This window comes from Solea senegalensis, linkage group LG8 (assembly GCF_019176455.1).
Source record: "Solea senegalensis isolate Sse05_10M linkage group LG8, IFAPA_SoseM_1, whole genome shotgun sequence".
Lineage (NCBI taxonomy): Eukaryota > Metazoa > Chordata > Actinopteri > Pleuronectiformes > Soleidae > Solea > Solea senegalensis.
Window position 1 is genome coordinate 17,744,449 of NC_058028.1, and position 119,605 is coordinate 17,864,053.

The 119,605-nt window shown below is 39.8% G+C and overlaps 1 protein-coding gene across 4 annotated transcripts; it reads right to left on the bottom strand.

Moving 5' to 3' along the window:
* Positions 1-50,340: 50,340 nt before the first annotated feature.
* zbbx (zinc finger, B-box domain containing) lies at positions 50,341-103,149 on the bottom strand. 4 transcript variants are annotated; one of them, XM_044032046.1, is made up of 21 exons: positions 102,995-103,144; positions 101,159-101,292; positions 100,584-100,697; positions 92,946-93,048; positions 91,849-91,900; positions 91,342-91,451; positions 88,558-88,653; positions 81,637-81,840; positions 78,128-78,350; positions 76,721-76,880; positions 72,550-72,644; positions 68,639-68,760; positions 68,403-68,458; positions 66,398-66,582; positions 63,654-64,502; positions 61,457-61,671; positions 59,036-59,186; positions 56,088-56,243; positions 52,708-52,992; positions 52,421-52,499; positions 50,341-50,523 (listed from the first exon to the last, which is right to left on the bottom strand). In XM_044032046.1, exons 2-21 carry the CDS (start codon positions 101,221-101,223, stop codon positions 50,445-50,447), a joined length of 3,399 nt encoding a protein of 1,132 aa, XP_043887981.1. In that variant the 5' UTR covers positions 101,224-101,292; positions 102,995-103,144; the 3' UTR covers positions 50,341-50,444. The 4 variants fall into 4 exon arrangements, with proteins under 4 accessions (XP_043887981.1, XP_043887984.1, XP_043887985.1 ...); XM_044032049.1 differs by lacking the exon at positions 102,995-103,144 and adding an exon at positions 102,854-102,973; XM_044032050.1 differs by lacking the exons at positions 100,584-100,697; positions 101,159-101,292; positions 102,995-103,144 and adding an exon at positions 94,231-94,414.
* Between the last annotated feature and the right edge of the window lie 16,456 nt (positions 103,150-119,605).

Here is a 119,605-nt window from a genome sequence, read left to right on the forward strand (position 1 = left end):
ATTCATGTGAGATTTGTGTCCCCTTGTCCTTTTTTGCACGACACAAGAAAGAACTCCGACCTTGTTAAAAAAGTAACTCTTACTAGCCTGAGTAAATCCTAAACAAGCAACTACCAGCAGTTTCATAGCGTATGGCGTTTTCTGATAAACTAAGGCGACGCCGTTTCGTCGTAAACTATTTATGTCCATGTAGCTCACTCTGATTTATTGAAACTCCTTGATATTTGCTGACACGGCATCCATCTAAGCCACTGGTATGTTCAAGAATTAGCAGAGTGGCACTTCCTCTCATTCCTGGCAAGGCAGCATCCAAATAACAAAGTTAACTGACACAAGTTAAGTCCCATCATATGTTACATAATATGTAGAGCATGCTTTTTAGTAAATGATTTAAGGCAAAAATCCTACAAATGACTTGTACTGGTTTTAACGTATGACACGAAAAACACGGCGCCCTCGCCTCACTTGCTTGTTCTTCCATTACAAATCTGCACTATTTATATAGAGAAGCACACCCTGATGTCTTTACCGACAGAAACAATGACTTGCTTCAATGTTTTCTTCAAAGCATCCACCCACTCAGTGTTCTGTCATCCTGCCTGTTTCAGTCTGAGGCCTTTTAATCTGCCGACAGCACATTCCACCATACCTACTTTCGCACGGGTGAGGGGAAATATACAAACGAGATTTGTTTTTTGTCACAGTGACAGTGTTAAATTAATTAGAGATAGAAAAAAAAATGCGAGATTGAGTGGGGTTTTTTCTTCTAAATTCTTAATTTGATTCAAATAAAACAACACAAATCTAATGTAGCACCTTCAAAAGTAAATTTGTAAATGTGATTACATCTTATTTACATTGTGAATACTAACATGTATTGGGACAATTTTAGGACATACTGTAGATAAGCTATGAAACTAGTCAAAGATACAATACTGAGGTGACAAAATATGATGCTTTGGTATTTTTAACAGTACTGATTAGATTTAATTTCACTATTTTGTTTTCACTACTTGGAACAGACTTAGACAAAGTTTCAACTCGCAATTCATATTTAATTAAGCCACAGAAAAAAAAGCTAGGAAGCTAGGAAATCCAATTAAATGTACAATGTAAATAATGCAGCTGATTTAGCTGCTGAATGAATGCTGTGGGCAAATGTATATTTATAAATCACACATTCATCATCATCCATACCATCTACACATGTGCTGAAATAAGCATGTGGTTTTCTTTATGTATGGAAACACTAGTTAATGAAATCTTGATGTGATTCAGTCTTACAGACAGTATGCCATTTCCCCCTTAGGCAAACACAAGTCCACTTATAGCACTTCCACTATACAGTTCTAGCATGACTTTGCTCGGCTCTACTCCATTTGGTATCAGGCACGTTGTTTTCCATTACTATAGTAGCTCTTCAACGTGGGCAGGGTCGTCCAAGCAAGGCTCCATGAAACTGCCGCAACGTAGTTGGAACACACACACACACTAGTGGTGAGTAAAGCGGTTCTTTTCAGTGTACTCAGTTAAGAATCAGTTAATTAAAAACATTAGTTCAGTACTTCCTGCATGACCGGAGCACAGATTCACTGAACTGACATACGGCTCGATACAAATACACCAGACTCCAATGTTACATATTGAGATTTTAGAAACGTCCTTGCAAAATGTTCGGAGATTAACGCATATTTTCAGGATTTTTAAGTCCTTTTACACTGATCTACAGCTCGACATTGTTCGGTTTGATTCCTGTGTTTATGACTCTCACGAATGTGTGACACCCGCTTGGAACCTCGCCAGAGCAGGTACTAAAAAAAGCACAAGGTACCAGGTACTATCGCAAAAGGAAAGCAAAAAAAGCCAAGCTTAGTCATGCCAGAACTGTACAGTGGAAAAACGCCATTACAGAAGGGTGACCTTACAAAAGTGAAGGCCATCAAATCATCAGAGGGCCACAGCAAATAAATATGGAACAGAAAAAGAAGCTTGCGAGGGAAGTAAGTTGGGCTGATGAAGAGAGATGGGAGCGAGGGGGAGCAAACAGGTAAAAGAGAGACACAGGGGGAAAGGCGACATTGCGGTAGACGGGCCGAGTAACAGCAGAGTCATCTGTAATGTGTGAATGACACTGCAGACAGCCGTGAAGAGCTAGATAAGAATGAAGCAAGGAACTGAAAGTGGATGGAAACCGACACAGAGGAAGACGGAGACAGTTTGATAGGAAGGGTATCGCGAATAAGTAGATGGAGTGAGATGGAAAAATATGAGAGGAGACGGCGCGATGAGGAGATGGACAATACGTGCCATAAGACGAGTGGAGTGTGTGATACGAGAACAAGATGTTCTCACGAGCATAAATAATGAAGAAAATAAAAAGCAAAACATATTCTCAATTCTATAACATCCTTGGAGGCTTAGGAAATGTGGTCAGGACTTGGTTTGATATTGAACAGGCTGTATATTACGGCACACTGGCAAGACTTGTTTACCGTTTCTGTCTGAGTATAAGTGGATTTTCAATGTGTATCCACATATTTGTGACTAAATTCACATTTTGCATCCATTTCTGTAAGTTTATTTACAAACATAGACGTCTGCGCTGCCTTTCAAAGCCTTGAACAGAAAGCGATGCCATTCAAATCACAGCCCAGAAGTCTCTTTTTAAACCAACACTCACCCTCAGTCATTAAAGAATATTTTCAACTGAACCTTTTTCAATGAGACCTCATGCGGTACATTCGCCTCATTCAGTCTTTATTGTTACTCATTTATAATATGAATTCTTGTCCTACCAGCTTGAAATGACAGACAGGATGATGACTCCTTGGGGACTACTCAGATGTGAAATATAAGTTACTGTCCTGCCTGATAATGGGGCGTTAAGAAGAACATTTTCCATTCTTATTTCAGAGACAGGGGGCTCAGCCATCTGAAGTAGGAAAAAAAAGTGTTGCGAGAAAGAATGAAATGGACTAAGTGAAGAGAGATAAGTGTAGAGAGAGATAGAGGTTACCCTTATGAATCTTTTTTCCCTCATTTCATGGTGTTGGCTCGCTCAATAAAATGGTTTATATTCCTGGTTGTTCTGCTAAAAGCAGGTCAATTACATTGAGAGAAATTTGACTTTGTCATTAGAATAAATCATGAAATTGTAGGATTCCAGTGTGACTATTCACAAGCTACAAAGCATAGCCTTGGAGGGAAAAAGAAAAAAAAAAGAAAAAAGAAATGACTTCTCAGAAGTCACCACCAAAAACAGCAGGTGCAATAAAAACATGTGAATGGTAGAAAATACAAATTTGGAAGTCAGGGCAAAATAAATTTCACTCAAATTTGAGCCATTAAGGGCTGTTAACTCTGGAACACATTGCCAACCAATATCAAATCAATATCAGAAATAAAACTGTTAAAAACAAAGGTTAAGTGCTGGCTAAAAGAAAAACAGACCTGTGCCCATTAATTGTTTTAGATATTAAACAATGAATGTAGGTTTAGTGTACTATCAAGTGTAGTTTTAGCAAAACCTTATTGTACTGATTGTTTCATATTTATTATTTGACAATTGTTATTGTGTGTAATGTAGTTTAGCTTGTAGTTGTTATGTATATGCATGTGTTGTGTAATTTTAGCATGTAGTTCTGTGTTTTAGTGTAGGGTTGAAGTGTTTGATCATGTAAAAGTCTACAGTATGTACAGCACATCAGTTGCATTATTTGTATTGGAGTTATATTAATTGTATTGTCTATTCTATTCTATTTGTTTAAAGACAAATGATGCCATATTATGATCACTTATCACACTATGCACTGTTGATTCTAATGTTGGTTAATTATTGGTTTGAGCTCCAAATGTAAACTCAATGTAACAAGATGATCCAAGAAAGTAACGAGTGTGAGTGAGACACAGACAGAATTTGCTTTTTAATACACAGTAGTGTGTCATCAACGACTAACGCGATGATTATACTTCCAGCCCACATGTAAAAGTAATCCTGCAGTAAAGAAGAATGAGCTCGTTCCGTTTGTTGTACATGTATGGCTAAATAGTCTAAAACATTTCCCAGAAAAAAACTGTTCTTTATAGCGGCCCATGTGGCCATAACTGAACTGCATATGAGACTGCAGTATTTTGCTCACAGACAAAATGTACAACGATGACGTAAATAAACAGACACTCTACACATCATCAGTCACTTTCGGCTCGGTGATATGCTTTGTGGGGTTTCTGCAAGAGTCTGTGTTGTTCTGGGAGACAGTCTTGGTTGATATTAGCGGACTCCATTCTGTTTCTGTTTCATGTCGCATTTTAAAATGTTCACATTGAGGCCGACATGTCTGCCTTTAGTTCAGAGAAGAATGTATTGCTTGTGAGTTAGTCTTCACTGTGTCTCTGTGAAGTGAAGACTGCTCTTGATAAAACTTTATTTTACTCCGTATGCTTTTATGGGGTTTCTGTTGGGAGTGTGTGTTGTGCTGGGAGCCAGTCCTCTGTTGACATTAGCCGACTACATTTCTATGCAAACCACAACAACTCACTCACGAGTCACTGCTCACTGCTCACTTTGGTAACAGCAGGTGTCACTAATGTTTACCTGAGGCATACATACATGAACGCGCCAACCTAGATTTTCAAGGAAAATCCAACCCAGTATTCTTATTTTTTGAGTCGTGTTATATCAGTGTATTTACTGGCAATAAAAGAATGAATAATGCATAATTAATCAAACAACATACAGCCCCCTTTAAAGTATTATTTAAAGAAAACACATTGGATACTTTTCTTCCTTATGGGGAAGAAAAAAAAAATCCAATCTCAATAACAATTAAAACCAAACCAATTTAAATTTCAATGCGGGATTTGCAAGTCAATGTACTGTCCTGAGATGTCAGAGCAATCTCTGTGTCTGTGTGTGTGTGTGTGTGTGTGTGCGTGTGCGTGTGCTGCCTCTTGACAGTTTGAGCAGCTTTTGGCCTTTCAGCTGACCACAGCAGTCTGACCTCTGTGGCAGTTAATCAAAGTCCCATGTAAACTACCATTCATCATATGATACACACACACACACACACACACTCACACACACACACACACACACACACACACACACACACAGAGTGCCTGTAGCTTCCACCGTCAGCTGGACAATTGTTCATTTAAAATGCTGTCAATTAATCCAGGACTAAAGCATTATACGCATGAGCGACAGGGCACTAGTGGGAGCAAAATGGGCAGAAACTCGATATTTTGGGGGGTTTTGACGATAGCAGTAATTTGTCGATATTGTGTACCACCAGTAGTTCCACTGGTGGTACTTGGTACTAACTGAAAATTCTCCGTCATTGACGGATATCACAACACCGCCAATAACCACTTGTAAACCGCGGCGCCAGCAGCCGTGATCCTGAACCAATTAAATATGATACTGCCAGTGTCGTGCCAGTCGGGGATAACTATACCTTGGCACGACAACGGCAAGTTCTGCGTCATCACAGTCACGCACGTAGACACACAGGCGTACATCGAGGAGATAACCACAGCCATCAAAAAAAGATTCCCCTGTTGGGCATCATCTCCGTGCTAAATGCCTCTTGCTATCCAGATGCTGACAGCATTGAAAATCTACGGACTGGAGGCCTTGGAGCGCAAAAAAGTATTGTTCCTGAAAACTTTAGGCCCTGTTGTTGACGGGATTGTTTTTGAAAATTAAACTATTTGATGGACTATATTTCATAATAATCATAAAAAAAATTACGGGATTCAAATAGTCTATGATGGATTTTTTACAACCCTATCCGTCAAAAAGACGGACAGCCAAAAAGTCTAGCGCAACTGCTGGTCAAAAGTGTATGTGAGGAAGAGGAGAATGATGAAAAGGCAAGTTGTCTTACTGGGAATAAATCTGCCTCCTGTGAAAAGTCCGTAGCTGACTTTGCTAGACTTATTTACACCACTGAATTGTACTTGGAAGGGTCAATATTTTCTCAGGTGGTACTTGGTATCAAAAGTTTGTTAGACGATAAATCTTGCCCCCCTCTACAGGGCACTTGAACTGGCTAAACCTAATGGAGAATGTGAGGTCTAACTTTTTATAACTTTTTATAAGTTATAAAAAGGTAAAGAATATCGTGCATATCATGCATTTTTCCAAAAGTAAAGTCTAACAAGCAATTTAAATAATGATTCAAAGTTAGTATAGTGGCACAGATGACACTGTCCTGTAAAAGGCTGTGTTATCATGTGTTTGTTTATTTTTTTGAAGCTCAAGTGTGTTACCTTTAACTTCAAATGAATGCCATGTTGGTTCACACAATACTGATTAGGACCACCAGCTGCATGTGACCTTTTTTCCGGAACTACTCGATTGTTAATCGATTAATATATGAATCGTCAACTATTTTGATAATCGATTATTCGGTTCGAAGCTTTTGTCATTATTAAAACAAGACTTCTGATTGTTTCAGCTTCTTAAATATGAATATTTTCTTTATTTCTTTGCTCCATATTATAAAGAAATCATTAAAAGTGGACAAAACAAGACATTCCAGAACATCATCATTTCCAGGTTTGACAAACAGAAGTTTTTTTAATGGCCCAAACAATTACTCAATGAATCGTGTAAATAATCGACAGATTAATCGATTGTGAAAATCATAGCTAGTTTGCGGCTCTATTCTAAATCATGTGTCGCCCAGTGACATTCTGCATACAGGAAGTTATTTAATGCCAACTGACAGCTCCTCGAGGTAAGGTGGAAACACAACACTAACATTATGCTAATGCAGCCAGACAGCTGCAAATGATTAGAGTATGCCTGAAAAGAAAAAAAGAAAGTGGTGGGGGTGATGTGAGATCACATACATCATGTAGAGGCACCTGCAGTGTTTTGATAATAACTCAGAATTCCTCATGCAGAACTGAGAACATGTTCATTATGTTGAGCTCACAGGTATAAGTGGATGATAATAACACTCTTCCACTGCCAGCCGACTGAAACTTTTTTGTCCTTTCCCCTTTTATGTGTCCATTTTATTTCACTTTCACACAAACATGCTAGGGCATTAATGAATTCTCATTTTTTTCAGATTGACTAAAGAAAAAAAAAAAGAATCAACATGCCTTCTCAAAGACATTTAAACCAAACAAAACATAGGCTATAGTACCTTGAATTTTCAGGTAATTTTAAATGCACAAGATCTCTCCCACCCAGCTCTAGTCAGGGCTACGTCTGCGCCCGGAGGGTCTGCTTCCCCCCCGATCTGCTTGTCCAAAACTCCCCACCAAAATTCAGCGACCCCATCGTACCCATACCCAGGGTCGATGGACTCGACGGCATCGCTTCCACCCCCGGGTACACACCCCCACCAGACTCGCCCGCTGCCCCCTCCGGAACCTCTAACCCTGTGCACACCAACGGAGTACCCAACGACTTGTGCCGCTGACATCGATGAGTCGACAAATCGCCTTTAACAGTAATATTTGGAACTTAAAGCTGTGTTTGGTAGGGCTGAACGATTTTGAATAAATATCTAATTGCGATATGATTCGCGATATCAGCGGGAATGCTAATCTTTTCTTTTATTCTCATTTTCATTCAAAAAAACATGTTTAAGTAAGGATTTTTTTTAAATCCTTACTGTGTGATATTTATGCTGATCTGTGAGAAACAAATATGTTTTCTTCAATCTGTAGTATAAGATGTGTATAGATCAAGACAATAATTCATTTTAGCTTAAATATATTTTGCGCCTCCTACGATTTGATAATCGATAACATTTTGATTAAATGTCTGTTCTTTTTTTCTTTTTGGGTGCATGGTGACAATCTCCCATGAGAACAGCTCTTTTCAGTCCATTAAACTGTCTGCTGAGGACGGAAGGAGATGATGTAATTGCATTATTAAAGCTCACCGCACCGACTCCTCCAGCTGCTATTGCATCCCTCTAATTAACAACACTGAAAAGGCATGTTTAAGCCTCATTTCCATTCCAGCCACACAGTCCTGGGATAAAGCAACAACCTCTGGTCAAAATTGTGAAAATCAATTGGTCGCATGCACCGAGTTTGCATCTTGGGTTAGTGCTGCATCGAAGTATTAATTGCTCAGAAAGTGCACACACTCTGCAGATATTAGCACAGTACCAGACACCGTTGCCTTAGGCCACACTCTTTATTGACTGGCTCCAGTTTACACAGGAGCTAAAGAGAGTGAGATTTTATTAAAATGTATTAGGAGATGAGATTGAATTCACAACTAAGTCAAGTAAAATGAAGTGCCAGGTTAAGCAGCTGCTGTGTTGTTATTTGCACAGATGGAAGGTGTTTATATTAGAAGGTCAAAAGTGATCAAATCAACATTTCATCAGATTTGCTTCTTATGTTTGTTTGTGCGGTTGTAGTTGTAATTAAAATAGTTATGACAATAATTTCCAGCAGATGAAGAATAAAGAAGCGCCATGTGTGACATGACATTTTTGCTCCAAATATAAAACACAGATAAAACAGCTGCACAAAATCATCAGCAGAGACACTCCATCGCCTGGCGAAGCACCACTGGAACCACATTATAACCACTTTTTTATGTTCATATTTCTTAGACCAGATAAAGTGTTTCATTTCAGAGGCAGGACAAGAAAGCATGACATGAAAATTGAACGCTCCACAGTGCAGGTGCTTCTTCAATACTAGGTGCTTCGAGAATCCTTCAGCAAAACAAAACCTCAACCTCCTCTACCACAGACAGTGCTGGGCTGGATGCCCAGAGCACTTTTCCATTGACTGTAAAACATTTAGTGTCTCGACAGTGAGGTTTTCACATTTGTGTGCTTTGTACTTCCTCCTTTACTCCCTTCATCTTTATTCTTTTATGAGCCTTGTTCTTATGTCTTTTGCATCACCACATGTGCCCTCGCTCCTTTGCTTTATTTTTCATTCTCCATTTTCCCCTCTTGGTCAAAATGTCTCTCATGAGTGACAAATGTCTCTGGTCTCTTCGTATTTGCATGTCACCTGCATGAGCCTTCTGGAAACAGAGATGCCACTGTATTGTCGTTCAAAAGATCCCTCAGGATTCTGCCGTGGCTTGTTTACCCTGTGTTTAAAAATAAAAACCTGGGATATTTCCAATACAGTGTGATTTTTTAGATACTATATCAGGGTCATGAATCAGAGATGTGATGTGTACAGAAACATGAGGACATACTGTATGTGTCAATATGCCAGCTCTCCCTTTTACGCAGATTTGGATCCTGAACGGTGAGACAGATTGAAAGGCACAACATTCCTGTGAACTCGTCTGTTTCCTGTCTCGGCAGAAGATTCAGAGCATCTCCCAGAGAGCTTACCCAGCACACTACACAGTCTCATCACCATCATCATCATCATCATCATCCATGGGAACTAATCAATAATTCAGCAGGCTGCCCAATGCATGACCATGCATAGAGAAATTTCTGCTCAGTCATGTACAGTAAAAGTCCTCTCCTACGTTGGAAATACGGATATTCACCAAAGACCAATAACAAGGTGAAAATGGCAAATGCAAGCTTATAATCCCCAGTTAGTGTGCTATATAGTTCTGCATGGCCCTAAGGCTTTATGGCTCACAGAAGTGGTGTACCTCGTAGAGCGGCATTTGAAATGTAGGCACAGTAATCAAGGGGTTTAAAAGAGCAATGAAGCTCACAGAGGTTCTTTCCCATGGACCACAAAAAATAATGACGGGGAATATCAAAATATTGTTAAGCGATTTGCTCCCCTTCGTGGTCACACCAACCCCACCCCATCTCTTTTTTTATGACTTGGTCAGACAAAGCCTCATATTTCCAAACAACAATTTTTGTCATCTAGCAATATCAAACATGTTTGCTTGTTCTGCAACAAGAGCACACAACCTCCAGAAGACTGATTACTTGTATTTTCATACTTAAAGAGATCGGTGCAGCTCTGTATCGGCTGTGTTAATCCAGCTCCTCACTCATGTTCCTTGAGCACAGAAGAAAAATCTGAGGACTTCACCTGGAAACTGTCAAACTCAGCCCATCTTGCAATTTCTTGATCATTTCTGCTGCCAACCGTCAAGATCTACTGTCTCTCACTATGTCTGATGATGATAAGGCAAAAGACATCCTGCTGAGCAGGGAGCACAAGGCTTTTTCATTTATTTAGCTCCATCAGCTCTGCTACGATTGCGCTCTCCTATCCTCCATGTTGGTCGAGGATTACTTCCTGGAAGTTAAAAGAAACCCTAAAGCTCGGCTCACAAACCCTATATCTCATCTTATGGGAAACCTTAATGTCAGGGAACTTTTTTTTTTTTGATCTGTCACTGTTGAAGGTTGGTGAGAAAATGTGGTAGTGAGCCATGAGAAGTGTCTGCACCTGCCATTCTGAGCACAGAAAGCACAGGTGCAACCATCATGTCCAGAATGAGGACGGCAGCAGACAGGAAGTGTGAAGACAATCTGGACACAAGTCAAAAAAGTTAACGCAAGTGTGTTTTCTTAAAGGAATACTTCACCGATTTGCATGTGGCTTTGTATTGCGGGAATAGCAGTAGTATTTTTTTCTCCCTCAGTTTTCTACTGAGTTGTAAAAAATCTGTTTTTCCCTTCCAATGTTTGCCCTACGTGGAGTCAAATGACAGGATTCGGTTCAAGGTTTGAAACGACATCGCCAGTTCCACTGAGAACGACAATGACCGAATGCAGTTTTCAAACTGATATGGCTGCAAGGGAAAAGACCTGCATTTTGGTGAAAACCAGACGCCGGCGTGTTTTGTATTTTTATATTTATTATACATTTAATTCCTCACGGGTATTTGTGTGTTTACACAACTAGAGCTGTCTGCTTCAAGCTTGAGACAGCGAGACTCTCACAGGGCAGTGAGCCCAGTGCATTTTGGGAGTTATTGTCCTTCATCTACATTTTTCTGCCTTTCTCGGCCAAGAAGGCACTTGCTTCAAATATTGTTTCCCATTTCTACTACATAGATGACCCAGTTTTAATAGACATTCATCTTTCCAATGGTGAAATATTCCTTTAAAGCAGGATGCCCATTTTTTCTTTCTAAAACCCAAGAAAGACCAATTTTAAAGTTGGAGCAGTGATTTGCCAAAATGGTACTGAGCACTGGCACGGGTTAATCATCGCTCTTGAACCTAACGAGGGGAGTCAGTGGTTGACACCAAAGCCTACACATACTTTGTCTAATTTATTTTTGTGCTCTCCACATATAGGGAGAGAAGACATCGAATGTGCACCCTGTGTTCAACTGGGCCAAAGTTAAAACTAAAAAATTCAAATATTTGTTAAGCTGATTGAACACATGAATTGGAGCCAACTCAGCACACTGCGCAAAATAAATCTTGACTTCTCTTTTACAAACTAACGTTGGACAGATGCAGTGTTTCCCATTAGATCCCTGAACCTACGATAGTCTCAGTCCCAATACACTTTCATAAAGTACTAAAATTATTATTATATACAGTATATTTCTCATAACAATATTAAAAATGTCTAGCATGGTGGTTTGAACAGCTGCTAAACTGAGAGGCTGTGTACAGTGCTACTGTAACTACTTTACATTCTGTCAATAATGTATTTACATGAGTGGCACTAGTGAAAGAAGGGCCCAAGGTTAGTGTTGTGGAACATCAAATAAATAAAGCTGTGTTTTACCCTCTTTAAAAGACCCGTGAGAGTGAGACGTGCATGCTCACAACTGCTCGCTATTGTCATGGATATAACATAAACACACAGGCAGCTCCTACCCTGATACATTTACTGTGTGGGACACATTCAACGTATTTAAAATTAGAAAAGGATCAGTAAGGAGTGGTTGAAATGTAGCATTCAGTGGAAAATATATTTCAGGAAAATAAATAACAATAATGAAATTGCCAGAAAAAGAGGAACAGTCAATAGACTAATAATCAGCTTTACCCCTTCACTCTGCCAAAATCTGATGCTCTCCAACTTTTAGGAAAATGGCAACAACAAAGAAAATGTTAGAAATTTAACACAATGTACTATTTCTATTGTGTTTTCCTCTCATTGCAAGGGGTCACACTGCCCTCCACATGCTCAGGATGGGGTCACATCTGAAAAATTTAACAAAATTAAACTGTTGTTTTTTTTAAAAAAAATCTACTGTTAGCTTTTTTGGGTACTAAGCACAATTTCAGTCCTTCAGCTATTCTTTACCATCTTTTTAAAACCTACATACATGTATACAGGCCAAAGTAATGATGCATTATGTGCAACTATGTTCAAAACAACTTAATTCAGCAGACACACGTATCTCTAATATGATATATGAGTAAATTAAGTTCCTAATCAGCGTCACATGCTGAAACTCAGATGTACACAGACACAAACGACAGGTGTCACATGTACAAACTGAAAACTATGAAAATTATTTGCTGGACCACCCCTACATTTACCATGTAAAATATTAGTGCATGATCAGTCTGTCCACTCAACGCCGTTTCCATTGCTTCGCCATAAAGCCATTCCACTTGATTGTTCGGGGAATACCCACACCACTAAACATCTGCCCCAGGTTTTCCTTGTTACCTACAACAACTCAGAGCGTGCATGTATAACGTATCACTACAGCAAGTGTACCATCAGTGAAGGCTGCTCAAAGCTGGATGAGGTAACGTCAGCCCCAATGCCATCTCGAATATAATGTTCAGCTTTTGTGAAAGCTGTATTCTTTAGTTACATAGCCTCCATATTATCCCCTAGGTCACGTTAGATTCATTTTAAATGCAACTAAACAATGAAAAAGGATTCTAGTAGTGTCAGCTACGTCTAGTATAGTGCACATTGCGCCATTTGCTGGTATTTTCTTACTTGAAGAATAAAAAGAGTATTTTAAAAATCTTTTAATGCCCAGTGCATCAGCATTTTCTGCACAGAAACTTAAATTTTTAAAGTCCAGTTGATGAGAAGATCATTGGGTTCAAACTAGGTGACCACAACCACTTGTGAAACTAGGCCTAACATGTCATTTGTCATTTATTGGTGTTATTTCATCTGAATGTATTGACTTTTCGAAGCTCATTCATTTCAGTTATGAATAATAGCATGATAACATAATAACATGTTCAACCAATCTCCACCTCTCTCTTGATATACTGTAGGTGTTTGAGAGAGAGTCAGAGGCAGGGTCAGAGTGTAGGGACAGTGGCAAGAGTTCCATAGCTGACGTGAGTGAGCAGTTATGAATAAAATGTGATGTGGATGGTTAATGAAACCTCATTTATTTGAAAAATGCCAACGACATGTACTATTTGTTGATTCACTTTCAAACTGCAGATCCAAAATGTATATTTTTTCAGTGCATTGTAGTCAGTTCACTTCAGGAAAGCCATTCCTATTTTAAAAGCATGAATAAAATGTGCTGTTGGTGATAAATTGCGTCAAATTAATTTTATTATCTTGGCCGTGACAGTGGGTTTAAAAAAAAAAAAAACAGACTGGTGCATATGGACAAGTTGAATGAGGACATATTATTGAATCTGTCTCTGAATTAGTTATTAAATCAATTGGTTTTAATTATTTCGTAGGTCAAAGTATGTGTCTAACAATCTGTTAAAATACACCAGAATCCCCCAGGCCTGCACCAGTGTGTCCCCCACATTATAAATGCTTCTGACGCCACAATCACAGCGGGACAGTGAGGCCTGTGTCAGGGACTCAATAACAAACAGATGAGGGAGATAACGGTGTAACATGAGGGTGAGAGAAGGGACAACAACATAGAGACTTGTTAAATATGAATACAAAGGAAGTGCTCAGGAGCAATGCCATTAAAAGAGCTGTAATTATGTAGTTTGGCCTGAAACAATCGTGGAACCCATCAGCTCTATGGTCTATGAAAAACAAATGCGATACTGTGGGACTGTGTAGGAAGCAGATATCTGTGCTCATACATCGATTTCACATTAAAGTTTACAGTCAAAAGGAAACGTGATATGCATGAATGGCAATTGACGACTTGCCTAATTCAACATGATCGCTCAAACAAGAAACAGACAACAGGAAGTGACTGCCACAAATCTCTGCGCCTTGTTCACAGTGTAGTTCTGTTTTGTGGTTGACTGAAGCGAAGATATTATTTTGGCAAATAACAGGGATAGGAGGATACCACCTTTTTGTGTCCATACCGATATCACAAACTCCGAAATATCGATACTGTGAAGCTGTTAAACACACATTAACGCTGAGTCATTACAGAGACATAATTCTCCAACTGTGTGCATAGTGAAGAATGCAACATATATTATAGACAATTTATCTGTACAATATCCGATCCAGTGAATTTGACCAGTAACGGACTGATACCGATTCCCACGCCGATTAAATAAACCAAACCAACCATCAAACTCATGAATAATCCAACTCCGATAATAACTGTGATGTTACACATTTTCAATTTGCAATCTCTGGGTGAGTGTTCACATGCCAGCAGGATCAAGAGTCTCTTGATTGAGAGGCCACGCCCAGACGGAAACGGCAAACAATCTTTTTCTTTGCCGCTGTCAAAAAGTTCCCCGTAAAGCATCGTTTCAGGAAACATCTGCATATTCACCTAAACCTGTTTCCGTGTGGACAGTAAAAAGTCTTAATCCACCTCGTCCAAATCATTTTCACACAACATATATGCAAAGTGTGTGTTGTAACACTTCATAACTCTTACTTGAACACAACTGACCCAGCCTCTTCTTGGAGAGCAGATCTTCATCACCGGCTGTTTCTCTTGCATCCACAGTATATTTATCCAGCAGCTGAGATTTTGTAAGCAGACTTATTATTTCAAACACACCAACCCAGGTGAGCTTGCATCCCTCGCCGCCACAGGCTCTGGTGCACGTGCGCACACACACACAAACACACACACACACACACTAACTCAAACAAATAGTGTAATTCTGCTACCACAGGCCCAAATACTGCCAGCTCAAACAGCTGATGAAATATTTCTTTGTTTGCTCCCCTCCAAATGTCCCACTGAAAAAAGTGGATCCTGAAATAACACAGCATAGTAAAGGCCAGTACACAGTGCAGTGCAACGTTTAGACTGCTGCATGCAAAAAGACAAACAAGCAGATGAGAGAACATGACATGATTAATATGATTTTCCTAGATATTGGCTTTGCCCCCGGTAAATAAAAACCAAGGACACATTGCATCATAGAATCCCCTGATTCATATTCCATGCAATTTCAAAATAACGTATCAAGGGTACAATCTCTTTCAAGTTCGGCTCTTTTGCCAGGCAAATCAGGTCGGATCCAGATGAGAAACTTTTTTTTGGAAATCTTTTTTTAATGTGTTTGTGTTAAATGATGCCAACTGCAGTTCCTCTCTAGAACACTAGGTAAAAAAATGCTATGGCACCTGTTCTGTAAAAGCAGCCACTTTCAAAAATTAACCGTACAGCATCAGTTTTCTGTGATTAATTTATCTTGTCTGGCACAATGGAACCAATCAGATTATAACCCAAAACCAAGCTTGCCAGCTTTGCAGACAAGTTGAAACAGGCAATCAGTTTGATTGAAGGGACATGAATACATGAGGGCGTCTGCCTTCCGTGCAAATTTCACATATTAGGTCTCATGCTGGGGCTGTGATTGGTGGCTTATTATTAACTCATATTACTGTATTATGCATAAGAAATCTCTATACTGGAGCCTGCCATATTAAAAATTCAAATGTGAAAATCTGATTGATAGTTATATATTAAATAATACCATTTTGGGATGTCTGAGGACACATTTAAGTCTATGAGCTTGCATCAATTAGGAGGTCTAACCAAGATGGGAAAAGCCAGAAACCACAGGAGTTATTTGCATAAATGATCATGACATTTTTGGCAGATTTGAGACAAACCTAAAATAGACGGGGATTTATAGACTTTAACTTGTTTCCCCCAACATTATCTGAAAATGCAGCAGGAAAAAAAAGTGACAATCCTATCTATACTTACTACACTGATATCAGATGACCGCCTGCAGAGAGTGGATGTTAGTGTTGGTATATAAGTATTTGACAAATAGGATAGATAGCCAGGGTTGAGTAAAACTATTGTGCATGCAAACTGCATTATACAAAGACATAAAAAATAAATTTTTAAATCGAAATATGTATGTACCCTACCAGAACCCAGATGAGCACAGTGACTCTGCTGGTTGTGTCACACAGTGACTGTGGGAACAGTTATAGGATACAGAACAAGCCAAGAGTCTAAGGTACTTGCTCAATACCCAAGTATGCAAATATGTACAGTACTTGCATCCTCGGGAAGTAAGACTCAAGCACATACTCGCCAAGTGCAGGAGTACGAAAGTACGGTCATTGCAATTGGAAAAGCAGCGTACGTTTGACTGGCAGGTGGCACCAAGTGCTTACAGGAATACTTCATAAACAGAGTACAAAGTGAGTATTTTGTTTTGTATTTTTATGTTTTTATTTAATCCCTCACGGGGATTTGTGTGTTTACACAACTAGTACTGTCTGTTTCGAAGCTTGGGGCAGCGAGCGAAGTGCATTCTTGGAGTTGTCGTTCATCTACATGAGCCAAAATTACATTTTCAAGAAGGCTTCAAATATTATTACACATTTGTACTACATAGATTTTTCCAACGGTGAAATATTTCTCATTATTGCCACCAACAGTGTTGATAAATGAACATATTAAATACTTACAATGAAGCTATAGGTTATAAAACATTCTTCTTTTTTTTAAATTCCTTTTCTATTTTAAATGTTTATCTTATTGTATTTATTTATTAGAACATATACAGTACCATGTGGAAAATAAATATATTACAGCAGTGTGAAATAGTATGTATGTATATATACACACACACACACATATATATATATATACACACATATATATATATATATAAATATATATATATATATACATATATACATACATATACAAATATATATAGAGGTATAGATATAGATATAGTATATAGTAGTAATAACACAACAAATACTGATAAGATTTAAAATCATTAACTTTATTATAATTAACTATTTGAGTTTATTCATCATGTCCTTGTCAATGAAAAGAGTCCAACAATCTAAAATGCAAATTTGGGAACATACATTCTACTCCTCATTTTCCAATTTATTTTCGAGTTAACTTTTTTATTGCACCTACTGTTTGCATTATCTGATCTTCCTGTTGAGTGATTTTTGAAATGATTATGTGAAATGCTTCTATTAGAGGAACTCATTACTAATTATCCAAGTTATTGCAGCTCTGTAGGTTCCCTGAATGGGATTCTTTGACCTAAGCAGTCACTTTAATGAGTTTTATTCCACAGCCTCTGTTAACAAAACATATTTATTTGACCGTTTTTGTAGGTTTTTTGTGAGTTTTATATGCCACATTTCCCAAGATGATGTAATAGTTTTCAACTGTGCTTCGTAATACAAAACAAATACACGACAGAAATAAAGCAGTTAAAAACAGCTGTGTCAGAGTCAGACAGAATAGTGAAAAGCCTGGGATGATGGTGTGTGTTACAATGTGGAGGCCATTGCATGGTTCATGGGCCGGTCACGATGCTGAAAGTGACACTGATGCGACACTCGACTCGTTTGTTTTCAGAGCCACCAGAGTCTCCTTCAATGAGAAATGACTGAGGCAGACAACCATTAGGAATTGGCTGGATGACTTCTTGTATTCATGCTCTCCGTCATACACACACACACACACACAGACCATCATGTGCACACACTCCAGCACAAACGCTTGCTTCCTCACACTCGGTGGAAATCATTCAGCAAACCCATTGCGTTGACAGCAGTCGACATGGAGTGTGCCGGCTTATCAACCATTTAGCAGCCGATGACCTGTGGAGCGAATGGCCCTATCATGATAAAGTGTCTGAACCCGGCACATTCAATTACAGGTCAGAGGGCAGCACATACATCAGCATACAACATCCATCACAACTGCTATTGATTGCCCTGCATTAAGGGTGTGTGTTGTCCATTTGCTATGTGTGAGTGTGAGTGTGTGTGTGTGTGTGTGTGTTATGGGGCACGCATGCTTTTGGAAGCAGTGGGGGTTGTGCTGCTGTAGTGGGCACAATAACTCAACTTGAAAGGCACAAATGTTTTCTAGTTGAACTTAAGTAAAAGCCAAAGTGGGGTAAAAAAAAAAAAAGCATTAACATAACCAAATGTAGTACACGTGAAGGCCTGTTTCTGTATGTTTTTAATCACTAGAAAATAATTCAGTTGTCTGTCGTCAATTTATTTAATGCGGCTGCTTTTTTTTTTCATCTAACCTAAATCCAGGTTGATCTTTTTCAATCCAGCCATGCCATGGTCTTTATTTCTAACTTGAAACCAACAGAATTTATTGCATGTAAAAAAAAGTGGCAAATATTGAATTAACCTTTTGAATTTACCAACTATAAATGATTGTATGTTGTATATATTTTATTCATGGTGTGTGTTTAACCCTGGGATACTTGTGTTCTATTTTTGACGGATGACAAGTGGTCCAGGAAGTTAGACACCATTTTCAGAATAAAAACCCCCACTTTCGTTTAGATGTTTTTCTTTTCTTTTTTTATTATTTGGGCCCAACACAAGTTTTGATTAATTGCAAAGTTGCAAAGTTGTCACTGTATTTTGCCACCAGCAAGAAATAGTGTTCTGCTGTTTGCTCCGTTAGTTTCAACCATAATAATTTCGCCGGTAGTGCCTCAAGGTGAATAATCTGAAATACATGCAGTGACTTGGCTTTGGTGGAAACATAGGTTATAGCTTATCGGTAGCCACGTTTAATGTGCAGTTATTACACATGTTCAAATGTGTAATATCCAATGGCAGGTATACAATCTATTACCTGTGCCACATTCACAGTCATTTACATGCAAGTTTTGAAGTACTTTTTTGTTTGCAAACAGTGGTACCACTGATTTCCAGTGCTGATGTCCTGGACTATAGATGCTTTATATGTCTTATGTAATGCAAATGTTAACTCTCCAAAGGCCGACTCTCTGCTTTCACACGAGTCCTTGCTTGCCCTCTTCAGATCTAATAGCTACAACTTGTGTTCTCTCGCCATGATATGAAACTCAGCCAAGAGTCAATTGTGGTGATAGAGTCACATAATTCAGCAATAATGGTGGCAGTAATGCATGAAAAAATTATAAAAAAATAAAATAATAAAAATGCAAAAACAAGATATAATTGTGATATAATTATATATGAATTTGAAGCTTTTTTATCATTTAATATTGACAGTGGACTTACTAAGTAATTTCAAACCATACTTTATATTATTTAAACAGGGGTTATTTCTGACGAATCTACATTGCTGGATTTATTAATTCCAGGTTAGTAACATTATGAAGAGATTTAAGAGAAAATGTTTTACTTGTCAAAAGGTCTCTCAGCCTGAGATGAAACACAAGCCGGCATCTGCATTGATGCAGCTCCATTTTGCTGCAGTATTACTTAAAATATTTAACAAATAATAACTGGAGGGTCGATCAAAATTAATAAATAATGACACATCTAATAAAACCGGGATAATACAAAAGTAGAACTGACTGAAAAATCGGGGAAAAAAAAGTGGGGAGAGGCTCAGGTTTCACGTAATGCATCATCCCTGAAGGTTTTATGTCTGTCATGGAACAAGCAAGTCTCACTGCTACAACAAAATTATACTTTCCAGCAATTCAGTCCACATCTCATATAGTGTACATATGTCCCAAATGTTAGTTTTTTTTTTTTTTTGTCAAGTCATCCAGTTTTATACAGATGCAGTTTGGAACATCACTCAGCCTTATCCTCAATCAGTTAGGCCAGTGAAAATTGATTGTTTTGAATAAAATGGGGCAACATATCATGCCAGTGAGAAAGTAGCACAAAACAGAAAAGAAAAATTAATACACACACCCTGTGCAAGAATCATAGACTTGGAAACTAACTTGCACACCTCTTCTGGAGTCTGGACTGGAGCTGTGTCCATTGGACATCCAGATGGGTGTACGGTTGGTCTTAGCACCACTAGATTGCATTATCGCTGGTTCCCGTAATGTTGATATCCTTTAATTTGGACTTGAATGCATTATGGGAAAACGCAAATGCAAGCACACTTATAGAGTATACATTTACACTTGCCCATGTGACATCTCGGCATCAGCAAAAAACATGTACCTCGGTCTAAGTGTCCAATTAGACTGTCTGTCTTGGTGATAATGGATGAACTCTGTGGCCAAATGGAAAATATGCTACGATATGGAGCCAATAAAGCTTTCAGGATGCGGTCAAGAAGAACCTGCATGCACTACCTATGGTCCGCAAAAATCATAGGCTTAATTCAGATGGCAAAAGGAGAGATGATTATGCTTATCAGGGTGTTGAAAAAGCACTATAAGCACATACAGTCAGGTCCATAAATATTGGACATCGACACAATTCTCTTCTTTTTGGGTCTATACACCACTACAATGGATCTGAACTACAGACTTTCAGCTTTAATTACATCCAAATCAGGTGAACAGTGTAGGAATTACAACAGTTTATATATGTGCCTCCCTCTTTTTAGGGGACCAAAAGTAAAGGGACAAACTAAACAATCATGAACTTTCAATGTTTAATACTTGGTTGCAAATCCTTTGCAGCTTTCTCTTGGGGCATTTTCCCTTCAGTTTGTTCTTCAGCAAGTGAAATGCATGCTCAATCAGATTCAGATCAGGTGATTGACTTGGCCATTGCATAACATTCCACTTATTTGCCTTAAAAAAACCTCTTTGGTTGCTTTTGCAGTATGCTTTGGGTCATTGTCCATCTTTACTGTGAAGCACCGTCCAATGAGTTCTGAAGCATTTGGCTGAATATGAGCAAATAATATTGCTCGAAAAACTTCAGAATTCATCCTGCTGCTTTTGTCAACAGTTACATCATCAATAAATACAAAGGAACCAGTTCGATTGGCAAAAAGTGGGAGGCACATATAGAAACAGTTGTATGTCCTACACGGTTCACCCTCAAATTAAAGCTGAAGGTCTGCAGTTAAAGCACATCTTGTTCGTTTCAATCCATTGTAGTGGTGTATAGAGCCAAAAAGAAGAGCATTGTGTTGATGAGCCAATATTTATGGACCTGACTGTATGTATGGATTTGTCCATGTGGCAATGAACCTGTCAGCAATTCTCCACGTGGACAAAACCCTCCTCCTGCATCACAGCGCGTGGATACACGTCACTCACAGGGACACAAAGTCTTGGACATTCCCTGCATCATCAAGCATCATCCACGCTTGATCTCTGTGCCTCTCTCATTAAAAAGCAGTTGCACTCTGCATGAATACATATATTCATACATAAAATACACTATTATATTTTATCTCTAGAAAACATATACACACCTGAAATTATTTCTTTTTTCCAGGTTAATAAACATCTGCTGTGAGTGTTGTTCTCTCTTTGCATCACATCCATCCAGCGTGTTCCTTTTTAATATTCAGTTCCAAAGCCACGGGTGAGAGAACACATACATTTTAGGTGTAATGGTGATGCAGTGTGGATCGATATACATCACATACCATGATGCCATGAGAGTGGAGATGAGGAGGAGATAAAAAAGACATCTAAAGTGTTTCGAGATGAATGCAAAACAGCAGAATAAGAGGAGGAGAGAACTGTGTGTGAGAAATCAGTGGGTGCTCACGTGCGAGTGTACATGCCCCATCCTGCTCAGCCGTACTGCCTGAGCTCAGTAGCAGTGGAGCATGTTTTGTAATCAATAGCACTTCAGCCAGAGAGCAAATCAATGGAGGCTGCACTATAATGGAATGCCCGGTCAAGGGAGAAGCAGAGGGGAAGGATGAGTGAAGAGACAGAGCAAAAAACACAAAAATCTGAATGTAGGTCAAGAGAAATGACATGAAGGCACTTTAATTTTTTTAAATGTGAGCAATAAGAGACAAAAATATGACAGCTGCATGCATTATGGAAATCTGAAACAAAAATGGAAAAAAAATGAGCTTATGAATGCAGACAGAAAGAAGAGGGTACATTTTTATATTGCACAAAAAAAGAAACAGCAAGCCATTTATCAGCGTAGGCAAATGTCTGCATAATTGTGCTGCCTTAGTGAGCTTGTTCAAACCCCCTGTGAGGATTAAGAACAGCAAGCAGGGAATCTGGCTCAAATGAGAGGAAAATGAACAATAAATAAAAGCAAAAACACAGCAAAGACAAAGAAAGAAAACAGCATGGGACATGGAAGCAGTCTCATGTGTCTGTTTATTTTGCATGAAAATAAGAGAAAATAAGAAAAAGTGAATGGAAATGTGTAAGTGCATCGCAAAACATCAGTCTCAGGTAGTTCCCATCTTTGTTGAGAAGTTGAGATGCCTTTAGTGACCTGTGAAGACGGCCGACAGCAATATAGTGCAGACACGACTCCTGCCCTCTCAATTATTTGAGTATATCTGGGGGTCTGGTGAAATTCAATAGAGTTTAACTTTATTTCTACTGGGACCTTAATGGAAGTTTAACTATTACAAAAGCAGAGAAAAAAAAATGCTGTATTTTAACTTGAACTACAGTGCACTCCTGGAGCCACCTTGTGTTTTTAAGTTTAATTGTTTGAACAGGCTATGAAGGAACCCATTGTGTGGCCATTAAAATAGACAACACACACACACTATAAACAAACCAAGTCACAAAAAACCCACTTACAATACAATTCAATTTTATTCCTACAGCTTCAAATCACAACACACATTAACCCAAAAGCATTTACAGGAAAAGGTCAAGACCTTTAAATATTACACTGAGAAATCCAGTCATTTCCACAAACTTGCCCTGAGCACTTGACTGCGAATAGAAAATAAAAAAAAAACTTATCAGGGGAGGGAACTTTTTGATCAAACGGGTATTAAACTTCTTTCACATCTCTCACAATGTTACTGAGCACAAAACAGTACTAGAGACATACTCTCCCCAGCCACTTTATTGGGTACACCTGTCTAACTGCTTGTTAACTCAAATATCTAATATGCCAATGACATTGCAGAAACCCAATGTATTTAGACAGGATTAAGTCGATCTGCTGAAGTTAAAATTGAAAATCAGAATGGGTAGGAAAAGTCATTTGAATGACTCAGTGCGGCAACTTTGTTGGTTCCAGAGAGACTGGGCCTGAGCATTTCACAAACTGCAGATTTTCACACACAAGCAGAAATCAGAATCAGAAACATTTTATTGTTCTCTGGGGTTAAAATTGCCATTTCTCAGGGTTTTCCAGAAAAGGAAAACTGAAAATAGTGGTGAGTGGCAGTTCTCTAGATGACAATGCAATGTTGATGCCAGAGGAGAATGGCCGCACTGGTAAAAAGTGCAGCAGTAACTCACAGAGGTGGGATACTCCAGAGACACTGCGATATGATATCGTCTAGTATTTAAGTTAGAGCTGAAACGATTAATCGATTAATCAATTATTAATTAACCGGTTTGAAGCTTTTTTCATGATAAAAACAAGATTTCTGATTGTCTAAGCTTCTTAAATGTGAATATTTCCTTAATCTCTTTGCTCTGTATAACAAAGAAATCACCAAAAGTAAATCATTTTTGTTAGTGGACAAAACAAGACATTTGAGCACATCATCATTTCCAGGTTTAATGAACACCGATCAACATTTTTTAAGGTTTTCTGATATTTTATGGACCAAACGATTAATCGAGAAAATAATCTACAGATTAATTGATTATGAAATTAATCGTTAGTTGCAGCTCTAATTTAAGTCATGATACGATATTATCACAATATTGCAAAATATCATAAAATCAAATATTGCGATGCAACAGCTCTAAGCATCATGTAGTGGACTGAAACTTGAATTGATCTTTCTATGCTAATCCATAAATTTAATCTGTAACATCAGTAAAAAAAAAAAACTATTCTTGGTGTCTCAAAGGCTATATATCGCCATGCAAACATGTACTGTATAACTTTAAAGTACGACCACACCAGGTGCCAATTCTGTCACCAAAGAACAGGAAACTGAGGCTACAGTTTGCAGGGGCTCGCCAAAATATCATCCCTCTAACATCTCAAACTGGTTTCTTGAAACGATGACAGTTCACTGGACTCAAACGACCTCCAAAGTCACCAGATCTCAATCAAAATCTGCAGCAACTGTGTGATGCCATCATGTCAAAACGGACCAAACGCTGAAGAATGTTTTTAGCATCTTGTTCAGTCTGTGCCATGACGATTTAAGACAGTTCTGAAGGCAAAGTGGATCCATACCTACTGTGCAATAAAAACAGATTCCAATTACTCACAGTAGGTTGAAGCCAAAACCTGTTCCAACAAATACTTACAAAGACATGGTACACAGACATTGGTAATTCATGCCGTTTCATTACAGGCCAAAAAAAAAGTTTATTTCCCTGCTGTGCACTTCTTTGTTTAAGTCAATTATGTGACATAAATAAGGCACTCAAATAATCTCAAATAAAGTTGGGAAAAAAAACGGTTGGACCAAGAATGAATAATAAATGTGAAGGCCAAATGTTTTTGTGATGTTTAACTAAACAGTATTTATCAATTAAATATCTCGATGGCACTAAACGATTAATCATGATTATCCCTTGTACTGAAGAAATTATACTTAATTAAGTTCAACCCCACTTTGTCCTTGAGCTCGTGAAGCACAATTTATAGAAAACAAACAAAACAATGCAACTAGAAAGAGCTTTGAGAGAGAGAGCACAACCCTATGCCGAGAACTTAAAATCCCCAGGACATTTAATCAAAACCTGTCCTTTACTTTTGGAGTTACGCTGCTCAGAAAATAGACAAGACAGACAGACAGTGTATGTGTGGACTGGCAGGTTAATAGGGATTGAAGTAATGCATTTATAAGTGTTTCTTTTCTTTCTTTTTTTTTGATGAGCTCAGAGGTAAGGAGATATTTCTCGGCTGCATACATATTAATAACGGTTGGAGTGTGATGCAGGAATACTACTGCTCAGCTATTATAACTTGCATGCATGAACACATGCACAGACAGACACACACACAAAAAACCATACACAGACAAAGTCAAAGTATTTCCTTCATTCTTATTTTTAAGCAGTTTCTCATTAGGATGCATAAATCCAAACTGGCAGGAACTTTGCCTCACGCTCTCTCTTGCTCTCTCCCCCACACACACACACACACTTCTGCTCTTTGTGGGTCTGATGAACTTGCTTATGACAGCTAATAACTCCCCCATTCCCTCTGGTCTTAATTAGAGACAGTTATTACGAATGTTTGATCCCAAGCACCCCCCACCCCGCCTCTCTCTCTCTCTCTCTCTCTCTCATTCCATCCTCCTCACCCTGTTGCACAGCATGATCCCCACATGATGTTGAGAGTAAAATATGAAGAAAACATGGATGATGACTTCGAAAACCCCTCTCTGCCTCTCTGCTGGAGGTCTTCGCAACCAGTCTGGATCTCACACATGGACACAAAAACACACACATAATGACTATTCCAAGCTTCTTTCCATTTCCATTTCCATTTTTCTTTCCATTTGTCTTGTATAAACTTCAGCTGCAAGCATTTTATAGTTTTGGCTTTCATGTCCCTGTTTTTTTTTCCCTCACATTTTAAAAGTTAGGGAACTGTGAGACAGACAGATGATAGAGAAGGGCCAATACTTGTAGTACAATGTGTTTGCATGTTTTGTTTGTTTGGCAGTTAAAAATATTTTCAAATTATTATAAGTACCGCAGGGTCATGAAAAGACAATTGGCTGATATTCCGAATTAAGAGTTGTCAGAAATGCTGTGGCCCATAACATTTTAAGTATCTTAGGAACACAAATCAAGTGTACTGTCATTTCAAATACAGTGAATGACAACATAGTATACTATGAATTCAGTGTCGATGGAACATCAATCAATAACATACTTTTCTTGCATATCTTCAAAGACACAGCACTTGGTGACAAACTCACTCATCTTCTACTGCTTTATCCTCCACATAAGCCAATCTCAGCTGACATAAGGTGAAACCTGGACAGGTCGCCAGTTCATCACAGATCTTGGTGACAAATATTGCAACAAAATTCAACATGAACTTGCTGACTTAAACAGTAATGTGTGGCAGTCCATATGGAGGTCCACATGAAATTCAGTCCCCAGGGTCGGGCTGTCTTTGGCACCAGGTCACACTAGTAGGGCCTGACCCACTAGTGTGCCCCTTTCATTTTTCACAGCAGATGCCCTTTCAATTTCCACCCCTGCCCTTCCAAATGTCTGTACTGTCAGTGTCCGCATATTTTTTGTTTATCTGTCACCTTGAAACTTAACTGAACTACTTCCAAAACATCAGATTTACTGAAAGGATGATGGGCATGCATGGGAAAATTTGACTGACTGACTTGCAGCCCAGATGTCTCCAACTTAAAACCAATCAATACTTGATATAATGTCTGTTGTGTGTGGGACAGTAATTAAAACTGGAGGAAAATCTAGAGGCAGAAGGAAAAAAGTACCAAAGACAAGGGTTTGGAACAGTAGAGTGGTAGTTTGAGGATTTGATGATTGGGACCTCATGTATTATTCAGATGTTGTCATGGGTCCCAACATGACATCATGATCTAAACGTGTCTGTAGAGAAACTGAACATCAAACATTCACACAGAATAATAACCATGGTTACCAATGTAATTAAGACATGACAATGTCAATACCAATACGCATACAAGTCCAGTTTTACTCAGATCAGTTTCAGTACTAGACATAAGTTTATATACTTAACACTTCTGTGACCATCTTGTCATCGCCAACAGGATTTGGTATGCGCACTTCACCGCAACTCGTAGACCGTTTGTGACATCTAGAAAATTTAAAAACTACGGACTGGCAATCTGTACTGTGCCAATCTCAGCTGACACGGATATAAGGCGGGGTCACACCCTGAAGCCCGCACACACACCCACACACACACGCATGCACAACCATCATGTGGAGGATAAAGTGGTAGAAGCTACTGTAAAACAGAGAAATAGAGCTTTGCGCCCATATACTTGTCATTACAGTAGCACTCAGGACTTCTGCGGAACGACCGTCCCATCACAGACAATATTCACAAGTCTTGGGGTGCCATATTTTTGCTGGTTACCACTGACAGTTTCCTTAACTAATATTATAGAGCTACCATAGTTAGCATTTGCATTGTTATTTTTATATGATTAGCTTCAACTCAAGGGGAAATTTCCTGTACAGCTACTAACCACATACAACATTCGACCAAACAATAACAATACAATCACAGATGCAAAACTACAGACATGACACTGCACAATTTTCACAAACTGCTATTGCCTGTGGCCAAACCTGGAACCATTCACTTTAAAGATTTGCCATCATTGCAACTCAGCAGATAAAAATCAGGTTAACTTAGCATAAATATGACCACAACAACCCATCGGTCAACAAAGTCTGTCTTGTTCTTGAGCTGAGCTCTAGAAAAGAAAAAAACACAAATCTATTCAGCACTGTGGACTGCAAATCCTCTTATCCGGTTTGCCAATTCAGTGGTTTTAATTTCTGCATTAAAGTTGAAAGTGTCAATTAGAGTGTCTAGGGATATCATCAGTCCTCTCTCAGTCTTTTTCATGGTTGCAGGCTAAATTGAATGGGTTGTAATTGTGTGTCGTGGCAGTGGAGACGAGGATATAAGCTGTGATCCAGACTGATAATGGCACAGAGGGTTATAGCCTGCATTAAGGGTGACAGGCAGATCTCAAACTGAGAGAGGATAGTTTGTTCTTTGGTTTGTTTGTCTGTTAAATATTCAGGGATGCCTGGGAGTTAGTTGATCTAACTGAACTGTGTTGCAGTCCCTGTACTTTCTCTGACTGATTTCAAATAAAGTTAGGGACGACTGACGTTTTTGAACCATTAAGTGCTTCTTGAATGCTGCATGTACCTTTAAGATGGACAACTAAGGTAAACCACCCTCAGCTTTATTACCTTTCTCCATATAAGCTGTGAAGCCCTCAACCTAAACTTTACCAAGTTCTGCCTGATACCAGGTTCCTCAAAATGTTCCTTCCACCATTTAACAAATGTGTTCAGTTCAGCATTCAGCTTGGTAATAGATCAAGTTTGATCCATTACTTTGCTTTTTATCTACTAAAGTGTTATTGTGTTTGTGTACAGAAACAGTGATAATGATATAATGTAATGATACATTATACGTTATCATGAGTAATGATAAAAATGTAATTGTTTGGCTAATGTAAGAGAAGCAGTGCTGGGCTAGGGCACTGAGAGGTGTAATGCTGCCCTCCACCTTGCGGTGCTATATTGTGTGTGTATTGAGGTAAACACTGAATTCAAAGTACTTATAGTCAGCATGGAGCAACTGTCTGTAACCATAACATTCCACACATAACACCACAGACACACAATCACACTCTTACATCTTTCACAGACTTAGGCTTGGATGGCTCATTGATTTGCCGTTAATAGAAAGAGCCTTCATTAGTTAGGATCTCCCTCCTAAACAGATACCAACTGTGCATACTCGTGTTGACATGCGTATCAGACAGTTGTTGTCTGAGACATATGCATCTAACCATCCAACCCATCTCTTACACAACATGCAGCTGTGAAGGCCTATTCATTAGGAGAGGGCCATTCCCAAGCACTTGGACACTCACTGGAGCATTCAATGCAGTGGCTGGATGTAGAACATGAAAACAGATTAGGAGAGATTCAGACTACCAGGATGGAAGAATGCAAGCAGAACATTAAAGAGCATTCCAGTACAGAGTGTTAGCAAGACGCAATCATCTCCGGTCAGGGACAAACAGTATTGGAAACTAATTCATGCAGAAAGCTCAGGCATTTTCCAGGCTAGAAATTTTTACAACAGGGAAGCTGAATAATGGCAGATATTATGTTCAGTGGCCTGGACGTAATATCATGGTAAGTAGTCTTCTTTGTCAAGGAGTGTTTCGCACTCTACTTCTCAGTTTCTGCTCTCAGAATTTCAAACCATGCTCATAAGTCATCAGGTGAATGTGCATTGCCTTTGGTAGCCGACATCCATCTAGATTAGTCTCACTTACATTGACAGCACAAAACATTAAGTGTTGTAAAACAGCAGCAAACAACACAAACTGTCAACACGTCCATCAACTAAAAATTGGACCATGCAGGAATATTAAATTACCAATTATTCTGTGAATTCACCACATTTCACTGCCAACAATAACAACTACTGACTAACGACCAACTGGACTTTCCTTGAGAGGTTGGAGCTTGGAGCTTGGAGACATGGAAGGTGGGATGAATCTTCGTGAACCTAGGCAGATTGAGGCCGTTCTATTTGTAGGACTGATTATCCTACAAATAGGAAATAGATCTACAAAGAGGCCAGTCTCGTGTGGACAGCAAGCAACATTGTCCAGGCACAAAACAGAGAGCTGGGGTTTGGTGTCTGTTGGAATTAGGGCTGCAAATTCCCAGTCGACTGGCTGATTTATGAGTCGATAAGTTCGAGCTCGACTAAAATTCTGATTGGTTGACTTGTTGCCGTGTTAATTTCATACAGTCTATGGTTAATTTGATTTCATCAGGAGGAAAGTACCAAATGCTAATGGGGGTGTTTTCAGAGCACCCCTGTTTGACAGGTAACAGCATGTCTTCAGAGAATCCCCCCCCTCGTTTTCACTATTGCCAGCAACAGTTTGCATATCACAGCTCGACTATAAACATGAAATATCATATTAAAACGGTAAGCTAACTTGTCTGCGTTAGGTTGCTCCGTCCATTTTGAGTATATGATCATATCAGAATTGGCATATTTCAATGGTTTAGTCTAATAATATTTGATTAGTTTTATAACTGCAAGCGCACCCACCCGCAACAACGGCAGCGGTCTATTCGTGTCTCAGCCGCGAAGCTGAGCTTGTATGTTCAGTCTCCCTCTGTGCTAGGACATGCACAGTGCCAAATAAGACAAAGACAGAGTGCAAAACTAAAACCAGAAACAAAAAGTGAATTGAGGCCCCTGGTCGGACACTATGTCACAGGGGAGTTCAAGCAAATTAATTTCAGCTGTCCTGCCAAGAAAGGGCACCTGGTTTAGCATTTGTAGACCCAGGACGATATGAAAGGGAAAAGTTGCCCATCTGACTTTGTTAAAAATGTAATCACTTGGCAGAGCAGATATACAGTATTCTAGGTTCTTGTGGTCTGTCCAAAACATGAAAGGCTGCTCTGCCCCTTCAACCAGTATCTCCACTCTCTAGGGCCAGCTTCACTGCCAGTAGCTCCCCATGACCAATGTCATAATTCCTGGCTGGTGATATCTTGAGAGATAAGAAGGCACATGGATGGACCTTCTGGTCCTCTACCTCTGTGTTGGAGGCATCCTTCTCCACAATAGACTGATGGAATGGATATGAAAATACAATAATGGGGGCAGAGGTGAAATGTCATTTCAACTCACCAATGCCTCCTCAGCCATTGGACGGGATCTCCCTGGGAAGTGGGGTTGGTGAGGGGTTATTTCTACAGAGCTGTAATTCCAGATAAACCTCCCTGAATAAGTCACCCGGGAATCACTCAGTTGGAAATGCGGAAGGTTGGAGCATGAAGACGAGGGAGCACTGGACCAGAAAAGCACAGCAGGAACCCGGAGCAACTGAACAGTGCTCTGGAGGCAACAGACATGCTTCATGAACAGGTGAAGGACGAGCTGGTAGATAAGGAGCAGGAACCGTGCTGGAGCCCTCTGTTCTCTCTACCATAGACAGCCTTTGTAAATGCTCCCGAATGGAACCCATGCCGAGTTCATGACAACCGGCCATCTCCCACAGTCCCTCAGCTATTTGAGAAATGTATTTGATTTTGAGAAATATATGATGAACTATTTTTTCAAGAACAAAACAAACCAAAAAAAACATTTATTCATTGATTCATTAAGTTGTTGGTCATGATGATGTAAAGCCTGCTAATGTCATGATGGCCAGATTGTACTAAAAACTCAACAACTGCAACAACTCAGGAGGTTTAAACCCTTAAGCATGACAGAGATGCAGCCAAAAATCAGTAGTCAGTTTCAGTTTACTCGGATATAGTCCAAATATACATGCAAACAAATCCAAAAATGGGCGAGCAGAAATCAAAGCTAAGAAAAAAAAAAAACAGGCCAATTCTAGGTAAAGACATACTCCATAATCTGGCAGAGTACTGGTGGAAGAGAGCACGTATACAACACTCCTGCCTCATTGGGGAGAATGAGCCACAGTTGGGAAGGGGATAAGTGAAGCCAGGTGAGGAGCTTGCCATACATAGTCACAGCAGGATATGGAATGACAGGAGAGTTAATCATCTAGTCAACATGCTGAAATACAATATTAAACCCCAGGAGAACTTGTGACAGACACAGCCTCAATAATAAACAGCTGAGTGTTTAAACAAAGTATAGGAAAAGGAAGTTGAGCACGGGGGTATTTCAAAATTTCTCAGCCTCAACTACCAAGGCAAAAACTACAGATCTGGGGCACAACTGCATAAAATAAAGCTTCCATTGGCCACAACAATTCATCCCTTCACAAATCTAAGCTCAGTACAATGGTCGTGAAACTGGCCAAGAGGAGAATATTTTCAATGCTGCAAGGTGACTGTAGTCCAGAAGCACTGAATCACATCCGTTAAACAGTTAGTGGATTATAGCAGTGGCAGATGTTACAGCACGAGCTGTCCAGTGGCAGCATGTGCTATGAATGTAGATGATGATCAGGTTATATTAAATATGACAGATGGACATAGTGATGGTAATGCTGTTATACGGACACCTGTGCTGTGTTTATGCTTCACTTGCGTCAATGTGCTTTCACTTCCACTGATTTGATTGTTGTGACATTATCACACCAGCATTCAATTATCATGGAATGGAGCAATAACATCACAGAGCTCCTCTCGAAGAGTCCCCTCTATAGCGATGTCAGCTGAAGACCAGGCATGACTGAGATAAGAGCTCTGGCACCTTCATGGTATTCAGAGATCAAGACAGTAACACACAGTGACTTGCCTGTTTTTCTTCTGTGTTTAGAAGAGAATAAATTCACTCCATCACAGACTCTCAGCCATATTATCACACAACAAGAGCCAGCCGAGTCTTCAGAGTGTCGTTATCCTGAACATATTGCACAATTAGTTTTGAGATTATTAACACAGCAGTATGACACTCAGCCACTTGAACATGTAAGTAATGGAATGCAAACAAACACTGGCTACACACAAGCTTGCATGTGCACACACGCACACGCACACACACACACGAAAAATCCATTTATTAATGCACACCCCCACCACATCACACAAAAGCACAGGGGGATAGAATAAAACTCAACAAACCTTGGAAGTTATTAAAAGTGATAAAGCCTTGAACTTGAAACTACAGACGAAAGGTTCACACAAAGCACACCATAACTCTTCAATGTGAAAATGAAAGTCACACTTTATTCTCTTTAAAATACAGCAAATGCCAGCTTTATTGGACAATCATTTAATGTCTACAGCCAGTTTGTTAATCTTAACCAGCTTTAACTTAGTATTCACAGTCGTAGAAACCCACATCAACCAAGAGCTTGAATTCCTATTTATATGCATGGCCAGGTAAAGCCAGGTTAAGCATTAAACATAAATAAGATATTCAAGTTACTTAGTTTTAGGGCTGTCTCCTTATGGTCGACCAACCATTGGTACAAATAAATCATTAGTTGGCGAGATTTCATTGGCTGTTTAGTCGCTGCATGGAAAAAACAGAAGCTGTGTCTTGTCAAAATAAAATGAAAACCTACATGGCTGAACCATGCATGGCTTTAATTTGAAAGGGTATACACAGGGAGTGTGGTCACACTGTGCAGTTTGACTTCAGTGTTGTTTACGGCTGATGCAAGTTCCTGCTGCTTTTCTCCCGACACTTTCAGAATCAGAAGTTACTTCTTTAATTGCTTTGTCGGCTCCGTGCCTGCACAGTTGTTGACTTCATCATTAAGAAACAATTTATAATTAATTTTAGTGGTGCTACAGGTTAATTAAGTACAGTGTTGAAAATCAACAAAACATTCACTCTACTAGCTGGTTGACATTTGACATCTGACATTTGCTGCATCGTGTGTGTGCTGCTGCGCTCGCTTATAAAATAAAATACTCAAACGCTCATGATAAATGTTGTTATTATAAAAAGTAGGTATGATGTTCTAATGTATTTAAATTCAATACATTAGAAAGTTCAGATCCTCTTTACTGATCGTTCCAATCCATTCACAGTAATAACTACGCTGCACAGGTTGAACCAGCATCTTACACAGACCTGTTGCTCTAGACAAAGAAATCATTAAAGTTAATCATTTTGGTTTGTGGACAAAACAAGACATTGGAGAACACTGATCAATATTTTTTAAGGTTTTCTGATATTTTATGGACCAAACGATTAATCGAGAAAATAATCGGCAGATTAATTGATTATGAAAATAAACGTTAGTTGCAGCCCTGCAGTGCACTGATAGCACATAAGGCTGGACGATATGGACTAAAAGTCATATCTTGATATTTTTTAGCTGAATGGCAATACTCAATATTTTTTCTGTGATGTAATTGGGGTTTCCCCCAAAGCATTATAGCATATTAGATTAAATGTTTTCCAGAGGTAAACCCTTAACCCGTAAACCCCAAAATAAACAGTCTGTTATAAGTTTAAGCCACATGCCAAATGGCAGAGGTCCTATCCTGCATGACAATAATATCCATCATCTACCGCATTATCCTCCACCAGAGGGTCGCGGGGAGTGCTGTGCCAATCTCAGCTGACAATAATGTACAGTAACAGAACTAAAAACTGACTTAATTAAATTGGAACAAACATGACTAACAAAATAAAAATTGTATCTGTGAAAATGAATGCTTAATTGGGTTTGAACAATTTTCTCAATTATTTCACATAGACATTTAACAAAGCTTGTTGATATGATAATCAAAATATGTCTTATATTTTATTATCAACAAATTTGGGCTTCCATATGTCCAAAAGTGACTGACAGTAACGGAAAATAAGTCTGTAGTGTGTGAACTATGAACCAGCTAGTTAATATGCTATAAATCTAACCAAGGGAGGCGGAACTTAAGGCGGGACTTAAGGCAGAACAGCCAATCATCAGCCGGTCACACTCAAAGCTGGTGTCATGTTTGGGGCAACGACAGGAGAGGGAGGGGGAGAGGAGGCAGCTGCAGCGAGCGCAGAAATGGAGCGACTGTAGTGAGGCGTTTGTGCAAAACCGAACCCACATCTCCCACGGGTGTGACGCCCCGGCATATGTGTGTGTGTGTGTGTGTGCGTGTAGTGACGCAGGGAGAGGAGAAATAGGTGCAAACTTGCGGCCGATGTATTGTCATTTTTACGCAAAATGAACTATATAGATACAAGCGATATTGTCCCGTGTTCTCTGATCTAATTTAGAAAGATATCGATATATTAAAATGTCGAGATATCGCCCAGCCCTAATAGCACGTCTATGTTTCACCACATATGATTGACATATTGCTTCATGTATCCCCAAATAAATCTAGGTTGAGCCTGTGCCATGTGAAAAGAATCAGGTGGAGGTGCTTTACGAAATACGCTATTAAAATGCCATCATGTAAAACCTTGTGGAATTGAATGATTAATCAGATTTTTGGGGGAATTTAGGATCAATTCATGAGTACTGTCAATAGCCACATGAGAAGATTGATACCACTCATGTTTTTACGGATTAGGAGTCAGCTATTATAGCTTAGCGTGGTTCTGTCCAGAGCTTTAAGTGCTGTAAAAAATGACAGCTACATGTTGTAGACATGAGTGCCATCGATCTACTTCCTGCCGGTAAATGAAAAAAAAACATTTCATACCATGTCAGAATAGCTCTTCAAGAGCTCAGATGACCTATGACGCAACCCTTGACCAAGCAGTAGTCTGAAGTGGAAAAAAAAAAACTAATACAACCTTACTTGTGATGCCAGTTTTTAAGCTACTTGATCTCAGACCTGTGTAGTGTCCAGTTTATAAGAGAGGCTGGGACTCATTGTCACTCTTGTGGTGTACATCTGCTTGGTAAAATATCACAAGCTGAGTAAATGGAGCAGCGCTGCATGGCTGCTAGTGGTCTTCCAGGACACACAGCATTCAGCGGTGAATTAAAATGCTTATTGATGGGACTGTGCGTGTGCTTATGGTGCATACAGTGTGTAGAGGTCAGTTTGACCTTTGTAAATGTGGTGGGGGACAGATGAATGAGCAGATGAATAATGGATGGAGAACAAATCGAAAAATACCCCTATATTGAGAAATGATCTATTCCTTGACTCATCACATGCTAATGGTAATTTTCACGCGCACACACCCACACACACACGTTTGCACTGCAGAATTACTGCATCTTGCATGCTTGATCTCAATAACTCACAGTATACCATCATGTTATATCCATCACACTAATATACTTTTGTATTATACAATCATCTCCATGATGACTGTATAGAGTAGAACATACCATCATGTACGCACAATGAATTAATCTCATGCAATCTTTTAGGAATTAGCATAAATATTTTACAATACAGTAGTAAAAAGACATGATAAGAAATTTTTTAGTGAAAAACATCTTTCTTCTCCAATTCCACCTAATCTGTGGTGGATATATTTACCACAACATGGCAGCAGCAACAAGCAACAGGTTGGTGGACTGCATGTGTGTTTGCAGAAGTACATTTTTGGATTTTTGAGATTTTTTGAATGCCCCAATCACACTAATGTTTTTTTTCCTGAAATGTCCCAACAATTTTAACTGCATCACAACACACTAGGGGTGAACGGCTCATTCAAAAAATTCTGTCCTGTTTGGTACGCGTGTACCGTTGGGTTTATGATACGTAACGTAGCGTAAGCCTTGTGCCAGTAACCCAGTGAGGTTTTTTTCCCCCCATCAGTTGCAAAAATGTCAAGAGAAGACAGGAGCCCCTGAGTTGGAGGATGCGCAGGCAGCATCGTTTCGTTCTCCTGTGTGGGAGCATTTTGGATTTACTGTAACCTAACTGTATGCAAGCACTGCACAACACGCGTTACTTATGCTAGCAGGCAAAACAAAGTAAAGCAATGGGGGTGTTTATAGCGAAAGATATGCAGCCTTATGCCAAAAAAAACAACTGAACCAAACCGAAAACCGTGACCCCAAAACCGTGATATGAACCGAACCGTGGATTTTGTGAACTGTTCTACAACACACATGTCTACAGAAGAGGAAAAAATCTTTTGGAACGTGGCCTCTAAATGAACCCATCTCTCTGTCTCGGAGCTTTTCCTCAACATTCCTACTCATGAACACTAAGTGGGCAAATGAGCAGACTGCAGAAAGAGAGGAGCCAAAAACTGTCGGAAGAAATGCGAGTTGCACAAGAGAGCAACACATTTGTGTTGATTTTGAACCCAGAACAAAAAAGAAAAAAAAATGTTCATGTCATTAATAGAAATGACTATAGCCCAAAATAAATGACATATCTCATCACCTTGGTAACTCATCCCTCATGTTTCCATGGCATCTCAGGGGGATAACCGTTTAAAACGCAGATTTGATTGGCTGCTGTGGCAGCTTTCCTCTGTGCTGCTAATTAGCAGCCTCATGGCTTCCCCTCCAGTCTGAAGTGAAGTTGGAGAGCAAACACACACAAAAAAAGCACACACACACACACACGCGCTTCTCCAGGGTGGTGCTGTTGTGCAGTGGCAGATTCAGTGGGAAAATTGCTTTTATCATGCAAGTGATCTTGAACACAACTGTCTCCATCTTCCTCTATTTAGTTTATGTAGTTTTTGTCCCTTTGTGAGGCAACACTTACACACACACACACACACACACACACACACACACACACACACACACGCACACACACACGCGCGTTCAGGAATGCATTCTGAGAAACATGCAAGAACAAAGTTGACACCCATTGCAAATGAATGGGAAGTGAATTTCTCAAAAATAAAATCAAACAGTTGTTTCACAACCCTACTTTTCACGCTCTGCGATAGCTGCAAATTCCTCTGTTCTCTCCATTTTTTCATCTCACAAAAGCACCCTGTACCTCATTTCTACAACTCCCATTTCATCTTTTTCATCTTTCTCTCTCAATTCCTCTCCTCATTTCCACTTTAGGACTGTAACAAGGGGACTGGCATTAACCCTGAAATTTCTGTTTCTCAGCCCTCAGGCTGCTGTGGTTTTTAAATTAGACACAGCCAGTGTTTCAAGAGACATATCTTCAGTAGAGTGGTGACAGAGATGCATGCCGTGTTAGTGTGTGAAGGTAACAATAATAAGCACTGGGAGATAACTGTATAATGCAGCCATGTGTGACTGCTATACTGAGGCAAAAGCTTATAATCAATTGATTTTGATACTTGAAATCACAGTGGAACTGGGAAAGGATTAAATAAGTAGGAAAATATGAAGTACAAACTTCTGTCACTTCCAATTTCTTTCAACATCACTTACTACATTTGACAAGGTTAAAGGACAAAAAAACACCCTCAGATCTGCCTGGTAAGTATAGAGCTCCAGCCAGGTTCCCATCAGCTACAACCTACTACCAAGACTGGGAACAGAGGGGAAATTTTAGCCTGACTGGTATCCATTTTTTATGTCAAGCTCAGCATGAAAAATTATGCTGGGCTTTACATTTCACGTTTTGTGCATGGACCCCAGGGAGAGTAACTGCTACCTCAGTGGCAGCTAATGGGGTCCAAAAACAAAAGCAAAGCAAATCATAATTAAAAAAAAATAAAAAATAAATATACAATGTTTCCACTGATAGCACTGTGATATGATTACACAACATAAAATACAATTAGAATTATAAGACAGGCTTCAGTAAGTACTGAATGAGAGCCACTGGGGTGCAATAATGTCAATAGAGGTTTTGAGTAAGGCTAGGGGGTGTGGGGACATGCATGAAGAAACAGATCAATGTCATTCCGGATGAATCTCATAGTGAGAGTCAATGGGGGTTCACACATAAAAGGCCCAAAAGCTTCAAAAATCAAAAAACAAAAATCTATCAGCGGAGGGTGGTGCATTCAAGGTCCAGACTTTCCCTTGAGGGGAGAGAGGTTACATGACGGGAGAGTGGTGCCAGTGAGAAGTGAGATTTAGAAACGCAGAAAATGGATTCAATGGACAAGAGAGGTGGACAAACTGTGTGTGCATAATTTTGACGATGATGTCCAGTTGTACAAACAATTGAGGATAGATGTGTGTGTATGAGCAAAACTTAATCCAAGAGAAGATATACATAGGTATAGCAAGTTACTGTGATAACAAAATCTCAGTAACAAAACAAAAGTGAGACAGCAAAAAGGATGAACACAATTATTGGATGGATCATTAAATGTGTAATTTGCGTTCTAAGAAGAAACACCTCTAATTCCCTTGCTTTTATCTAACTGAACTACAAACAAACACCATTCGTTTTTGTGAATCACAAAAAAGTATTTTATGGTGAACAAAAATGTACTCAAGGAGCTCGAAACACCAGTCAGTGGGTATCACTGGCTTCTCATGGGAATGATTTTTTAAGGATAAGTTTGTTACTTCTTAAAATAATTCAAAATAAAAATATGGACCAAGTGTAATTTTACACCATTTTATACAATTTTTTTTTTTGTTTTTTGTTTTTTTTTAATAGCTAATTAACATGTTTATTTCACTGGTTTATTTATTTAAGCTAAAAATATCGCTGGTTTAGCATCGTTCTCTCAGTGTACCTGGACAGTGTCTGCCAGCCTCGGAGCCTTCAGACAGAGATGCTTGTCTCGCCCTGGCAGCACCAGTCATTTTCTCCACTCCTTCACTCCTCGGCTGCATTATCACCTCATAGTCTGCACCGTGATTACATTTCAGACGCTTGATAAGGCTGCTGGTGTTGCCACAGAACCTCAAAGCCTCGACAAGAGTCCACACATGACTGCGCTTTCGCTCACACTGCGCACTGATGTGACACACAGTGCACCTTTTTTGGCACTTTTATTTCAGTATCAATAACAGAGGATTCCGTATAAAACAGTAAGAGTAACCTCTGAGGCTGTAAACATAATAAACAACATAATAAGATGTAGCATAACACTGCAGTGTAGCTTTATTAAATGGTTTTAATTTTGTGCTTGCACATTTTGTAGATGATTCTCGAAGAGCAGCAACACTCACAAGATGTCGAGGAGAGATGGTTGTGAAGGACTCTATCAGCTTCTATCAACAGCAGACGATGTGCTTCAAATAAAGAAATTAATTTACCTTCACCTTATTTTTGTTTGCAATCACTTAAATAAGTATGATTTTATATTTTTTTAAAAACTTGACATTGTGCACCTAAATGGAAGAATTAGACACACCACAGCAACCAATGAGAAATGTTAGTCTGGAGGTCAGCGAAAGCAAAGCAATGCATTCACAATGTAGTCTGGCAACACATGATGCCATCCCATTCAAAATGAATGAGCATGTGTTTTAACTAAAGGCTCCACCGCATAGTGTGTGTGCAGAGTTACAAACAGGTATCTGTAGTTATTCCCTTTGTTTTACATGTATGTCAGCCTGCTCTGGTGTGCGGCACATTTGTCTTATTTCTGTTGAGTTGAAAGCTCCAGCACAGAAGTTCGGTCACCCCCTGTGAACTTCTGAGTAACTACCAAATGCTGCCCTCCTTCCACACTTCTGCAAACACACATGCAGTCCACCACAAGAGCATTATGTAAATGTCTCACATAACAAGCGCTATATAGCTGCTGTGCTTCCACCTTGCCTTCATCATTTGTGACATTAAATGCATCACCTCCTGTGTGCAGTGTGGAGACGTCACTGGGCAACACAAACAAAACACAGCTATACTGAGAAACTGATGGGCTTAATCAGCATTGTGTGAACTCATTTGGCAATGGTTTGAAGGTAGTGGACATTTGATCCCATTTACTAGCTACAGAATTTAAATTCAGGTGGGAAGGAAAGCATTAGCTGCATCTATAGATATTTCCAGCAGTTGTAGGCAGGATAATTAGGACAACAAATATATATCTACACGACAAAAATAATCATCCATGCCATCATCAAAAATAAGTTTGGACATTTCTGCCTCTTGAAATGTAAATAATATCCTTTGGTGTACTTCACTATATTCTCTTTCAACAAAGAAAGCCATGGTATACACAATCATGAATTCCAAACCTTTATTAAAAAAAGAAAAATATAGTTGAGTGATTCAAAGTACTGTGGAGCATTGGTTCAATAACCTTAGCAAGAACACACGAGGAGCTGAGCTAAATCAGCAGAGATATCTTTGATTAGGATAAGGGGGAAGGGTTCAGTCCAGCAGACACCATTAATCATACACACAGAGTACAGTACATATTAGAAACTGAGCAGAGGGGTGCGAGTACAGAGGCAGAAAAGAGAGAGCAAGAGTCAGAGCGACAAGAAAGCAACGAGAGAGAAACCTTGAGAAATGATAGCGAGAACATATTCAAAGAGGCTTTGAACAAGAGATGGATAATGAGAAACAGAGAGAAGTAGAACTATAACATAAAGGCAGCTTAATGGACGACATGAAGAAAGAGAAGTGAATCCTGTTTGGCATTACGCTGCTTCATTTGTTCATGTGGTATATGGGCCAAAATCCATCGCCATCAGTATGAGGAAGTTAATGAACCCCATTGGCTTAGGAGCAGGATTCCTATCTGTGTAAATGGAACATAATACTCAGCATCACTCACACGTCTCTTGGTTTCTGCTTTTCACACACACACTTATAATGAAACACCATTTCATGCATAGTCTTGTTGAGAAGTTGACTTACTCATTTTCGGGAATGGGTCAATATAGGACTTTATCACAAGTTAAAAACACTTCTAATTATTTAAATTTCCATTTAAATTCATTAACATCTTTCATGATTGACTTGAAAGTGCTGTCAAGCTCAACAAGTGCCACAAGGGTGAGGCTGTATCTTTCCAGACATCATGATTTATATGTTTCAATTATTCTATTTAACAAAATGTAAAGTCAACATGGTGTGTTTTGAGCAACTAAACTAAAAACTGAGGAAAACAAGTAGGGGTGTCACGATTCTCCAAATTCTCAATTCAATATGATTACCTCGATTTTAATTGCGATAAGTTTCTTAGTATTAATTATTGCTTAATTGATTACTTGGTAAAGTGATTTCTCTTGATGCAGTAATAACCATAATAATTTAATAACATTGTTTGTGGACAAAACAAAACTTTTGAGGACATTGGCATTTTACATTTTACTATACTTGAAGCATTTTATGGATAAAACAAACAAACCCAAAGTCTCACCTTCTGCTGTCTGAAATGCAAAAATACCATCCTCAAAAGTGGTGTATTTTATAACTCAGGTCTATACACAAGCACGCATACAAACAAACACACACATACACAGTGGAGGAGAAAGACTTGAAATCTAATGGGGTCTCATCTCAACAAGGGATGTCTAACGAGGAGCTCTAACAGGTGTTTCTCATTAAAGGTGGAAAAGAGAGGGATGGGTGAAGAGTGAATAGCAGAGGAGTGAAGCAACGAGGAGCTGATATATTCCCGTGTTATTCATTAGTGTCTTACAGGCTGCTGATATTAATGATTCACTGTCCATAGCATTCCCCATCCCCACCACATACATTCTCATGCTCACACACACACACACTTCATCACTCCCCTCTCTACCGTCTTCATGGTCTCCTGTCTTTTGTGTTCTTCCAGCTGAAAAACAGATTTGTCTTGTGAGCTTGACATCCATCCTACTTTTTTTCCCCAAAATAACAGAAAAACTTCCTTCTCTCTCTCTCTCTCAACTCTAACCCCTTCTACCCTAACCCTGCCCTGTGCACTCTTAATTTCATTCCTGCCATCTGTGTGTGATGGGCTGTTCCTCTGGTTATCCACTGCAGGAACAAGTCAAAGACAGAGCAGGCTGTGATTTATCAAACTGCAACCAACAGGTGACCAAACTTGTGTGCTAAGAGACGCTGTGAGCGACTAAAAGAGAATAATGAGCACACAAACACACTCACGCATAACACTCTTTGCATCATGCCTGGCACATGGTTCCTTTCTCCCAAGAGTAGATATTTTACATTGAGCCATGGCCTGTCCTAATTAACCAGCTGGACCGACCCATCACCTTGGAAACAGGTGGAGTAAAATGCCAACATCCCCCACTGCCTTTCTTCCTCTCAAAGGGCCTCACCTGCCTCACCCACCGCCTGCAACACTTTGCTGCACATGGATGCCTATGCTCCATTAACCATTAAACCAGACTGCCAAATGCCACGTGCAAAATGGAGGAGGTGAGGGGGGGAGAGAGGGTGGGCTCTCATTAAACACTTTGAGCTCCCGACAGAATCAATTACAGTGATGTATTGATTTGCCAGTGGGTCCCAATGGTTTGACCAGCGCTGAGGGACCTGCCGCCAAACAGGAGGGAGCGGGGACAAATGGAAACCAAAGGGGTAAGGAACAGAGAGGTTGGAATATAAAGGTACATCGATATCAACGGAGGAAAGATCGGAGAAACTGAGAAATGAGGGAGAGAAAGTAGAGAAGTGATTGCAGAGAGTGTGAGGCAGAACACAGAGGACCTGAGGAGAAGTTAGGAAGAGTGGTGGAAGAAGTGAGAGAATAATTGGAGGGGAAAGAAAAGGGGAGAGAGAGGGCGGGAACGATATGTGGACATGTAATGGGAATAAGAGTGGAAAAATACATTTCTTTATCATAGTAGATAGAGAAAACTCCGACTCCCCCCCACCCCCGAGTACCGCCCCATTTTTTTCATGTCCTCCGTTCACATTTCTCCCTCTCTCCTCCCTTCCATTATAACTTTCTCCACCTGAATGTTTTGTACAAAGCTGCACTTCCTTCTCCAGTGTATGGAGTCATTTATGTGACCTAAAATGTAATATGGAGCCATCAATTGAAACCGGGTAGACGGTGACATGTGAGGACACTGAAGGGACATGCCCAGAGAGAGAAAATAATGCCATGTGTCCACAAAACAGGAATTTATGTTGGTTATGGTGAGTCAAAGCCTGCCTAACACCAGACTGCATCTCAATCTCAAATATAATTGAGATGCAGTCTGAAAAGGGTGTCGTCACCTCCCACTTTAAAGCGGTGTGACCAACGGATGTAGAGGAAAATGCCTGGTAGGTCTGTCCAATTGTGCGCAATTGGACAGACCTATTGGACAGCCAATCAGAACAATGATGTCGGTGACGTATTTAGAACAATGGAAAGCCTGTCAACAAACAGGAGCGATGGCTATCAAGTAATGGTGTCTAGTGACTTTTGCCCAGGGACGCTCAAGATGCTAGACATCGCTTCCCTGTCGTCATCGTCAGGCCTTTCAGTAGCAGGGGTTTGTGATTAGTTTCCTTTCTGATTGGTTGTGAAGTTGGCCAAACAGCATCCTTGCCAGACGTGTCAATCAAATCGCTGGAGGCACAAAGTATGAAAAATCTTCCACCATTGTAATATCAAGATGTGCCAAAGTGAAGACTGAAGTGTTTGTTGCGTTTTTGTTAGCCAAAAATGTACCATTATTTGCTTGTTTGATTCATTTTTATTATTTACTCCCCAATACATCTAACTTAAATTCCAGCCCTAATACTGCAACACCCGCATACCCCAAGAAAGAATTTGAAGATAATTGGTTAGAAAAATGCAATGTTTTTGTATAGAAGTAGCATAATTATTTTATGTAGATTTATTTCCCTAAATAAAACCATTTTGCTAGATTTGGCCAACAACTCTCACATGGAGGTTGACGCAGTAGACAATGGATGGATGGTGGATAATGGATAATAAAACATTAAATTTGTTTCTCCAGTGTTTACATAGTCTACTCACTGTCTGAATCAATGTTAGCAGTGAGACATGAACACCACAGACTGAACTCATTGGCTGCCAGCCATTTTCAGAGCAGTGGTCAAATTGACGTCTATATCAGTCAATGGCAGCCAATAAGTATTTATTAATTTATAGCAAGGCAATTACATTGTCATCACTATATTTAACATAATTGCATATTTTCCTAATATTGTGCAGAAAAATGTGAAATTATTTAGGTTCTAGGGCAATTATTTGTGCTTCCTATTTTCTTTGTACTTTGAGATAATTGAGGCTATGCTTTTGTTGCATGTTTATGCCCGCATTTGTGTACCTGCATACAGAAGCAATTCCATTCATTTTGTTCCCTATTTGCCAGCAAAGTAGTGTGTTACACTTTGCTGCTCCACCTATTAACAGCCTGAGAATTATAGGGCAGATACATAGCAACAGCAGCCTGCACAAACCAAGTAGGTAAAAGGGTTTTTGTGTTTCACACAGCCAACTTTTTTCCTGTAATGAGACAGGAAGTCTCAGAAAGAGCAAGCAGACAGTTGCAAAGAACATGGGACACAATTAGATCACAGCAAATACCTCCAACCTGACAACCACAGTTAGAGTGTAACCAGTCATTTTATACAGTAGATACAGTCGACAACCAGGTAAACCATAAATATAGGATACATGCATGTGTATAATGTAGATTCACTCCTGATGTTATTAGGGTCAAACATAATCATGTTGTGGCTGTGCATCTACACAATCACATACAGGGATAAGTAGGACTGGGCAATAACTCAACAATAACCATCAAAATACATTGCTTCTTCAAGAGCAATATCACAAAACTTCAAAAGATATTGATTTAGACACTGTGACGTGTGCTGAGGTTCACGGCTGGTGAAGCAGTGACTCAGTCAGAGTGAGATTTACAAATAGATGAACCCAAAAAACTAGTTTATATTCACTATTCCACTGGCAGCATGCACATTGACTACTGTTTACGTTTCATATCTCATCAGCATTCTTTAAACACACATAGTTGAGGAACATATCCGGCCAAGAAATAATGTTACATTTACAGTGAGCGTGAGAGAGAAAGAGCGGAGAAAGCACATTTGCTCTGCACCCTCCAAGAACAGCAGCAACAAGCCTCACATTGGGCCTTTTCACTGCGGTTTTATGTCCGATTAGCAATGTGATTTTTGAATTCCTCCAGCAGCCTCATTCACCTATGGTCATTGTAGAGTGTCCAATTTGTCTAATGCCTAAATATGAAGGTTTCTGGACTGTGGAAGTAACCCGGAGAACCCAAACAAAACCTACTCGAACACACAAAATCCATGCAGAGAGGCCCTTGTTCCAACTGGGTAGCGAACCCGAGTCTTCCTGCTGCAAAGGCAAGAGTGCTAACCACTACACTAACCGTGTGGCCCCCTGCTTGGACATATCACCCACAAATCATGTTTACACAGATGAAGAATGGCTCCACAGTCATAAACCCAATGAATAAGAGGAAGGGGAAAATTGCAGTGAGAGTGGATAAGTGGAGAGAATAGTTAAAGAGTGTTTACATCCTGTCCGGTATGATATGTCATAGATGGGAGAGGGAGGGTTGAGCAGAAGAATCCTCTATTTGTTGTACTCAGTATAAGATGTCAAATTCTTACGCACTGGACCTTTAAACCATGCCGTTGCCTGGGCCTACCTAAAAGAGAAATATATTTTTGTGCTAATATCAAAGTCCAAAACAATATTCTCAACATTACGCAGAATATCTACATCACAATGTCCCTCGTCTATCCATCATTATTTAGCAGGAAGAAATAAAAAATACATTTATTTCTTGTATTATGACAGCAGGGATTTTTGTTATTTGACGTCATTCTGTACAGCACTTTGGACAACCTTGGTTGTTGTTTTTTTAAATGTGCTCTATAATTGACGTAACGTTTCTACTCAGACAGTAACTCGTATACTAAAAAACTAATTTGTTTTTCTTCTCTAGCTCACAAACATGCTCACACAGGTGAGTGAACCCCACACACACACACACACACACACACGTGTCCAACCACTCGTTCAAAGCAGAGGAGACGCTGCACCACAGCTGAAACACATCAGGACGCTGACGCCTAATTAATGAATTTAATGCGCAGTATTGTTTAACTTATCTTACAGATTTGCCTGTTTAGTGCAGGAATTCAAGCTTCACGGCGGTGGTTCCTTACCTTTACAAACGCTGTAAGTCCAGCACGTCACTGTGTTGTATTCCTTTAGTCCGTGAAAGCTCAAGAATGACCTGAGTCAACTTTTCAACGTTGAAACCAGTTTCGCGTGAGGCAGTCGTTGTTACCGGATGTCATACAACTTCTTAATCCACTATTTCCGCTTTCTTCTCTTCTTTCTTCTCCCACCTGCCTGCTTTGAGTATAGGCCAGATAGATTTCATGAACAAAATTAAAGTTTTCCTGTGAAACTCTGTTCCCTTTACACCCTGCGCGTGGCTCTGTTTGTGGACAGCTCAATGAACTAATAAGAGGATCTCGTGAGTGTTTGTGAAACGCCCTGTGATTGGCTGTTACCTTTGTTAATTACCTGGTCTACAGACAGACATCTGTCCTGTCCAATGGGAAGGGGATAACTTATAAAACCAACTCTAACTGACACTGTTTTGACTGATAATACAAGTTTAAAATTCATTCAAAAACCAAGGGAAATTATAGGAAAATTGTTTTTACACTAATTATTAATTACATTGCATCTTTATAGTTTTAGCATGATGTATGTATTAGTGTTTTCAAATATTAATATTGTTTTAAGTAAGGGCAAAACTAACACAGGTTCACTCAGGTTAAATTGTTATTTTTCGTACTTTTTCCAGAAAATCATATGAACGGCAATAAGATATTTATACCTGACTTTCTCTATCTTTTCGGGTTAGGGAAAAGAGCAATTTAATAATAATGATATCAAGGAGTATTTATTTAGGTTGTTTTACCTTCAACATCCAACATTAACACACCCATGCCAATAGGGGGAACAGTTGATATTGTTCACTTCCGCTAATCCGCGTTGCACTACACTTTACATTGGATTTCAGGTATGTTGTTGCTCAAGAAAGACAGAAACTAGGCATTTATGATTAAGCATGTAACTAAGTCACATAACGTATTTGGGCAGAAGATTTTTTTTTCTATGCGCCCATAGATCAGACACAAAACAAAAAAATGCCACAAACATAATTTTAAAAACGACTGACTTCAAACACCCTGTAAATGTAACCGCAGAGGTGATTTCATGACTCGTTGCCTCTTTGTTTGTGGTTCTGAGCAGACCGGGAGACCTTGCTGTATCACCAGCCACGCTGTGAACACCAGATGCTTACGAGCACACTTCCATCCATTAATATTAGTAATTCATCACAGACAATGATGAAGAAAACAGCCTTCTGCAAAGGTGTGTGATGCCCATGGCTAGAAGTCTCTTATCATTCCCACTGGCTAAACAAAACAGAATGAACTCACTGAGGCTCAGTCGTCATTACTTGAATATATGGATTTATATACAGAGAGGATTCCTGGCACAGCTCTCACACACGCACACACAGGCACACTGACCAAGAAGTGCAATAACAGATTTTAATTTTGTAACATGGGGGGAAAATAACATTCTCCATCAACATGAGTCATATCTGACGGTTAGTCTTATTCCAAAGCCAGGACAAGATCGCACTAAACTAACAAAAAAATTCTGTCTCTAAAAAATTGTCCAAAGCCTTGATTATGCACAACTGACTTCACACACAATATTTGTGATATTACAATATAACTCATATAATAAGTTAATAATACATACATGGAAACAGAGCCCTTTCTACATTATGAGTGTCTTTTCTTCTATTTTACCCCTTTCATGGATGCAGCTGCTCTCCCCTGTGGCTCACTGTAGGTGACTTATGAGAGTCTGTGAACAAGGGAATCCTTTCAGGGCATTCTGTGTGAGGAAATTGAATGGGTTTTCATCAGAAAACAAGTGAACATGCAGCCAGAGGCAAAACAACATATCTCCACCATGTAACTTGCCGTCAAGAAAAGAAAAAAAGTCAACCCAACAATAAATAAAAACCTCACTGACTTGGGGAGAAATGGAAGGATCATTCTTCAATTTGTTTTGCCTTTAATGTCTAGGATTTAGGATATGGGGGCATGTTTAAGAATTAAAGTATATAGCTTTTTCCAAATGTTTCTTGAAAAATGTTGACTAAATTTACCCTGAAAGCACACACTGTTTTACAACACACCAAGTCTGAGCTCCAGTTAAAGGGTTTTGGGGTTAAATGTCAACTTATCCACTTCATCACCGTCTTCCTGACAGTTTCAACAACAACACAGTCTCACAACTCCAACACTCCACCAATCCAAAAGAGGTCATCGCTCTTTTTCCAGCTTCTTTCTTCGTTTGTGAGTGATGGGGTGGGGGTTAAATCCAGAAACCTTTTTGTTTTTCTTCTCTTTAACATTAAGTGATAAACTCAGTGACGGACACAATAACACAATAAGAAAGATCTGACTTTTCACCTCTCCTCATCTATCACTTGGTCTCTCTCTCTCTGTCTCTATGTTCCTGCCCTATCGGTCAGTTTTACTGTGATTGCTGTTGAATTACAGGGCTTTTGTGGTCCTCTCCTGGTGATTAACGTCTGGACAAATAAAATAACATAAAACGCATATGCTCCTATTCACACAGACAACCGCACTGCATTGCACAAATTAGCCATGATTTTCTTGACAATAAACCAACGGATGCTGGGTTGAGCTCAGCTGACAACAGTGGCAGCTATAATAGATAAGGACCTGCTGTGGGGGAGTAATGCAAAAGTGGAGGAAAAGAAACACAAATAAACACATACCAACAGGACACATTCACTACAGAGATGACAAACCAGTTCCAGCACCTGGTGTTTATCTTCCCCAACTTCTGCACAGTCATAGGGAGAGATGGCAGCAGCAGCGGTGGCGACCACTGGCACAGTTCCTTGCTCTTTCCCTAAAAACACAATTTATCACCTGCAGGAGTCTCCCACGGGTGTGTGCATGTGTGAAAGGAAAGACAGCGCCACCCTAACCTTATTAACACCAAACTCTGGAATAGAGAGAAGTGTTTCATTCCTGTTGGTAAAAGTGGAACCAGTCAACTGCACCTCAACATCTGTCTCTTTAAGTGTCTGTGTGCAGTTGCACATACACAGAGACACAATCAAGGGCATTGTCACAGACATGTCACCATTTTGTCTCTTCTCTCACCTCTTACACTTATCCATGTTTACTTCCAACTCGACTGTTTTTGTGCTTTCAGTTAATAAATCCACAGATTTGTATTCCAAAGCGTTTCATGTGCTGTTATTAAAATAATGTATGAATGCGGACTTCATACATTACATCGCGTTTTTTTTACATCAGGCGTGTTGTTTAGTTGTTGTGTGCTGCTAAGTGGACTTTTAAAATGCTTACACATACATACACAGTTCACTCTGGCTCAACAAAACCTGAATCCCAAACCAGAGGAAACAACTATCCCAACAGTATACAACAGGTTTTCTTCATCATGCTCCATGAGCATTCAAAAATGGGGCATTTAAGGCATCATCTCACTCTTTCTGTATGTAAGGGTCTGTCAACTTCAATCAGGAGTAACTGGTTAGTAATAGTAAAGAGGTAGAATAATATAAAAAAAACAATAAACAGCCAAAAGTAGTGGTGGCTCAAGCTAGTGCCCTAAAAAGCTGCTTCAAATAACAAAATTGCAGAACACGTAAGTAGAAAAACTTTTATAGCTGATTTTAAGCTGCAGCTGTGAACATAACCTGGTCTGGACCAGGTAATATCAACAAAGTAATTTGCAATCTGGAGGATTAGGGTTAAAATAGTGCCAACTATGTGACACAGAAATCTCTGGCTTTAAACTCAATATACCTCGCCAACCCACTAATCTCACTTTCAGAATCAGAATCAGAATCAGAATCAGAAGGGCTTTATTGCCAAGTACGATTTGCACATACAAGGAATTTGTTCTGGTGTCATTGGCGCATAACAAGCATACAAAATTTTCTAAAGTGAACAGTAAACGTATATATACACAGTATATAAATGTTTTTAAAGATGAAAAAGAGCACTACAGAAAGAGCAGTAAAGAGCAGTATGACTGGGCAGAAGTGAGTAACAGTGCAAAGTGCAAAGTTTGTAGTACTGCGCACAACCTATTCATCTATGAGTGGATTAAGCCTTCGCCTCAGAGGTTAAAGGGCATCCGCATCAGTCTTTACACCTTGTGAACCAGATTTTATTTACATTTATTGCACGTTTTTGATTGCTTCCATGTATATTTGTCCATATAATGTGTATATGTGTGTGATGAGTGTATCTGTGCAGCTTATTATCTCAGGGTAGAGACAGGACACTCCGCCGGTCTCTCTGCACAGCCTCCTCTTCCTCCTTTTGTTCCTTGGTGACTCTGACCCTGCAAAACCAAAGTCTCCAATGACATGCAGAGCATTGTGCATACAAAACACTCAAATGCCAAAAAACAGAAGGTAATGTGTCAGACACACCAATGAGATCACCCAATCCTGGAATAATTTACACTCATTGTATCTATATTTAAAATATCAGATGAAATACATAGAACTAAGTCTGAGTCTAAATGAAAATGTCAGTATCTCAATATGGAGGGGGGGGGGTATACCATATACCTACATTAGACTTGGTCATAATAGAGACACACATGTCAGTGAATTCACACATGCTGCATATGAAACAGTCTGTCATTCACCTGTGTGATGTGGGGGTGTTCTTAGGAGTATACACACTGAAATAAATGTATGTTTTTACGTTTCATAACAGAAAACTTACAGTATAACTCACTTGAGTTATTTTATGATAAGACTGTTATTCTATATATGACGGTGGCCGCAAGAGACCACTGTACAGTACAACTCCAATATCATACGTCCACTCTATCATTCAGCTGCAGCCACCGCTCAATACAGTCTACAGGCTGTCTCGTAAAATAACTATAGCCCCTCAGTGAGTTTGTGGTGGCTGTGAGAGGATAAAACTGCTGCAGTCGACTAATATTAAAAAAGCAAGTCTACTGTACCAACTGCATTTAGGGAGAAGTGGGGAAAAAAATAAGCTCTATACAAGTTTGGCTATGCTTGGCAAAGTAATTGCTCTTTGTTGCAGAATAGTGGGCCTGCTATAATGAATATCTTAAAATGTTACAGCTGTGACACTATCGTTATTGTGCTCAACAAAGAGGCCCATGTTATGGAAAACGTTTGATACATCAACATGATACTATTTGAGTTATGTAATTGAAAAACAAAAGATGATCATCTTATGGCACTTTTCCACTACACAGCTCTAGCACAACTCGGCACAACTCTACTCAGTTTACTTTGCTTTTCCATTAGGGATAATACATGGTACCTGCTGCTTCTGTTGTTGTTGTACCGAGCTGAGCTGATACTAAAACTGCCTTGTTTCGTGTAGCCGTGCTATGATGACTCCGCCAACATTGAGGAGGTACTATGGACTAATGCCTGGAACCCAAACTGTGTCTGAGTCGAGCCGTGCCGAGCTGAGTCGTGCTAGATCTGTATGTGGAAAAGTGGCATTGGAGATATATGGTATGTGTGTGTGTATTTGAAGAATGTAGAAAGCTATTTAGAGAGCCCTCTGTGTAGTATGTGGTAATCCAGTTATTGCACTCCTCAATGTGATGTTCACAGTGCTCTGCTCAGCACAAGGCCTCTGGCACAGATTATGCCCATTACACACACACACACGCACGCACGCACAAAACATCAACAATGCACAGTCGTACACACTGAATTTCTGACATAGGAGGAAGATACTGTGACATGCTATCTTTCTCTATCTCACACACGTCCAAACATTAAGCAGCACATTAAGGCCCCTGAGAACCAAAATGCTGTCAAAGTTTAAGTCGTTGGCTAATGATCCATTACACACTCCACACATCCAACAGAGAGTGGGACTGGTGAGGCACAAAAAAAGGGATTACCCCCCATCGGGACCATTGGAATGGTAGACCAGTGTGTGGATGTGAACATGGCAATGGATTACATGCCTATGACGGTAAAATGAAACAGATTAGAATTATAAAAAACGGGAAGTTTTCAGGCTACACTCAGAGACTCACAGGGGGAAAATGCCTGGAAATTGAAACAGTTACCAAAGTTGTGTCTGGTAATTTCAAGCTCTAGACAGCAATTTATTCACATTTCTGGTGACAGTATCAATGACATGGATTGAGGTAATGTATGCTGTGTGCCTTGAGCGACCACAGTTGTGAGATGGGATTGGGTACAGTGTGTTTGCATTTCACTCACCGTGTCAGTGGCTGATTCCCATGTAAAACTTGACTTCTACTGTTAACAGCAGCGGATGATGAAGCCTGTGTCCCGGTTTCTGAGATGAGCACACACGGAGGCTGATATTCATGACCTTATTTTGTAACCACAATTACCTTAATAGCAAACAGTTCATCTGACACCAGCGTGACTGACATAAAAACACCTTTGTTTATGAATCATTATCAGATGCAAAGTAAGAAGTGGCTATGATGGTGTGTTTTTAAGCATGACTTGTGTATTCCTGTGCTGGCTTTCTACTGTACCTTTTGTCATAATCTTTAGTTCTTGCTCAAGACTATGGAGATGGTGTGCAGCTGTGTCACTGTCCAGGTCAGGGTCCTCACAGCCTGTCTGGTCCACACTACAGATCTCCATGATCTCTTGGGCTGCCCGGGACACCGGATGAAAGGCTGGACCCAAGTCTGAGCCCAGTGTAGGGCGAGACGAGCGGGCAGAGCGGAGGGGAAACATAGTTTCAGGAAGAGGACTCGGGTTTGTCGTCGCGGGGTGTGACACAGTTGGAGTGGACCTGCCGGACCACTTTGATCCTGAATAAAAAAACGAAAGCGAGATACATATGGCGAGATGTATGGATGAGGTCATGGGAGGATATGGCTGGATGTTTACAATAGATAAAAGGACAGATAGTGAAGTTTATCTCAAGAACACCGCTACAGAAACAGATAAGTGGCAATGTAGACAAGAGAAGCTTTGAGAAGGAGGGGTGTAGCTCAGGGTTCAGAGAAGGTAAGTCGGGAGACGGTGATGATCACAACAGTTAATGGAAAAGGGGTTGTCTCATCCCACTCTACTGTGAGCTACATCAAATTGAATCAGATTGAACAGCCATCCCCACCTGCTCACTGTAAATTACATCGCGGAGGCCCCCATTGAGAATCTGTGATGCTGTGGGTGTATATATGTGTGCATGTGGAGCTCACTGATTCCTCATGCTGTATGCTGTCTAACCAGTTTCAGCTCCATTATTAAGGGTTTCATTCTCTTAATCTTCCATTGTCCAGGCTCTATTTTCATCAGGCACAGACAGTCCACTTAATGCTTCACAACCACCTGTGACACTGTCACACGAAGCAACACGAGGAGCGATAAATGCTGCTAACACACGAATACACACACGCACAAACTTATAAATTCAACCTGCTTCCATTCTAGAGCAAATAAAACAGATTTCCTTAATAAATGTAAAATATATTCAGTGTAAAAAAGAGAGAAAGATTAAAAGTTTCTGAGGAAGGCCAGATTTCAATCTTCCTTGATTTGCATGCACAGGGTGTGCAATATAGGTCATATTAAGATACAACTGATTACATTAGAAAGTTTTTCAAGTGAAAAATTGCTGTATAATCTCAGGTAAACCTCTGGTCTATGCTTGCACACGGGCTGCTGTAGCTAAATGGAAGTTTCAATATAAGAAATTCAAATGTCGTCTACTTGAAAATGGGATTCCCATGATCGGGAGTAAAGAGCCACTTCAAGATATTCATTAATTGCACAAGGGAGTCAAAGCACACATGTTTTGGTGAGAATCCTTCTTCAGAATGCTGTCAAACAGAACAGTGGAGCTGCACGATGATGCACACACATCTTAACAACAAAATGTCTGTGCTTCTTGTTCCCTTGTGAAATTAAAAGAAACTGCTGAGCACTCGTCTGTCCTTCTGATACTTTTATTAAAAGGGACCCATACGTTTATTAAAGGCGTCCCACAGTTTTAGGCTTTTCCTTATTATTATTCATACATTTAAAAAAATGTATGACCCTCATAGGATAAGCAGAAGAGAGAATGGATGATGTAAAGACATATACAGTATAATGATACAATGCCTGCAATCCACATAATCTGCTCTAAGAACAACTTGTTCTTTTTAAGCAGTATAGCAGCTTTGACACATACAAATAAGTGACAATAAGTTCACTGTAAAGTCATTTGGCAACAGCAGACTCGAATTTCCAGATGTTTCCAAATTCAGCTGGCACATTTTCAACATTAACAGGGGCATAATAGGTACACACAACTGAGTGGTTAAGAGACTAAATTCAACTTTATATCATAATGGGTGTGTATATTTATAGTAGAGACATGTCCTGCTTTCATTTGTTGCTACTACAGATGCTAGTGCTGTAATATTCAGTTTCAGATTTAGGCTTCAACATCAACCGATGAATTTATTTGAGAAGTCTACAGTCATTTATATTCGGCTTTCATATCGCTTACTAATTTTGTACTTGACAGTTTGCTATTAGAGCATGCCCAGCACTGGTAAGAGGATGAGCCAGTGTGTATAAGTGCTTGACAGATGTTTGGCCAATCAGAAGAAAGTGGAGGCTTTTAGGGAGGCTTCTTAAAAAGCTTAACTGAGGGAACTGGAATTTGCTATTTAAAATAAATATAGACCTTTTAAAGATAATTTATTGGAGTCTCAAAATAAAAAATAATAATAAATAGACCTGTGAAAGACCTGTATATTTTGCCAGGAACTACACTACATGAAAAAATGTATTCGGACAACTGACCATTACAACAGAGTCTTTAATACAGAGTTGGTCCCCCTTTTGAAGCTATAACAGCTTCCACACTTCATGGAAGACTTTCCTAAAGTTTTTTAAGTGTTTCTATGGGAGTTGTGCCCAGTAGAGCATTTATGAAGTCAGGCGCTGATGTTGAACGAGAAGGCCTAGCTCACAATCTCTGTTCCAGTTCATCCCAAAGGCGCTCGATGGCGTGGAGGTCAGGGCTCTGTGCGGACCAGTCAAGTTCTTCAACACCAAACTCATCAAACCATGTCATTATAGTCCTTGCTTTGTGCAATAGGGCACATTCATGTTGGAATAGAAAAGGGCCTTCCTCAAACTGTTGCCAAAATGTCTATGTATGCTGAGGCATTAAGACTGCCCTTCGTTGGAGATAAGGGGCCGAGCTCAAAAAGTCTGAAACACCTGGATTCTCTACTTAACAGGTGTGGCCAAATACTTTTGTCCATAATGTACAGCTCACAGAAAACAAGGGAAGAACTGTGTCCTACAGAAGAGCAGCAGAGCTCATGCGAGCAGTATGGCTGCTGAAAAAACAGGATGTTCCCTGACGCTGTTCAAGCATCACATTCGCTAAGAATGAGCAGGCTAAGGAGAAGAAAATGACAGCGCACTGTAAAAAAATGAACAAAGTGCAAATAGAGAGGGAAAGATTCATAAAGAAAACAGCAGACCAAAATAATTTTGCTGTACAAAAAGGAGCAAGTGGGGGAAAGAAATGGTAATTTTTAAACATGGTTGTTTAAAGTAAAAAAAAAGGACGGGGGCTGATTGGCAGTCGTTTGTGTGTGTAGCATTAATGTATGTGCATAAACACATAAGTGTTTTCTGGAAATGTATAGGAAGTAATGAGGACATACATTATTCCTGGACCGACTCCCAATGTGTGAGTGTGTGTAAAAGAGGATCAAAGTAAAATCTCTTTGAGAAACCTGCATAATCTAGGCCTAAGTGTGGCTATGTGCAGAAATGATGTGTATTAAATGTGTGCGTCAGTCCGTAAGAGGTAGAGCTCAGTGTGCCTGACAATGTTTACACAGTCCCACAGACAAAAACACACACACACGCACGCAGATACAAATACACTTACCAGATGTTCCTAGTTCATTTGCTGATATTTCTCCTCTGCTGGAGGTTGTGGCTGAGCGCATTTGAATTTCGCTTGGCTGCATGTGGTTGTCCATCATTTTGAAAACCAGGTGTCTCTCAGTGGAGGCTCTGAGGCGGCTGTGTGGTCCATAAGAGTCTGGCCCCAAAAAGACAGAGAGTCACACAAAATACAAAGAGCAGCCATAAATACACCATCAGTCATATGTTTCATACCTGAGTATATTCCAGTTATTTCTGACATTTACAGTTAAAAGAAAAATGAAGACAACCATGCTAAAGGGACTGCTTTTACAGTTTTACAGTCACTGTTTTTTTTCAATTTCATCCCAAATCAGCAACATACATTTGATCTGTAGACAGTGCTGCTCCTCAACATGAGCCACCAGCATGTCATATTTTGTTTAGGGTTTTTTTTTGCTTACCATTCTGATTTTCATAGCATTTACCAGTGAAACAGAAAACTGAATTATTTTCTAACTTAAAAAAATATTTTGGTGACTTGAACCTGTTTCTTCTTGGGCAGTATTAAACTATTTGACCACTGACCGTTGCTGTAACAAACGCTAGAAACATAAAACCTTAATAATAAACTGAATGATGGATTGTCCAATTAACACCTCCACTAATTACTGGCCCTGCTTTGAAAGCATCCTTTACTCCATCCACCTGCTTGTGTGTCCCCTTACAGAAAAGATAAATAGAATCCAAAGATACAGATCATGCACTGTGATGCTGCTGTCAGGTGTTTAAATGTATGATGTATAGCGAGCTAATTAACTAGCAATACATTCAAAGTGTGACTGGATGCAAAAACTCAACATATGGAGGGTTTTTCAGGCCACGGCTGTGCAGCGAAGCTTTATTATAAAGTTTTGCCAATATACGTACAGTGACATTATTTATTTTCATGGTTGTTTACCAACTAAGAATAACTATAACTGTGATATTAAATGTGTGAATATTACACGATTATACTCAGTAAAGTCATTTATGTGTTCATCCTCGAGCAGCGTCTATACCAAAGCAATATTGCTAACAAGCATGTTCAGCCAGTCCTAACAGCTACAATGCAATTACTGCTGTTTCTTCTTTCTCTCCAGTGGTTAGGCAATCAATTAATAATATTGACTGGAGGGAAAGTCTACTAACTAATCTTAATCATCAGCAAATGAAAGGTGGACAGGATGAGAGGAGTCGGACAGACTCAACACAAGTAATGAAACATTTTGGGGAAATACAAATGAGTCAAAAGTGCACATTAAGATACCACAGCAGTTCAGTCAATGTGTTGGTCTGTCCTGTTTTTCACAGTTTCTTTTGTCTGTTCCGGGGGCCTTTTCTGCTTTTCAGCATCTTTCTGCCTCTGTCCTCATAACGCTGCCGAAATGCCTTCTCTCTGCTCCCCACGTCTCCCCCTCTCTTTCTGACTGGATGCACACAAGTCTGAAACTGCAGACTAACAACCTCATTTTCTGACTGACCAGGTGACAGGGAGCGAGAGCAAAAAGGAGAGCGGGGTGGAGAGGTAGAGCAGGAGACATTTTACACCTTTTGGACCTCAGCCCTGCCTGGGAAAAAAAAGAGAAAAATCGTGGAGACAGATGGAGGGATGGAGACACATAAATGGATGTGGAGTGTTGTCAAGGTGATATTCATCCTCTCTAACCTTTCTCTCTCATTAACTTTGGAGCTTTAACGACGGTGGCACAGACAGTACGGGGGTTTGACGAGCGGCTGGCTGCATGGTGCATGGATAGTAAGTTGTGCCCTTGTGGGAGTCTCACTGTCAACCCCTTTCACTTAACACAGGCTTGACAATGACACAGAGACAGAATTGGCTTTAACACCAGAGGAGGGCGAAAATGATGATGGGATTATTTTTTTTGCCAGAACAAATTTACTTAAGCAAACAAAATATGAATTAGAAATGTGATTTGGAAAAAAAAAAGCCTTTGTTTGAAATATATGTTATCAATAAGCCTTGGATCAGAGCAACAAGTGTGACTGGTCTACTGCTTTAACTGTGATGCATGCATCCATCGGACTTATTAAACAAACCTCACACACCCGGCTGATTTACATTATCATTACATTATCGAGTGAGTGTCCATGCTGCAGTCACAAATAGGAGAATATTCCTCATGTTTCCTCAATGGCTTCACCAGAACACTTTAGAACTGTCTTGTAAAACAATATTTCTTGGCGGTAGATCAAGGTGAAATGTGACAAAGACAAGAATGAGGAGGAGTGCAAAAATTAGCATGCGATATGGGTAATGAAATACTAGCATTAACTGAACTAGACAACAACATAAATAACTACATGACAAAAAAGCGGCCCATTCATTTGTCCAGCTAATTCTGCGCAATAGGTGTTCAGAGCTGAATTTCTATCGCCACTGAACAGCGACAATGTAACAAAATGGAATCATTAAATAGGAGTTCACATATCTTAGAAAATGATGGCACGCAGACATGTACACAAAGACACACAGATAAAAAAAAAAGAGAAGAATCTTAAGAAAGCTCCCCTTGGACCTACTGGTGGTAAATTATCAGTGCTGTCCCCCATCCTTCCATTTCCAGCAAGCAGGCAACACTCCTCTGGGTTTAAAACTCATTTTCATCTCTCTTGTAAGCTCTCCTTTTCTACATATTTATTCTAAATCCTATTACGAAGCCTTTGTGATATGAACAACGCTTGCAAATTGGAAAGTATCTCCAAGCAAAAGTTGGACACAGAGGTAATCTTTATAATCTAATCTCTTGAAGCACAAACCCTGCTATGGCATCATCTGTTGTAATTTACAGAAAAAAGACAGGCCAAGTAAAAAGCCTAAAAAAAACCTTTAAATAATAATAATAATAAGGTGCGTGAAAATGTACACGCATATAAGTACGTTAAAACACTTCCCATGCTTCAAAATACCTGGCGGATCAGACTCGTTGGTTGAAGGTTGGTGTGTTTGCAGTGGGTCACACTGTGTGTTTTCTGTTGTGTCAGAGTGACCACGACTCAAATCCAGACTCACATCACAGGATTCCTCTGATGCAGACCCAGCACTCCAGTAGGACATCACCTATGAGGAAATGGAAACAGATGGAGGGATGAGATGGAAGGAAGGAGGGAGGGAGCGGCATAAAATGGAAAAAAGTGGAAGAAGTGAGACAGAAAGACAGTGAGAATGTAAGAAGGGGGAAATAAATTATGGAGGAGGTTGAAAGGGGGGATGGAATGGATGGTGTATTGTGGGGTAAAGAGATGGGGAGGACATAGAGTGAAGAAAAGGGAATTAATACTTTAGTCTCATGGTTGGAGTTTTATTTCTATCCTCACAAAATCAGTTTTAAAGGACAAACTGAAATGAAATACCACTTGAACACTTGTTAATTCAGGTAATGTCAAAATGTATGTTTTTCCATTTTTGCCCGAGTAAATGCATATTAATTAGCCAGTTTCTTTGGTTTGGGATTATTCTGCTCTCTCTCCGTTTCCTTTGTTTCCACTTGATGAATTGATTTTTAATTAACCCCTGGAGCTGGTGAGAGCACCTCACAACGCCCTAGTGGGCTCGCTGTTCTTCCCACACAAGTGTCCTCCTGTGAGGCGGGTGTAAAATGAGGAAGCTCTGTTTAGTTAAGATTAGATCTGATGCATTTGCATGCTAGCCACAGCAGTGAGAGTCAATGCAGATGGGCCAGGAAATAATAGGAACGAAGGCATGTGGGAATAGTGTTGCTCAGACAGAGGTAGGAGCAAGAATGGAGAATGTCAAGCAGGAGACAGGAAGAGGAGCTCCATAACAACACAGCAAGAGCCACAATGAGACCGGGTATCAGGGAAAAATGTGATTGTCTTTGTTTGGATCAATGTCAGCACATAACAATATGGATGCCAAAACTATGGTAAAGAGGGGCAGAAGTAAAGGAGTCTGAAGATATATGGAGAAATACAATGCCAAGAGGATAAGATAGGAAAAATATCACACCCAGAGACAGATAGAGAAAGAGAGAGGGAGGAAGACGGAGGGGAAAAATCACCTTATCATTATCTAATCATATTAGAAGCAGTTTGATTTAGGTGGATAGGCCACAGATAACCACCATCTTCACAATCATGGACCTCATTCTGCCCCAGCTTTTTAATAAAGCTCTAGCCCACTACCTATTTTTTTCATTCCTCTGTCGCAGTATAAAGGATTCATGCCATTAAAGAGCCGATGCATCATTGGGGACCATTCAGGAGGTTGTCCGTTTAATCCATCCTGTGTCTCTTTTCTTCCAGTGTGAGAACCAACTGAAACACCACAGCCTTAGTTGTCTCAGAGCTATGGATGAATAATGAATAATGCAAAGTAATTAGAGTGATACCAATGTTATCTAATGAGCAGGTCAGCTACAATAAGAGACGAACTGTATGCTGCTAAATCTTCTCGTTCTATGGAGTTATTATGTTCAGTTCAGCATAATGGTGTGGATCTAAAACTTCTACGGCTTATTCCCTTTATTACCTGTCCTTGAAATATTTGAAAGTTTTAGCAAGTTAGAATATCACTACCACAGGAATTGTTTTGTTGATTTATTGGCAACCGAATATTTTTCATCACTGCAATAGGATTAATTATAATCCAACAAAGTAATGATTTCATGCAATCAAAACTTGCATTTGCTTTAATCAGGTTGCTGTATCATGTGAACAAAGTTTTGACTTGATTAAGGTCACACTGGGACAATTTGATGCTTTCTGACGTGAATCCTACTGCTCCTTTTTTGGCCTTGTTTTTTTTTATTTTTATTATTATACTTATTCTACATTATTCTCAGATGCAAACCTGCCGTCTCCACCACACAAGATCAAACGCAGAACCTGTGACAACAGAGCATTCCGTGGCCCCGTTCCACCAGAACTCTCTCTAAACACATTTGAGGCTGTTCACACCTGTTACTTTCAAATCACTGATCAAAGCTCACTCATTTATGACTGTAATGTTATTAATTAACGCGTGATTAATGCCGTGTTTTATGTGTAATGTGTTTCACATTTTTCTAATGTGATGTTTTATGATTTTAACCTTGATTATCCTGAAAAGTGTGCTGCATTATTACAAACGGAGGCGATGAAGTCAAATTATAAATGCCTAATTGGGCTAATGTTCACTGGCGGTGAAATCTTTTATAGTGTTGGCTATACTGTGAGCTTGACAACCCTTTAAAAAACATATTTACTGTTGAACTGAATAAAGTTCCTTCGCTAAAACTTCCAAGAAAATACAGCCGCTACATCTCTCTCTGACCCAGGGTTCCGTCACAAATAAATCAAAAACTATGTGGGAGTGTGAAAATATGTTACCATGGATGTTTCTGACAGCTGTTCCGGCTCATCAGTCAGCAGACCTTTTACTATTTCATCATCGGTATGAACAAAGGAATCTCTGCAATGAGATGTGGCAGAATGTTGTTGCTCTTCTTCTCTGGATCTCCCTCTGGTTAAATGTCCATGTGTCTCTGCTTCATCCACATGTGGAGCCAGAACCAGACTATCACTTGACATTTCATCTCCACTGTCTTCATAAAAATAAAAAAAAAACAGACATACATCACTTTAGATAATAAAAGACATACAGTGTTTTGAATTATAATTTAAGCTGTAAATGTCTCCAACAAATTCTACTGTGATTTAAAGAACCCCAATGTCTCTACTTTGGAGGAGAACTGGAGGAGCACATCAGTTGTCCTTGATTTATTATGCTTTGAACCTCTGAAGCAACATTTTCTTTCCCCCATCTAAAATATGATGTAAGTGTCCTTGACATTAAGCTCCAACACTCTGATAAAGCAGACGTTTACATTGGTCAAAGAGCTGTAGGAAGGGAAGGAAGTGAAGGACAGAAAAGATAAGGGAAAGCAAAAAATATGATTAATGATTAGAGGAGAGGCCAGCAATGAGGATTACCAAAAAAAGAGCAATAGGACATTGAACAGTCCATACTGTAAAACGTATATATTTCTCATTTCAATGTCATTTAAAGTGCAGATTTTGTCACAGTTTTTACTTCTTAAGAGACACAGACGCAGTGTCTAGTGTTTAAAACAAAAAAACATCAGAAAACAATGCACAGGTTTCTGCAAAAAAAACGATTTGAACACGTGCATCTTAAGTGCTCTTGCAAAAATGCCATGTGTGTGTGTCATAGTTTATTTTTTGGGGACAAACTTTGGACTGAAGAAGAGACAATGGGGACACTGCATCAGCACAACTGGGAGCTATTTGGGACAAAGGTGACATGTTGGGCTAATGGTTGAAAATGGGGTTTTCGGAGTAATGGTTAGCATAAATCACCACGCAGGAAGTGAACGCAAGATCATGTAATGCCCCTGAAAGGAACCAATGACAACATTTTTATGGCTTGGTCTAAATTGGCTTGAACAGCTCTGTGAAATAAAAGGGAACCATCACTCTTGAGATTCATTTTGTTTGTATAAAGTCCCTGGGCAATGACAATTGTGTTCAGGCAAAATGAGGTGTGAAATATGTGTCGTTGGAAATCTCTCTTGGCCTATGGATATTATTGTTTGGTCTCTGAAAAATTCAGTAAAAATCAAATCAAAACATGCACAGTGATAGACTGCAGGTGTTAGGAATGGAATGGAAAGGAAGTACGTGTAGGTGGACACATATATTCGCCTTCCGGTGGGCTTAAAATCACACTGGCATATAATTGTGTCTAAACCTTAAGAAACTTCAATTGGTGATGGAAATTAATGTATGCTACTTTTGAAACTTTGACATTCACAACTCTGTCCTTTTTTTTTTCCACCTTCTTATTCAGTGCAATTATATCAGCATTTCAATGTCTGACATGAGAGCGTTCTATTAAATGCTAAGACGAGGTGGGAAGTTGTTAATTATATGGAGGGTAAATTGCCAAATGCATTTTGGATTGTGAGAAATCTTTAATGGGGAGAAAAGAAACTCAAGAGGGACAAACACAACATGAAACTCCATAATGTCGAGAAGAACTCCTAAATGCAAATTGTGCTGTTATTTATGTACATATTAAGGAGCTTTGTCATATACTCTTGGTGATGGGAGGAGACATAGCACCTCATGTTCCAATTGTAGTCACTGCCAACATTAAAATGTTCATTTTGAGATGTTTAGTTTAAGACCAAACCACAACACCAATTAAAACGCTTAAATGTAATAAACTACATGCCAAAACAATGTGCTCATGTCACCAGTTCAACACATAGCTATTCTTGTTTCTTCCATTCATTTGGACAGTCAAACTTATGCCTTGTCCCTAACCTTAACTATAACCAGGTAATGCTAGACCCTAACCTTAACCTAACTGCCATTTACAACTTCATCCTAACTTTAAACAGGGCCTCAAAAATGGAGTTCTGTCTCATTAGGACCTAGCTTTGACTTCTGGTCTGGGAAAAAGTCAGTGTTTATAACAGAAAAGATCCTGAAGAGATCACAAAAATGAGTACACACACAGACACACAGAGAGAGAGAGAGCTCATTATCACAATTCACTTACCCACTGATGGTGCCTCTTCCTTCTCCATTTTCACAGCTAAAGAAATATTCTGGTTTACATTTAAAGGACGTGATGAAAGCGATGAGACACACTCTGTGACCTGACGAGAAAGAGTTGATTTGTGGCTACCAGAGATGAAGGATGCGGACATTAAAACTATCCCCATAGTATCCCCATATGGCGGAATTGACTTATATCTCAAGTTTGCATCTGGAAGGGACTCATTAAACAGAGATAAACTTGATGGAGTCTTTACAGTTGCACTGAATGGCACGGGGTTTGTCTGTGAGTGATTTAGTTCCAGGGATTTCGGTTGTGGGTCTGGCCTGTCGGACTGCGGCAGCTGAAGTTGATCATCAGATAGGAGGGACTCTGGCTCAAACAAGGAACGCTGGGATTGCTTTGGGGAATCCAGATTGCTTGGTGGTGATTGTGACAGCTTTAGGGATGAGACTGGTCTGGGGAATATATTGGAAGACAGATATGAGTCTGAACTTTGGTGTAATGGGGTTGAACGGTTAACTCTGGGCAACGAAGGTGACTCGGCAGAGCTTGATGGTGAGACTGTGAATGTAGACCTAAGAGGAGGAGGAGGAGGAGTTGGATTCAGGTGAAGAGACTCATCAGGTGTAAATGAAAAGTGGGAGCGAGAGGATTTAAGGATCTCATCCTGGGAATTTGGTGACGAGGACAAAGGTTGTGATGACCCATGGTCAGCACTTGATTTGTGTACAGTGGAGTAACACATGGCCTTTTGTGAATTTAAGGCCGGTGTCCTGATGGATGTCCGTGAAGTCCTTGGAGTCTCAACAGTCGGGCATAGTGGTGGCATAGTTTGAGAGGGTGAAGCTGCACAAAGGATAATAATGTATTAGATGTTGCAGCCATGAGGGAACATATATTATTTCCAATAACAATAATGATGTCACACTCACTCAATCTGATCATGTGCCAACTCATGGTTGTAAGGTTAGAGTACTCTAAATGCACTTCTAGAAGAAAGGTAAACTAATGAAGTACTTTAAATGTATGCAAACATACAGTATCTAGTGGTTCTACTGTATTGCCTAGAGATGAAAAAGCTAAACATGCAAGGTGAAATTAGCCTTGTGAAGAAATAATAGTCCGGTTGTAAAAGTTTGACTGTCTCTGTAAAGATGATAATCAGGAAAGTCTCCTGTTGGGCCCGAGTAAATGCATGTGTGGGAGTCAGGAGGAGATGTGGTGTTATAAATGGTACTACGTAAGGTTAGATGATCCAGCAGCTTAGTGAAGTATGATGTGAGCCGTTTTTTATTCAAATCACTCTTTACCCTCTCCTGTGGTGATGCAGTGGTCATCCTGCTTCCTGACTGTGCAGCAGCTCCATGCAGAGCCTCTAATCTCCACACGACAGCCGTGATTTATGGTTGTCTTTCAAAAAAGAAATGTCGCTCCAAGTCTGTCCTCCATTCAGCAAGTAACCAGTGCAGTGCAGTTACACAAAGCTGCAAAGGTGACCCATCTTTTTTTTTTTTTTTTACCTCGTACTGTAGGTACTGAGTTCTGCAGCCACTTCAATTACAAATCTTAGGCTTTTCTTACTTTCTCAAGGGAAACTACGGTGTTTGGCAGACTCAGCCTTTTGATGCTGTGCAGGATTTAATTAAAAACAAAAACTGAAAGATGCCTCTCACACTGTCTTTCTCCACTATCTCTATCGAAGAAAAGCACATAATGTACAACAATAAATATATATATGTACATACATATATATACATGTATATATGTGTGTGTTTGTGTGCAAGAAAAGCTGTTTTTCTGTTTGTATTGCTGTCTTTTGTTCACTATAAAAATCTAAAACTAAAATGTGTTTAAAATGTGTTCAAAAGCACTGCTAGATGGTAAATTCTAAACAATCGCAGGCAAAAATCCTCTTTAAACTTCCAAACATCAACGTAAACAATATACTCAACGGTCTTTACAACTGCATCTTCAAGTAATTAACGACAGACCTGATTGACGTAGAAATCAATTCTCACTTGATATTAATGTAAATAAACTTCACTTCAACACTTCTGAAGTTTGACTAAACAGAATCAGGGGAATCATGTGTAGAGAACAAATACATGTACAGTACATTTAGTCCTCAGTTCATCTCCATGTGTCAGGTAACAGAAATGATGGACAGACCTGGTCTGGCACTTGTTTTGAAAGACAGTTGTAAACACAAACAAACAAGTGACTGCAGTCATGTCATATGGAGATGAGAGGTGCTGCAAGAAGCAGCTGCACAGTCAGGGAGCAGGATGACCCCTGCACCACCACAGGAGAAGATGGGGAGGTATTTAAATTAAAATAAAAATGCTCACATCATACATCACTAAGCTGCTGGAGCATCTAACCTTAAAACAGGACCATCTATAATACCACACTTCCTCCTGACTCACACGCACTATGCATTTTCATTCAACTTTACAGAAACTGTTCAACACTCTTTTATTCTACGTCAAAAATAAATGTATGTAGCATGGACACACTGCATAACTGCACTGTCCTTTCCTTCTGTAACTGAACGCTATAAAATATGCATTTGTCCAGGAATAAATTTATTTGTGCTCATAAACATCGGCAACAGAGCAAGAGTAAAAATACAGTGATCTTATAATGTCAGTTTGTTTTTACTCTCTCAACAGAAAAAGCAAAAAAAAAAAAAAACTCCCCGTCAGCTCATCTTTATAAAAATAACTAAATGCACAGCTTACATTTCATTGAGTGCTTTGCTTTTGAAGTCTCAGCCTTAGATAGTCGGTGCTTGTGAGTGGGTTTAGGTTGCGTTGGTGTGGATAGCTGTGGTGGACGGGGAGAAGACAGACTGGCTCTTGAGGGCCCCTCACTGGTCAAGGTCATTTGGGGCACCAGTGTTCTTCCTTGCTCAGACAAGGCAACCCTGTGTGTGGAATGGTGGGGTCCATGTCCACCTGTTAATGGCTGTACATAACGTTACTAGCACGTGCCATTGTTATACTTTAAGGCAGTTTTGTGGACTCACTTTTTTACAAACGATTGCAACCTAAACCGCGACAAAAGCTAAATCTTGCATTATGTGTTCATTTGAATAAACCAGACATTTCCAAGGGAGTTTTGATGAATGAATCACAACTTCATTGAATTATTTACACATATACAGATAAATATTAAGTAAAAGGCTGGAAAATGCTGTTGGTCCCAGCCTTGTGTCTGGAAATTGCTTTAAAGTATTCCATATAAAAGGCTTATCAATCAATCAATTCCCTATTAAATATATACTGACTGACTGTTATTGCATGCTGGTAGGGTTAACAATTTATTTAATCAAATGACATAATATAAATTGAGCAACTTTGATCAATGGGCGGCCAGTAAATTAGCCGGGTTTCTTTTCACAGAGCCAGTGGGTGTTGTTCACAGTTCAGCAAATCTTCACAGCACTACTTTTTTTTAATTAAGATCAAGATGAAGATTTTCACGCCAAGATGCATCACATTATACAATTTTCTCCTCCCTTATGGTTTAAGAAGAACACTGTATATGATAAATATATTATTGTATGACAGGTGTTGGATGAGCAATGCATTTAAGAGGTTCTTTAACTATTCATGATATCATTTTGGTCTAAGACAAGACCTGGGCTTGCACATGTCTTTCTTGGAGACACTCACTTTACTTAATTTTTCTACTGAGAGACTGCTGAACAAGATTTATTCAATAATAAACAAAGATGCTGTAAGTCTTGTTTTGTGGGTCAACAGGTTTACATCTTTACAATTGCTCTTTCTTTGCCTGAACATGCTTTTTGTCTTGAGCCCTGGATTAATCCAGTTGCTCTTGGTTTGGACAGTTGTTTCTGGACTTTTTGTTGCTCTTTCTGTTTTCCTTACCCGTTTGCTTCTGTTTTTACTTTGTGCCTGGTTTTCTGTTCCTTGTTTCCTGTTTTATTTTTGTACTTTTTCCTTATTAAGTTTGACTTCCTGTACTGGCTTCCCTGTGGATTGTCTGCCCCACACTAATTTGATTCACCGGTGTCTTATAATTCCTGCCTCTCGAGTGTATATAGAGCTTGTTTAGACTGCAGCCCAAATAGAATTTGTAAGAATTCCACCAGCGATGCTTGGTGGAATCGTGTGGTGGGGACGTTTGATGATGCAATATGGCACTCAAATTTCCAAATGCGAGAAAAGACATTCAGCATTACCCCATTGTGTTTTCCACTGTGTTGATTGTTTAATGTGCCTCCAATTAACCTACGTCTCTGCGGATCTATGTCAACTTCGAAGGAGACACTATGAAATCCTGTGTGAGCGACCACGAGGTTCAGATTGAAACGGATCTGTAAAAATCTGATCAGAGTCGCATTCGAAAACCGCCTAGGTATAGTGTTTGAATGAGATTGTGTTTTTTTACCTGTCCAAAAAAGTCAAGCTAGATACATTCTTGATCCGATTTGGGCTGCAGTCTAAACAAGGCCTTGGTCTCTTTGCTCCCCAGTGTCTGTGTTGGTTCATTTTTTTTGTTTTATTGTTCACTTTATTTGCTGTATCCCTACTCCCTGTGTTTTAAAGTGTTTCTGTTTGTGTTCAGCTTGTTGCCTTTTTGTTAGTTTCTTAATTTATCTCATTTGTTAATTCTTTTGACAGACATGGCACTTTTGTCACACAGAACACCATCGCTGTTTTTCTTGGTAGGTATCTTTTAAGGTCACAGAAGAAACTTTTTGAAACTGAGGCTTACTCTCTGTTGCTGTTCATCCTCTGCTCTGCACAGTCTCCATTTACATCCGTGTCTGTCTACAGAAAAATAAAAAGAATGGTGAATGAGACAGCACGATTAAGACGGTAACAAAGGACGTGCGGTTGCCTGTGAGGTCTTGTGTGACTTTACTCCCTGCTTGCTCTGTCTAGATTCGATATGCAAGTTCATGCAGGTAAAACATTTCTGTTAGAATAAAATGCAGCAGTTTGTCTCACCTCATCCTGGACATCTATGACAAGGCACGATTCAGGTGTGGTAATCTGAGCCTGAGCCTTGCCCCTGCTGACAGGGACAGCAAACAATGATGCATAGTAGAGACGGAAATCTTCCTCCTGAGCTATAAACACAGACACACAGACACACGCATCAAGATGGGGAAAGAGGGAGAGAGTCCTGTTGAGTGTTTCAATATGAGTAAAGCACTTGCACAGTAATGTCACAGTGAGAAGAAAAATGTGATAATTCATTCCACCAGGGAGATTATGTTTTTGCCCATGTATGTCTGGTCGTCTGTCTGTGGGTTATGGCCCAGGAAAAAGATGACATTTCAGTAATTCCGTCTTAAGGCCACCAATAGATTTGTTGTTTTAGCAATGCTTAAATAACCGTAAAGTATAATGACTTCTCAATCACTTAATTGGAACACAGGAGACATGTATGGAGTTTTAATCTAAAATAATTCTGAAAAAACAACAACCCATAAACAAGCTTCTACAGGTTGAAGTATTCAGTGTGACCTGCCCTTAGACTAATTAATATTATTGGTTAAACATGTGTTTGTCCTACAATTTCATGTCGAAAAATACCTGCTGTGAAAATCAACTAAATCCAAATACCAATGATCGCAGATTTTGACAGACAAAAAAACAACAACAACACTTTCATTCCAATTGCAGCACGGTGCATTAAAACCAGTGGAAGCTGAGCTTCAATGGATCTCTATGGCAGAATGTATAAATAACTGGGCCTGAAATGAGCTTCCCCTGTTTCAAAAACCAGCAACTAAAGCATTGTGTATGCCTTGATAGCAGCAAGGAAATGTGTGCTCTTATCCTTTCTTATTCCTGGGATCATAGGCCATGGAATCACAGAAAGCTCTACACTTGGGTCTTTAGTAATTTATAATCTCGTTTCACTTGAAAGATGTTGTCCGTGTATCAGGGGAATGAAAGTGGAGGATCACACTACACAAGGAGGACACTACACTGCTGCTGAGCAAATGACAGTAGATGTGTGCCGTTGTCCACAGTACATCTATGGCTAAGTGATTATCCATGTGAATTTCGGTTCACATGGTTATTTAGGTACATACAGACCTATAATATTAAAAATCTTATTATTATCAGTCTGTGTTTTTCCTGAATCTGTCTTTTACCACTTCAAATTGCCTGTGTATGACTCCCCTCTCTATCTTTTCTCTCACAAACAATCCTCACCAAATGGGTCTGACAGATCAGGAACATTAGAATTTAAAACAAGGGAGTGCTCCTGACATGACGCCAGAAAGTGGCTTCTCGTCATTCATCATTCATGGACACACACATCGCCTGCTTTCATATTTAAAGGCAGGGGAGGAGAAGAAATGCTGCAACCTGTTGTAATTGGCACGTGGTGGGAAAGTTTGGAACAGGTGGCAGGAATATTTTATCAGCTACCATACAGCTCTGCATTTCCCAAAGACACAGCTGTCTTCCTCTCATTTACATATCACTAAAACAATTAAATATCAATTATTAAATCGTGAGCAGCCTCACAGCAAGAAGGTTGCTGGTCTGCTTCCAAGCCCGGGCCTTTCTGTATGAAGTTTGCACATTCTCCCTGTGTGTGTGCGTGCGTCTCCTCCCACAGTCCAAAAACATGCAGAGGTTAATTTGACATTCTAAATTGACCGTAGGTTCAGAAACAGTGACTACAGATTAAGGAACACACTGTCAACATACTGGTGTAATGTTGGGTTCTGAATTAATGTTAAGTCAATGAGAATTTTGCAAAAGAAAAAAGGAATAAGAATCAAACCAGCAAATGGTCCAGTGAATAAGTGAATTTAAGTGACATGCTGTATGGGATAGGCCAAGATGGGGGAAGATGATCTGCTGTGGCGACCCATAAAGGAAAGAGCCAAGAGAAGAACAAGAAGAAGAAGAAAAAGAAGAAGAGGAGACTCGCAGATTGTACACTGTGTACTAGGGCTTGCTCAATTAATTGGGAAAATAATCAAAATCCCAAAACGACAATGCAGTTGCAAGATTTAAATTGAAAGACATTGAAATTATCGGCTATAGATAAAATATATGACAAAACAGCATTCTGATGAAACTCCACGGTGCTGTAGGAAATCCCTGGGCCCAAAATCTGACTCTTTAGATGCGAAACAATTTTTAATTTCCTCTATAATGTTGAATCGTCATGATTTTAATAGACCTATTTTTTTTGTACAGCTCTACTGTATGATCTCTTGTGTGATGTGGGAATTTCAACAGGGAGAAAACAGGATGATTTTAATGTAATGTATGTATTGAAGGCATTATTAAAATTGGATAGTGGGGCAGAAAAAAAAAAAAGAAAAGATAAAAGTGGAAAGATGCTTATACTGTATATAAACGTTAAGATACTTATCTTAGGCACATATCTATCGGCTGGTAAAAAGGTTGAAACTGATACTGGGTTTAGAGTTCAGGATTAAATCCTGCCTTTCTTTTCAATCTAAAAAAGAGACCATTTGCTTCCACTTTCATGAGGTTTATCATCAATGTATGATCACTCATCACTCCCTGTTTGCTATAAGCGTGTTGGTTGGAATTCTAAAAGACTAAAACATTGGCGTATATTAATTTACAAAGTTATTCTCGGTCTTCTCCCCTCCCACTTGACATTTATCAATCAGTGGAGCTTCTGGATTCTATCAGCTTCGTTCCCAGGATTATCTCTCCCTGTCTGTCCCAAGGGTCCGAACTGAATTGGGGGAAAAAGGCTTTTGTGTTTGCTGCTCCCTTTGCTTGGAATGAACTGCAGAAAGATTTGAAACTTGCTTGGTCTCACGGGATGTTTTTCGGAGAATGTCTTGCAGGCAGACACATCCAGTCTGTAGATGTTCTTGCTAATTTATTGTGTTTTTATGATTCTGTGGGCCTTGGTGATTGTGATCCTGAAAATTGCATAATTTGATTATTTTACATTTTTGTATAGTATGTATGGCTGCTGACTGTCTGTAACCTTGTTGTACTTTGTTTGGAACTGTGCTGTTGCCTGTCTTGGCCAGGGCACACTTGAAAAATACATTTTTAATCTCAATGTAATTTTTTTGTTAACCATATCTGATTTATTGGAGCATTTTAAAATATGCACCTGATACTTCTAAGCTACAAGGACTCTCTAGTGACAAAGAAATATTAATCCAAACTCCAATTTCCAAATGTGTGGGGTTTCTTTATATAAAACGTTTTTCTTTAGGCAGCAAAGGGAACCATTTTGACCTTAAAGAAAGTATTTAAGAGGTTTGGGAAAGAGGGGAAGCAAAGACGTGCAGCTCTTAACAAGTCTGGAATTGCTGTGGCTGATTGAAGTGATAAGAGGCAGTTGACAGAGTCTGATGGTTTGGATAGGGACAGACAAAGCTGCTCTACTTCACTCCTGACGGCCGGGACAGTCCCCCCGACTGATGAGCTCCATGCCATGAGTTCAAGACTAGAGGTCGACCTATAACCGATAACACCGCCCACCACCACCACCACCACCCCCCATCCCGCCAAGCTCCTTTTCTTACCCAAGCAGAGTGTAACCTGTCAGGCATGAGCTGCCTCCAACAACCCTACCCACACAATCACAGCCAGTGATTACACATCACACCACCACGGATGGATGACCAAGCACTGATTCCTCAAACCCACTGAGAGGGAGAAGTTTTTGCTATTGTGCATGTGTGTGTGTGTGTGTGTACAGTATGTGAGTGCATGCAGTTCTTTCTATTCTGCCCTTGTTTTATCTGAGAGTCTGTTTATGTTAGGCATCATAAAGGTGGAGTGTGCAGCACGATACCAATGCTAACATCCTGATTTAGCGCGACACGGTGTTCATGCACATACAGACATGTGTACATAATGCAACTGTGTGCACGCATGTGCATTACCTGTCAGGCCGACCTCCTCCTCTGTGTCGAGTTCAGGTCGTGACTTTGAATCTGCAGCCAAAGTCGACGAAGGCACGTATGTTTCAATTGGTGTTCTGTAAACAAAATAAATACATAAATAAATAAATACTGCATTCAATAAAAAATTAAACATAAAGATCACTGGGTTGATATCAAAAATTAAATATGATCCAGAAACCTAGCATATAACAAGAATGCCTCACTAACCACATAATGTATTCACTAAAAGAAGCAATAACAGTTCACCTGAATCATGTTGTGGGCTGCACAATATTTGTAAGAATTGAATCGCAACATCAATTATATCATCCACCTCAGTCTGTCAGGGTGAGGGCAGGCCCTATGCAGACGTCTGGGGTGCATCCCAAAAATCTGTGAACCCTTGGAGCATGCATGTCAAAATATTCAAATGGAATGGAAGGTGGGATCAGGAAGGCATATATCAAACTGGATCCTTATTTAGTATGAATGAAACTGGGCATGTATGCATGAGCAGAATGGGGGATCAGCTGCCGACAAAAAGGGGAAAAAAAGGAGACCTAGATTCTGCTGTAGCTCCACTGAAACAGTGAAACTACGACCAATGCTCTCCACCACTATCACGTCTAATCTTGGCAAACTCAATGAGACCTCAAACCTGGTCTCTCATGATGTTTGTATTTTCTGTAATATAATCCCAAGAGTACATTCATTTTGACGCTTACACCCCGTCTTCTCTCAGTACCATCCATCCACAATTGTTCTCCTCACACACAGCACTTTACATGCAGACGTCTCACTAGCCTTGGGCTGTTTGCATTTAGGCTATTTCCAGTGCACAGCAAGAAGAAACATGTTGGATTTTTTCCTCCTCTCATCTTACATGTTTACCTATACAGAACATACACACATATATATACATATATATAACTATACATATATATATATATATATACATACATATATATATATATATATATATACATACATACATATATATATATATATATATATATATATATATATATATATATACACATATATATATACATATAATATGTGCCACACTAGTCTGCACCCTGTAAGGTAAAGACTCTCTGAAAGTGAAACGTGAAATACAGATTTACTACTTAGATGCTAATTAGAGACTCATTTTTTAGTATTGACAGGATGGAACATTGTTACATTATGTAAAATACATGATCTCTAATTTACACTGTTTCAATTCCAGGAAAGATACTTTACTTTTTGAAGAAAACATCTCTTAGACAGATGGGAATACTTTTGACACCCCATGCAATAAAACAAAATAAAAGCAAGAGAAAGGGTTTTGACAGAGATGGGTCTTCCAATGGGACCACTGTTGCTGCTAAATTTGCTATATATGTGGACAAAGGTTAACTCAATCAAATCTGACATTTTGTGCCAAAAGTGCTTCATGGAAGCCATCACATATATAATAGATATTTTGACCTTATTTCAACCAAAGCCTTTGTACTCAAAGTTGAGACTGTGAGAACAGGTCAGATCAGTTGCTTTTGATCAGTTGTCCAAAACAATTAACAACTTGACAACCTACAATATCTCTGGAGAGACTATGGACAAATATTGGTCAAGACACAAAGGAAATTAGGACATCTTGTTATGTATCTATACTTCTAACCTTTTAGCAACTAGCACCAGATCTTCGACTTGTTTCCTTTTAAATATCCTCCAAGTGGAATCAGGGCTTGGTAAAAAAATGCAAAATGTCATCACCTCAAAAGCCCACGTCTTTGAATGATTTTTAAGGTGTTTTACCTGCTGCCTTAAAGCAAACATGTTGCTGTTTTGCTTGCATGCCTCTTTTATAATGCTACTTTCATATATTGCATTTAGCAGTTACCTCCTGGCAACTCAGGTATGAATACTCACTCATAACCTTTTCTGCGGATGCAAATTAAAAATTGGAGACTCTATTTTTCTTAACTAATGGCTCTGCCCTTATTTGCCCTTTTCTTTTACAACCATGACGCCACCATTATTACTCATTGGAATTGCATTCATTAAGACAATAAAGGCTCAATGGCCTTTATAAGACGTGTGGTTGGTGCATGCAGACAACGGTGGCTCACTGAATGTCTGTCTTTTACCTTTTCCTGGTCTATATTATGTCTAAAATCAGCAGAGTGCACGTCTTGTTGGGAATCTGTAAACTGAAGTCCTTTTTGCTTATGACTCCAACACCACATCAAACGTGTACAGGTGCACTCAGATCAGGTCTTACAGACCGGGCCAGTTCAGATCTCGGTTCTATTCCTGTGCAGCCTTTCAGGGTTCATTGTCTCAACCACAAAATGAAAAAGCAAATATTCACTTACCCCACCAAAACTGCTAAACCAGCTCATGAAACCAGTCGGATGCCCCTCGCCCCCAAAAGGTCTGTGGCTTGCTTTCTGCAACCTCCAGGCCACCCACAAATCTAACATGGGGATAGAGTTTATGACCCTGATATAGCTACACATTTTGAGCTGGTTCTTTCCTCCTCCACACCACCTCCCTCCTTCACTCTCTTTCCTATAATTATAGATCCTTGTTAAAATTCAACCTCTCACTCTTTCTCCCTACCATCCATCCAGCCAGCCAGTCTCTCTGTCTCTCCATTAAGCTCTGCCACCATCATTGCTGCAGGCTTATTGCACTCTAGATTGGGTCTCTGGTCTATTCCACAGTTAAAGGCTGCTACAGCTGGGGACTTCCATTCCAGCTCAGGCAGTCAGCAGGCCTAAAACTTCACTCTGCTCCACTCTCCTCCAGCCTGCTCTCCAGTGGGCTACTCAGCCCAAAAGGAGCTGCTTAAATAAAGGACTGTAATAATGGGACCTGCTGAAGCCAGGCCCTCAGGCAGTCAACTGCACAATAAGTGCTGAGAAACTGCTTTGTACACTGGTGGGTTATGTAGGATGACCACAGGCGGGAATGTGTGGTGGCAATAGGAGATATGTGTGTGTGTGTGTGTGTGTGTGTGTGTGTGTGAGATGTGAAAACTGTGTGTGCGCACATTGGCCTATTTCTGTCTCCAGCAATTGAAGTAGCATGATTAGATGTGTGAAATGTGATGAGGCAAGCCTGATGTTCCCAGCAGTACAAGAAGTAACCTCACTTTGTCACTAAGTGACTTCTCTATGTGCGAGGTCAATAGTTAGAATGTTCACTCCAACTGTCTTATGCACAGAGAGATGATTGTAAGGGTGACAAGTGGCACAGTTTTGCAATGATTAAAAACACGGAAAATAAAGATAAATATAAGCTGAAATGGTTTCCAAATGGTTATTGCATTTACTTCACTGGCAACTTCATCCTGGAATTGGTAACAAACTATAAAGTTGACACAGAGCTTCACATCAACACTGCGTCTATTTTATCCATCTGACAAAAGTATACTTTTGGCTCTTTTGCTAATTAGGGACAGTATTTGAAAAGAGATGTAAGAAAGGGGAGAGTTTCACTGTTTTACTGTTTACAATCAATAAATTAGTAGCGGAAGAAGATGAGTAAGTGAGTCGAAATATTATATTCATTGGTCTATGTTTGTCTGAGAAGCCAAATAAAATGTTTAAAAGTTTAACAACTGAAAACTTTGGGGCACAATTTTGTTGAAGTGAGATCTGCAGTTGAAGCTCAGCTGCTAATATTAGCAAGAATGGTATTCTAATTGCAAATGGTCATCCTGTCCTCAGGAATCTGGTCCTCTGGCCTGAGTTTGCCAAAGTTTGGTCTGGAGTCTAAACTTGACAAACTCTGTGAAAAGACTTAAGGTGCTGAATGCTGAATATATATGTACAAAGAATTCTTACTTACCAATGGCAAATATCAAAGGTAAAAGTGGAATAATCACCCTGTAAATTAGTAGTTAACAAAGACAAAGTAAGAACCCTAAGTTTGATGTATTGTTTAATAAACAAAAAAACCTTTATTGCTGCTATAAGAGCACAAAAATATAACTACACAATTGTGAGTTACCCAAAACCTAACAAAGGAAAGAACAATTTGTTGTCCGGCATACTGAGGAGGGATGAAGCACAATTCTCAAAGGATCTATTGCTTGAACCCCATGACAGAAGCCTCTACATGCTTTACAATATTTATGAGTGGTGCTCGCACATTGTTGTCTGTCTGTCTGTGTGTGTACCTGCGGTGCTTCTTGAGAAGCAATCTGTCTGTGTAGGTAAGGCTGTTTGGTGTAAACTCCACCCTGACAGGTATCCTCCCTTGTCCTTCCCCGCATCCTCGTCCTTCAACTTCTCTGTCTGCAGTGAGGTCAGCCTGGGTTGCTATAGCTGACACTAAAACTGAAGAAATGCAGGTGGAGGGCGATATCACAGAAAGTAACATTCATGTAAGAGGATGAAAATATAGCCAAAAGGAAAGAGCATGTCAGACGATGTAGACAGGGGAGCACAAAAACATCATCTGCCAGATTCTCAACACCTCCCCTAAAGAAGTGAGAAAACACCTTGTCACCACGTCAAGAGTGCCAAAACACAAACAGACAGGAGAGAGCCCCCTGGGAATAAGAAAGAGACGTATGCAATGCTAAGGGAACATAGTAAGAGCATGAGAGAAGAGGCAAAGATAGAGGTGAGAAAGAGAAATGTTATGATTGTGCTCCAGACACTTTGGCAGTCCACAGTGGCAGCATCAAATTGGGCAAGGTTGCCTTTGGCTTGACAGAAATAATTAGGGCTGGAGGGGTTAGCAGCAATTTGCAGAGCAGAGCAAAAGGAGAGAGGCGCAGAGCCTGCCCAAGCAGTAGAGCAGAGAAAATAGCAGGCCTAATAAAAAGCACAAACACCTAGACACATACACACAGAAAGCAGAATAATAATGCTAATAACACACGCACACATAACCCTGCACGTACAAACATGCACACACAGGATACGTGTGAAAAGCCATTACAAATTGCCTGACGCATCGGCGCTTGCACACATGCGCATACACACTCAGCTGAGGCGATTATTGCCGTGGTGTGGCGTTGGGCCACCCCGAATACTCTCTCATTATCTCAATATGCAACAGCCATGGATTAGTCTCCTACTGCAGTGGTAAGCACTTTCTGAATGACCTGAACAGTTCAGATCAGAGCAGAGACAGTGACAGGGGACGTGTGAAAGTGGAGGAGTGGGTGAAAATTGGATGAAAGAAGGAGAGAGGGAGACCCATAAAGAGAAAGACATAATGGATAAAAAATTGAGAGAAAATAATTACTCAAGTATCAATGTGTGCAGAAGTTCGAGTGAGAGTGAGAAGATGCTGCAGTGCCATATTTAGTTTGGATAATTATTTTTGTTCCACATGAAGAAATAAACAGCTAGGCAATCAAATCTGATTCTGGTTTTCTGTAACAAATCACACAGCACAGCCACAACACAATTCAATGGATTATATTGAATGGGTGATGGGAAAAAAAATAGTAAAAAAAAATATTGGGAGTTATTGAGGCTGAATGTGGAACTGTGGATGATTTATTGGCCCACCCTTCAACAATGGTCTAATCCTGTGTGTAAGTCTGAATGCCTTTGTCAATGCAGTTTACCTGGGCGAACAGGTATCCACATAGCAACCTCATTTTCCTCCATGCGGTCTCCAGCTTCATCATTTGTCTCTCCCCTCCACTGCCTGAGAGCCTCCTGGAAAGACCTTGCAGACTCTTCTTCATCATATTCTCCTCCTAGAAGGCAAGTGGGAAATCCCTTCTCAGCCTTGCTTTTCGGCTCAAATCCAAAATTGCTCTCCTCTGAATGATTCACAACCAACACCTGCAATGAAATTCACAAACATATTCTCACGTTATATAAAGATTAATTAAATGAAGTCCTGCTGAAGGGATTTCATGACCTGAAGAAGTATGAAGCAGGCGTGAACAACCGCTATTTCATGCAGACTACTTTATTGCTTTAATCCCATTATATTTCATGCTGATTAAATACGTCAGGAGTGTTTGATTAAACATAGGCTACTTACTTACATTTTAAGATGAATTTCATTAGGCTCTTTTATTTTCTGAAATCACTGAAGTGCCTGTGGACCAAAGATGCTTCAGAAGCAGATGTGGTCTCTGTAGCACATGATCGTGATGTGCAGGTCAATAACTCACAGAGACATTGCGTGCAACAGGCTGTGATTATCGACCACCTTACACCGACCAAAGTGGTGTGGAAGGAGCTGAGGTGAGGACTAACGCTAACACGTCAGGGGAGAACAGGTATTAAAAAACTCCTGAACCTTACATCACCACAGCTTGTTAACTTTTACATTCCAATGACAAAACACATGCCAAGTAATTAGTGTTTATGTGTGTAATATTAGTGTTTATATTAAAAATAAATGCTATTCCAAAACAAGGGATTATATTTACCTATGTCACACTGTGTGTAACTGTAGATGCTTTGACATACGAACTATGGACTATGTACAGAAATTAAATTTTTAAGGTACTGCAATTTATTGAACACCTGATTTTATTTTATTTGCCTTTTTATTTTATAATTACACAAAATGTATTTTTTAAGTTTTTATTTTTATATTTTACCCTGACACGGCAGGTTAAGTTGTCATGTGGAACCTTCATGATTTTCTGTTCCCCACGTTCACTTTTGGGGTGCCCACCCAGTATTTAAGGGTGTGTCTGCCCTCACCTCTCCCCTTCTGCTGCTGCATGTTGTGGGAGAGGTACGTGATGTGTGCTTGTGTGATATCTGTATTGTTTAGCATTGTCATTATCCTAATATGGAGATTATCATGCTAAATTTGACAAGCTGTACATGTTTATTTTATAGAGGGCACGTTTCCCTGTGTTTCACATGCTGATGGGAGTTTTCTTTCACTTGCCTTGTGTCAGGTATGTCGCCATGTGCTTTATTTTAATTTAATAATTGCCCTTCTGCTGCTGCATGTTGTGGGAGAGAGGGCACGGTTCCCTGTGTTTCACATGTTGATGGGAGTTTTCTTTCACTTGCCTTGTGTCAGAAATAAACGGAGACTGCCTCCAAAAGACATCCAGCGTACAGCGAATTCTTCACAACGCAGACCGCAAAACTACACCAGTTACATGTACACAGTTTTTTTTATAAATCACTAAAATCTTTTCACTGTAAAGCAAAAGTAAACAATGTCAAGTTTGTTTCAACACTGCCAGGCCAGTGTGTCCATATAAGCAAAGATGGTGGAGTTGATCACAAGAGGCTTTTAATGTCATTTTACTTTACCCTCTACACAGTGCGTTATTCATTTATTTGTTGATAAATTAGTCCATTGCATGACATTTCAAATGCTGCAGGGACATACAAGAGCAAGGACAAACATGTCTTTACAATTTGCACTCAGGCAAGTTGGCCTGTGACCTTGACTTGACCTTTTTTGACAAATCATTACAAAGTAATGTGGTAGAAAATGGATGGATGGATGGATGGAGAAAATGTATCTCAGTAGTAGCTAAATTATTAATATAACTTTCAAGATAGGGTTCATCAGAAGTAACATTTCTAAAGTGATTTAAGATGTTGCATACTGTTACCAGCTGTGGATCACTGGCTAGAGGAGAGTAAGTGGTTCATTCCTCCAGTGTCCTTGGGGGAGACACTTAAACCAAGACAGCCTCTGACACTTGTGCTGTTAGGGTTTGAATTGGATGATAGAGAAGCACTTTTTGTGTGTGAATAGGTGAATATGATTCAATGTGAAAAAGAAATGTAATTTTAAGGGTGAATAATGAAGATGTCAGTGTTTTTTTTTCTTCAGCTCAAGCTTCTCAGTGGCGGCATGGAATGGTAACTATTAATCAACCAAACTGTATGCATTACAAACGTTCTGAAGAATCTGGTGTGTACTACACCCTGCATTCATTTTTTGCAAGGATTTAAAACTATTTAAACTCCCTCTTACGTCATACAGATGCAGACTCAGTTGATCATGGTCGGTGACATTTTGAAAGAAAGTCTGAACATTCAGTTTGAATCCAGTGTTGCACAGTGGCGTGCCATCAGGACGGGCAAGGTAAGCAGTGCTTGACCAGTTAAAGCTATACATAGGGTAAAGGTCACTGCATGCCACCTATATATCATATACAGAAGACATGATAATTTCTTCAGTACCTATTTAGTAGCTGTAGTAGCTGTTTGAAAAGAGTGCTGTGTTATTGAGGTCAACGGAGCTCTGTGGTGTCGGAAATGTGACTAATTTTTTAGTCTAAAGGTACATACAGATCTAAAGCCTAACTGTAGACACGGCCTGTGGATTCGGAATCAATTAGGGTTAGTTTGAGTACTTCCAGTTGACTCACAAGGAGCAGGCATACAACTCATATTTTTTTAAATATTTGTGGCACTGTCACAGCAAGTGAATCACAAATAGAGCGTTTGATAACAATGGATCAGTAGGCGTTTTGTTGTGGGGGTAAAAAAAATTTAACGAACATTTTTAAGGATTCTTTTAAACATTTGTGCAAATGTATATACAGTAAAATATGCAGAAAGATAAACTAAGTAATTGTAACATATAACAGGAAATGAATACATATACAGTTAAAGACTGTACCCTGTAGAATTACATTTGATAAACAGCAGATTTTTGAGAGGGAAACAAAGCCACATAACTATATGATAAGTGATATATGATAACCGTTATTATGTATTTAAAAGTCTCCTGGTGACCATCAGAAATAATTATTATGCACCTTTGCATAATAATTATTGCAACTCATCATATGTATCCTGTTCATTCATCATTTTCATCTTTTGTTTCCCTAGAAACTCTTTTAGAACAATTGTAACATAGCGGTTTCTACAGAGATATGGAATATGCCATGAAAGTAGTTAGGAGTGTGTTACATCACACAGTATACACTAAAGTCTGCATATCCTCTTACAATTGTATCCCTGTAGTATATTGTAAATAACTGCCAGATGCTGAAAAGTGTTCTGGAAAAAAGACATTTTGAGGCTTAGGTGTTAAAGAGTTAAAATCATTTATAAAAGTGACAGTGTGTCTGATTAAGAAATAATAACAGTAAGTGAAGTAAGTGTATCAGCAGAGGTTGCCACCTACCTGGTTAGGATCAGGGTGCAGTTGCATAGGTGTTGCCATGGCTGCTCCACCTTTTTCTGGGCTCTGTTCTCCTGGTCTGGTCTGGTCTGCATTGAACATGGAGGAATGACTGGGACTGGTTTTGGTGTTGATGTTAGGACTTGTAAAGGCATTGGGGTCGTTACTGAGAACATCTTGAGTGCTCACAAGGGTTTGTAATTCTGTCTGTAAAAGAAATGCACAGAACAAGAGCTAAGATCAACATTGCGTTGACTGAATACAATGGCAAGTCTTGTTGCGGTCTTGTTTTAAACAAAAATATAAAAAGAGGAATTAAGCATCATCAGACAAACCAGGTCATAACTGAACTAAGCAGCGTTGAGGTGAATGTTTACATAACTAAAACAAGTCTAGCTGTGAAACTCTGTTATTTTTCATTCTTAGGAAGTCAGTTCTGTTTAAACTCTTGAATGAATGAGAATCTTCACACACATTATTAAAAACAAACAGTTCTATTTGTACATTTATTTCGTAAAACATGGTGCGAGCTGACAATAGTTTGGCTAAATTTATGCTAGCGCATTACAGTCTACCGTAAAAGTTACAATATTACAAAAACAAAGCTTGTAACGGATCATATTATTTCAATACTTAGTGTGCTTTAATATTTTCCAGTTCAATTTTAATCTTGTCACAACTAAAATCTGCAACTTTTTTCTTATTAATGACAGCAATGAACTCTCCTGCCAACCAAGGATTATAATTTGGAAAAACATGCTATTCATTTTTCAGGAAAGACAAGACTTGGCACAAAAGTTAATGTAACAAATGACTTTGACAGAGATGTTGTCAAAATCACAGCTGTCATCGAAAAACACAGTCCCGTCTGTGCCACAAAAACACTCTCTTTACTTTTAACAGGCATCCTCTGAAGACTTTTGCAACAAAGCCCTCCTTAGTCAGTCCGTCATCATCTAACCGCTTTATCCTCCACCAGAGGGTCGCGGGGGGTGCTGTGCCAATCTCAGCTACATCGGGCGATAGGCGGGGTACACTCACTACTATGGTCAATTTAGAGTGTCCAATTTACCTAATCCCAACATTGCATGTTTTTGGACTGTGGGAGGAAGCTGGAGAACCCAGGGAGAGAACCCACGCACACACGGGGAGAACATGCAAACTCCATGCAGAAAGGCCCTTGTTCCAACCGGGGCTCGAACCCGGGTCTTCTCGCTGCAAGGCGACCAAAAAGCTGTGTCATTGTCTTCTCTTTTACCAGCACCTATCCCTGGTTGTTCACAACTGTATGTGGATAACCATGATGGTTTGTCAAATAGAGAAACCCATAATACCGCCATTCTAACAAATGGCTTACTCAAAATGGCGCACTCCTCACCTGCCACCTTGATTCACACAATCATAAGCTGTCCACTCACGAACCCTCTATTGAGCACTCGACCATCCTTCTTCCATCTTTTGTGGTGGAATCAGTAAGATGGGCAGTCACCCAAAGATCCCTTCAGCGACTGAAACTGTGGACCACCTGGTGCTACATTTGCTCTGGCTTCACTGCATTACGTAAGGCTCCCCAAGCCTTGAGCACTACCATCAGCCTCTGTTCCAGCTACCACCAGACTAAAAACAAGACAGAGGCCAAACATGACTCCACTGTGTCACTGTTCCACCTGTTCTAATGAAGATGGCACGGATAGAACATAGCCACAACTCCCTCACCAGTACCACTGCCACATGTATATCCCCCATCTTATTCACCCTGGGTTACCAACCCATGTTTTTTTTCTGAGAACAGGAGGAAGACATGCAGTGCCATCTGCATAGGTTAATCGTTTTTGGTGTCACTGGAACTGGAAGCCTGCTTGGTCAGCTCTCCTCCATACTGTTGGCAATGACTAATGTTTGGCTGACCACCGAAACCACTTACCAACCTGGGCAGATGGTATGGCTCTTTACCTAATTATTACCAGATTGCTCTGCCAAGCTTCTCATCTGCACAAGCCACTCAAGCTTCACTGGCCAGATCTCTGATCCATTTGCTTGCCTGTCCTCTGCTTCATCCTGCCTTCCATCTCCACCATTGTAACCAATCCCTTTTACCCTAAAATATATACATTTTTCCTACCACCTGCATCTAAGGCCACAAAGAAAAGACCTCTCACAACTGCTACTACCAGGAGCCATCATACACATGAGGATGAGGAAAATCTCCAAATCTCTCAATGTTAAGAGCCAAACAAGTAAAATTACACATATTGACACAAATGACACAGAAATCATTATAACTCACATATTACAACTATCAGTTAAAACAGTCCATACTGAAAGACCCTGGTGTTACATATCAAATGACCATGTGGATAAAATACTTTTACATTTACAATTTCTTGTTATCCAGCAAGTAATAACAATATTAAATTTAATCAAATGGCCATCCCTACCACCAACCATGAAGAGGTTCACTCAGTCTGTTGACTGTTAACCCATCCTTGAAGGTGTGCAACAGACTCACACAAACAATGAGCATTTGGAAAAACATAGACAAAGAGCTTGAGAATGACAGAAGCAGAATTATGGCTGGGGTTACAAAGCTGTATTATAATTTTTTGCATGTTATCATTTTGTACCTGCCTTTCAGGTTTTACTGATTGTAATATCAGAGTAGTGATTTTGAGTTCAATGAGGAAGGTATACTAACAGACATACAATTACAGGCGACAATTGTGGTCACATACTGTATGTATAATTTATGTGGAGTCTGAGCTGCAGTTTTGCTCTGTTTTGACATGCTGCCATGCAGAAAGAGTGGAAGACAGCTGACAATGCTTATGGCAAATAAATCAAATCATCCTTGTTGTCGGTGGGTAACAAAAGTAACAGTGGGGAGCTGTCAGTGGGAAGAATAAAAAGCTTATTTTCCTAACGTACTTCAACAATCAAACTACAATGTCACAACTATGGTATGTGACATTGTGACTCATATGTGATTCATAAACCACACAGTAAGACAATAAGAGATCCTCTTAGAGTTAGCCAAGGCCTTGCTTGTCGATACATAATTAAAGTGAATAGCTGTCATTTATGTGATGCATGTCTCTGTGGAGCAAAAATGAGGTTGATGGCAACACGATGTACACATTCAATAGCTCTTGAAAAGCTCACAACTGGCAAGTCACACCATCAGCTTAGTTCAAGCCCAATATGATCAACCACTTGATATATAACTGCATCCATCTTGTTCTCAATGTTCCCATTTGTGTAGCACTTGAGTGTCAGTATGGACTGTTGTAACTGATAGTTGTAATATGCAATGTGAGTTCTAATGATTTCTGTGTTGTTAGTGCCTGACATTGATCCTGTAGCACCTTAAGAGAGATGCACACTGTCTGACATGTTGCTACAGGATTAAGGATGGAGAAAGGGACACCATCATTTGTATCATTTTATTTGTTTAACTCTTTTTTTGATATTTTCCTCATCATCATATGTATGATGGCTCCTGGTCAGGTGTTCTTTGCCAGTTGTTGCCTGTATTGGATTATGTATGGGGTCTTGATCAATACACCTGTACAATGCCAAAATGATAGGACCTGTATATGCTCAGTTTTTTAACAGTGTTATGAGGTGGAGAAAGTGGACAGTGGCGAAAGCAAAAGAGTTGCTCAATCATTACTCCAAGCACCTAAACAAACAGTAATTCCTTTCAGTAGCTCGAATAAGGGCAACTGCCCATGATAATGACATTTTTCCAAACCTTGACACCCTGATGACAAATTATTGCATCTCAATACGTTTCAAACAGTCCTGTTGAAGCCATTCAATCTAGGTCTGTTGCTTTTGCTCTTTCTCTTCTTGCCTACAGGACAATTATGCAAACAGGTGCACATGGACACAGTCTAAACGCTTGTCAATTCAGCTATGCATCTGAAATCTAAAGACTGTCTATTGGAGAAAGGCTGAGTGTGTCAAATGTTTGTAATTTTCCCAAACACAAGGTCAAGGTTAAAAAGTATAAACTTCTCTCTCCAGGTCTATGTTTTCTGTTCTTTACAACTTACAACGTTTGTCATTTTTATGAGCACAGGCAACTATGGCTAAGTGACTGCCTCTCAGAAGACACTATTCAAATGGGACATAACTGGTTTACAAGCTGTGAAAAATTCACTGTGTCAATTGCTTTGTGTTCACACATTGCTTTGGGTTTATCCTTTTCAGACACTACCAATAATGACCTGCATATCTGACCACTAGTTCTTGTCCATGGGGAGAAGTAGAAGCAGCTGAAGATCGTGTTTGATTGGCCAGAGGGTTGTTTTTTTTGTTATTTTTTGCTGTACATCATTTGGCATATGTTTTTAAAAGGAGCTCTATTCGATGTAATTTTAAGCAAGAATACCCCACCATGCTTGGAGGCAAAGATATTTCTGCATGTGCATCGTACAGCGAAAGCCTCAATCTAAGTGGGACAGCCCTTACTATGTCAGCAGTTGAACCAGCACTTTTCACTTGCCTGTTTTAAAGGAGACAGGGAAATCAAAATGTCCCTTTGGGACTCTACAGCATGGATAAGATTTAGGGCATACTTTCTGCTTCTCATGTGATCAAGATTTTGTGTCTCAGCACTTCAAACTAAATGCTTGCAGTCTCTGTATTATTTAACCATGCTACATCTCCTGTAGTTTTAAGTACTAGAATCAGTTGAGTACACAAAGATACTGTAAAAAAAAAAGCAAAGTTTTTATCGTACCATTCAGCAGCTTGTCAGAGCTCCAGTCACTGATTTGTGTGTGTGTGACAGAGAGCAAAAGATTAGTGGAGACAATGAGATTGTATGACATTAAATTTGTTTGATTATGTATGCACTAATGTCTAATTAGTAACTAATGTCTAAAGTCACTAATTTTTTGTTGGCTCTTATTGTTTCCATGGAAAATGAAAAAGGATAAGCAGAAAACAGAGAGAGATAGAAAGGGAGCGGTGCCTGCATCAGTAGCATTTGAATAACAGCATGAATGTGTTGTATTCATGCATCACCGCATAATGTAGTGAGAAGAGAGAGACAGGAAAAGTGTTCTGTTTTTGCCGTGCTGTTTTCATGTGTGCATCTTTTGTGTATAGCTTTGTTGACCCACCTAGTCTGGTAACATATGGACAGAAGTTTGACTACACAAAAGGCTGTACATAATCTGACCTACACTGAAGACGGTCTGGTTGAAAGTGTGTTCTTATATTCATAGACACACAAAAAAAGCTACTGAAGCGACACAAACAAATGGATTCACACAAACACTGTCATACACAACTATGCACAGGAAAATACATAGAACATGTTGACAGGTACAGCATACCAAGTACATCCATAAAGCACTATGTGTGCACATTCACAGTACAATCAACCTCTTTGTGTATACTTCTCGATGGAAATAATAGCACCCAAGAAAACAATACCGTGAAAATTAGCTGGCAAAATCACATACATCCTAGGAGGAGAAAAACAACAGAGCTAGCAGAAAACTAAAGATGCACACAAGCCAAAAGTACATGAAGTAACTGCATAAATCATAGATACCAACAAAGTCACAGAAACACAAGTCAGCAGCCATGAAGAAACACTGTGGAAAATTAAAACATCTCTTTTGAATGAGAACTAACAAAGTAAGAAAAGAATCAAAGGAGTGAAACCTAAATCCAAAAGGGGCTCTGACAGTTCATGAGCTAATAAAGAAAGAAAGTAAAAAAAGATTCAATAATCACTTGCATGACAACCGTCAATCAGTTCACCTTGTGTTAATGTGGACGCCATCAACAACTTGCTACCAAGCAGCATATATAAGTACCATAATATAATGGATCACCACAGTTGTATTATGTATGGTGCCAAATAAAAAAAGGATATTAGTCGACATCTTGAAGTGTTTGTTCCCTAAAGCGCTATAACACTGAAGGCAAGTGCAAACAGGGAATATATTAACATAAATTATGTCAAGATTTTCATTTAAAATTAAAATGTATGCTTTTGATATTAACTCGACAACATTCTGTTTAGATATTGGTTAAAATATTCCATTTCTAATGATACATTTGCTGTAAAACACAAACACAGACAAACTGACACAAACATTTTTAAACTAAATATACATAAAAAGGTGTTTTACCAGGATAGCTTACTCTATTCCATAATGTATATTTGGTTTGGGTTGGAATACATTTGTTTCCTCATTAAAAAACATGATCTTTTATGATGATATAAGTTTGTGCATGTGCCAACAGTATGTATGGGTAGAGCTGCTTGTATCCTGGTTTGTATCCCTGTGGTACATTTTGAGCATAGACATTCGTCTGTGAATGTGAACTTTAGCTATGACAATTTGCAGGTTTAACATGTCTGTAGATGTTGCTAAAAGTCATATTATTTGATATATTTTCAGAACGCTACAGAAACTTCTCTCCATTTTGCAGAAGTGTGCTGGCTAAATTAAACTCTGCGCCATTGACCTGTTGTCTTGTCTCTCAGTCTTATCTAGGACTGAAGACTGCTTCTGCTGGTCTTGGGTTGACTGCTGCCTCAGGCATGTTCTCTGTCTCAATGTGAGTGTGTCATTGAGTGTTTGTGTATGTGAGGTCCAGGTATAACTCACGCTGTGGTGACCTACCACTGCACAAAAGCAAATCCCGACAATATAAACAATTACATTTTCAGAGGAAGGGATGGGAGGTAGGGTAAGGATAGATATAGGTTAAGGTTAGGTTTATGGTTGTGATATGGTTGCCCGGGATGCAGGATGAACGTAAAAATAAGAATGAGCAAAGCAGAATGAGATCAAAAGAGATATTATTGGAAGAATCTCTTAAAAAGAAAGAGACAGAGACAGACACAGGGACATAGAGGAGAGGAGATAAACTTACGCACGTACGGACCATGCTTACCTTAATGGGGATCGTTCTGTGGAGCTTCAGTGCCCCCTTCTGGTGAAACCTCACAAAACAGGCAATGCAGTAGTTCTCTGTGCATTCAGCACACTTCTACAAAGAAAAGACACATGGTGCAGTCAGAGAGAGTGTGTGTGTAAATATGCAGAATACATGGAGGTCTTGAGGGAGAATTATAATAAAACACATTGATTATATAATGTGCACTCACAGACTGTGTGTATGTACAGTATGTAATGGAGAAGATTTAGACCTATGCTGTCCTTTCCTTTAACCTCAGTCTTTTCAAACTTTGACAGGAGGGATGAATATTCTCTAGCAGGATGCTGCAATTTGTGTGTGTGTGTGTCTATTTTTGTGAGTTTGTGTGTCAGAGAGTGGGAGAGAGCAATGGAGGGAGTGCCTGAGGGTGTGCTTGTGTGTAAATGCATGCATTTGTGTTAGGTGTGTGTTGTGTGGTGAATGCATCTTTAGGGAGGTCATTATCATTTCTATCTGTGAGAATCCAGTCTTATTAGTGGGGAAAAGTCCTTGCATCAGCAGGTTGGGGAGATAGGCCTAGACCAGGTGGATGGAGAACACGCGCAAGGCCAGGAGGCATGAAGACAGTCAATGAGAAGACAGGATACAAGGAAAGGGATGGTGGGAGTGAGAAAGGAATCAAGGCTCCCCCTGGTGGCTTTTCAATATATTCTTACTTCCAGGTTGTCCTCAGCCAGCAACCCGGAAGACTACATCCACGTGTCATGTATACAGTCAATGGTTTGGACTGGCTTGCAGGTTTACCTGTCAATACCATGTCAAATTCATAGTGTAATGTACAGTTTAGTCCAATTTCCTCTGAAGGAACAGCATGACTTTCTTTTGATGGTAGAATAAAACAGTATATTTCTGATTTCAGTTACTTTAAAGCTTTAAGTCTCGTCCTTACTCACTTACTACTTCACTACTTTATGGACTGGTGTTATTATCATAGGTACTTCAAAGTAAAATAAAATAAATCAAAAACACAAAAGTCTAAACACAAAAGTCAAAAAACAAAGTATTATATTACCTTTTTTGCTGGACTCTTATCTCCTCCCCCTTTAGGATTTTGTTAGGTTTTAAGTAATACTAATTAATTTGGTGTGTGTCTGTGTGTGTGCATGCATGTGTGCCGGTGTGTCTCTGTAAGCGTATCGCTGCAGCATTGCCCTGTAATGGTCTCATAAAGTAGGGCCTCATTTCCCATCTCAGGCCTGAGGATAAGTTACAGCAGATCCACAGGGACTAGGCATCCCTACCAGGCTGCAAGCAGCATATCGCTGAGCTTTCCTGTGCTATGCAGAAGGAAATTCAATCCTTTTTTTTTTTTGCTTGGATAACTCTGGACTACAGCACAAAGCTAGGAATGCAGTGCATGTGTAGATGTGATCTTGGTCGAGCCATAGTTAAAAATAAGCCTAATTGTGTATGTGATTGTGTTTGGGTGTGTGCATTTGCCGTTGTTAAGTGCAAATCCAGACATAATGGCAGACACAAAGTCATAATCCTCTCCAGTATTGCCGTCATTATAGGGCAAAAGGGCCATCCACAATGTGTGTGTGCATGATGGAATTGTATATATAAAGTATATGTGTAAGCATTTAGCCTACGTGCTTGCCCAGACTATTATAAACATTGCCATTAAACCCTTCACTAAGGGGTACAGGGGGCAGCAGCGTGGCTTTCACTGGACAATTCAGCACCAGCATCATCAAAAGCACTATCAAGCAAATGACCGCACTGCACTTAAACTAACTCATTCCACAACAAAGTGGCAGAAAAATGATGGATGTCAGCAGAATCCGTTCAGCCCCCCCCACCCCCATCTCCTCTGTCAATCTCTCATTCTCTGTCTCAACGTCTCTCACAAGCCTCATTTATTCAGTACAAAACTCTGCTGGCTTTGGAGTCAAACATAGGAATTACACATACGTTGCGGGGATTTAGAAGGCAGGGATGTGGGAGTGACCGGTCATCAAGCAAGCATTATTCAGCTCAGTCTACCACAGTCCGTTATGGACAGACACACACACTCTCAAACACACACAGAGAGAGAGAGAGAGAGAGAGAGAGAGAGAGAGAGAGAGAGAGAGAGGCTCTTATTCACATAGACAGTTTGAGGCCACAGTTCTTCCTCCTGAGCAGTAGTGGATGAAGTGTGAGAAAGAATAAACAATGGTGCCCTCCGAGGTCTCGATTATCGATTAATGGATCTAGTTAAACTGTTATCAGTGCAAACACGCAGATAGACCTAACAGACTGGGCAGCAGGTGCACAGTCAAACAGCGGCCAGGAGAGGATAGAAAAGGACAAATACGATGGGGGAGGATTAAAAAGGAAGACAAAACCAGACATGGATATGGTACAGAAAAGGGAGAATGAGGAAGAATCATAAAAGGAGTTGATGTGTTCAAGGGAGAAAAAGAAAGTAGCTGAGTGGAAGAGCAGAGTTATCTGATGACAGGGGGAGTTATCAACTAATGCAGAAGAAAGTTGAGAGAAAAGAGTCACAGAGCAGACGAGGGTCAAAAGGGAACCGAAACAGGCAGATAAATAGAGAAAGTGGGAGGGGAAAAAACAAAGATGTGGACGATTCAACACTTTCTTGGCAAAATAACTGGTTGATTTGGGATACTTTTCAAGAGCACGTCCCCTGTCGGGAGATGTTTGTACCTTTGTCAGGAGGAAAACACCATCATTACGAGAATTTCAGCCATACAGTGTGATTCTTGTGTGTGTGAGTGTCTGTGTACATACTAGTCCTGCTGTCTTGACTTCACACTGTCCACAGACTGTTCCCCTCAGCCTGTTTTTTCTTGTCCTCTGAAGAACACTGGCAGGAGGTAGAGGTGGTGGCTGAGGTGGGGCTAAAAAGAGCACATATAGGCCTACTTTTAGACTTGAAAAATAGATTTACTATAATATAACTGATGTCACTGATGTCACACAGAGATGAACAGAAAAATAAAGTTTGTAATAGTTTATAACAGCAGCATTTAACAGACAGAAGTGTATGTGATGTTTGTTTTCTCTGCAAAAAACAGTAAAGAAATTCTTCAAATGGTAGTTTTAATCTTTAGCCATTATCTGTGACAAAACACAAAAGATATTTTCAAGCGCCAAATACTGTTTTTGTGATCTTACAGACTGGCTCCTGTCATGGAAACTATCCACCTTACTGAGGTAACTGTGGGCAAGACACTGAACCTCACCGTGGTGGTGTTCCGTTATCGCAAAGTTATTGCAACAATTACAATTACTCACCTGTTAGTGGTTCATCCTTCAGCATTCGAATCTTCATCTTGCCTGCAGACAGCTTATGAGAAGACAGAGAGGCTGTGAGTAACCTGAATTTGTATATATATGCATGGCAACTGCTCCTGTGGTGTGTGTTTTCTATTGCATCACTTCTTAAATATGCAAATGGTGAAACAACTTCAAAACTTGAGAGGTTCACTCTGGGACTCTTTAGTACTGAACTGGTGAAAAGTTAATAACAACACACAAATTCAAGTACTGCATTCAGAAATCAAGAATTTTCATAATATGGGGAGGGAGTCGCCTTTCAACTTGAAGGTTGTGGCTTGGGCAAGACACTGAACCCCAAGTTGCTCCTGACGGCATGTGAATGGGTATGAAAGATAGAAAATGCACTGCACATAGATGCACTCAATGAAAGTGAGTGAATGAGTGTGAATGGGTAAACGGCAAAACTGTAGTGTAAAGTAGCTTTGAGTGGTCATCAAGCCTAGAAAACTGCTATACAGTATAAATACAAAACACTTATCATGTTTAGATTTTATACTATGACACATTACCTCTATATGGTTATTCCCTTTCAAGGTGCATGTTACGGTGCATTGTCAAGGGGACATTTAACAGCAAAAGGCTGATCTTTTTTTATATTGTGAACTCAAAGGCATTAGGGTCCCTCCCCCGAGAGCTCTGGCAAATTTTTCTGGAAAATTAAGAGCTGGAGTTCAAAATGCAATCTCGTTTCAAGCTATGCACAGTGACCTTGGTATTTTCACATATGGCACATCGACAACCTCAGTGGAAAAAGGAATTTGGAGAGATCTATCACAGGGCAGGGAACCCCTAGAAAACTCCTCTCAAAGAGTTTTTTTTAATCATATTTGAGGTCAAATAGAGAATGATGTCAGCATATTTGTGTAGGCAAAGATAGTGAGTGGCATAAATATAACATTTATGATATTTAAAGGCAAACAAAAGCACAAATGTAGGCTTATATATATATATATATATGTATACACACACGCACACACACACACACACACACACACACACACACACACACACACACACACACACACACACACACACACACACATCTTTTGTACCTTTTGGAGTCTGTTCTCCTTGTCCTTCTTGGTGTTGTTTGTTCGAGCGTTGTTGTTTGAAGAGCCACTTTGTCCAGACTTCCATCTGAACCCTGCTGAATGCCTGAAGACAGGAAGAAAAGATTGTGTGATATAATTATTTTGACCCTGGCGAATGAACAATATCATAGGTTCCCAAAAACAAAGAGAACCAGTTCCTCATCCACGTTTTTATTAGGTTTTTTTAGTCTATGTCCAAGATTGTTTACAGTTTGTACTTGATTTTGTTTTCTGGAAGGACACACTACATTCTACATCAGAAGATCCACAGACAAATCAAGGGAAATTAAATGAAAGGAAAGTGGAGAAAGAGGATGGAAATGTCGCTCTCCTGGGCTGACATGTTACCATATTAATATCTAATATGGGTTGTAACCATATTAGATATTAATATGCTTCATTAATGGGATCAATGTCAACCCTTTTCTGGTGGCACAAGCTGACCAAACATCCTACAAAGTTATTACTACTGTACCTGATCTAAAAACAACAAGAAAAACACATAATATACAAAATATAACACAGAGACAGGACAGAACTGCCATTTCTTAAGACAAATTCCTGTTCTATTTGGTCATACATCACAGAGTCTATAGTGCAGAGAGAACAGTGAATTTGGGACATAGATAAATATATTTACTTGTCCACATCAACTGTGAAACTCAATCAATTTATTCTCAAATTAAATAAGATTTGGAATATTTGGCAATGCAAGCAGCTTGCTACTCCTTCACTGACCATTGGTGAAAGTGAACAAACAAAATATTAGCATGAAAAACACCCAAAATCACGACACAACTAAATCCTAAATAACTGAAGTTGAATACATAAAAATGAAATGGAAAATCACTTTTGGTGGCAAACAAGGAAAAGCACTTTGCCACACAACAGAGTAGGATCATTTATAGGAAATATACCTTTACAATCAATACAAGATACACACAGAGACTCGTGCAAGACGATCCTGCCCTGCCAGTTGCAGGAAGTGAAGAAGTGGATCGGACACCTCATTTAAACATGTGTTATTCATGCTCATGTTGTTGAATTATTTAAGCTTTTCATTCTATTGTGATGTCTGGCTGTCTGTGAAAGAAGTTTATTTTGGATGGAGCTGGCAGTCTGTCAGGGTGCAGGAAGTCAGCCTGTGTGTGTGTGTCATGGCAAGAGTTGCCAACAGCCCAGACACTGTTGCTGTGCTGTGCTGACACTGAGGGTGGGCGTCAGCTAATCACCCTAGCGATATCACCTTGGAAACTGGACTGTCGCTAGGGGAGACAGTTGAGGCAAACTCCTGTCGGTGCAGGATGACAGGGTGTCCCCTCGGGACAGGCAACCTGGAGAGATAAAGTGTGAGTGTCTGGTTGGATGTATCTCTGTGGGACTTTTCATCTCATTATCTAATCCACGCAGACATAATGTTCATACATCAACACACACACACACACACACACACACACACACAAGCTTAAAACATATACAGTAAATAACAGACACATTCCAACAGTTGTTGTCTCTGTCTTGCGCACACACACACACACACACACAGATCTCTCTCTCTCTGAGTGTTTGTGTGCGTGTGTGTGCCTGTTTTGTTAAATTCAGACTGACGCAGTGACAATGACATGCAGTGACCTGACAACACCTGCTACAGAACACACACACACACACACACACCATTGTCAAACATTGCTGAAGACAACCTCTGCATCACTACTTACTCATTGGAAACAAAATATCACAACACCAAAAACCACCTGGTCAAAAAAACAGCAAAAGTCAAAGCAGGAGAAACACAGCGAATGTACTTGGAGCGAGCTCATATTTCTAAATAGCAAATGAACATCTGCTGTACCTGGACACATTTAGACTGGGAAACCACAACCCACAAACACAGAGCTATCACCTTTAACTGACCTGTCTCACCCAAAGGGAGGAATGAGAACATCTGCGTCTCACACACACACAAACACACACAAAACCCCCCATGGAGACAGACACACTTGCAAATGCTTCACACATTTTAAAGTCCAATGCCAAAGTAATTGTGTCGTCTCTCAATTCCCTCTCTCCCACTGTGAGACAAGGGGTGAGCCAAAACCAGGAGGGCTGAGATGGAGAGAAAAACTCAAGCTGAAGCCGACTTGGACATTAGAAAATGAACCCTATCAACAGGCAAATTTAGGCATGTACTCATACAGACCTGAAGTAGGTGGTAAAAAAAGTCAAAAATGAAGTAAAAAATGCACACATGGGAGAAAATATGAATAAGGGAGGGACCCAAAAGAACGAGGAAAATGGGAACCTTAACTGCACTTTCAGATAAGAGCAAGCACTAGTGTCTGTGAGCCATCTTGGCCTAAAGACAAAGCTACACTAAATCTGCACTTGGCAAGCCAAAACAGAGAATGATGAACTGTGTTTACCTCAAGCTGCTGGTCTGGCTTTATTATCGCCTATGCACTGTTCACAAACTGATTATATAGCTCCTCCTCTCAGTAAACTGAAATTGTTCACACACTCTCTTTGGGCACGTACATCAAGGTAGCGTGAGAATGTATCCCAGCTCTAATACAAAGATGAGCAATTCATCTGCTCCGGGAGCTCTGCGATTTAATAGACAAGGAGAGGCGGGGGGAAGAAAACACATGGTGCACAACACAGACACCCAGGGTACTCAATTGGCTGAGCATAAATTACAAATGGAGGATCTACTGTGAAGGCTTTTTAAAGGTGCACTTGCATGTTCGGAGAGGGGAAAAGTAACTAACCTTCATTTTATACACCTGACTACATGCAAATCCTCCATGCTTGTCAGCGGAGAACTGTCTCCTCTTCATTACAGGCATACGAACCAACTGATTCAAACAGTTAAGCTCAATTTTACATGTAAAGGACCATTGCATCACCACACAGGCTTGGGATCAAAGACAGGAGAGAAGTGAGGCTAAATGAATGTAAGAAAAGCTTCAGTGTAAAGCCTTACAGTTTTCAGCTTCATCACATGTCCTACAAACCTTTCTTTCGTTTCTAGTTATCCTTGTCTTTCAGCAAACAGCAAATAAACAAACTGGCTTTCAGAAAAATGGTTTTAAAATATGGCAGTAAAAGACAGACAGAAGAACAACTTATCTGAACCATGTCAGCTGTATCAAAAGACTTGCTGTGAACGACAGAGCCCCTGCTTTCGCTTTTTCACTTGCGCCCAGCAGTTGAACGAGAAATGGAGTAGCTGTCAGAATGTTCTATTACATTGTGCACTCTATGACAACAGCTCAGCACTGTCCAGACTGATTAGTGACACCGCTGCCCATGAAAACAAATCACCAGATCATTGCTCATCAACAGTGGCCTTTCTTTATCCTATTTTTCTTTCCAGTTATCATCAGTGTGCAATATTTTATCCACTTACACTGCCGTGTATTTCTCTTTCACCTTCACACACTTGCTCTCAACATTTACACAAATTCCTACTGTACATTTTCATCTCTTTCAAGGTGGCACACACAAATGTAAAATCTGTCTCAAACTGGTCAAAGACTATGCTGCATTTCACAGACATGGCGCTCAGGCAGTATTCCTTTCCTGATGGGAAGGGATTTATTAATTAAACAGACACACCTCAAAAAAGTGTAGTTGTTTCCTGTGTCGCCTGCTAAATGTTAAAGACACACAGAGAACCCATTATTTATTTAGGGCAGGAATCAAAATTACACACCGGCAGCCACACACAAACACACAAGAGCGTCGCCGTATCTCAGAGCCAGTGGAGTGCTAAATGTTGCAGTATTTCAGCGTGACAGGAAACACTGTGTTTATGTGCTTATCGTTTGCGCTGCCTCGACGAGATGGCCCTATCGCCAAGCTGATGAACGGCTTTTTAATTACTGAGAAACAAAGTAGTGTTCATATCCGAGGACATAAACGCCCAAAATATATCTCCTCAAGCATTAATTTGCCAACATATAGCAAACGTGTTTGGCAATAAGGAATTTGAGGCAAAAGAAGTACATAATGTGGAAAGAATCACTCTAATCATACCACAGCTCCAAAATACTGTAGCTATGCAGCCTGTAAATATTTGTGTGTGTGTGTGTGCACTGCTGTTTGAAGGAGTCTCTGTGTCTCATTCAAACTTTCACGGAAGCTGTCTCTGAGTTATGTGCTCATATATTGTGATATACGCCCCTATTACGCTGTTCTCCATAATTTCACATTGGGTAACACATCTCTGAGTCATTTATGAAATGAGATGAAACAAGGTGAACTTGGAATGGGGAATAAAACAATCACATTAATAAGCAGTGTTTGTTTTCATTCTGCAAATTAATTTCCTGCTCATACAGACGGCGATGCCCCTCGATCTGTATTTGTTGGATAATGGACATAGTAATGGAGCAGGTACATACTCTGGAATGAAATGGGGAGAGAAAAGAAATGCTATTGCGTTTGTGTGCGTGAGTGCGCGTGTGCGCTGTCCAATCCATTTAAAATTAACGTGAAGATGCGCTTGTTAAGATTTTTAAATGTACAATATTCTAATACACGGCGACGCTAACAAACAAAGCAGTAACGGCCTAATACAAATCTGTAGCAGCATGTGTTTTTGTGTCTGTGTGTGAATGTGCTTGTGCTCTGCACAGCAACAGTGACTGACAGACTACTGAGTGATGGGGTTACACCACTGCTCACCTGCTTAACTGACTTTTATTACACGTTCAAAATGAATTGGCATAAACAGCTTTTGAAGTCACAAGAAGGACAGTTACAGGCAGTGTTGTAAACACGGAGATACTGAGTATATGCTTTTTCACAATAAAGGGATGCAATTTATAAATTTGCTAACACTTTACAGTGCAGTGCAGTAACAATATGGAAATAATACTATAGTAATCTATCTGTATCTATAATAAGAAAGTAATACATGTTATTACAAATCATGGCTTGGTGATACTAATGGAAATACTGTAATGGGGAGAACTTGTGAATTCTGGTGCTGAAACATTTTCAAGTGAAATGAATTCTCATTACCAAGCTATTTCCTGGAACTGACATGTTTTAACTGTAATATTATTTCCTTATTGCCACAGGTTTCCAATTAATATTAAAAATTTGAATTACAAATATAACGGTATTACAGTATAAGTAATATTACTATCACGTTGTTACTCATACTGTGATGAAAAGTGTCTCTACATTTATGTCAAAGTTCTGACATAAATTGACACAAAAAAGAAGAAGCTATTCATGGTTTTGTCAACCTATTGCTGCTGCTCAGCATATCTGCCATCATTTCCCCAACTATGCTGCCATTATGCTGCCCCCAGTAGATGTTCCTTCCATGCATTCGCCTTAACACCACAGCTTCTCTCTCAATCAGAATCAATCTAATTTACAACTGCACAAAATCTAGCAACAGTGGAAATAATAATGTATAGACTCCTGGTTTTGCTGGTAAGAAACTGTGAGAGTGTTAACATATTCCACTCTCACAGTTGCCCACCCCTGGTGTCCACAAAAGTCTCGGACTCTATGTCCATGCATGGTCCCGCTGGCTGGCCTCAATGCACAATGGTAATGTCCTGCTCTGCCTGAAGGAGGATTAAGCTGGAGGCAGAGTTAAAATAGTGGACTCTACAACTCACTATGCATCACTATGGACAGGCACACTAACACTGGTTTATTATAAATGAAGATCCATATCAGTGAAAAAGTGTATCTATTCCAACCCCACACAGTTTAAAGGTGTTGTTGTTTTTTCAATACAACTCAATTGCTCACTGAAGGACAGGATCTTGTGATGTGAATGCTCACTGAACTGTATCATGGGAGTACAGATGAACATACAGTCCATCTGTTTGGAAGAGTAATTTTTACAAGCCTCTGGAACAGCCCACATACAGTAACTGTCTTTCAGAGATACAAAAAGTTACTTCTCACCTTTATCACTGGCTTCTGTAATCCCCACCTTTCCTCACTGCCTCAGCCTCTCAAAATAAACTACAGTATACATTTTAGTGGTGAAGGAAATACAAGCGTTATCGAGTGGAAAATCTGTAAACCTCTGTAAATCTCCCTTTAATTACTCAAAAAGTTGAAGACAAGTCAGACTGAAAATACAGCCATACATGCAGGGGTTCAAGGGTGCAGAGCGCCATCACACCTTGTAGTGTTGATTATGATTAGGAATGGGAATCGGCATCACTGAAATCACTGGATTGAATATCGGACGGATAAAAATGGAAAATACAATACAATACAATACAAAAATACTTTGTGGTATTGTCCCATCCCTAATTATGATTGGGTGAAAATAACAAAAGAAAAAAAACTAAACATTTGTTTTTTTTATTAGCTATTTCATTGTTTATTTAACATCAAAAACGATCCATGTGTAGTTCCTTATTAATGTCTTTAACTAATGGTCTTTAACCATCAATTTCAGGGAAGAGAAAATATGAGTTGAGAGTAAGAAGTGTCTATAGGGCTCCTCTGACCTTTACAATAATCCACTACATGGACAAGAGCCTATTTTATCTATAAGTGGTGTTTTAAAATGTCTGACTTCTCCCTTTTTCCTTCCATGGCAACCTTTCTTTGACCTTTGTCAGTAGAGAAGACATTCTATCACTTAGTCTCTCCTCCGTGTGCTTTCTGTTAACTTCACAGTTGTTGACGTCTGTTCTCACCATGTATGCTTCTCTCATGTCTCCTTATTAGTCACCAGCTCTCTCTCCTATATGTTTGGGTATCTGTTCAGACACCTTCTATGAACAGATACCCGTCTCTGTCTTCCCACTACAGCATCCATGAACCTCCTACCTTATGATAGCTATTTCTGTTATGAGTTAAAGTGGGTGGAAAAGCAGTATTTTGGTGGCAAAGACTGAAACAGAAATATTAAAACTTTTTGGTTCTAAAATAAATGACACAAATGAATACTAATAATGAAAATATTTGACAAACATGTTGGCCAATTAAAATGAAACCAACTTCTAATTAATTTATTCTGAACTTTGCTGCGCAACTGTCACAACTGGCTGTATTGTGATTCTTTTTATATATTAAGATCTGGAAAATGTTTTAAATGATTCTGTATGAAAATGTTGACATTATTATAGTTATTTTTAAGCACCGCATGACTGTCACCACATGCTAAAACAATACACGTACATATTCAATCACTCACTTGGAATGAATCATTTACTTAATTGCTGAGGTTGTTGCTCTTGATTAATGCCTGTCGCCATGTCCATAATGAGACTTATAAACAACCCTGTGCAAACCAAACCACAACAAACTCAAAACAAAGGCATGATGTTAAAGGGACAATAAAAGAGGCAGTGGGAATATTGGTGCAATTAATTGGAACTTAAGTCAGAATTATGAATCTCCCCCTTCTGTTTCTATTACAGCTGCTGCAGCACCGCCTGCACACTTGGATCCACTATCCTCTCCTTTCTTTCTTTTTTACTCACAACTCTTTCCTCAGCTTGCTGCTTTCCACTATCTAACTTCCATGTTCACCTTCCCACTTAAGTCTGCCCTCTCTCCTACTCCCCCTACCTTTTCCAGTACACTAACTGTGATACTTATACTCACCCCCTCTCCTCCTTCTCTTTGCTCATGCTCTCTTTCAGCTGCCGCAGTTTCTCCTCCATGTCATTGTTCTGCCTGGTCAAAGTCACAGTCTCCATCTGCAGCTCTTTCAGGTCCCTATAGTAATGTATACACACACACACACACACACACAGTCACATATGTGCAATCAATCAAATACAAATGACCTCCTCCGTCGGTTGGGACAGCCAAGTTTTTTTATCAATACGTTCAATTCATCTGCTGCGCCGCTAGATCCCTGTTGCCATGACTGATCTATACTTTATTCAATTACTCACTAGTGTAGGACATCAATTCAGTCAATTACCTGCTGGCAAATGAGAAAGTACAGTAGGAAGTCAGATTTGCATAGTGCATGATTAAGATAACAAATACAGTGCCCTAAAAAGGATCTAAATCCAATTTTTTGTTCTTTCATTGAACTCCATTTTGTGTAATAACCATTCTCTGGGTAGAATATAAATTGAAACAGAAGGGGGAAACTTTGGTAACAAAGTAACTCTAATGGGCTTTTATCAAATACCTTAAATCACATCATTGATCCCATTTCATCTTACCTGCCATTGAGTTTGACGGATGTGGCCTTGTTGTTAGGAAGCACCACAAAGTCATTTAAATTCATGTCTCCTCTTTCTGGGGGCTCAGGTATTCCTCTCGCGTATTTTGCCGTGCCTTTTACAAAGAGTCTTTTCTGCAATAAAAACAACAGTAATGACATAAAACTGGCTATCATGCTGGGCCCATGCTAAATCAAACACTGCCATAAATGAATACGGCTGCAATGAAATGAACAAAATAATGGGGACAGGTTTGCTCAAATGTGTAAGAGGCAATTAAAAAAGCAATTCTGTGTGTTTAAATTGTATCAAGCAGACGTATGTGCTTGACAAATGACTCTTTAAAGCAGTGAAGGCCAATTACAGATATTATTAGACAGCAATGCAGCCATTCCTCCTTGCAACTCAGTTGATAACAGACATTAGGTCAGAGTGATTAGCTACTGTATGATTCACTCCAGGTGGGTAAAAAAGTAACTAACATTTCTTTGTAATAACCTGATATGAAACTTGAGCCCACCGTCAAAAATGGTACAGAATAATGTAGTTGTCAGAAACTTAATGAAACGTGAGATTGTGTAGATTAATAGCTGTCTAACACATTTTTACGGATTATTTTACTTGTTTCAACTGGAAAACCAAAGGTGTAAGTGGTAAAGTTTCATTGTCAATTGCAGCTTTAATATTTGAGAATAAGATAGAGAATAGAAAATAGAGCAGGTTTTCCTTTTATGTGATGTTGCCCTTTGATATTCATGTAGTGTTATCAAAATGGCGATGAGTTACAGGATTTTATGGAATAAAATTAACAATAAGAAAAATCTGAATGAAACAATAGGGCTTCCATGCCTCTGAAAATAGAGTCTAGTTTTTTATTACTTGGGGCTCCAAGGCTGCGGTCAGCCTAATGTTTTGATTCCTACTGTTATTATTATTATTATTATTATTATTCCTATTATTACTATTATTATTGTTGTTGTTGCCTGTAACATTCGACATCCTTACTTAAGGTAAGGTTCATGTCATTCTAACTATTCAATCTAGTTTTAGATATCTGCAATATTTTTTAGGAGTCAAACTGACGCAACATTTGCCATGTGTTTCAGATATCTACAACGTCATTAAGACTAGTCATAATTCAAGTTTGAGATATCTTTAAATATCTTCAATTGATATTGATTGATATTTACACTGTCCTTTTTGGATATCTTGAATTAAGCTTCAGATAGAATTAGAACTTGAATTGTGACTAGTCATAATGGATGTTGTTGATATTTGAAACTGGAATTAGAGATATCCACATGTGAATTGTAGACCCCATACACATGAATGGCAAAATTACGTCAGTTTGTCTGAATTGCAGATAAATAAAACAGTAGTTTTGACTCATAACAATGACATCATCTACAACTACAATTCATACTAGTCACAACCAGTCAAAACGACGTCACAGATATATGGAATGGTTCCAAACTTGTCAAACGTAGCATTTAATTGTTTAAAAGGCTTCATTGCCATAATTTCCGTTGGTGTAACTGAAGAACAGGACACTAGGGACGAGGTAAGATGGAGGCGAAAGGGAGAAAAAGAAGATGAGAGACAGAAACGACTGGAAAATGTGAAAAATGTTTGAAAAACTGAGCTAACGTTAGCAAAACGACGTGCTATGTGCCTGTTATGTGCCTGTTATTTTACCTGGTATCTCTCTGCCCAGAGGTTCCGGCAACTGCACAGTCACGGTGACGCAGACAGGAAGTAAAAGCTAACGTACCTTGCTGGATTAATGTAACGTTACAGCACATTAACTTTAACCGCTGCTAAGTGTGTCTAGCTCACCTCAATCTCCGTGACTCTTCACCTGCTCGTGACAGCGCAGTCAACCTCTCATTTCGGCATCATTTACTGTTCCGTTTCCAAAACGAATGTTTCAACAACACGCCTCACTTCCTGAGCCCCGAGTGTTTGTGTTCCTCGTTACCATGACAACACGTCTCTTGTAACATCCCTGCAGCTGTTAACAATAATGGCCTGAGTTGCTAACGTAGCCTGCAACCTGTACTCCACTCACAGCGACATTTCCCTGCCCGAATTTGTTGACTAATCTTGAACTTTTAAAGAAAAGTTATTATATTATGCCTTTATTTGTTCCGGGAATACATTTTGGCTTCAAAGACATAAAGTCCCCTGTTGCCTCAGTAATCATGGGCAGCGGGACTTTCCCTCTAATTAAAACCCTCACAGCATCAAGATCTTTTTTTTTTTTTGCTCTGATTAGAGCTTTCATCCCTTGTTGCTTTTTTTCCCCCCAACACGCTCTAGAGTTGTCTTTCGTTATCCAAGATGATGTTGTTTAGATCTTTCATGTTGGCAAACTTCAGAGATCAGACGAAAAAATCATTTCCCTTTTGCCCCATAAGATACATTTGCTATGAGTTTGATGAGGGGGTATAGAGTGTATGTGTTTCCCCACAACAGCGCTTATGTTTGTAGCGGCAGCTTATAGTGATTGTTTTTCTCTTTTTCTCTCGTCTGTTTTCGCTCTGTAGTAGTCTGTGTGTGGGTATACTTGTATTTGTAACCTTCTCTAGCACCGTGTCAGCACCATTTGTCCTCATGGAGACCAAAACCTGGACCTCATTATGGCAGAACCTGATTTCTAGGGAACTGGTTGAGTTTAGGGCTAAGATTTGAGGTGCGGTTGGGTTGAAGTTGGGGTTAACTGGTTATAGTTAAGGTTAGGGCTTTTTAATGCAATGTCCTAAGAAAAATAGCTGTGCTCTCTCTATAAGTGTGTGTGTGCCTGGTATTCCTTATGTTGTGGGGACCTAATTCTGTTTACACAGTCACATTTTGGGGACTTGTCTTCCTTATGGGGACACAAATCGATTCCCTATAACTGCATTTTAAGTAGTAATTAGGGTTCATATTAGAGTTAGTCTCCAGAAAAAGAATGTAAGTCAATGCAATGTCCTCTGATGTCATGGTAACCAGTGTGTGTATGTGTCTGTGTGGACTAGGTGCAGTGCTCCTCTGTCGCTCCTCTCCTGACTGATTGTTGCCAAGACACTTGCCATCAATCACATGAATCCAGCAGCGAGCAACTCAAACCCAGTTCCTTATTCACATTGTGTTGCCAACAATAGTGATTAAGTTTATCTCTTTCTTTGAACTAACTCGTGTTTCTCTGTGCTCCAGGTCACTCTCACTTCCTGCTTGTCTAACAGCTCCCCCCCTCCTCATCTGCAGCCTCCAGGCCCCCTCAGTCCCTTTACCTGCCAGCTCCATTATTTGCCCACATTTTCCACTCCGCACAGCTGTGACATCCACCATTTCCCCCTGCTTTGCCCTCTACCTTCGTCAGCTGGAGCCCTCACTCCCACTCTCATCAAATCGCAAATCCTATTCCCGTAAAGTCCTTACTTGATGATTTAACTTTGAAGTTTGTCTTCTCCATATGGCTTCACTCACTAATCCACTTATTAGCCCTAAATGCAAAAATAAGAGTAGCTGTAAGAAAACAAATCAAGAAAAGAAATAATCTGTCTCATAAGTTGATAATATTGCTTTACAATTTAAATAGTTCAATAATGAAATAACAAATAAATGAAAAAATGTATTTGGTAAAATATCAAGCTCATATATTTTGGTTGCATAATGTCCATACTCTATTACCTATTCTATTTTTAATCATGTCAATAGTCAATATTTGTCTATATTGTGCAATCATCGATGTGAAAATGCATGTTTATTATTTATTAATTTTACCTTTATTGTCTTTGCTGCTGTGACACTGCACACTTTTCTGTATAAAGGACTTATTTTATCTTATCGTATAAAGCATCATAAAGCATAAAATAACATGCAAAAAGTAAAAATCCTGCAGCAGCATGTGTAATAATACACATATTATTCCAGGTATAAATCCTGGAAAAATAATGGTACATTCTGTGTAGTATTTTAAAATTTTAATCACACAATAATCATTGTTTAGGCTGATGCAGTTTTAAAGAATTCCACAGGTGTAGACTTATGGACTTAAATGTCAGTGATAAAAAAACAACCTAAAACAGACCTGAAATACTTGGATAACTGAGAAATAAAGTTTATAGTCAATTGATTCCCACTAACGATGGACTTTCTTTTGTAAATATGTGGACAAAACAGTGTATTCATGTAAATGCTGTATATAATACATCCCTTAAGCGTGCTGTAGTCTCCAATCTGTAACATTTTCAATACTGATTGTTAATCTTTGTGTGTCTGCGATAACTGTTGGCGAGAAGCAGCCATTTACCCAGTCCTCATTTGTATTCCCGGGACAAAGTAAAGGAAACTTTCTGTCATCATTACAAACGCACTCGTCTTCTGCAGACCATGCCCCTAAAGTCACTACCTGTTCCAGTGGCTCTATCCTTGCCTTCCATCCTCCCTACCAAACCACAGTATAATTATGGCTCAGCGAATACTGAACACACCTCCACCTCATTCCAAAATCCAGCTTTCTGTCGGCAATGTGACCTATTGCTCCTGCCATCAGGGAAGTGAGGGCGTATGACTTATTGAGCATGCCTGCATGTGTGCGAGTCTGAATGGTCATTTAGGGTCATGACCCTCCAGCTGGATTCTGTCTCCGGTGCTAAACACTGTCTCTTGCTCTTTCTACCTCCTTCCCTCCCTCAGCGCTGACTGGAAAGACAGCAGGGTGTGCAGCAGCATACCGATGAGTGGACGAGTGAAGAAGACAGAGAAGAGAGGAATAAAGGGGGCGAGCGATGCAGAAATGAAGGCTGGAGAGTTGGGGAGCGGAACATAGCAGGAGGCACGTAGAAAAGCAATGCAAGAGGAAGAACAAGAGGGTGACACAATGCATGAAAGGAGGGGTACAACAGCAGAGCGGTGGCAGGGAAAGGACAAGCATTGCACTGTGAAATGTCAAGGCTATTTAATTCATTAGGAGGCAATGATTATGGTGCTGCACTGAATGTCATCTGCTGGGTTAAACATTCCTCAGTGGCCTCATGGTGGATATACATATTGACTGTTTGGCAGTGGTGAGCAATGACAGAGTGGCGGCAAAAATCACAAGCCACAATCATTTTTGTGACTCTACGTGCAGGGGTTGTTGCAGATTATAGCTTATTGACAAAATAATGGGAAAAAAATTGGTTAATAACCTTGAAAAGGTTGGTCGAGAACATTCATCCTGCAATCGCTTACACCTGCTTATTCCTATTCAGATTCACAGGGGGGCTGGAGACTTACCCTGCATGCACAAATGGCAGGAAAGCAGTTCACCTGCCCATTATAGGATTAACACCAAGCAAATGCATTTATATGGGCAATTTTAATCTCCTACTTCACCTGATATGCAGGTCTTCCAACTGTTTGGGGGAAAGCAGAGCAATCAAGGAAGGGACATTAATAAGGAGACAGCTGGTCCACCATCCCGGACCGTCTTGCAGCAAAGTTCACCAATGAATGAATAATGAATGAATATCTTTGTTTTGGTTACAGTCAGTATAAAAAGTAAACATCATTTAGCGAGATCATTTAACACAAATGTGCACAAATAAAAGGAATAGGTTGAATCACATGGCTGATTTTTACCTTGTGCAATACAAGGAAAAACCAAGAAAATCAGAAATGTAGAAAGAAATACATATAACACTGCATTTAAAATTGTAGTGCTGGACTTTCAGTTGGCATTGTAAGCTGTAATTATTTTACATTTCAAACTCAAACCCAACTTCAACTCATCATTGAGTTAATTCCATAACTTTACCCCCACAACTGACACACATCTGTTCTCACTTGTTCTCACTTTGATAGTTTTAAACATAAATAATCCTCGGAAATGATCATTTCCTTCTCTTAGTTTAAAGAATGTCTGAATGAAACCACTGAGACTTGTCCAGCTTCACATGCGTCTATGGCTAAGAAGAGAAAATTATCCTGGCGTCCTCTGTTGCCCCTTTGTAATTTATGTACAGTGTGAAATGTCATTTTGAAACTGGTGACTGATTTTGCCAATTAAAAATGGGAACTTTTGCAATAAGACGCTGTTTACAGACTGATGTACTCATCATTAGAATCCAATATATTCCTAATTTCTGGCAATGGAGGTTTCAGGGCCTTCAACCCCAATTTACTCTAAAGGTGGAACCATCTAAAAAAAAAAAAGAGAGATTTCTTCTCATTCTCATCACTGAAAAAGAGTAACCCCTTTCAACCCGTGACTGTGAAAAGAGGAACTCAGTGGACATGCCCGTCTAAAAGATGTCAGCTCGATGATGAGGAGGCCGACAGGGCAGAGAATAAGGATCAGTGCTTCTGCTTCTGCTGGTCACCGTTTGACAAGAACATGGACAAGAATACTTGCCCAGGTCCATGACATCATGAAGACAGTTCATTGGATTTTCACTCTTAATGGCTCTCTTCTGACTTCCTGCTGGCATGGCTTGTGTTTACCTGGTGTGATATTATTATACAGCATGTGAGTGGCATGTGCAGGTGGGAGCAACTGTATGCTTTAAATCCACCGGCATATTATAGACAGAAGAAAAGAAACGTCTTGTCACTGAGAGATCTTGTCAAAGTGGCCGGCAGCAGAGATGAAAGAAAAAAAAACAAAGAGTAAGATTATTTGATAGCTCGACTGACCAAAAGAGTGAGGAGGTGACTATGGATCGAGAGGAAGATGGGAAATAGAAAGAAAAGAGCTAGAGAATGAGTGGCAGTCACTGCATGTCACTGAGAAAGAGAGAGAGGTAAAGAGAGCTCTGGGGGTGGGGAGGGAGGAAGAGAGGCCAGAGGGTTGCACGCCAAGACAAGTGAGAATTGAGAGGTTGTATCACGGAGCGACAGAGAGAGAGAGAGAGTGTAAGGATGAGATGAAGGTATGGGGGGGAGCACTGAGGAATGCACGTGAGTGGTTCTTCATCATGTGCATTAGCCTTAGTAGATGACTCTGTGTTACACCCCCTGACATTCTCTCTCTTTCTCACACACTCAAAGTAAATACAGTACAATCGAGATGAGTCACAGCTCAGCTTTGGGACTGGTTGATGGGAGGAGACAGTGATGCAGAGATAATAGTTTAAATGAGATGAATGGGCAGAGAGGTGGACAACGAAAGCCCTGTTCAATAACTACGTATAATAACACAAATTTTACAAAAATAAATTCACATGACGACAAAAAAATGATGTAGGCAAATTATAAAATAAATAAAAGCAAAAGATATACACTAAACCATCCACGTACACACTCCCTGTTAATCACAGAAAAACATCTCTTTAAGTTTCCACATCACTCATTGCCCTGTAGAAAACAAAGTCAGTGTTATATATTATATTGTCTGCGGTGCAATCTGATGATGTTGCAATCTTGTTTTTAGAACTTACGCATACAGCTATCTTTGCCTGACCCAGAAGGAAGTTTAAAATACCCCACATTAGATTTTTTGCTGCGTTTAAAACCAATGATATAATAAAAAACCCAGTCCACAAGAAAGAAAAATTCTCTGTTTTTGAAAGAAAGAAAGAAAGAAAGAAAGAAAGAAAGAAAGAGTACAGTGAGGCATGAAGACACAGTAAACCACAAACCACCATTGTACAATGATGAATTGCTAATTTTGGGCTAAAGGGGAAGGTTTGACAGCAACATTGGCTGCCTTGTTAACCCTGTGATGAAATACAATAATTGTCATTCTTTTTTTTTCTAATTATTTCACCCTATTCTTAGTGTAGGGACGGTAGTGATTGTGACGGTAACTGCTGCACAGGAATCTGGGTCATACATGACGTTTAATAACCGGGGAACAAGATGATACTGTTTGATCACATCAGCCTATTGTTCTGCCAGGGATTATAGAGACAAATGGTGACATGAACAAGATTTAGAGTCGACAATTCTCTCTCCAATGTCTGTATAACAATGTGCGTGGGAGCACAGGTAAAACAAAACTTCAATACCTTTCACTTCTGGAATATTTTTTTTGTTTTTTTACGCTCGATCACTCTCTCGCACACACACACTCACACATGCCTGTTCTCTCTCACACACACACAGATTTTCACAGGTACATGCACACATGTGCATACAAGTACACCCACACTCACAGCATCATCAGTGAGCTGTGTCTCTACTGCCATCTGGAGGCCATATGTGGAACATGCCCTGGATTGATTGAGAGCTTTGGCCTGAGGAATGACAGCTGCAACAGCTATTATTGTGATTTTCTGCACCATGTTGGGAAGAGGTGTGGTCATCATGTTCAGGAAGTGCTCAGACTCCCGGGAATAGGATTTGCACAATAAATCACAAATTGACGTGTCATTTGTTTCCTGCTCCATTGTCACAAACAGATTTATAAATTGCACGTTTTTAAAAGTGCAGCATATACTGTAGATGTCTGGAATTTCATAGTATTGCACTAATCAATCATTATTTATGAGTGAGCAAGTGTGTGTTTGTGTCGCGTGTGAGCTCATCGTCAGCAGCCTGTGGCCAATGCCTGTGTTTGTATCTGACAGCTCATGTTTTTGTGTGTGAATAGAATAGAGTTTGCTCAGTCCACTGCAGTGTTTATACTGTATGGAGCAGATGAAGAGACAAACACACAACTCATAACTTAACCCTTTGTCACCAGAAAGGGAAAAAGTGGAAAAAACACTTAGTGACAGGACATTTTCTGACCCTTTTGTGGTTAAAATAAGCAAAATCAGTCCAGACATGTTGTTAAAGGCGATGATTTGTCAGCTTCCTGCAACAGTGCGAGTGAAATGACCGTAATAACCACATGTTGGCTTTGACATGCCACTTCTCAGCTTTCCCACGATTACGGTAATGCAAAGTGCGCTTGTGCAAACGCGTTGTCTGCGATATGTTTTAAAGGGTTAATCCGTAATCCAGAGCAACCCGTTAACCAGAATACTATCCCTTTAGAACTTAGTTAGCATAGTCTAAATTCTCTATACATTTCTCTGGATTATGGTTGTCTTTCAAATTCCCTCTGCACGCAATAGGATAGGGCTACAACCAATCAGAGCAACAAAGAAGGTGGCGCAGTCATAGCGACGGAGAAGAGTCCTTGGGTAAGTGTTCCGTATATGGTGTGTTGTGGAAAAGTGGAAATGTTATCGTAATTGTGACTGTTGCCGTGTTCGCACATAGATTATGGGGATTACGGGCGTGCTTGTACATTCAGCAAGCATCTTTAGAAAAAACAGAGGAAACCCCAAAACCCGAGAGAGTACTGCATGTTGGAGTGGCGGTAGAGGTAACACCGGAAAAGTCAAACAGAGTTTGTCAGCGGCGTCTCTGAACGTGACTTGCTGGTGTACTGGAGATGCGTGGAGGATGAAAAGAACAAGGCAGCATCCGATAGGTCGTTCAGATAAACGACACCGTGAGTCGGCAAAACTCAGAATACATCGATCATTAGAAGGAATGACTTCAGTGCTGTTATTTGTTCACGTTTCAAAGAAAAGCTTAACTCCAAATCGTTCAAAATCAAGGACAAAGTCGAAAGACTGCTGTTTGCCAGCAGCAGCCATCTTCTTTATTTACATGAAGCAGAGACGAGCAGGGACTACACGCGGAACGGTCGCAACTCTGTCGCCATTATGTTAAGCCCGCCCACTGACTCCATACATGATGTGATTGGCCAAACCAGAGCTTAGATTTTGCAGCTCGCGAGCTGACGAGGAGTTTCTAGACGGAACCCTGGCTGCAAATTAAATTTGCTACTGCTATGATGCGTCTAGATTTACTGGATTACAACTCCTGCAACAATCGTTGTTTGACATAGTTTGGAAATGTGTTTCTTTGCTTGCAAGGTTTCAGTTCTCCATTGCAAACATTGGTAATAAAAGTGGGTGTTAAACAGTTTCTGGGATTGTTTGTTTTATTATTTGCTGTTTGAATCATCGATTTTTTATTCTTTCTCTCTTGGCAACAGCTGAAAGAAAAGAATATCCAATAGTGGATCAAGCATAGAGAGAGAGAGAGAGAGAGTTGATTAACTTCGCATTAAGACAACAAAAATGAGGGAAAACATCAAGCTTCGCTTTTCCTCCACTGCATTTTCCACCAAGAAATTGTCTGCTCCAACTCAACTCAACAACTCAGATTTTATTTATAGAGCACATTTAAAAACAACCGAGGTTGACCAAAGTGCCGTACAGAACGGCGTCAATAAAAATCAGTAAAATAGAAACATAAAAAACATAAAAACAACATAAAAAATTTTAAAACGCTACAGTGCATAATAAAAGCACATAAAAAGCAGACAAACGGGAGTCCGGCTCAACATGAATTAAATGCCAAGGAGAAAGAAGAAGAAGATTTAAAGAGCTCAAGAGTCTGGCCACATCGGACGTGCCACTGCTGCTCCACATAACTTTATAGTTAACCTGCAAATTGGATTTTTCACAATTTTAATATTGTAATCGTATTGCATCAATCTTATTATCCAACAAACTTTTACTCATTATGAAGAGGTTTGAAAAACATATCACATCCAATCCAGTCAGCGCTCAAGTTTCCCTCTCTGACATTACCTCCACGATTGCTGCCGAGAACAGTATTTAATTAGTTTGCTGATCAGTGTCCATTTATTTTATCCCCAACAGTAAACATTCCTCATCTTTAGTTAATCGTTGCTGTAGGAGGCGACACCACCTGCTAATAGCCTGCTGATTGTTTATGGATTAATAGCCATATGAATACGTCTTTCACCAGACGGGGGCAAAACACACAAGTGGAAGAATTTGGGGGATGTGTATCTTCATGCTTTAAATTTAGTCTCTCTCTCACACACACACACATGCGTGCGCACACACACGCATATACGTCACATACATATGTACACAGACCCATAGGATGGGCAGTTTCTGTCATTGCAGCACTTTCCCAAACAGGCTCTGATTAAACAGCAGCTTAGAGCGCTTTAATTTCATGGAAGAACAGACAGTGAGAGAGGGAGCAATGGAGAGAGACAGAGAGAGAGAGAGAGAGAAAAAAAAGTGTGTGTGTGAGAGAGAGAGAGAGAGTGCTGCAGATGCATGGACAGAGGGGACTGGGGGTGGTCGAGTCGATAGGTGCGGGAGAATGAAACAAGCAGCGGCCAGAGAGTCAATTGAAAGGATGGACAGAAGGTGAGAGAGAGAAAGAAGAGAGGTGGTTTGAGCTGAGGAAGGCAGCTGTGACAGACAGGATATGGAAAAAAATGAAAATAGGAAAAAAAGTAAGAATGGAAGAAGGTGAAGAGAAGTTGGTGAGGACGCATGCTGCAGGCAGATGGAGTGCTTCAACATTTCAGTCACATGAAAAATTGAAATCCAGGCTAAAAATCTGAATGCTTTGTCTTATGTTCTGTCACACAACACGTTATTTCTTTCCTGTACACACACACACACACACACACATATGCTTCCAGGTAGCACTTGAATAAAAGGTGGAGGGAGATTAGTGTGAGTAGAGTCTACTAAATGAATGGAGTTAAGTCTCCAGCCTGCAGCATTTTCGGAGCCTGCATATATGTGTGTGTGCATTTGTCATTTCTCGAGGTTTACATTTGCCATTGTCTAGATTTGCACTATAAAGTGGTTCGGTCAAAGGTGCGTTTGCATTCAAGGAAGGCATCATGAACTATAGAAGTGCATGCACATGTATACAGAGCAGGCTTTTTAACATGCAATGGCTTTACATAACATGTTGAAGAGCTCACAAATCTGTTCCCTTTGAAGGGCTCACTGTGGCCTTAAGGAGAACTGAGCAATTGCTGACTATGGTGCAAGAATAGTAATATAATATGAATATTAATGCCACATTCTCCATTCTGAACCACCTATAGATGGCACGGGACCTTTACTGCTCAGTGTCTGGGTTTGGACTCGGTTGTGTGCTGAGAATATAGATACCAGAGAGCTTCTCGACACTCTTTATACTTTTGCCAGGAATAAAGCAGATATTTCACTGATGTCGGGATATACATTAATATCAAACGCTATAAGGCCTCCAGGCGACTAACCTTTAATGTTTTAGTGATTGTGAATGTGTTTTTGATCATCTCAAATTGTTTGCGGTTAATTCGGTGGGTGCAACAATTGTACCAAAGTGGAGTTAAGGAAGAAATGGAGACGAAATCTTGGCCAAAAACCCTCGGAATGCTCGAGAAGCAAAAGCAGCTGACATGCACACGGTAGCTTGAAGGTCTTTCCCTCACATGCATTACATTAACATCTGAAATAAAGCATGATATCATATCTTCATACACTCTCTTTATGTCCTCTTCTCACATCACTCCTTTTCTTGCATCTATGATTTCTCTTGTGCTGTCCCTGTCGGACTACACTCTTCCTCCCCACATCCACTGATTCTGCCCTTTTTTTCTTTACATCGTTCTGTTCCTCTCATCTTTGCCCTCTTGTCTTCCCCCCACCATTGGCTATTCCTTCACTTGTTTTTCCCCTTTTTTCCATTTCCCCAGTCCTCTTTCTCAGTCTGTACCCGTCTCCTCCTCATTTGCCTTCATCTTCTCCTTCCCGCTCCTTGCCCCGCCCCCCTTCCAAAGTTGGACAGACTTGGGTGTAGAAAGTGGAAAAGAAACCTGTGAGGGCATCAGCATTTACAACCGATATATGTGTGTGTACCTGCTGATCAGCAGCAGCTGTAGCCCAGAGAGGCAGCACATGGTGTCAAAGAGAATTTATAGGCCGTGCATCTTATCGATATTAAGACTGCTAAAAAACGCTGCTTAGCATTCTGATTGCATGCGTCTTCCTGCTCCGAGTTAAACGGTCCTCCTGCACAGATTCAACCCAGATGCACACACATATGCAGATATGGAAATGTGCACAGTAAAAACAAAAACAAGTCCCCTGGACATACTTTTACAGGGTCCTGAAAGATTGGTTTCATCTAAAATCTTTAATGCTTAAAGCTTTAATTTATGACGTTTAAATATAGAGAATGAGCGGACACGCTTACCCACACACGCACACACAGCCCTCGTCTCAATGGGACTATAATACAACACATAAGACTGATTAATGATGATCATTCATCAGGACTCTAATCCCTTTACATAACATGCTAGAACAGGTTGGATAACCTGTAACCTGTGACTTCACTCCCTCGTGCTCGCTCCCTCCGTCATAAAAAAATATAATCTGTGGCCATTTCCAGGTTTACAAGTGCGGCAGTGATCATCAAGCATTTAAAAACTCATTTAGGAAACATCCTCCTATTGAATCCTCTGTTATGAGAAACTATATAACAAATGGAACAGATGGCAAGACAGGTATAGGAACTACAGAATTAAAGGTACTTGTACACACCAGCCACTATATTGGGTACACAGGACGTCTTATTAAGTGGCAGGAGTGGTCTCCTGCTGCTGTAGCCCTTCTGCTGCCAAGGTTGGACATGTTTTAGGGCTTCAGAAACGCTGCACACCTGCACACCATGGTTTGCGATTAGTGGTTATTAACTGTTGAGGTGGCAAGTCTGACCTCTGGCATCAACAACACATTTTAGCCCAGAGAAGTGGCGCTCACTGGATAATTTCTCCTTTTTCAGACCATTCTAGAGAAAATCCCGGTAGATCAAGATTGTGAGAAATAGTCAGACACAGACCATCTGGCACCAACAACTATGCCACACTGAAACGAATGCATTCAGTTGCTGCCACGAGATATTTGCGTTAAATAGCAGTTGAAGAACAGGTGTAGCTCATACAGCTGCTGCTGGGTGAATGTGCAGGAGTCCTTACAAACTCCACATTATTACTGAGGCCATATGGAGTATTTACGGTCAAATATATAATAATAATATTTTTTTTTTACGCACTTTACATAATCAAAATCTAAAAAGTCTGCATGAAATATTGGTGCAGCGGCAGAGCAGCACTGCTGGTGCTCTCAAGGCCTCTCAAAATCATTCCCCAGCAGGGCAGAAAATGACACTCACATGTTCCTCTTCACACTTAGACCCTCTTCTCTCTTTTTTTTGCAAGAAACACAGGCAAGTACAAGGCGTTACGTCCTAGAATGCTGCATTGCACCACACACTAAAGCTATTTCGGGGCAATTATTGTAACCTCTGTGACAGTATGGCTGAGTCGTATCTTTGTGGTTAGGCATTAACCGGTTATGGTTAAGGGGAGGGATAAGGCTTTGGCATGGCTGTGCAAAAGAATGGAAGTGAATGCAGAGGGTTTCTATGAGTATCACGTATCATTGAGTATTAATCACTCAGAGGATCAAATGTATGGGAAGTTTGATTGCAGCAGGTGTGATCCTATAGCAATTAAAAAAGTTGTGGCCTTGAGCAAATGCATTTATGTAGTGAATGTCAGCAATATCTCCTGGTATCCTGACTAATCTAATATGGAGTGATTTGCTGATACTTGCCAACACCTCTGTGCTGAATTCATATTCATACTGTGGCAGGCTGAGGCTTGGGAATTTAGCTACTCTGTGCTACTGGCCGGTCCCCAACAGATGTCTTCAAACGTGCTCTGTCTTGATGCATAATTTCACAGCTGAGTGGCTGTCAGTTTGCATCTGTAACCAAACTTTTCTCATCAATACTTCTGATTAAATTGTCTTGTATTGCCTGCATTGTTTGTGTGACTGGTGCAGCTAATTGTGGCCACACGTTCTGAAGGCAATTAAAAACATTAGAGTCATCACAAAGGACATTTTACAAATTAGCGTTTGGCTCAGTATACTGCAAACACAGTTCAGAAGCTACTTTAAAAGTATTTTTCGATACTTTGGACACGTTACTCAATTGCCATAAAGGAACTTAAGGCTATACGACAAAATGTAAGCTTTCAATTTAAAAACTTAATGTCTAGTGTTCATCTTATTTGTATTGTGAGACTGCTTAGGTTAAAGAGATTGTGTGTGTGTGACTCACTTGTTAATATAACTTTGATAAGGGAAAAAACACCTCCTTTTATCTGTGATGGATTAATCATTGACTTTTTCTTACTACAAAAACAACATGAAGAGTTTGTTTTCTATCACTGGCAGCAGGCTACGCTTCCCACAGAACCTGCCGTCTGTGCTCTTCAGATCCCCAGAATAACTCAAACAAGGCTAACACTGACAAAGAAATGATCAGTATTGTATTTATTTATTTTGTTGTCATATTTGTTTGCCAGGGGATGCTGTTATGTAAAGATAATGTTTATTCATATCCGCGCCTTATGTGACTTTTTAGCTCCATGTGCATCAGAGAGTCTGGCACTTCAGGTGTTTCATGGGAAGCACAGGAGGTTTTAGATAGATCCAAGTCAATCTACATGCTAAATGTACAGAATATAAAGCATTAGAGAAGGCTGGAGTCTTTAGATTCAAGGTTTAACCCTTCTTAAACCGCATAGTAAACAACCAAACAGTCGAGCTGTGTTATAACATCTGTCCTGCATCAACTATTTCTTGCAGTGCATCTGAACCATATACAAAGTTATAAAATGTGAATCTCAAGGCTTCACGGCAGGAGTTCAGATTCTTATGGGTGACGTCACTGCCAGTTGTCACTTGATCCCAACCTTCTACATTAACCTAATGCAACAAGTAAAGTGGTGCGTGAAGCCGAGGAATGACATACTGCATCTGTGTCTCACAGTAGTGATATTGTGACAGGTCCCTCGAGACATGCATGGGAGACACTGTGTGCATGTGTGTGCATGCGTGTGTGTGTGTGCACGCAGTACGTTCCAGTTATTTATCTGTATGACAATAAATCTTACTTGAGGTGGACACTAAAATTAACCAGGCAATACCACGATGAGGGCTAAATTACATGACAAATGTAAATTTGATTTATGGTAATTACACTGCAATCAGGCACCCAGTGCCGCAATGTGCATGCAGACTCGGACTAATTCACCTGTCACCAAACTCATACATACAAATGAAGCCATCTTAAAAATAGAGCACATGAACAGAGATTTATGTGCCATTCAAACAGATAAAGCAATAATATAAGCCCAAGCACTTCAGGCCAATTAAAGTGCACAACACGTATGCCATATACATTTGCATGCACATATGCACAGTATAACAGTATATGCAATAACTGTAACCTCATTTATGAGCTAAAATCACCAATAAGTGAACCTAAAGGCAATACAGTATGTGCAGGAATCCATGCTGTGGAAATGCAATTGAATGGCCTTGCAAATTATATGAATTGTTTAACATATTGTATATGAACACAGAAGAGAAATTCATGCTGATTCTGTGCCAGTGCAGAAACACAGGCTGTGTGCATGTGTGACACTGTATTCATAACTAGAGTGCCGCCTTAATGACTAGTCACATGACCAAGGTTATTAAAGTGAAATAAAGTGATGCTCACACACACACAGGTTTGCCCTTCATTTATAGTGAGGACCCTCATAGACATGATGTACTCCCGAGCCCCTTACTTCACAACGAAATGCCTAACCCTAAAGGCCTTGCGTCACATATCATGGACCCCTGGTATACTCTCATGTCAGGTTACTGTAGTTTCTCACTTAACTATCAGGTGGCGGTACAAGTCTGGGAATGGGATGAATTCCTACCAAAGAAGAAGAGAACAATGCTACAGCATCGGGCAGAGGAGTCACGGTGTTAGCCGGTTGGTAAGCACAGGTTATCCTCCAGTTTGCACATGCGTTGGGTCCTTTTCCCCTAACCCAGGGGTGTCAAACTCATTTTTGTTCAGGGGCCACATCCAGCACAATTTGTGCAGCTGGACCAGTAAAAACAGTAAAATAAAAGCATCATAACAACAAGAACTCCTTTGTTTTTACTCCTTTGTTTTACATTTAATGAAGGATATTTTTACAAAACATGAAATTTCTTGAGAAATTTAAGTGCAATTTCAACAATATCATGCCTAAATTTACTATTCACACAGCATACTGGATCTATAAAGGCACAAACATTTAGACACAGGTATCTGGAAGTGAAAAATAACCCTTAACCCTAAACCCAATTCTAGCCCTAAACCTAAAACCAGAAAGCCATCCTCACTCTGTATGTTTTTATACGATTATTGGTCCTCACAAAGCCACAAATACAAGAACACACACCGATAGTGTCACACTCACACGGCGTATTCTACAACAAGAGGCCCATATAGCGGTGCACTTTAATCACTGAGGTTACTTCATTTCCACTCCTCTCTTCATTTTCATAAGAAAGCAGAAGAAGAGGAGCAGCTCCTAATAGTTCACTGATTTACATGATGAGGGTTTCGCTCCATATATGCAAACCCGCCGGAGAGTGAAACAGATAAAACCAAAAAAACAGATACCTTCTCTCACTCTCACACACACACACACACACACACAGAGTGATGTAATTATTGCCATATTTGTAAAATCAGAAGCAGATACTTACACACAAGTCTATACCCAAACACACACATAAGGAGAACAAACAAGGCAGGCCGTGCAATAAACAGATGAGTTAGCACTCGTTCGCCGCTTTGCTTTCTTAGTGTGTAACTCAATTTGAATTGCTAACACTGCTATAGGCTCAGGGGCATGCAGCAGCGGCCGAGCATCATCAGCCCACTTCCTCGCAATTTAACTGCACTCCTTTGACGCAGAACAGCTGTGCAGTGGCCCCATATTTTACACACAGTGAAGAAAATTAATTGGAATTTTTTTTGGCCACATTTACATGCCGGACCATCTTTGAAGATGAGGAAGAGGAAGGGGAGGAGAGGTCGTCATGCACCGCAGCATATTTAAGCATGTGATCATTTTCCATATGTTTTATTTGTCTGTATGTGTGCGCGCACGTGTGTTTGTTACAGCTTACATTAATGATAATTGTCTGTGGCCGCATCATTACGGTCCATCATTGGCAGGAGATGTGTAGAGTTTGGAGGGAGGGGGGCATAGTGACAAGGATGAGGGAGAACGAATGAATTGATGATGTATGTAAAATGCACATTACATATAAAGTGAAGCAGGTCGACCTCTCTAATCGTGGCAACACTTACATGTAATGATACGTTAATACATTTAAAAGCAGGTTACTGACCAAGAATTGCTGACAAAAAAAAGTCAACGGAAATATTCCTCGGCCCAGAGTGTTAGTCAATACTAACTGTGAAGTTGGAAATTTTGGGAAGAACGTGTCTATTGATTTTCTTACCGAGAGTTAGACGAGATCAGTGCTGCTGTCATATCTTTAAAAATAAGGGCCAGGTTATGCTTGAAAAGAACTACATCATAAAACGCCCTGTCAACGCTGGAAGTGTCGTAGTTTATAGTCTCTGCTGTAAGGCGCCGGTGTCACACTCAAGAGTGTAAATAAGAAAAAAAGTGACCAAAGTAGGTGCACAACAAATGAAAATATATACAGTATATATATATATATATATATGTACATATAAAAAAGAGAGCATGGAAGAGAAGTTCACAGCAAA

Bases quoted from the DNA above. Each gene is read 5' to 3' on its own strand.
- zbbx (XM_044032046.1), bottom strand. From the start codon at position 101,223: ATGAATTTAAATGACTTTGTGGTGCTTCCTAACAACAAGGCCACATCC. The intron at 64,503-66,397 runs GTAAGCTGTGCA...TCCTTTGTGCAG, and splicing joins AGCAAAGCACTCAATGAAAT to CTTCACCCTCTCAAACTATG. The intron at 56,244-59,035 runs GTATTTTGAAGC...TTTTGGGGCCAG, and splicing joins CAACGAGTCTGATCCGCCAG to ACTCTTATGGACCACACAGC.